General features: G+C 42.2%; 12 protein-coding genes, 1 long non-coding RNA gene and 1 pseudogene across 19 annotated transcripts; 9 read left to right on the top strand and 5 right to left on the bottom strand.

Annotated features, from left to right (window-relative positions):
• The first annotated feature begins 35,899 nt into the window (after window positions 1-35,899).
• On the top strand, window positions 35,900-36,590 carry LOC115661426 (probable LRR receptor-like serine/threonine-protein kinase At4g29180). The gene is made up of 3 exons (XM_056302406.1): window positions 35,900-36,088; window positions 36,183-36,309; window positions 36,406-36,590. The coding sequence occupies exons 1-3, from the start codon at window positions 35,900-35,902 to the stop codon at window positions 36,588-36,590; spliced, it is 501 nt and encodes a 166-aa protein (XP_056158381.1).
• Window positions 36,591-36,597: 7 nt separating this feature from the next.
• Window positions 36,598-37,568, top strand: LOC130134679 (uncharacterized). The gene is made up of 2 exons (XR_008814239.1): window positions 36,598-36,722; window positions 37,026-37,568. It is a non-coding gene; the product is annotated as an uncharacterized LOC130134679 (long non-coding RNA).
• Window positions 37,569-39,359: 1,791 nt separating this feature from the next.
• LOC115661425 (somatic embryogenesis receptor kinase 1-like) lies at window positions 39,360-40,907 on the top strand (annotated as a pseudogene).
• A 7,208-nt stretch (window positions 40,908-48,115) lies between these two features.
• Window positions 48,116-49,824, top strand: LOC115661919 (BRASSINOSTEROID INSENSITIVE 1-associated receptor kinase 1-like). The gene is made up of 2 exons (XM_056302294.1): window positions 48,116-49,541; window positions 49,580-49,824. Exons 1-2 carry the CDS (start codon window positions 48,301-48,303, stop codon window positions 49,770-49,772), a joined length of 1,434 nt encoding a protein of 477 aa, XP_056158269.1. The 5' UTR covers window positions 48,116-48,300; the 3' UTR covers window positions 49,773-49,824.
• Window positions 49,825-58,699: 8,875 nt separating this feature from the next.
• On the bottom strand, window positions 58,700-59,284 carry LOC130134746 (uncharacterized). The gene has a single exon (XM_056302405.1). It carries the CDS (start codon window positions 59,282-59,284, stop codon window positions 58,700-58,702), a length of 585 nt encoding a protein of 194 aa, XP_056158380.1.
• Window positions 59,285-65,973: 6,689 nt separating this feature from the next.
• LOC115661427 (probable LRR receptor-like serine/threonine-protein kinase At4g29180) lies at window positions 65,974-68,627 on the top strand. Of its 2 annotated transcripts, none has more exons than XM_056302295.1 (6): window positions 65,974-66,348; window positions 66,953-67,155; window positions 67,251-67,377; window positions 67,474-67,536; window positions 67,611-67,797; window positions 68,099-68,627. In XM_056302295.1, exons 1-6 carry the CDS (start codon window positions 66,198-66,200, stop codon window positions 68,235-68,237), a joined length of 870 nt encoding a protein of 289 aa, XP_056158270.1. In that variant the 5' UTR covers window positions 65,974-66,197; the 3' UTR covers window positions 68,238-68,627. The 2 variants fall into 2 exon arrangements, with proteins under 2 accessions (XP_056158270.1, XP_056158271.1); XM_056302296.1 differs by having other exon boundaries at window positions 66,220-66,348; window positions 66,960-67,155.
• A 3,266-nt stretch (window positions 68,628-71,893) lies between these two features.
• LOC115661432 (BRASSINOSTEROID INSENSITIVE 1-associated receptor kinase 1-like) lies at window positions 71,894-73,342 on the top strand. Its single transcript, XM_030583707.2, has one exon. The coding sequence runs from the start codon at window positions 71,969-71,971 to the stop codon at window positions 73,340-73,342; it is 1,374 nt and encodes a 457-aa protein (XP_030439567.1). The 5' UTR covers window positions 71,894-71,968.
• Window positions 73,343-78,585: 5,243 nt separating this feature from the next.
• LOC115667825 (somatic embryogenesis receptor kinase 1-like) lies at window positions 78,586-80,624 on the top strand (the record flags this gene model as incomplete). The annotated part of the gene is made up of 2 exons (XM_056302404.1): window positions 78,586-78,668; window positions 79,355-80,624. Coding segments are annotated over 2 exons (1,353 nt in total), but the record flags the coding sequence as incomplete, so codon positions are not given.
• Window positions 80,625-86,547: 5,923 nt separating this feature from the next.
• On the top strand, window positions 86,548-88,154 carry LOC115661430 (BRASSINOSTEROID INSENSITIVE 1-associated receptor kinase 1-like). Its single transcript, XM_030583705.2, has one exon. It carries the CDS (start codon window positions 86,784-86,786, stop codon window positions 88,152-88,154), a length of 1,371 nt encoding a protein of 456 aa, XP_030439565.1. The 5' UTR covers window positions 86,548-86,783.
• An 804-nt stretch (window positions 88,155-88,958) lies between these two features.
• Window positions 88,959-89,921, top strand: LOC115661431 (uncharacterized). Its single transcript, XM_030583706.2, has 2 exons — window positions 88,959-89,382; window positions 89,494-89,921. Exons 1-2 carry the CDS (start codon window positions 88,959-88,961, stop codon window positions 89,919-89,921), a joined length of 852 nt encoding a protein of 283 aa, XP_030439566.1.
• Window positions 89,922-105,697: 15,776 nt separating this feature from the next.
• On the bottom strand, window positions 105,698-106,773 carry LOC130134724 (probable calcium-binding protein CML36). The gene has a single exon (XM_056302356.1). It carries the CDS (start codon window positions 106,655-106,657, stop codon window positions 106,007-106,009), a length of 651 nt encoding a protein of 216 aa, XP_056158331.1. The 5' UTR covers window positions 106,658-106,773; the 3' UTR covers window positions 105,698-106,006.
• A 9,508-nt stretch (window positions 106,774-116,281) lies between these two features.
• On the bottom strand, window positions 116,282-120,767 carry LOC130140952 (triacylglycerol lipase SDP1-like). 2 transcript variants are annotated; one of them, XM_056321438.1, is made up of 4 exons: window positions 120,361-120,767; window positions 118,485-120,062; window positions 117,746-117,889; window positions 116,282-117,565 (listed from the first exon to the last, which is right to left on the bottom strand). In XM_056321438.1, the coding sequence occupies exons 2-4, from the start codon at window positions 119,901-119,903 to the stop codon at window positions 116,612-116,614; spliced, it is 2,517 nt and encodes an 838-aa protein (XP_056177413.1). In that variant the 5' UTR covers window positions 119,904-120,062; window positions 120,361-120,767; the 3' UTR covers window positions 116,282-116,611. The 2 variants fall into 2 exon arrangements, with proteins under 2 accessions (XP_056177413.1, XP_056177412.1); XM_056321437.1 differs by lacking the exon at window positions 120,361-120,767 and having other exon boundaries at window positions 118,485-120,314.
• A 5,276-nt stretch (window positions 120,768-126,043) lies between these two features.
• LOC130134720 (protein GAST1-like) lies at window positions 126,044-127,532 on the bottom strand. Its single transcript, XM_056302350.1, has 4 exons — window positions 127,361-127,532; window positions 126,861-126,920; window positions 126,726-126,759; window positions 126,044-126,569 (listed from the first exon to the last, which is right to left on the bottom strand). Exons 1-4 carry the CDS (start codon window positions 127,427-127,429, stop codon window positions 126,388-126,390), a joined length of 345 nt encoding a protein of 114 aa, XP_056158325.1. The 5' UTR covers window positions 127,430-127,532; the 3' UTR covers window positions 126,044-126,387.
• Window positions 127,533-129,571: 2,039 nt separating this feature from the next.
• LOC130134736 (uncharacterized) lies at window positions 129,572-135,234 on the bottom strand. 5 transcript variants are annotated; one of them, XM_056302385.1, is made up of 10 exons: window positions 134,836-135,234; window positions 134,197-134,483; window positions 133,491-133,793; window positions 133,260-133,400; window positions 133,074-133,183; window positions 132,776-132,997; window positions 131,672-132,163; window positions 130,063-130,496; window positions 129,883-129,976; window positions 129,572-129,788 (listed from the first exon to the last, which is right to left on the bottom strand). In XM_056302385.1, the coding sequence occupies exons 2-10, from the start codon at window positions 134,365-134,367 to the stop codon at window positions 129,662-129,664; spliced, it is 2,094 nt and encodes a 697-aa protein (XP_056158360.1). In that variant the 5' UTR covers window positions 134,368-134,483; window positions 134,836-135,234; the 3' UTR covers window positions 129,572-129,661. The 5 variants fall into 5 exon arrangements, with proteins under 5 accessions (XP_056158360.1, XP_056158361.1, XP_056158362.1 ...); XM_056302386.1 differs by having other exon boundaries at window positions 134,197-134,407; XM_056302387.1 differs by having other exon boundaries at window positions 134,197-134,397.
• Between the last annotated feature and the right edge of the window lie 7,204 nt (window positions 135,235-142,438).

Genomic DNA, 142,438 nt, shown 5'->3' with positions numbered 1-142,438 from the left:
GCCACATGCCACCTTGGAGAATTCAAGCATGCGACATGCCCTTCTTAAGCTAAGCTTCTTACACTAACAAGACACATAGTCATAAGCCATCATTACCTTGGCCATTAGTCATCTCTAACAAGTCTTAATTTCTTACACTTGGCCGTAGATTGAGGGAGGAAATGCCACTTATGAGTGCATGCAATTATCCACTTAAAATCTACTCCTACGTTTCACTTTTCATCTTGGTAATATGGAAGATAGTTTTTCATCTTAGCCGTAACTTTCTCTTTTACCTTAAAACTCCCAAAACACTTTACTTTCAACAATACCAGCTCGGCTAGGTAGGGGCCGTCTGCAGTCTGTGGTAATGAGCAATGTGAGTTAAATTTGCTAGTGGAAGAACTGCGTGGACAACGATTTTTGCTCATACACACTGCCGAGCAAGTGCGGTTTGTCACTGAAATTCTAGACGAGCATCTGGGGAACCCTGGCATCTTGCAAAGGGTGAAGATCCTCCTCAGCACAGAGGAAACCGAGAATAACATTAGGCGAATCTTCATTCAAGACGGTTTACAGTGAATTCTCTCTTTAATTTTGTACTTTTTTTTTAGACTTTGAGCATGTTTACGTAAGTAATTTTATTTATCATCTACAGTGAATATTACTTTTTGGATGATCTTGAAGATGTGAATCACGCTAATGGTGGTGGTGGTGATGATGGGGGTGGTGGTGGTGTGAATGGTGGTGGTGGTGATGGTACTAATGAGGCGGCTGGGGCTGGGGCTGGGGCTGGGGCTAGGGCTGTGGCTCCTGGAAATGCTGGGGGCGGGGAATGCTAATGGGGCAGGGGTTGGGGCAGGGGCTGTGGCTTCTGGAAATGCTGGGGCGGGGAATGCTAATGGGGCAGGGGATGGGGCTGGAGTTGAAGCTGGGGCTGGGGCTGAGGCTGTTGAAAATGCTAATATTAATCAGGGTGAATCTGGGGCGTGCTAATGGGATAGTGAATCAGGGGAATGCTAATGGGGTTGGGGTTCAAGGGAATGTTAATGGGGTTTGAATCAAGAGAATGCTAATAAGGCTGTAGCTCAGGAAAATGTTAATGGGGTTGTAAATTAGGGGAATGCTAATAGGGTTGGGGCTTAGAGGAATGCTAATGAGGCTAGGGGTTAGGGGAATGTTAATGGGGCTGTAAATAAAAGGAATGCTAATGCTAATGGGGTTGAAGGGAATGCTAATGGGGCTACTGCTAATGTGATGAATCAGACTACTACTGATGCAAGGAATCATGTGAATGATTTAGAAGCTGTTGAGCTTGTTGAGATTGAGGACGAGGATGGTGAGAACGAGGATTTTGATGTTGCTGCTGTTGAGGTTGAAAATGAGGATGGTGAGAACGAGACTCTTGAGAATGAGGATGTTGGGCCTGGTGAGGTTGCTGGGCTAGGTGGGGGTCGCCTGCAGTCTGTGATTGTGGCAATCCACCATGCTGCTCTACCCTAGATGTAATAGATAGATAGAATGTTAACAAATAGAATAACCAGATTATAGTTTACTTTTTTGAGTAGGCTTCGAATTTTGTGCGGGATTGATTAGCACATTTGAGGAAACATAGTGTAGAACCATGGGTGATGATGTTAGAAGATCTGCTTCCGCTTGTTTGAAGTTGGAAACTATGTAATCTTCAATGGCACGATTAAGACTTTCCCTTCATTAAGTGATAGCCATGGATGACGTAACATTCGGAAATTTTGTAATAATATGTATGTGATATTGGAAATTTTCCATGTTCAATAATGATACTTAGATTATAAAGTTAAGTATTATTTATCGTAGAATTTGGGTGGATGCGTAGAAATCTTTGTTGGACTATAAATTTGTGAGGCGTGGATTCGGGAAAGTAATTTTTTCGAGTTTGACGTGTTTAAAATTTATAAGCGTTGGTGTGTACGTTAATAGTAGAGCTATGTTAATTAATTTACCAGTCGCCTTAGTTATTGATGGTAATATTATTAGTTAAACTCTAATTAATTAGTGTTAATAATTTATTTTGTGCTAATGGGTGACAAAGGAAGAGGACTTTCTGTTTTTGATATAAAATCTCACTAAACTTCATCTTAAGTCCCCATGACTCACGTGGCAATTGGGGAATTAATGCATGCTCACATGCCACATTTGAAGACTAAAAGTAAGGCCACATGCCACATTGGAGAATTTAAGCATGTGACATGTCGTTCTTAAGCTAAGCTTCTTATACAAACAAGACACATAGCCATAAGCCATCATTACCTTGGCTATTAGTCATCTCGAACAAGTCTTAATTTCTTACACTTGGCCGTAGATTGAGAAAGGAAATGCCACTTATGAGTGCATGCAATTATCCACCTAAAATCTACTCCTACGTTTCACTTTTCATCTTGGTAACATGGAAGAGAGTTTTTCATCTTAGCCGTAACTCTCTCTTTTACCTTAAAACTCTCAAAACACTTTACTTTCAACAATACCTGCTGGGCTAGGTGGGAGCCGTCTGCAGTCTGTGGTTGTGGCAATCCACCAGGCTGCTCTACCTAAAGGTAATAGATAGATAGAATGTTAATAAATAGAATAATCAAATTATAGTTTACTTTTTTTTAGTAAGCTAAGAATTTTGTGTGGGATTGATTAACACATTTTACGAAACATAGGGTAGAGCCATGGGTGATGATGTTAGAAGATATGCTTTTACCACTTGCTTGAAGTTGGAAACTACGTAATCTTCAATGCCATGATTACGACTTTCCCTTCATTAAGTGATAACCATGGGTGATGTAACATTCGCAAATTTTGTAATAATATGTATGTGATATTGAAAATTTTCCGTGTTCAATAATAATACTTAAATTATAAAGTTAAGTATTATTTATCGTAGAATTTGGGTGGATACTTAGAAATCTTTGTTGGATTGTAAATTTGTGAGGCGCGGATTCAGGAAAGTAATCTTATCGAGTTCGACGTGTTTAAAATTTGTAAACGTTAGTGTGTACGTTAATAGTAGAGTGGTGTTACTTAATTTACCAGTCGTCTTAGTTATTGATGGTAATATTATTAGTTAAACTCTAATTAATTAGTGTTAATAATTTATTTTGTGCTAATGGGTGACAAAGGAAGAGGACTTTCTGTTTTTGATATAAAATCTCACTAAACTTCATCTTAAGTCCCCATGACTCACGTGGCAATTGGGGAATTAATGCATGCTCACATGCCACATTTGAAGACTAAAAGTAAGGCCACATGCCACCTTGGAGAATTTAAGCATGTGACATGTTGTTCTTAAGCTAAGCTTCTTACACAAACAAGACACATAGCCATAAGCCATCATTACCTTGGCTATTAATCATCTCTAACAAGTCTTAATTTCTTACACTTGGCCGTAGATTGAGAGAGGAAATGCCACCTATGAATGCATGCAATTATCCACCTAAAATCTACTCCTACGTTTCACTTTTCATCTTGGTAACATGGAAGAGAGTTTTTCATCTTTGTCGTAACTCTCTCTTTCAGCTTAAAACTCCCAAAACACTTTACTTTCAACAATACCTGCTGGGCTAAGTGGGGGCCGCCTGCAGTCTATAGTTGTGGCAATCCACCAGTTTGCTCTACCCTAAAGGTAATAGATAGATAGAATGTTAATAAATAAAATAATCAAATAATAGTTTACTTTATTGAGTAGGCTACGAATTTTGCGCGGGATTGATTAACACATTTGAGGAAATATAGTGTAGAGCCATAGGTGATGATGTTAAAAGATCTGCTTTTACCATTTACTTGAAGTTGGAAACTACGTAATCTTCAATGGCACCATTAAGATTTTCCCTTCATTAAGTGCTAGCCATGGGTGATGTAACATTCGCAAATTTCGTAATAATATGTATGTGATATTGGAAATTTTCCGTATTCAATAATGATACTTAGATTATAAAGCTAAGTATTATTTATCGTAGAATTTGGATGGACACATAGAAATCTTTGTTGGACCGTAAATTTATGAGGCGCGGATTCGGGAAAGTAATCTTTTCGAGTTCGACGTGTTTAAAATTTATAAACACTGGTGTGTACGTTAATAGTAGAGCGGTATTAATTAATTTACCACTTGCCTTAGTTATTGATGGTAACATTATTAGTTAAACTCTAGTTAATTAGTGTTAATAATTTATTTTGTGTTAATGGGTGAGAAAGGAAGATGAGTTTCCGTTTTTGATATAAAATCTCACTAAATTTTCTCTCAAGACACCAAGACTCACGTGGCAATTGGGGGATTAATGCATGATCACATGCCACATTTGAATACTAAAAACATGGCCACATGCCAGCTTGGAAAATTCAAGCATGCGACTTGCCCTTCTTAAGCTAAGCTTCTTACACTAACAAGACACATAGCCATAAACCATCATTACCTTGACCATTAGTCATCTCTAACTAGTCTTAATTTCTTACACTTGGCCGTAAATTAGGAGAGGAAATGCCACCTATGAGTGCATGCAATTATCCACTTAAAATCTACTCCTACGTTTCACTTTTCATCTTGTTAACATGGAAGAGAGTTTTTTTTATCTTAACCGTAACTCTCTCTTTCACTTTAAAGCTCCAAAAACATTTTGCTTTCAACAATACCTGCTGGGCTAGGTGGGGGCCGCCTGCAGTATGTGGTTGTGGCAATCCACTAGGCTGCTCTACTCTAGAGGTAATAGATAGATAGAATGTTAAAAAATAGAATAATCAAATTATAGTTTACTTTTTTTAGTAGGTTACAAATTTTGTGCGGGATTGATTAACACATTTGAGGAAACATAGTGTAGAGTCATGGGTGATGATGTTAGAAGATGTGCTTTTACCACTTGCTTGAAGTTGGAAACTACGTAATCTTCAATGGCACCACTAAGACAACATTTGGAAATTTCGAAATAATATGTATGTAATATTAAAAATTTTCCGTATTCAATAATGATAATTGGATTATAAAGCTAAATATTAAATTTTTTAGAATTTGGGTGGACATGTAGATATCTTTGTTGGACCGTAAATTTGTGAGGCGCGGATCCGGGAAAGTAATATTTCCGAGTTCGACGTGTTTCAAATTTATAAATGTTGGTATGTACATTAATAGTAGAGCAGTATTAATTAATTTACCAGTCACCTTAGTTATTAATGGTAATATTATTAGTTAAACTCTAGTTAATTAGTGTTAATAATTTATTTTATGCTAATTGGTGATAAAGAAAGAGTAGTTTTGTTTTTAATATAAAATCTCACTAAACTTCCTCTTAAGACACCAAGACTCAAGTGGCAATTGGGGGATTAATGCATGGCTACATGCCATCTTGGAGAATTCAAACATGCCACATGCCATTCTTAAGCTAAACTTCTTACATTAAAAAGACACATAGTCATAAGCCATCATTACCGGCCATTAGCCATATCTAACAAGTCTTAATTTCTTACACTTGGCCATAGATTGAGAGGGGAAATGCCACCTATGAGGACATGCAATTATTCACGTAAAATCTACTCCTACGATTCACTTTTCATCTTAGTAATAAGGAAGAGAGTTTTTTCATCTTAGCAGTAAATCTCTCTTTCACCTTAAAACTCCCAAAACACTTTACTTTCAACAATACCTACTGGGCTAGGTGGGGGCCGCCTGCAGTTTGTGGTTGTGGCAATCCACCAGGCTGCTCTACCCTAGAGATAATAGATAAATAGAATGTTAATAAATAGAATAATCAAATTATAGTTTACTTTTTTTAGTAGGCTATGAATTTTGTGCGGGATTGATTAACACATTTGAGGAAACATAGTGTAGAGCCATGGGTGATGATGTTAGAAGATTTGCTTTTACCACTTACTTGAAGTTGAAAACTATGTAATCTTCAATGGCACCATTAAGACTTTCCCTTCATTAAGTGATAGACATGGTTGATGTAACATTCGAAAATTTCATAATAATATGTATGTGATATTGGAAATTTTTCGTGTTTAATAATGATACTTAGATTATAAAGCTAAGTATTATTTATCGTAGAATTTGGGTGGACACGTATAAATCTTTGTTGGAGCGTAAATTTGTGAGGCGCGGATTCGGGAAAGTAATCTTTCTGAATTCGACGTGTTTAAAATTTATAAACATTGATGTATACGTTAATAGTAGAGCGGAGTTAATTAATTTACTAGTCGCCTTAGTCATTGGTGGTAATATTATTAGTTAAACTCTAGTTAATTAATGTTAATAATTTATTTTGTGCTAATGGGTGATAAAGGAAGATGAGTTTCTGTTTTTAATATAAAATCTCACTAAACTTCTTCTTAATACACAATGACTCACGTGGCAATTGGGGGACTAATGGATGGCCACATGGCACATTTGAAAACTAAAAGCATGGCCACATGCCACCTTGGAGAATTCAAGCATGCCCTTCTTAAGCTAAGTTTCTTACACTAACAAGACAATTAGCCATAAGCCATCATTACCTTGACCATTAGTTATCTCTAACAAGTATTAATTTCTTACACTTGGCCGTAGATTGAGAGAGGAATGACACCTATGAGTGCATGCAATTATCCACCTAAAATCTACTCCTACGTTTCACTTTTCATCTTGATAATATGGAAGAGAGTTTTTCATCTTAGTCGTAACTTTCTTTTTTACCTTAAAACTCTCAAAACACTTTACTTTCAACAATACCTGCTTGGCTAGGTGGGAGCTGCTTGCAGTATGTGGTTGTGGTAGTTCACCAGGCTGCTCTACCTAGAGGTAATAGATAGATAGATAGAATGTTAATAAATAGAATAATTAAATTATAGTTTACTTTTTTGATTAGGCTCCGAAATTTGTGCGAGATTGATTAATACATTTGACGAAACATAGTGTAGAGCCATGGGTGATGATGTTAGAAGGTATGCTTTTACTATTTGCTTGAAGTTGGAAACTACGTAATCTTCAATGGCACCATTAAGACTTTCCCTTCATTAAGTGATAGCCATGGGTGATGTAACATTCGGAAATTCCGTAATAATATGTATGTGATATTAGAAATTTTCCGCGTTCAATAATGATACTTAGATTATAAAGCTAAGTATTATTTATTGTAGAATTTAGGTGGACCCGTAGAAATCGTTATTGGACCGTAAATTTGTGAGGCACGGATTCGGGAAAGTGATCTTTCTGAGTTTGACGTGTTTAAAATTTATAAACGTTGGTGTGTACGTTAATAGTAGAGCGGTGTTAATTAATTTACCAATCGCCTTAGTTATTGATGGTAATATTATTAGTTAAACTCTAGTTAATTAGTGTTAATAATTTATTTTGTGCTAATGGGTGATAAAGGAAGATGACTTTCTGTTTTTAATGTAAAATCTCACTTTACTTTTTCTTAATACACCAAGACTCATGTGGCAATTGGAGGATTAATGGATGGCCACATGCCACATTTGAAGACTAAAAGTATGGCCACATGCCACCTTAGAGAATTCAAGCATGCAACATGCCATTTTTAAGCTAAGCTTCTTACACTAACAAGACATATAGCCATAAGCCATCATTACCTTGGCCATGAGTCATCTTTAACAAGTCTTAATTTCTTATACTTGGCCTTAGATTAAGAGAGCAAATGCCACTTATGAGGGTATGCAATTATCCACTTATTTCACTTTTCATCTTGGTAACATGGAAGAGAGTTTTTCATCTTAGTCGTAATTCTCTCTTTCACCTTAAAACTCCCAAAATACTTTACTTTCAACAATATCCGATCCAAGATCTACAAGGTGGTTTTAACTTTGGATGTTCACATTTTGTGAGAGGTAAGTGGAGACTCTAGAGTTAAGTTAGTTTAATCTACTTGACACTTTTAACTTGGATGGTTGTGATATGTCATTTTGATGTGCTATAATATGGTAGATTTGGTGATTGTTGAATTTGTTTTGCTGGCCTTGTACATGTTCAAAATGTCGGTGAATTGTTTTCTTAAAGTGTGGTATTATTGGCAAGTGAAATTGTTAAATCTTAACCTAGAAATGTTATATTTGAGGTGATGGTTGAATTCGTTTTGCTAGTTTCGTACATGTTTAAAAGGTACTTGATCGTCTTACTTAAGTGGGGGTACATATGGTGAGTGAAAACGTTGAATCTGAACTTGAAAAAGTCATATTTGTAAGTTCAAGCTTTACCGTTGTTCGTAAAATCTATTGATTTATGAACCGAGTAGATTTTACTTTCAAAATCTGGATATATGTATTTCTGAACTCGAGTAGATTTTACTCTCAAAATCTGGAGATGTGTATTTTTGAACCGAATAGATTTTACTCTCAAAATCTATATATTTTTGAACCCGAGTAGACTTTACTCTCTAAATCAGAACCTAGTTACTTTTGAACCCAAGCAAATTTTACTCTCTGAATCTAAGCCTGTTTACTTATGAACCCGAGCAGATTTTACTCTTTGAATTTGAATTTGTTTAAATTCGAACCCGAGTAGACTTTATGAGCCCGAATATATTTTCTTTCTAAAACCAAATGTATTTTCCTTCAGAATTTGAAAGTATTCACTTTGTCATAAGAATATACTCCTTTATATGTCCAGACTAAAAAATACTCATTGTTTGTCTTGATTCAGAATATATTCAGTTATTTGTTGAGACTTTGAATATACCCATATATTTTGTACAGACTCAGAAATACCCATTGTTTATCAAGATTCATATTACACTTAGTTATTTGTTCAAACTTTGAATCTACCCATTTGTTGTTCAAATTTACGTCCAGACTCAATTCCAGAATATATTCATTCGTGTGTCCAGATTCATGTCTAGATTTACATTCAGACTTAATACTTGAATATAGTGATTGGCTTATTTAGAACCACTTTTGAAATATACTTCGGTTCTGAATATATTAAACTAATGAGTATTACTACATATTGCTTCATACTAGTTTGTTGGACTAAGGTCGCATTTCTTGAGGAATATGTTATGGAGCAAGAAGGTGGGTATGCGTATTGAAATGCATGTAAATACTTATTGTCGTGGTTTGTATGATAATAATATAATTCCGTCACCCATAAATCAAAAGGTGACGATGCCCCAAGTTTCGGGATGCCCTACTGTGTGGTACGTGATGCCTCGAGAGAGTTCAGGAGGAGAAGTAACGAACCTAACGCATGAGTATGAGTACTATATACTAAATGTAGCTCTGCTATGTGGATCGACGTGGATTTTATAGAACGGGTTCCCTATTGATTTGTCGCATGGTACTGTAACCTCGACAGTGAGTTAGTTGCCCCGTCGAGGGGCTTCGACATGGTTGATGATGGTCCAACAATGGAGGGCAAAGTTATCGATCCATGACGTCATCAGTCTTTTGTAGGGGCAGACTTTTGAAGTATAATCTAGTATGGAGATAGGCAACTTCGACCTAATCAGACTTTTGTCTTTTGTGATTATATGAACTATGGAATGAAGTTGTAAATCTAATAAGTAATGTAAATAAAGAAGTATAAGTACTTAAATCATACTTGTGCGAATTTCTTGGTTAAGAAATGTTCTTTTAACTTCCGCTTGCCTAATTATGAATAAAAATTAATAACCATAAGAGATATGTATCGCACGTAACGTTCTACGGCGTCATAGGTGATGTTCTTATAAGCTCTGCTTTTACCCTTTCCTGTGTCTGGCAAGCATGAACTTAACCAGGCTTTCACCTCAAAATATAAAACCAATAGAGACTTAGGAAAAGAGGGAGAAATGGTCAGCATCAAAGCCACTTTGTAAGAAAGAAACTATTCCCAGTAACCATATATTCAGCTCTCCTTGAATAAGCAACAGAAACAAGTGATGTCTGAACAGCCAGATTATACGGAACAGAGAGTTTCCATCACGTGCACATGCTTGGGCGTATACTAGCATAAGAACCAGAAATTACTTGGGTGTATGACAAAAAGGAATAAAGAAGAACCCAAAAATCACGTGCATATGCTTCTCTTAATTCGTGCAATATATCCCTAAAACTCATATAAAATACCTCAGTGCGAGCAAGCATTGGCTAAATATACTAGCAGAAGTAGCTAAGCTAACGGAATTTCTAGAAAGTTAAAACACTGGAATGAACACAGTTTCAAACTATAACAAAATTATGTTAGCCATCATTTGTTGATTTTGAGCTTTGTTTGTCAATTCCCTTCAAATCCGAGTGTGAGTTCGAGCTCTAGAGCCGTCCATACTTTCTCCTCAATCTGCGCTCACAACGTGTTTGTTAAAACGTCCAAATGATTCAATCTGGTTCTGGTCTATCTTGAGCATTTACGAGCATGTTCCTTTTCATGAAATGAACCATCTACTGATTAAACGATTACGGTGTCAGCTAAAATCCTTGTTTTTGAATTCATATGGTAGATTGTCTTTTATATTTATTTCATAGTTGCTATTTTGTACGACGTGGTTGATGGAAGTTTGAGTTTGTTTGATGTTTGGCTGCGATTGATGGGCTGTTTCTGTGTATGTTCGGAATGGTCGCCTGCGGCAGCTGTTAACGTGTTGATGATGGTTGTCGTTGATGAATGCTACGAACTATAACGGCATTACCACATGGAACGCTACACATTCTGCTGCTTTTACTGATGGAAACTCTTTCCGCAATTCTGCATGTAGTCACAACTCACAAGTCACTACATCTTATTTTGCATCGTATTTTACTTCCCTTGCGTATGACGGTCACATGTGATTATCACATCTGAGATTTATTTACATGTTTCACAGTTCAACTAATCGAAGTTTAAATTCTCTGTTCCACCATTACTTGATGACAATCCAACACCAATACATTGTGTAGCCTTTGAGAAGAGCATGATCGGCCACTTCAGCAAGCCTTCTGCGACATAATTGGAAGTTTGCAGCACTCGAGCAAAGTTGTATAGGTACAGATCAACTTAATTTGAAAATGTTGTGAAGTGAGGGCGAGCGCATTTTGCATTTCGATACACTTCATCGCCAAATAGTTACCCTTAACTGCGCATGATACACAGATTTAGGAAACCCGCAAGAAGCCTGAAATCCCAATCAATCCCCAAAATGGGGACTCTACATAGTAGATAGGCAGTGTGTCGGAACGAGAACTGAACTGACGATAGAATGATCCGAGCTACATATACCAATTTATACTCAAGCCACCGCAGGCACATTTCGTTAACAAAATTTCAGGTCAAATTCAACAATGGTACCATAATATCTCACTGTAGGTAACCGGGGCTCCAAAATCTAATAACAGCAATCAATATGCTTTGGACAACAGTATTTCGCACCGTTCATCGCGATTAGAGCCCTAAAACCGATCGTGACATGACTCGAGCAATACACGTCGTGAAAAGATAAGATGCGCATCTCCACTGACAATCAGTATCCATAATCAAATTCTCGCAATCGCGGTGCAGCGATTCCCAATTGGGATTTAACCGCCACATGCGCCATTAGCGGCAGCACGAGTCGCTACAGCGTGTAAAAAGACCCGACCATCAACAACAGGGCCGCCATTATCATCTGCCCTGATCTCAGATCGAACAGCTCCGGGTCACAAGGTCGAGTGGGTCGACGAAGCCAAGGCTACCGATTGCATCATGGGTCGAAGCTGCCTCGCATCACGGTGAAGGAGCGTCGCGACTCGAAAGTTGTGAATTCACCGGAAATGGCGAGCTGAGCGGGAAGCAAATTCCTTGTTGGGCGTTTCGGACGCCCGTGCAAAGCGCGCGGCGGTTTCCTTTCTCAGATAAAATTCAATGCCTCTTGATCACCGCTGTTTCCTATTTTCACCTAATTGACTACCGCATCACACTCTTGATTTAAGACGATTTTTTTACCATTTCGTTCTGCATTTTCTTTTGTTTCAATTTTACTAAATACGAAACTACCCATGGCCATTACAAACAACATTTGTTAAGGTTAAATGTGGAGCCTATTATTGATTTACTATTGTTTCTTGCCTTTTTTCTTCTTTTTTGGGTTTTTCCTTTTCCTTCTCCATTTGGAACAAAATTGGTGTCCCTCTTTTCTGAAAAAGAGTTTATTTGGTAGATAGCTAACTAAATATTGTGTTAATAAGTTGTGTATTTCTCTTTTTTGTACTAGGAAACTATTTTTTAAAGAATAACCTAAGAACAAGTAAGAGTGAAAAGACTCAATCTACCAGTTTTAGTATGCATTTCGTTTAATTATAACTTTGATATATGTCATTACGTCATAGTCTGTGTAATTTGACTGCTCAAATTTCATTTTATCTGGTGAATCTAATAGTTTAATTTTTATTTATTTTTCATGCCATCATTGCATGATGTTTTAAGAGATATTTTTGAAAAGAAAATTAAAAATATGATAGAGTTCAGTACATAAAAAATTCTAAACATCCATTACTATCAAGCAAATCCAAAAGAAAATGCTCCCTAAAACATTATTATATGGAATACTATATTTGCCTTGATTGCATGTATAATTAGCTATTGACAAGAAATTATGACAATTGTAACGATATTGTAAGACGAGCCATTCAAACCATTTGCAAACACATATTTTTTGTCAATACTAAATGCATCATGATTTTCATGGAACCATCAATGAAAATAACATTATCCACTGTAATAATAACAAATTGATATGCAACTTAACAAACGATATTGTTCGTTCAGCTGTTTGGCTCCCCTAGAAAGGTTACCATCTCGAAAAAAAATATTTTACTTGAAGCAAACAATAAAAGTTTTTATTTACGTCAATAAGAGTTCACTTAAAACACACATATATTGAAGAATAAGTTTCAATGTTTAGTGTAAGAAGCTCCAAATGAAGTTGTTGACATAATTGATTGTTGTTACCTATCCATAGTTTCATTATTAATAGATACATTTAACCAATTTGGGTCCTCTTCAATATTGTCTTCCATAGTGACTGCACCACAAAAAACAATACAACGAAAGATGAGTAAATTTTGTATAATGCATTCATCAACCACATAATCAATCTTTGAGTAAATTCTTGTAAATTTGCATCGAAAATTGAAGTTGAAAAATTCATGATCATGGGGATTATCCAGGGAAATAAAGTTAATAATTGCGGAATAAGTTTAGGAGAAGACAAACATGAAGGAAACGTTGAAATGTAATGGTGTGGAAAATGCAGCTAGAGTGAAAAAAAAGTTGTTTGAAAGGGATGTAGGCAGTTTTGTCTTCTAATAAAATTAAAACAAAAGAAAAAGAAGAGAAAAAAGTAAGAAATAGTATTAAAATAAGAGTGGAACCCACAAGGATAATGTGTTCAATTCAATGTGATAAGAGTGTGTTAGGAGGCAATAAGGAATGGAAATTGTGCAAGCCTAATGAAGAATGTAATATTAGTTTTTGCAGGCGAACAGGTAAAGCTTAAACCAGCAATTCTTAGCTTATGTTTCTCGGGCCCTTCCCATTGTCTTCTGGTGAGCCGTAAATTCGAAGAAGATGACCTCTAGGAATGGCATCAGAGGATCAATATATCTGAACCGAGTCCAAAAAGATTGGGTCAATCGCGCTGTTTCTTTTCCTTCTTCTTTGGGCAGACGCAATCCGTTCCCATGCGTCGAGACTTGCATGATCATATCCGCACCCCTCAAACGCTCAACAATCGCTCTGCAATCTTTTGACCTAGTCTTCTGTTTATGAATGAAATGCCTGCGGAATGGATGGGTCGGATCAGGATGCGGCCCTCCTTGAAAAAATCCGCAATTATAGAATTTTTCCATCAGGATTGCTTCCACGACTTCGTAAAATAAACACCGAAATAATGATTTGGTTCAGTACCAATTAGATGTATCGTTCCGTGGGGTGATATTCGTTTCATGTCGAAATAACAGTGATGAACGCGAATCAATCATGTCAAGTGGGTCAATACAATTGCTATGCACGCCCGATTAGCAATAACATATGCCTGCTAATTTTCTTGTCGTGTCCGAATAGAGCTTATGTCCAGTCCTAGAAATTGTCATCTCAGTAGTTACCAACACAGAAAAAATTGGTCCTCGAATTTTTGTGTTCAACTTAACCGGTTATTTGACGTTATCGATTCAATCAAATCGTGTTTAAATGAATGGCGGTGCATAAAACAGCACCATAATATTTTGATGATACCTGCCCTCTCAATTTCTTTTAGCTCTCTCTGCTTTTTCAAATAAAAAAATGAATTTTATTACAAATATAGTGAGGGAGGGAAATAAAACGGGCGGATTATGTCTTTCAACGAGGTAGTTTGTTCCGAATGTCTTGTCCGTGGCGTGAGAAAATAAATTGTAATAACGAGGTATGGTCTTTGCTGTTGACGTATAGTGCTTGATGGTTTCAAGAGATGTATTTTTATTTTAGTGTCTTACTTGTACCGTATTTTAGTATAACTATTATTCGAATTATCGATTATAATTTTCTCGTATTGCCACCAACACGCTTCCGAACTAGACAAATGGTGTTAAAGCCACGTTTCCATACTCAGTAAGGCGGTGCCCTGTGTACAGTGGAGGGGATCCTCAGAGAAGCAAGCTAAACGAGAGAGAAGATCAAAACAAAAAGAAGTGTGCTTTGGAAATGGAGTCCTCCTAGCATTCATTATTGGAAAGACTAATTTAAATTTTATGGTGTGTTTTTGGCCATTTTGGATGTGAATTTAGCTTCCTGGTTCTCATTATATATGTGAAGGATTTGAGTAATTTGAGCTTCAATTTCCTTCTAGGAGTACAAAAGCCAAACCACGGTCTTCAAATTCGCCACCTGTCGATCTCACTGAAGATCCTCTCGATTTTGATTCCGACTCGCCGCCTGCTTCTCAATCATCGACGACTTGCCTGCCATATTTCCTGGTTGCAGTTTCAAGAAACCAGTAACATCCCCAGGCTACTACCAGGGCTTCGTTGTGCCTGACAATTCAGGCTTCCGAATCTGGTTGTTCCTGTTGTAGGCCAAATGAATCTCTCCAGTTTCCTGGTTCTGATCTGGAGCTTTGGCAAGGACATCTTAAAGAGGGTAGCTTTCTGTGAGCTACAGGCAGCTACCAACCATTTCAGCGACAAAAAGATTGTGGCCAGGGGCAGGTTTGGTCGCGTATATGAAGGACTTTTGGCAGACGGCTCTCGACTGGCCATAAAAAGAATCACCGTGCGATCCCATTTGGAAATGAGAGAGTTCCATGCAGAAGTAAAATTGGGAAACATGCCCTCGCATTGGAACTTGGTCCCGGTTCTCTGGTTTGGCTCGTCGTAAGAACTGCTTAATGGAAGCTTGTTCTCGTTTCTAAGAGGAAGACCGTCCATGAAGCTCTGTCTTGATTGGCCACCAGGAAGAAAATAGCTCTCGGAGCAGCGAGAGCAATTTCCCATCTGCACAATCACGGCGTAATCCATGGGGACATTAAGCCCCATAACATACTGCTGGATGAGAACTTTGAGGCTCGTATTGGTGATTTCGGGAAGGCCATCTTCATGGACAAGGATGAAGAGAAGGGTGTTTCCAAGGAAGCCAGCTTATTTAGCCTCAGCTTTGTTAGCACCCAAATAGGCAGGACGTATGGTTATCTCGATCCAGAGTACTCCAAAAGTGGGATGTGCTCAGTGAAGAGCAATGTCTATGGTTTTGGGGTGACCCTTCTCGAACTCATCAGCAGTCGTTGTGCTCAGAGAAGAATCAGTTCTCCGGGGCTGCTGCTACCTGAATGGGCAGGGGTGCTTTTCAAAGATGAAAAGTCAGAAAGGCTAGTCGATGCTGACATAAGGAGCGGGCATAAGGAAGGCGAAGTCAAGAAAACCATCCTGCTAGCCCTAATTTGCACGCAACTCGACCCCAGAAAACAACCTAATATGGTGGAAGTAGTCCAAATTCTTGAAGGGGCTATTAGCTCGGAGAAGAGGGGGGAGGAGTCCGAAAATGACAGCATTATGCCGACGCGTCAATGGCTGCCCAAACTCTAATATGGACATGGCGGACTCGGCATCTTCTCTCTGTCACAAAGACTAATCAATACCACATCCCCGATAATAGTTTCGTGGAGTTGTTGCTCAGTCATAAGATCGCCGATGAGATTGTCCTGATTCTGAGAATTACATGACTTCTATTGTAACCTGGATAATGATTGTGCTGCTTTTATGCTTTTCCACTTATGTTCATTGGTTGATTCTTTGGTTGTTATTCAGTGAGACACTTCGTCCATTTTCTTTGGCTAACACCCACCCCGTGAAATGTTCAATGATTTATGAATCTCCAAGATGTTGCAGTTCCACACCTGTTTCTAAAAGGCAGCCTGTTAGGCTAGATTGAGTTGAAGTAAAATAAATAAGTAAATCACGTCGAAGGGAAAATCTTCGAGATAAGCTAGGATTCATGGACCACAATATCTTTCATTATAAATGCAGGTAGAGATAGGTTTCCTCATATGACGGAACATAATTAGTTCCAATAGATTCCTTGCTTGATTTGGAAGGGCTTGTGGAGCAATTTTCTGGGTTTATACCGAAGCATATATCTGTACTAATTGATTGGAATCTGTGTAAGAGACACTTGATAAGAAAATTTAAGCAAGTTCAATGACTTGATTAGACAAGTCATACGTAAAAGGACTTGATTGGAAAGAGAACATAACTTCAGGGGCAAAAGTAAAATTTTTACCTTTCGTTTTCGAGATGGAAGTCATTAGTTGGCGTTACTCATGGAACAAAGGAACGTGATCCATTACACCTCTTGCTTCAATTCTTCTTCCACCAGATGAAGGTGGTTTGCCCGGGCCTATAATTCAACTTAATAGCTGGTGTCGGTGTCAGCCGAGGAAACGGGCTGAATTGCATTCAGACACAACATAGAAATTGTAAGCGTTGGACTAAATTTCCCAAAGAAAGTTCGACGTACCAAGAGGGGAAACAGCTTAGGGGAGAAGCGAAAGAAACCAAGACGACTGACTGGCTGGAGTCATCGCTCTTGTCCAAAGGGTTGGTGGGAGATAACAAGCATGATATACAACTCCACAAAGCGTGTGGAACCCCACTAGTGCTGTTTCTATTGGCTTTGATTAAGTGCAGGTGCGTGCTTCGTTCTACGATTTTACTGGGAAGCATCTCCCTGCAGGCATGACAGACCACCAAAATATAAAACTGTGAATATCCAGACTCAGCTCAGGCTCACCTCTGCAGCAGAAAACCCTTCTTCCTTCCTCCTCCTGCTCCCGTTTGCGAAAAAATAAAAAAATTCGAGCAATCCGAGCTTAATTTCAGAGGAGTGTGGTGTTTCAGAAGAACGAAGAACCATGACCTTCAAGTTTTCAACCATCGATCTCACCAAAGATCCTCCCGATTTCGATCCGCAATCGCCGCCTGCTTCTCGGTCATCGACGATTTGTCTGCCACTTAATCCTGCTGGCTGCAGTTTCATCAAAGCTACAACATCCTGCCAGGTCGCTGCCGGTGCCTCTCTGCGCTTGGCCAATTCAGCTTCGAAGTTCGGTTGCTGGAGGCCAAGCGAACCGATCCAATGTCCCGAGGAAGGACGCCTTAAAAGATTCACTGTCCGCGAGCTGAAGGCCGCTACCAACAACTTCAGTGAGACAAAGAAGGTGGGCAAGGGTGGGTTCAGTTGTGTGTACGAAGGACTCTTGGGGGATGGATCCAGAGTGGCGATAAAAAGACTAACTAGACATCCCGCTCTGGGATTGATACTCCGTGCTGAAGTAAAATTGGGGAATATGATTTGGCATCGGAATCTGCTTCCCGTTCATGGCTTTTGTTTGTCATCGAAACATGGAGAATACACGCTCGTGTACACTTTCATGGTGAACGGAAGCCTAGACTCCCTCCTTTTAAGAGGACAGTCAACAGAGAAGCCCCCACTTGATTGGCCCACCAGGAAGAAGATAGCAATTGGAGCTGCGAGAGGGATTTCCCATTTGCATGATCTGAGGATAATTCACAGGGACATTAAACCCGCTAATATACTGTTAAATGAGGACTTTGAGGCTCATATTGGAGATTTTGGGTTGGCCTTGTTCATGGACGAGTACAAAGAGAAGGCTGTTTGCGAAGGAGAACCCAATGGTGAAGACGCTTATTTCTGGTCCAGCACAATGGGGACAATTGGTTACATGGATCTAGCGAGCTTTACTGGAACATACTCAGTAAAGAGCGATGTTTATGGGTTTGGCGTGACGCTTCTTGAACTCATAAGTGGTCGAAGAGTTTGGGAAACAACCTGCCTCGATGGAAACGAACTGGTGCTGCCTCAATTGGCACATGCCCTTCTGAAGAATGAAAAGCTGGAAACGCTAGTCGATACCAACATGCCGGGCAGCTATAACGAGAGCGAAGTTGAGAAAACTGTTCGCCTGGCTCTACTTTGCACACAATTCGACCCCAAAAAACGACCTTATATGGCTGAAGCAGTCCTATTTCTTGAAGGAATTATTGGCTTGGAGAAAAGATGGGAGGAGTATCGACTTGAAGACGAATTATCTGGCCTAGATAATCTCTCAATTTCGAGCGACTCTTCTTCTTGTCCTAGTGAAGACGAATCATCTGGTCCTAGATGATCCTTCCAAGATCGCGTTGCTCGAGATTCACTCGTGAAATTGTGTCTGCCTCAGCTTGATCATTAATTCCAAATACCCTTGAATCTTTTTTTTGCTTAATTCGAGCGTTTCCTTTTATTTTATCAGATTGATGACGTTCTTGTTATATTTTACTTTAAATCTAGATTTCATTTTGTTTTTATCAAAGGCCATCATATATTGGAATTAGCTTGACTCAGAAAATTCGATGTAAATTGGGATATCTTGTTGCCCGGACATCTTTTTTTTTTTGGAATGTAATAGGCTAGGACATGAGTTCTTTACGTTGAGTCTAATCATCTTCTGTTGCCAAATCATGGTCTACGAAAAGACTGAGAAGAAATAATTAAAGATCTTGAGACGGGCTTCGCCGCTACTTAGGACGCGTTTGGTAAAGTTTCTGTCATGCCCCGAACCCTCGAGCGCGCGAACATCCTTCCTTGATCGTGAAATTACGACATCCCAGGACGCAACGTCGATCCATCCATTTTCACTTTAGATCATGCACATGCGGAAGTGTATATCTCCAGACAACAACGGGGATAGACAGGAAAACATACAACATATATATACACATTATCAGTAGTACATCGGGGATTAATATATTACCAGTCCGCCACGCCGACCTTCCCGATTACAACAACAATGGATAGGGAGTTAACCTAGCTCTTCTATCTACGAGGACAACCTCAACAGGTATTTCCCCCTCGACATAACTGTATCACAAGGAACGCAACGCGTTCTCATACCTGAGCACCTGAAAAGATGGTTAATAACAACGAATGAGATAAATCTCAGTAAGTTAACGACCTAAGCCTTGACTAGAAGGTCAACTCATCTCGGATGCACCTAAAACATGCAGCAATTTATCGATGACAGATCAATAGCAAAGCAACCCTTGCTTTGCCCTAACTATTCACATGAGCAGGCTACCTAGCCCAACATAAACATATGTGCCATTAAACAATTGCAGACATTCTTACCTTACCTTGGCACACACGCCCTGCACGTTATAAACCATCATATACAATCATAATGCAACAAGCATATAATGTAATCAGAATACGCAACAATTTTCCCATGCACAATGCATCCACACGTGTCCCGATTATAAGGTGAAATCGCTTCGGCCAGTCCCATACCGTGCCTCACAATTTCATCCCATAATCAAGTGCAATTTCACCGCAATCTTTCATGCGTATCCCGATTACTACGGCCACACAGGGCACGGCACAACCCGCGTTATTCGCATCAGGTTGGCGGTCTTCCGGCATAACCGGGCATCGTCCCGCCCCGTCGGGCATGGCATTCGTCTCACCCGACCACAATGACGGCATATCCCATAAATGGGTTCATTCTGAATCCGATTCGCGAATGACTACGTCTCCTCTGCTACCAGCGATGGCTTCCAATTACCAAATTGGGGACACCCGTTAGGGCCACGGCCAAACCCTAGGTTGGCGGTCATTCGGTATACGATTTTCCGGTATAATCGGGCACGAAAAGGAACCTTTAGGTGATCATGCACACATAGCAACACTCAGGTTCCATCATTATAATTTTCAATAGCCGATGCAAACATAATCCGTGCTAACACGTTGAAATATCGCAACTTCCACACGTAAAAATGTACTAAAATATTCACACGTGATTATGCACATATCAATAAATTCTCAAACTCGGCATGCTTCTATATTCAAGTATCCACAACATATTTCTCACATAAAACTTAACAAATAAACACGACACCTCAGGGTTCATTAATTAAATGCCACAATTCTATACTTAACAATAACCAATCAATTCAATTGGCTAAACAAGCCAATTTACAAGGAAATTCCAACTTAGGCATAACAATTCAAGCCTAAAATAATCACAATTTATTTTCGGAAATTCCACAAAAATATTAATAAAATAATAATATTTTTAATTCCGAAAATTAATAAAAATATTATTATTTAATTCCCGAAAATTAATATAATATTCCAACAGCTTAACAATTAATTCCTAATTAATTAACACTAAACATAATTTACTTAAACTAATCCGCTCTAATCAAGTTTAACTTACTAAGCAAGGGATTAGGGCGATAACTCACCCGATTGAAAATCCGAAGACACCGGCACGTCGACGATGGCGAGGGCTACGCGTGTCACGGTCCAGAAATGACACGGAACGACGACGGCGGATGGGTCTCACCACGGTAGCCGGACGGCGGTGTGGGCTAAGCTTTTGGCTTGGCGGGGCTCGTTGAATGGCGAAAATGGCTCGGACGGGTGGCTCACGGTGGCGGGCAGCGACGGCGTCGCTGCTGGTGGTTCCACGGCAGCAACACAGCAGCAAGGGGGGCTGGACAGTGGCTTGGTGGTGGCTGGAAATGGTGATGGCGTGAGGGAGAATAGAGAGAGAGAAAAGCCAATTGGTGAGGGAGAGAGAGAAGAGAGAGAGAGAGAGAATGAGCTGAGATATTAAGAGAGATATTTCTCTCATTAAAGCCATCCCCAAAGTCTTCATCATCATGCCAAAAGCCCCCAAAGTCTTCACCATTAAACTCCTTTGTCTCTTGGTCATAAATGCAAAGAAGGGTATTTTGGTAAATTCACCATTAATACTATTCACGGTTACTATTCCCGTGGGCTCGGGCTTCGGCCAGCAAACTTGGGCTCGGGCTTGAATGGGCCCAATTGGAAGAGAAATGGGCTTGAAAAGCTTAATGGGCTTTCCTTGGGCTCATTGGGCTTTGGTCTTGGGCGTGGGCCCATTGGGCTTTTTTCTCGGCCCACTCCCTTGTGGGCTTCCATTCTCGGCCCACTAGTTCCTTTGTCCAAAGTTTTGGGGCCCAAAACTATTCCCGAGTTTTACCCCGACTAACTCGGATCGGAAAGTCTCGGAACAATCCTTAATCGAAAACCTATAATCAGATCAAGGCTTGTGGCAAAACTTCAATGGGAAGTATCCTTAATACGGCCTATTCGAGTTAGGTGGCCTCTTGGGATGTCGCTAGCGTGACTTATGGTTGATTCGTCAATCAATCCATATTCGACTCTCATTAATCCATGGATCATTCTCGGTTATCATGTAATCGTGTGGAATTGACTTATTTACCCAGGACACGTGATCTGATGAAATTAACTTAAGATCGTTCGGGTTTAGTATAAGGATCATGCGGAATCACCCGCAATATGACTGTATACTTTCACCGAATCGATTCCTAACCTTTCACTGCTTGACCCGTGACGTCATAATGTCATCCCGCATCGATCCTTATGGTCGAGCTATTTTCCTTGGTCGAGTGCTCTAGTCGATCGCATTGTCCAACCCTCAATTGCCTTTCCTAATCGAATAGTTGACCCATGAACGATTCGTGAATCGACTCATGGTCTAATCCTGCTATTAGAGCATTGACAGTTTAAGCCACTTCACTTGCCAAATTAGGTTCCGAATCCAGAATGTCACAGTTTCTACTTCTCTATTTTTCTGTTCTTCTATTTCCTAGAACAAAAAAAGAACAAAAATCTGTTTGGTAACGCATTTTATTTTTCTATTTCTTGGAATAGAATAATGGCCAAGTAATAGATTTAGAACAGAAATAAGAAGTAGATTTTTTCTACTTCTTTGTTCCCAGAAACAAAAAAAGAAATAGAAAGGTCCGGTCCTCAAGCCGCGGCCTCAACTCCTCCTCCATCCTCTGTCATCTGTAGACAGTCTCAAAGCACCGGTCCGGTCCATTCCCGACGGGAATAATTAAAAAAAATTCATAAAAAAATTAAAAAAATCCAAAAATTCATAAAAATCAGAAAAATTCTCAGAAAATCCATAAAAATAAGGAAAACTCAGAAAACCCATAAAAATTTGCAAAATTCTGAAATTGAAAAAATTTAAAAAATTCATAAAAAAGTTTCTGGAAAATAAAAAGAGACAGATTTTGGGAAAGTAAAAAATTTTAATAAACTTTTCCCCAAAAAAATAAAAAATAAAAAATTCACAAAATGGCTTATAATAAATTAAAAAATTCCGAAAATTCATAAAAATTAGAAAATTAAAAAATTCCAAAATTCATAAAAATCAGAAAAATTCTCAGAAAATCCATAAAAATCAGAAAAACTCAGAAAACCCATGAAAATTTGCAAAATTCAAAAATTGAAAAAATTTTAAAAAATTTCATAAAAAATTTTCTGGAAAATAAAAAGAAACAGATTACTCTGTCTTCGCCGGGTAAGCACTAATTGAGTTCTCGGGTCGTGGCTTTAAAGAAGAAAGTTTTCAAGGTAAGTGGGGATTTTCACTCCTTCCAATTATGGTGGAGAGATAGTAAATTTGGATTAGTAATATTACATGCTTAATTGTTGGGTTCGGGTTCATCCGTCTTACTCTGGATCTAAACCTTTTGATTTGATACTATATTGTTTTTTTATCTCACTTTTATTTAGGGTTAATACTACGAAAAACCCCAAACTTGTACACTTATGACAAATTTACCCAAAATTAATTTTTTTAACCATCCAAAACTGGTACATCCGTGATAAATTTATCCCAAACTAACTTTTTTGACCACCAAAAATTTCAAATCGGTGTACCTGTGATAAATTTACAATTTGTTTGTTTTCCGTTAAATTTTATAGTTAAATTGCTAATTTGGATAACATATGACAGTTGATAGGTGTATCGGTTTGGAGTTTTACCACCCGCTTGTCACAGGTGTACCGATTTGTGATTTTTTTTTGTATTAATCCAATTTAACAGATACTAATGGATAGTAAATTTGTCACAAATATATCAGTTTTGAGTTTTTGGTAGTAAAAAATTAGTTTGGATAAATAGGTCTACCGATTTAGGATTTTTTGTGGTATTAATGATTTTTATTTATCCGTGCCTTTTTGTTCTCCATCTTCTCTCTCGTTTAGCCGCTTCTCTCTCATTCGTGCGCACCTTCCTTACGCATCTTTTCATCTCCTGGCGAGTCTCTGGTGGCTCGAGCTGCGGCTTTATTTCCAACTTATCTTTCCCTAAGTCGCATTTGCTTTTTCCAACTTTCTACGTGCATGTCGACGATAATCACGAAAATGATGTTTGTGATGAAAATGCTGGTGTGAAGTTGCAGCTGCAGATCATCAAGAAACCTCGAGCAGTCTCATCTGAAACCTACAAATTAGAAAGTTAGGAAAGCCCAGACCAAAATCCCATAAGCCATTCGACACGTCCACTGGTTGGTTCATTGTTGCAGAAACAGTTGTCCAGGAGGCGATATCTCCCGCTTTGTCAAGAAATTTTGGCGCGAAGGGGAAAGGGAACCCTAAATCTGAGATGTGGAGATCAGAAATAGTTTATGAGACTGTGTCAAGATTATTCATTTAATCAGATCAAAATGTGGATTTTTCGGCAAAGGGTGGCGTCCCGATTCGCCACATCCATTTCGCAGGCATTTCATTCATAAACAGAAGACCAGGCAAAAGATTTCAGAGCGTGTATTGAGCATTTGCGTGGTGCGGATATGATCGTGTAAGTATCAACGCAGAGGGGCAGTGCTTTTGCCCAAAGAAAAAGGAAAAGAAACAGCGTGATGGTTCACTTAGTTTAGATATGTCGATCCTTTGATGTCATTCCTGGGAATACACCGTCTTTGAATTTGCGGCTCACCAGAAGAAAATGGCAAGGGCCCAAGAAATTGAGAAAGACAAGCTAAGAATTGCTAGTTTATGCTTTCCGTGCTCACCTACAAATACAACATTAATGTTCTCAATGTCCACGCGAGGGGTTGGAGTAATCTGAGCTTCAATTTTCCTTGTAGGAGTCGAACCATGGTCTTCAAATTTGACACCATCGATCTCACTGAAGATCCTCCCAATTTTAACTAGGACTCCTGTATGCTTCTCCGTCATTGACGGTTTGCCTGCCATGTATTCCGAGTTACAGTTTCAAGAACCTGTAACATCCTACCAGGCTGCTGCCAGGGCTTCACTATGCCTGACAATTCAGGCTTCCAAATCTGGTTGTTCATGCTGTAGGCCAAGTTAATCTCTCCAGTTTCCTGGTTCTGATCTGGAGCTTTGCCAAGGATGCCTTAAAGAGTTCGCTTTCCGTGAGCTACAGGCAGCTACCAACCACTTCAGCGACGAAAAGATTGTGGGCAGGGGCAGGTTTGGTCGAGTATATGAAGGACTCTAGGCAGACGGCTCTAAAGTGGCCGTAAAAAGAATTGCCAAGCGTTCCCATTTGGAAATGAGATGGTTCCATGCAGAAGTGAAATTGGAAAACATGCCCTCGCATTGGAACCTGGTCCCGGTTCTTGGCTTTTGCTCGTTGTCGGAACTGAAAGAGTAAGTGGTCGTGTAATCCTTCATGCTTGATAGAAGCTTGTCCTCGTTTCTAAGAGGGGACGGCCATCTGTGAAGCTCCCATTTGATTGGCCCACCAGGAAGAAGATAGCTGTTGGCGGTGCGAGAAGGATTTCCCGTTTGCATGATCACGGGGTAATCCATTGGGACATCAAGCCCCACAAGATATTGCTGGGCAAGAACTTTGAGGGTCGTATAGGCAATTTCAGGATGGCCATCTTCATGGACCAGGATGAAGAGAAGGGTGTTTTCAAGGAAACCAGCTTCTTTAGCCTCAGCTTTCTTAGCACCCAAATAGGCGGGACGGACGGTTGTATTGATCCAGAGTACTCCAAGAGTGAAATGAGCTTGGTGAAGAGTGATGTCTATAGTTTCGGCGTGACCCTTCTCCAATTCATCAGGGGTAGAAATGCATAAAGAAAGATCAATCCTCCGGGTCTGCTGCTACCTGAATGGGCAGGCGCGCTTTTCAAAGAGAAAGACTTGGAAAGGCTAGTCGATGGAGACACACGGAGCGGGCACAAGGAAAGCAAAATTGAGAAAACGATCCAGCTAGCTCTACTTTGCGCGCAACTCACCTGGAAAAAAGACATAGCTAATATATTGGTAGTAGTCCAAATTCTTGAAGGGGCTATTAACTTGGAGCAGAGATGGGAGCAGTACCAAAATGATGTTATTCCGCCCAAAATTTGATATGGTCATGGCGGACTTTGGTTCTTGTCTCTCACGATGACTTATCACCAACGCATCCCAGATAATCTTTCCGTGGAGTTGTTGCTCAGCTGAAAAATTGCCGATGAGGGTCTCCCGATTCTGAGAATTACATGACTTCTATCTTAACCTGGATGTTGATCGTGCTGCTTTTATGCTTTTCTACTTTGTTTGCACAAAAAATTAACCAGGTCATGAGAATCGGCGTGAGCAAGCACATGACTTGAGGTCGAGTGGCTATCAACACTGGACACGCGTACTATTGCCAATGACCATAAGAGCCCTTGTGGATATTGATATACATCGATGGCCATGGACCAACGTGGATACACGATGGCACTGGTTGACGATTATCATGACATATAATTGGTTGATAAGGATACCGATTCAAAGGGATCAACAGATAGCCAATTGAGAAATCAAATGAAGATTGAATGTCTAGAGGACGCTAAAATCACTTGTGGTATACAAATTTTTTGAAATCGCTTGTGGATAGGGCAATGAAGTTCAGCAGATTGTGGAGAGAACGTGAATGAAATTCAAAGTGGCTGCAAACAGGTGCAAATGATCAAGGCTCGGTTTTGAGAGAACAACCACCTGGAGATAAGATCATGGCAACATGAGAACATGGAACCAGGATTCTTGAGATGTGGAAGCATGGCTGAAACTGCTGAAAATTTGCTTATAGGCAGCAATGTTGTGAACGCTATAAATACTAGTGTTTGTATACTGACAACCCCCAACACAAACGTACAAACAACTTGTTATCTTTCAATTTCTGCATTGTAGTTATGCTTGTAGTTCCAAGATATTTCGTCGCCGATTAAATATTGTAGTTTTCAAATCTTTGCCGTCGATTAAATTCTGGTGTTGCATATGTTTTTCAAGCCTTTGTCGTCAATTAAATTCCGGTAATGTTTGTGTACTTTCTGTTCCATTTGAAGTGAAATGATCAGTTTCCTTGTATACCTATGATATTTCGTCACCACAGAACCTATCTCATCTCATAAAAAATCAAAGAACTGACTTTTGGTGAAAGGTATTTCATCTCGGACGCAATTTCCGGCAAAACACACTTATGTTCATTTGGCGATTCTTTGGTTGGTATACAGTGAGACACTTCGTCCATTTTATTTGGCTAACACGCACCCCGTGATTCGCCTACTCCGAAAAAATGTTCAATGATTCACGAATCTCTAAGATGTTGTAGTTCAACACCAGTTTCCAAAAGCAGCCTGTTAGGCTAGATTGATCTGAGGTAAAATAAATAAAATAAATAGATTACAGTCAAAGGGAAAATCGATGAGATAAGCTAGGATTCATGATTTAAATGCAAAAGTTCCCACGGTAATTCAGAATGAAAATAGCTTTCATTAGAAATGCAGGTAGAGGAGGGTTTCCTCGTATGAAGTAACATAATTAGTCAAATTGACTCTTTCCCTGATTTGGAAGGCCTTGTGGAGCAATTTCTGGGTTTATACTGAATAATATGTCTGTACTAGCTAGATGAATTGATCGGAATCAGTGCAAGAGAGACTTGATAATGAAATTTATGCAAGGTCAACGACTTGATTCGACAAGTCCAAGGAGCAAGGATTTGATTATGAAAAGAGCGCAACTTCAGGGACTAAAAGTAAAACTTTTACCTTTCATTGTCGAGATGGAAGTCATATTGGTTTGGAACAAAAAAACGTGATTCATTACACCTCTTCTCCAGTTCTTCTTCTACCGGATGAAGGTTGTTAATACCTTTACTAGACTGGGCTTATAATTCAACCTAGTAGCAGCTGGTGTCGGTGTCAGCTGAGGAAACTGGATGAATTGCATTCAGACACAGCATAGAAATCTAAATGTTGGACTGATTTTCCCAAGCTTGACGTATCAGGAGGGTAAACAGCTTAGGGGAGTCGCGACAGTGACGAAAACGACTATGATACCCCACAAAACGCGTCGATATCCAATAGGCTTTTTTTCATTATCTTTAATAAGTGCAGATGCGTGCACATCTGTAGGCATGACAGATAGCCAAAATTAAGAAGTCTGAATATCCAGACTCAGCTCAGGCTCACCTCTGCAGCAAAAACTCTTCTTCCTTGCTCCTCCTGTTCCCGTTCGTGAAAAGACAAATTCGAACAATCCGAACGAAATTTCCGAGGAGTGTGGTGTTTCGTAAGAGTGAACAACCATGGTCTTCAAGTTTTCAACCTTCGATCTCACTGAAGATCCTCCCGATTTTGATCTGCCTTCGCCACCTGCTTCTCGGTCATTGAGGATTTGTCTGCCGCTTAATCCTGCTGGCTGCAGTTTCATCAAAGCCATAACATCCAGCCAGGTCGCTGCTGGTGCTTCTCTGCGCTTGGCCAATTCAGCTTCCAAGTTTGGTTGCTGGAGGCCAAGCGAATCCTTCCAATGTCCAGAGGAACGACGCCTAAAAAGGTTTACTTTCCGCAAGCTGAAGGTGGCTACCAACAACTTCAGTGAGACAAAGAAGGTGGGTCAGGGTGGGTACGGTTGTGTGTATGAAGGACTCTTGGGGGACGGTTCCAGAGTGGCGATAAAAAGACTCACTAGACATTACTCTCAGGGATTGACACTGCCTGCTGAAGTAAAATTGGGGAACATGATCTGGCATCGGAATCTGCTTCCCCTTCACGGCTTCTGTTCATCATCGAAACATGGAGAATACATGCTCGTGTACCCTTTCATGGTGAACGGAATCCTGGACTCCCTTTTAAGGGGACAGTCAACAGAGAAGCGCCCACTTGATTGGCCCACCAGGAAAAAGATAGCAATTGGAGCTGCGAGAGGGATTTCCAATTTGCATGATCTGAGGATAATTCACAGGGACATTAAACCCGCTAATATACTGTTGGATGAGGATTTTGAGGTTCGTGTAGGAGATTTTGGGTTGGCCTTGTTCATGGACGAGTACAAAGAGAAGGCTGTTTCCGAAGGAGAACCCAATGGTGAAGACGCTTATTTTACCGACTGCACAATGGGAACAGTTGGTTACATGGATCCAGAGCGCATTACCGGAAGATACTCAGTCAAGAGCGATGTTTATGGGTTTGGCGTGACGCTTCTTGAACTCGTAAGCGGTCGAAGAGCTTGGAAAACAACCTGCCTCGATGGAATGGAACTGGGGCTGCTTCGATGGGCACAAGCCCTTTTGAAAAACGAACAGTTGGAAAGGCTAGTCGATACCAATATGCTGGGCGGCTATAACGAGAGTGAAGCGGAGAAAACCGTTCGCCTGGCTCTACTTTGCACGCAACTCGATCCCAAAAAACGACCTTATATGGCTGAAGCAGTCCTATTTCTTGAAGGAATTATTGGCTTGGAGAAAAGATGGGAGGCGTATCAACTTGAAGACGAATTATCTGGCCTAGATGATCTCTCAATTTTGAACGACTCTACTTCTTGTCCAAGTGAAGACAAATCATCTGGTCCTAGATGATCCTTCCTAGAACGTGTCGCTTGAGATTCGCCCTTGAGATTGCGGCTGCCTCAGCTTGAGCACTATACCGGATACCGTTGAATTTTTTTCGCTTAGTTCGAGTGTATTTACTCATTTCATTTTATTTAATTGATAATGTTCTTATTATGTTTTACCTTAAATCTGATTTCATTTTATTTTTATCAAAGCCCACCAGAACTTGAGAGGGCAAGTAGAATCAAATTATTGTGCTGTGCCGTCGGCCAACATTCCACACAGTGCTGTTTTATGCGCCACGGTTTATTTACACACAATTTGATAAGATTAGATTAAATCAGTTAAGTAAAATTACCTGTTGGGTCGAACACAAAAATTGAGGAGCAATTTTTGCTGGGTTTGTAAATACTAAGATGACAATTTCTAGGATGGGACATAAGCATTATTCGGACACGGCATGAAGTAAGCGGGTATGTATTTGTGCTAATCGGGCTTGTATGGTAATCATGTTGACCCACTTGACATGATTGATAAGTAAATTGTGTTCATGTTCAAGAGAGACTTGGGTAAGAAAATTTATGCCAGTTTGACTACTTAATTAGACAAGTCAAAAGCAAGAGATAATGTTACCTCCAAGAATGTGACCTAAATTGAGAGATCACAAATTGTGTTCCTGAATATGCTCTATCACATTGTAATGTCACCTCACCTGGATGAGAATGCTACATGATCCTGGTGTTTCCCCTTATATGCATCTCTTGATTCCTTTTTTTTGAGTAGTGAGATTGGATGATGTATGGCGTCTGCCAAATGCACACATATTGTGTGCTTGTCTTTCTTTTTCTTTATGGCAACCCAATTCCCTAAAGAATCCTCAAACTTTAGGTCAAGTTTCAATTCTACATTGAACTTTTTTTTATCTATTGTTGATAATCAAATTTGGGATTAGGACATTGGATCCGCCGTCGCCTAGCCTAGATTCGGGGTCAGTGGCCTTGGGCAACCCTGGATCTGGTGCCGCCCAAGGCCGATGACACCATCGTTGCCTAGCTTTCAGTCTTCACATTGCAACCTCTCCGTCTATTTCTCCGTTGGTCAGTCAATTGGGCCAAAATCTTCCCTTTTCTTTCTTCTGACTAAACCCTAGGAGACTAAAATGGCGACCAGAGGCAGCAGATGGAAGAAGATCAAGCGAATTTTCCAGCATCTGATGGGAACCACGATGGAGGGCTCAAAAGGGAGGAAATGGCTGCGCTTATGTTTGCCTTGAACCCGAGGGTCAAGTTCAGCGACGAACAAATCAATGCAATCCTGGACGAGGTGTTCAAGACCTACGGCAACTGCATTGATGGCGAGAAGGGGCTCACCTGTGAGGGCTTGTTGAGGACCTACGATAACGCGCTAGCGATATGGGCGGCAACTTCAACATGTTAGGCTTGAGCTCAATTCGATTGCACCTACAATTTAGACTTTTTAAAGGGAATTAGGCCTCTTTTTGGTTGGCAAGAGATTGTGACAATGATAGGGGAATAAAAAAACATCCTTTTCTTCGACAGTTACGTGCCTAGGTTTCCAGTCAAACATTGGAGTGGGACACAAATATACCCAAGAACTTAGAAAATTACAGCCGGCACCACAGAAAACTTCGCTTCGAGAAATTCATCTTGTCAACAGGAAACGGGTCACTTGCTTAGAAAGTCGCAATTCCGTGCGGGGCTCAAGCACTTCAGTTGACCGTGACTTTGTGTGATGGTCAAAGTATCGCTCTCCATTTACCGATTCTCACTGTGTGACCCAGTCAAACTGCAAGAAAAATGCTTCTCATATGCCCCCTTTGAAGCCGTCATGCTATTTCCCCTGCAGTAACTCACCTCCAAAAGAGATGATGAAACCACCCTAGCTTTAACCCACAAGAAGAGGAAATTGACAGCTCATAAAACATGCATTTCTCATGATCATCATCATCAAACCCTTTTCCTCTGAGAAAAAGAAATATGTCCTATGCATAGACATTTGTTCAGGTGATGATAGAGAACAAGATTTGGTTTTCGAGAGCAGAGCGCAAGGAAGAACATGGTCTTCAAATTCGCCACCTTTGATCCCGCTCAAGATCCTGATGATTTCAGCCATGCTTTTCCTCAATCTCCTGCATCATCACCATCAGCACCATGTGACTATACTGACAGCTGCATCAGAGCTTTAGTCAGCCGGCTCGCTGTCGCTGGTACTTCTAGCATCTTAACATTTCAGCCGCGACACTCATATGCACTCATGCTCACATTTCTCTCATTTGTGCTTGTGCTCATCATTCCAAAGTGTCCTCTGGCCTATTTGTAGGCTCTGTAAGTCGGTTACTTTTTCTGGACTATACTTGCTGGATTCTTCCAGAAAACATCATGTAAAGGTGACAGGCAACGTGATTTTGGAAAAGAATAGACCCTAAAAAAAGAAGACTGTTCTAAAGGGAGGATGATCATGATGTGCTAAATAGTTCTAGAGAGTCATTTTGGTTATATTTGACTGAGCTCCTAATAATTAATGACCCAGAATTTCATCCATGACAAGCACGCGAATAAACTAACAACTTGCGAATACTATTTTCCCTGATTAGTTCATTGCTCCGCAAGGTGCCAGAACTTCAATCCCTACTGTTTTTTTTCCCTCTTTGTCATCTTCTCCTTGAATATAGCTCCCAAATTTCAGAAAATGCTGCCCTATAGGTTGGATTTCTCAGCAGCAGGCATCCTTCAAAGATTTTCCTCGATAATCTACTTGTCGATCTTCGGAAGTTGTTATTGTAACATCCTGAATTTCGACCTATTTCCAGGATCTGACGAAGTGGATATTATTTCTCATCTGATTTTAGTACGTCTCGCCTGGAGCTGGCCCCTCGCGGGATACTGACCAATGGGAAAGGCTAACTAGGAAAACGGTACGTGGACCGGGGACCATATCGCGAATCGGGCGCCGATTCCGAGAAACGGCAGGGAAGTATTTTGGGTCAGTGTGGACCGATTCTAGGAAGGTGACGGATCTGGTCTGGCCAACGACGTACGATCGGATCGCGGGTGATTCCGCTTGACCGAGAGTGCGCGTGGCAAATAAATCCCGAACCTGAACCGAACGATCGTGACCCCTGGAATAATCAATAATTCCTTGCGCTATCCGGTAATCGAGACCGTCACGACTCGAGTAACCCTAAGTCGATACGCATAACCCCTAAACAGCCACCCGTCAGTAAGAGGCTCTAAAATTCTGAATTGAGCAAATTTGATCCCCAAATTGGACCCGAACTTCGATGTCGAAATTCTATGAGTGTTTGCGACTATTTTGCAAGGCCAACGTCGTTTTGGTGTGGCCACATACATTTGGGGCTAGTCCAGCTGAAAATTGGAATTTCGGCCGAAATTGGAAAAATTACGATTTTACCCTTTTGGATTCCGACGTTGATTTTCGAGGCCGTATGAGATTATTTTTCGAGGCCGATGCCGTTTTAGGGTGGCCACGCATATTTGGAGTGTGTACGGTCGAAAAATGGAATTTCGACCTGAAAGTGAAAAATTTACTATTTTGTCTCCCAGACTTTGAAGTCGATTTTCGAGGGTTTAAAAGGTTATTTTTGCGAATCCGACGTCATATTATGTTGGCCACACACATTTGGGGTTGGTATGGTCGAAAAATGGAATTTCAACCCAGGACCGGAAAATTACCGTTTTGCCCCTATGACTCATTTTTAGCGTTCCGAATTTTGGGCCATTTTTGAGGATTAAATTTGGATATTTTAATGTATATTTCAGCCCAATAATTCAAGGGGTGAAAGACCAAAACACAGTTGATGTTTTGGGTTGGATTATTGAGAACCAAGTGTGTAAAGGGCAACTTTGGAATTTGGAAAAGTTGGTCAAAGTTATTATTGCCCAATCCTCTCTCTCTCCTCCCATTTTCCTCCCCTTCAGCCGTGCACCCCCCCTCCTTCCACGCCACTCCTCTTCTTCTCTTTCTTTTTTATCTTTGTTTGGCCGTGAGAGGCCCTCGCCGGAGGATCGCCATCCGCAAGCCACCACCGTTTGCGCCGCCGTGAGGACGCCGGAGCGCCGCCGCTGAACCGGGTCGATCCAGCTGCTGTTCAGCCCTTCTTTCTCCTTGTTCAGCCCACTTTTGAAGCCATAAACCTAGTGAGTGGAAATCCTAACCCTTAATTAGGATTATGTGCACTTTGGACAAGTTTTAGGGGTTATTAGGGTATTTTAGGGGTTGATTAGAGTGGGCTGATTTGGGCTGAAGTTATGGTGATTTTAAGGACCTAATGTGATGATTTAGGGATGGTTTAAAGGCTGTGGATCATTGGATTAGTGGTTGGTTGTGTTTGGTTTGCTTGGTGGTGCATAATTGTTGATTTCCGGTACAGTTACTGTTGCGTCATCGGATTTTGTTATTTTTTGGTGTGACTTGTGTGGGCCGAATTTGAAGAAGTTTTCTTCATGAAAGTTGTTCCCAACATCTTGAAGTATAACATACTTTAATTTGGGAATTTTTGGAAATCATTTGATGCCATTCGGAAGTCCATCTTTGGACCGAATTAAAACTGCCCGATTTACTGTTCACCCGACCTTCGGGTATGTTCGAATTTTTTATACATTTTTTTAGGCCTATTTTCAAAATATTTCCTTCACAAAAATTGTTGGGGACATTTGTGTCTATAAAATATAAAAATTTCAAGGTTTTCCAAAATGATTTGGGTATTGAATGAGTTGTATTTTGATGGCCTGAGGGGCTGTCCGAGAGAACCGGATTTCGTCTGACTTTGAGTGTCAAAACGAGGTGTTTACGGTTAGAACTGGGTTTCAAGTTCTTCACAGAAAATGTTCATTGAGATGTTTTGTACAACATATCCAAATTTCATAATTTTTGGAATTGATTTACCATTTATTTCAAATGGATTTCGGTCACTGTACAACAGCCCAGTTTGGACCCGATTTTGTATATTCCCGGTTTTCTCTCTCTCGGACCGAGTAGTGGCTGTCCATTGAGGTTTAATTGGGCCTTGTACGGTTAATGTGTGGTTTGTTCGTGAATTGTCATGTGTGAATGGTTAGGCAATGTAGTGGCTGATTTGGGTATAAATTATGCTTGATTGTGTTAAATTTTGTGGTGCCTCGTTTGAGCGACTCGGTGGTTGAACGGTACTTTGTCGTGCTCAATTGTTTAATGCCATGCCGCCTGATTTCGTGTTCGAGCAATGCGGTGTGTGATTGGCCAATCATTGGTGTGAATGTTTATTGCCCAAGTGCGTGAATTATGTTTTGGGCCACATGGTACTAGTTGGCCAAGTGCGCATGTTATGCGAATAAGTATGGACAATTGATTGGCTATTTGAGCACGTTGATTTGGCATGTTTGTTGAAATGCTGTGCTGAAATTGAATGCTGATGTTGCATTGTACGACATTGCATGGCCACGCATTGTGTATGCCGAGAATGGGGCATGAGATGAGATTGTGCGAGAATGCGTGCCTGACATGAGCATGTGATCACCTAATTGCCCTTATGCGTGTTACGCGAGGTTCAGATAATAACTGGCTGTGTGTATGTGTGATCACATTTCGCCCTGATGCGTGTTACGCGGGGTGTGCTGTCCTCATGCACTTTGAAGCAGGACGATGCCCGGTACGTCCGGAAGACGACCATCCTGATGCGTTTTACGCGGGCTCTGGTTCGTGGGGAGATCAGTGTTGCGCCTCATGCACTTTGTAGCAGGCTAGAGACACTGGGCCAGATCGGTGTTGCGCTTCGTGCACTTTATAGCAGGCTAGACGCACCGGGCCAGGAATTGTGATGACTCAAGTCGTAATGAATAATAATAATGGAGCATGAGCCAGTGTGCAGTGTGAGCCAGAATGAAACATGGCATGATGATGACATTTGCATGCATAAGAATGCATGGGCCAGTGTGCGAGTATGCAAGACTCGGTGAATGGCATGCAAGATGAACACTTTGAGTATGAGCATGCGTATGACGTACGTGTGAAAATGTGTGCCACGTATGTGTCGTGATTATTATATCGAACTATTTAACCTGCAGGGTCAGTAAGGTAAGCGATCCGGGCTCAAGGGCCTAGGTCATTTGATTGACATCATTGTCGGTTGTTGTGTTGATTGCTTGTCGAGAGGTGCATGTTAGCCTAGTTTCGGTTTAGGAGGTCTACTCACTGAGATTCGTCTCATAGTTGTTTAAACCCCATTTTGCAGACCCCTGTTAGAGGATACCTGGTGTACCCGATCAATATAAGGATCCGGAGCCCATAGAGCAGGATCCCGAACAGGTTGGCGAGGTCGAGCAAAAGGATTCGGAAGATGAGATAATCGAGGCTGAGTCCGTGTCATCAGGATCCGATCCAGATTAAGTTTCCTAGGATCAGTCTTAGCCTCTCTTAGATTGGGCCGGTAACCCTTTGATTGTAGCCCCACCTTAGACTGCCCCCTTGGCCGCTTAGTCATTTTGTTAGTAGTGGCCGTCAACCCGCTTTTGTTTGGAGATTTGTGTTGGTGTATCGTGGACATTGTATATGTTTTGAAGTTCAATGCAAGTCTTGATTATTAGGCTTTTAATTGTTCGTCGTTCCTGCTACCCTTGGTCATGTATTGTTTTGTACGGGTGTTGTAATTATTGCTTCTGCATGTGCCTTATGCTCTGTTTTGGGAGTTGGGTCAGCGACGCGTCCTGGGACATCGCATCAAAATCGACCGGTACATAGGTTGATCGCGCTTCGAGGGGTTCGGGGCGTGACAGTTGTGTAGTACTTATTGGAAAGATTATGGTGTAGAACCTTGGGAAAAGATGCTGAAATTAAAGGATGAACCTTTTAAATATGGCGAACTTGCGAGGATAACAGGGAACTTTGGAATGGTTCTCGTTGAAGGAGGATCTGGAAATATATATTTTGGAACACTAGAGGATGGCACCGAAGTTGCTGTGAAGGTCTTCTTTTGTTTTTCTATACGAGGGTCCAGGGAATTTCAAGCCAAGGTTAGATAGAACAAGGCAAATGATGCATATTTAGAAACTTGGTCCCAAACTAATGTCCGTATAAACACCGGTAATGCACCTTGTGATTTTGCAGGCCAAACACTTGAGGGCTGTTCACCATGAAAACTTGGTTTCTCTGCTTGGATATTGTGATGGCACCAAAACCAAGGGGCTAATATATGAATTTATGGATGGTGGAAATCTGCAACAAAACTTAACAGGTATTTTATCATTCTCTTTTACAGTCCTTTCTCTAGAATTATCCCGAAGATGCCTGTTTTTCGCATATAACGGTGGTAGATGTGTTGATTTAACAGGCGACATTCCAAATTTCTTGACTTGGAGTAAGAGACTACAAATTGCCGTGGATGTAGCACAAGGTCTGTACATGAAATATCCACTATTACAGTTTTTGCTCTGGCATGGTTTAAGGAGTTTTTACAAAGAATTGCAGGTTTGGATTATCATGATTGCCAACCACCCATCATCCATGGAGACTTGAGCGCTGCAACATCTGGTTGAATGAGGAAATGCAAGCTAAATTAGCTGACTTTGGTATCTCAGCTTTTGAACCTCGAGCTCTTGATTCTTATCCAACTTGTCCTCTGGGCACTCGAGGCTACTTCGACCCAGAGTAATGACTAAAACTCAATCTTGTCCAATCTCTTTATGCACAAAATCAGACATTCCCTAAGATTTCATGTGTCACTTCTCATTTATTAATATCCATCCCTTCTTCACTACTTGGATACACACGAAACTACTACTGAAACATTTCAATGTTTATAGGTCTTATCTTTTCCACTTCTTAAGTGGTTAAAATTTGGACTTGACAAAAAAAAAGCTCAAAAAGGATAAATGACTCAGAGATTCAAAGAGAAGCCTTATCATGACCTAGAAATTGTCTTCTCATCCATATTCTCATATGTATATGCAGGTTTTATCCATATTCAAGGCCAGACACGAAAAGTGACGTTTATGGTTTCAGAATCATACTCTTTGAGCTAATTACAGGACATCCAGCAGTAACTAGAGGCGCAGTGCGCAACGTGTTTTTACTCCAGTGGATGACTCCTATCGTTGAAACTAAAGAATACAGATGATTATGGATCCAAGTTTACAAGGAAAGTTCGACATTGACTCGGCTTGGAAAGCGATAGAGATTGCAAAGTCTTGTACACGGCCAACTGGAGTAGAAAGGCCGGACATAACTCATGTACTGGCGTTACTGAGGCAATCTTTAGCACTAGAATTGGCATCTCAGTGCTGCCACTCCGAGGTAGTTAACTAACTAGAAAATGTCAACTTTAGGTGCAAAAATATCTGCAGCAATTTTGTGCTGAACTCAAGTGGTGGCTTATGTTTTAGAGTTCATACTTGTATTTAAATTTGGATTTCCGTAAGCTATCCTTGTCTTTGTGATTGATCGTGTTGAGTGGGGTTCTCAATAGAACCCGAGCAATATTCCCTACTTTTCAAAGTACTTTAACTATTGTCTTTTGCGGAAGAAAATGTCTATAAGTCCTCTTTGTATGTCGTGTTTACTCCAGCTTCTTCTTCTTCTTGTTATTGCTTCATAGCAAAATCCTTCTTCTAGATCATAGCTAAAGATGAGAACCCAAAAAGCGGAAAAGGATTATTTTGAACTCTCTCTCTCTCTCTCTCTCTCTCTCTCTCTCTCTCTCTCTCTCTCTCTCTCTCTCTGTGTTCGTGCTACCGCACCCGAAAACCAGAAAACACCTTTCTTGGTTGTGGAAAATTTATCAAATTATGGAAAACTGTCAGACTACCCATGAATAAAACGAGTTGTGTTGAAATGGCAAGAAACTCACTCGATTTTGTGCCTTGTGAAATGAAGATACCTGATGTATCTACTCTACTGCTACGAGGTTGAATTGATCTTCAAATATGAAGATACAGAGTAAAGTCAGGATGAAAACGAGTGTGTGGGTGGGCCAAGTCCAAGAGAGAGAATTGTGGAAAATTCATCATTGGATGTGATTGTGGCGAGATACCAATCAGATTGACGATTCTTGCAGCACCGCGTGGACAGTTGTCACAACAACATGACATGCCCCACTTCACTTGAACGGAGCAAGTTCAATAATCTGCTCTTCTTGTTACTTCAATGAAAGTCCCCGGGAAAGCCAAGCAGAGCGCTTCTTAGATGCTGCATTGTAGTTCCTTTTGCGTTATATTCGCCCCAATCACTCTTACTGAAGATCCCACTATTCTCCTTCCGCGACATCAGCATCAGCCTGTCGTCAATGGCGTGATCGCCGTCGCACTAAGGCAAATGCCATCGTCCGGTTTGCAGTCAGTGCTTCTCTCATCTGAACAACCCTAATTGCAAAGGGAATGCAACAAACAAGGGGAAGGATGAACAGAAGTGGATATTGTCGGTGAATTCCAAAGTTTCTAATAAGACGGGTTCAAAAAGTTCTTCAAACACACGCAAAAAGAATTAGTTACCTTTTGTCATGGAAAAAAATAATCAGAGAGCTAATTCATCAATAACTGTCATTGCGGAAGATGATACACTTGCAGGTTTCATCTTATCAGTTCCCAATTAAAGTATTTCTTGGCCCAAAAAAATAAACATTATAGATAGATTAACAAATTTTATCCAAAATTGGCTCTAAAGAGGTTGAATTCCTCGACACCAAGTGCTACGGTGAGCTTCAGTAGATCCTGGAATTATGGTATTACCAAAATGCATCTTTTCAATATCAAAAAGTACTTTCAACAAAAAAAAATCGAAAAGTAGTTATAATCAATGTCATAGAAGAGAATGGCGGATTGTGTAGGTTTTATCTTGGTTCTTACATATTTCTAAATGCGACATAAACCGGAAAAACCCCCACCCCGAATGATTGACTTGAAGTTGTTTGTGTCGGGATTTGCTTCATGGAGCCTAGGTCTAGGTCTATGCTTTGCCTCCGCTCGTACCCGTAACCTCAGTCAGCAGCTTCTAGATGGATTATGACACTTGTGATCCACTGATTGGTCGCTAAAGATGGTTCTAGGGTCCAAGCATCTGTTGTACCATTTTCTTTGCCATGACGCTTAAGTCACGAGTAGAGGGGCCTTTTGTGCTTGGAAAGTGGCAATTTCCGTGTGGGCACACAGAGGCACACACCGCTTGCGGGGGGTCTCCTAATAACATCATGATAAAAGTCTTCTCTGGACTTGACTTAGTGCTCCTTTCATATACGGCCTTTCACACTGCCTCTTGGAAGCTGCCATGGCAATTTCCTCTATTAAACTATATGTTGTTTCTTAAAACTTCCATATAACATCTCTTACCCACAAGAAGAAGGGGCACAGAGATCTCTCACAACACATTCATTTGTTAAGCTCATGATAAAGTAACTCGGGTTTGGTTTCTAGAGAGAAGGGAAAAGGAAGGAAAATGGTGTTCAAATTTGCCACCTTCGATCCCGCCCAAGATCCCGACGATTTTAACCCGGCTTTTCCACCTACTCCATCATCATCATCATCATCATCATCCTCAGCAACGCCCTGTCAGCCTTGCGAATACACTTCCACTTTCACCAGAGCCATTGTCAGCCGGCTCATCGCTGCCGGTGCTTCTCTTGTCTTAACAGCCCCAGCTTTTGAATTTGATGGTCATGAGATTCGGGACCAATGGGCGGAGACGCCACTTCAGAGTGTCAACTTCGATGTCCGTCCAGAATTTCACCAAAGACAACTTAAAGAGTATCAAATCTGTCTTGAAGGTGGCTACCCAAAATTTTAGTGACAAGAAACTTATAGGCAGAGGTGGATTTGGCAGAGTCTACGAGGGTCAGTTAGCTGATGGCTCTCTAGTGGCAATCAAAAGATGCAAAGAACTCACTCCAGGTTATATGCGCCAGTTCGAAGCAGAAGTGATGATTGGTAGCATACCCCGACATCACAATCTGCTTCCCATGCTCAGATCTTACAGAACATCAAAATGCAGGGACTTACTGCTCGTCTCCCCCTTCATGATCAATAAAAGTGCGGGATCGTGCTTGAGAGAGCGACCCGAGACACAGCCCCCGCTGGACTGGCCTACCCGCAGACAGATAGCCGTGGGAGTCGCGAGAGGGCTGTCCCATCTGCATGATCTGAACATAGTGCACCAAGACATCAAAGCTGCAAATATTCTGTTGGATGAGGAATTTGAGCCTCACATTGGAGACTTTGGGTTGGCTAAGTTCATCAATCGCAGGCACAGTAGATACTTTGTGGATTGCATCGAGGATGCACCCGTACTTCCATGGAACGAATCCGAAGCAGGATCCCACAGTGAATATTCTGATGTCACGACAGGGGTACGTGGCACAATAGGACATATTGCGCCAGAGTATCTCAGTACCGGGAAATGTTCGGTGAAGGCCTATGTCTTTGCTTTTGGGATAATGCTTCTGGAACTCGTGACCAGACAAATTGTTCTTGATCTTTCAAGGCTTGCAAACATGTGGACATGAGGTTACTCGATTGGGTTCTAGGGCTTCTGGTAGAGCGTAGTTTGGAAATTCTAGTGGATCCTGATCTGCAGGTCGAATATGACCAGGAGGAGATGGAGAAAGTGATCCAACTGGCTCTTTTGTGCACACAAACTGTACCAAGAAGATGACCATCCATGGCACAAATGGTCCGAATACTCAAAGGCCATAGCATCGAGGAGAGATGGGAGGAGTATCGTTATTGGAAGGGGTATCAGAGTTACTTGGAGTGTCTGAGTTACTCGGGACAATTCCGAATCCATGACTGTATTCTAGACGACTCCTCTTCGCTACTCAGCCCTGAAGAATTATCCGGACCCAGATAATCTAGTTGACATAACAATCCAGTTCGTTCTTCGTGGATCAATGCCTCAGATAGATAACTCTGAGTGATGAGAGTGGATGTTACTTATATAACTGTAATATTTGCCTGGTCAAATATAGGGTGCACTCTCATTATAAGTGGCCTCTCATTATAAAGTGAAAAGGAGAGCACGCGGAAAAGAAAGAAGGAGAAAAAGAAAAGAAAAAAAAGGGAAGAATAAGAAAGGAAAAAGAAAAGAGAAAGGAGTACCTGCTTCGAAAATCTCGGCAAGCCAAATTAACTTCGTTTCGCAACGCTTGGTAAGGATTCGAGCCCTTTGTTCATCTAATCGGAGTAATTTTCAGATTTAGTGTATAATTTCGAAGTTATGTGAGTTCTGAATTGCGGGATCCAATTTTGGAGTTGTTAAGCAAAGGAATTTTTATGGAAATGATCGTTTGGGGTATTATGGAGCTATGTGGTCTGATGGAAATCGATTTGAGTTATGGTTTAGTCAGAGCAAAAATTTTAAAGTTTTGTGCTCGAGCTACACGTAGTAGATAGTTTTGAATATTTACTTTGAGCAAGCGTTTTGTTAGGGAGTTGTTTTCTCCGGGATTAAGTTTAGTTTAGTTGATTCTTAATTGAGGTAGCGTTTTTTTACTTTTGATGATGTTTCTCACTTATTCAATAGGATTACAAATTCATCGACTCAAGTAACCTTTGTTATTTGGTTTTAGGCTTCTCTTGGTGAGTGATGCTTATCTCTCTTTCGAGTTTTCAAATTTATATTTTGAAAGTGATATGGATTAGATATATTATGAGTTATGAATAGCATTTGTGTTGCATAAAATCTGGATTATGTATTCAATACTTTTTGTTTATTTACACATCGAATAAATAAAAAGTTCAAAAATGATATTACACATTGAGCTAAAGTTATATGGCTATTTTTGTGATGGTCACATATATTTATGGGCCGCGCTTTTTCCTCTCCTCTTTTAGCTTAGACACTCCTTTATTTTTGTATTTTGACGATAGTATCCCTCGTGGGGCCAGAAGTACAGCTCTACAAAAGTGATCCTCTTTTTATTATTTGGTCAACTTTTTTTTTATTTTGTTTCTTCTTTTATTTCTCGTGAGTCTTACTTTCCTTCTTCTTTCTTTCTTTCCACACCTTTGACATCTCAATTCTCTGCACTTGCAAATTGTCTCTTTGTTCTCTCTTATAGGCTATTCTCTTCTTTTTAAGCCTCCCGCTCTTCTTCTTCTTCTTCTTCTTCTTCTTCTATACACCCAATCCGTCCTCTGTTTTCTACCTATGATGCCAACCCCATCATCCTCCACACTTTCAATTAAAAAAGGAGCACTGGTTTTCTCTACCATAAAATGGGGAAAACAGAATTAGAGAAAAAAAAACATTAACCCAATAAAAACATGATTTTCAATTATAATCAGAATTGGGCGATCAACTACAAAATTGATTAATTCTAAGCAATCACTTTAGTAAAATTAGTTTTGTTGAAACGAAAATTTTCTAAGAAACCTAATTCTTTTCTGCATTGTCAAGTAAAATCTACACTTCTTTAAAAAGATTACTTATTTATAAACTTTCACTTTTGTTGTGTATATCACCATCACTTGTTTACTCAACAAAACTTATTTCTGCAGAAGTAAAATCCAAAAATAAAAAGGAAAACATTGTGTGTTTAATATATATACGAATTACCCACAATAAACAAAAAAAAAACATGAATTGCTTTATTATGATAACTAAATCCTAAATAGAAAATGTAAATAAAATAGAATAACGAAAGTAAACCAATTTGGGGCCACACTTTAAATTGTAATTGAATCATTGAGGATAATTTTATCTTTTCAATGGAAAATGGAGTGACTTAATCGTATATGGGGTGGAAATAGCGTCGCTCATATTTATTCAGACTTTATAAAAACTATAAGAACTGGGCTTATAAAGAAAACAAAATAATAACCCAGCACAAATGTCCCACAAGCCCAACTAATCCGAAAGCCCATAAGGCTATTTCTTTATAAGCCTTTAGTTCTTTTCCTTCCGCTAGTTTTAAATTGGGGGGGCGGGCGGCGTGGTGTGGAATCGGAAACCAAAGAAGAAAAGAAGGGAGATAGAGAGACAAGGAAGAGAGAGACCATAGACAAAAAAGGGGAAAGTTGTTCAAAAAATCATAAATCTATGACACTTTTGCCAATTCAATATTAAACCTTTCGACTTTACCAATTGAGTCTTAAACATTTTCACTCATTACCAATTAAGTCCATCCGGCCAATTTTAGCAAGAAATATCTAACGTGGACGCCGATTGGCCACTTGGCACTGATGTGGACATTTTAAAATAAAATATTTTAATAATTTTATCAAATTTTTTTATGGTTTTTCTTTATTTTTTCCTTTTCTCCCTTTTTTTTTGAGTTAGGGTCAGCGAGGGCCACGCCCTCGTCGGATCTAGCTAGGGGAGGGCTTGGCGGCAGGGGTGAGGGCGTCCCGGACCTTGCTTGTGGCCGGTGAGGGTCGGTCGGCCACCTTCACCGGCCCCAACTCCAAGATAAAAAAAAATAGAGAAAAGGAAAAAAAACACCATAAAAATTATTAAAATTATTAAAATATTATTTAAAAATGTCTACGTTAGCGATTTCAGCCAAAATTGGCTGGATGGACTCAATTGGCAAGAAGTGAAAAGATTTAGGTATTAATTGGCAAAGTTGAAAGGTTTATGATTGAATTGGCATAAATGCAATAGGTTCAAGACTTTTTGAATAATTTTCCCAACGAAAAGAAGGGAAGGGAAAAGAAGGAAATCGAACACTACATGCATGCTCTGAACGTCACGACAAGCCAAATTAACTTTGTTTAGTAGCGCCTAGCAAGGATTCAAACCCTTCATTTATTTAATCGAAGGAGTTTTCGTAGTTAAGTAGTAATTTCGGATTAATTTGAATTCTGAGTTGTTGGGTTCATTCTAATACTTCTTAAGCTGTTAATTTATGTTGCGAAGAAACTTTAGGGTGTTGGGAGCCGCGAGATTTTACAGAAGTCGATTTGGAGTTACGGCTAGGGCCCAAGAAATTGCGGCTCACCAGAAGAAAATGGCTAGGGCTCAAGAAATTGAGAAAGACAAGCTAAGAATTGCTGGTTTATGCTTTCCGTGCTCACCTACAAATACGACATTAATGTTCTTGATATCTACGTGACGGGTTTGAGTAATCTGAGCTTCAATTTTCCTTGTAGGAGTCGAACCATGGTCTTCAAATTCGACACCATCAATCTCACTGAAGATCCTCCCAATTTTAACTAGGACTCCCGTGTGCTTCTCCATCATTGACGATTTGCCTGCCATATATTCCTGGTTACAGTTTCAAGAAACCTGTAACATCCCACCAGGCCGCTGCCAGGGCCTCGCTGTGCCTAACAATTCAGGCTTCCAAACTGGCTGTTCATGTTGTAGGCCAAGTGAATCTCTCCAGTTTCCTGGTTTTGATCTAGAGCTTTGCCAAGGACGCCTTAAAAGGTTCGCTTTCCGTGAGCCACAGGCAGCTATGAACCACTTCAGCGACGAAAAGATTGTGGGCAGGGGCAGGTTTGGTCGAGTATATGAAGGACTCTAGGCAGACGGGTCTAAAGTGGCCGTAAAAAAGATCGCCAAGTGTTCCCATTTGGAAATGAGAGGGTTCCATGTAATAGTGAAATTGGGAAACATGCCCTCGCATTGGAACCTGGTCCCGGTTTTCAGCTTTTGCTCGTTGTCGGAACTGAAAGAGTACATGCTCGTGTATTCCTTCATGCTTAATAGAAGCTTGTCCTTGTTTCTAAGAGTGGACGGCCGTCTGTGAAGCTCCCACTTGATTGGCCCACCAGCAAGAAGATAGCTGTTGAAGCTGCGAGAAGGATTTCCCATTTGCATGAGAACGGTGTAATCCATTGGGACATCAAGCCCCATAAGATATTGCTGGGCAAGAACTTTGAGGCTCATATTGGCAATTTCAGGATGGTCATGTTCATTGACACGGATGAAGAGAAGGGTGTGTCCAAGGAAACCAGCTTCTTTAGCCTCAGCTTTCTTAGCACCCAAATAGGCGGGACGGAGGGTTGTCTTGATCCACAGTGCTCCAAGAGTGGAATGAGCTTGGTGAACAGTAATGTCTATAGTTTCGGCGCGACCCTTCTTGAGCTCTTTAGGGGTTGAAGTGCTCAAAGATAGATCAGTCCTCGGGTGCTGCTGCTACCTGAATGGGCAGGCGTGCTTTTCAAAGAAAAAGACTTGAAAGGCTAGTCGATGACGACATACGGAGCGGGCGCAAGGAAAGCAAAATCGAGAAAACGATCCAGCTAGCTCTACTTTGCATGCAACTCACCCGGAAAAAAGACCTAGTATGTTGGTAGTAATCCAAATTCTTGAAGGGGATATTAACTTGGAGCAGAGATGGGAGCAGTACCAAAACGATGTTATTCCGCCCAAAATTTGATATGTCCATGGCGGATTTTGGTTCTTGTCTCTGTCACGATGACTCATCACTAACGCATCCCCGATAATCTTTCTGTGGAGTTGTTGCTCAGCTGAAAAATCGAAGACGGCGGTCTCCTGATTCTGAGAATTACATGACTTCTATCGTAACCTGGATGTTGATCGTGCTGCTTTTATGCTTTTCTACTTTGTTTGCACAAAAAATTAACCAAGTCATGAGAATAGGCCTGAGCAAGCACGTGACCTGAGGTCGAGTGGCTATCAACACTGGACACGCATATTATTGCTAATGAACATAAGAGCCTTCATGAATATTGATATACATCAATGGTCATGGACCAATGTGGATACACGATAGCACTGGTTGACGATTATCATAACATAATTGGTCGGTAAGTGTTGAATTTATGTCTCGAGTTAGAATCCGAGTAATAAAGCCACTTTCCTATTTGGCTGATTTCGGATAAGGGGTTCACGGCAACGCGAATAGAGAAGGTCACTAAAAGACAAAATATGGGTACACTTTATTTTATTGTATCTATTTCGGTGGGCCCAGGTCAATTTGTTGACTCCTTACCAGCGAAGGACTTCCCTTCTTGGACGTACAAAAGAAACGTGTGGGGCCACGGAAGTCAGATAAGAGAGAAGCAAAACGAGGGTTTTTACCGCGTATAAAAAGAAAAGAAATTGAGGGTTTCTTTCCTTTAGCGAAGACCAAAGCCGCACAAAGCAAGACATACGGAGACGCTCGTATTCAAGCCGCACGAAGGAGGCAGAACGTATAGAGACGTTCTTCAACGTGCGCGTGTTTGGCTTTGGGCTTGAATATGCGATGATTTGTGCAGTGGATTTATTTCGTTCAATTAAGTTGTTTATTCGTAAATACTTTGGATTTGGACTTAAATTTAGGTGTAGAAACACTCAAGCGTATCAGCAAATTGTAATTCTAATTCTCCGATTATAGTGGATTATTTGTTGCTGGCTCTCCTTATGGATGTAGGTACCGATATTCGGATCGAACCACGTAAATCTCTGGTGTCCTTTATCGTTTCTCGTTTATTTCTCTGATATTTTCGCATTGACTTAATTTGCAAAATCCTGTCATTTCCACGTTATATTCCAACAATAAGGGTACCGATTCAAAGGGATCGACAGATAGCCAATTGAGAAATCAAATGAAGATTGAATGTCTAGAGGACGCTAAACTCACTTGTGGTATTCAAATTTTTTGAAATCGCTTGTGCCCACTGTGGAGAAAGAACTTGAATGAAATTCAAAGTGGCTGCAAACAGGTGCAAATGATCAAGGCTTGGTTTTGAGAGAACAACCACCTGGAGATAAGATCATGGCAACGTGAGAACATGGAACCAAGATTCTTGAGATATGGAAGCATGGCTGAAACTGCTGAAAATCTACTTATAGGCAGCAATGTTGTGAACGCTATAAATACTAGTGTTTGTCTACTGAAGACCCCCAACACAAACGTACAAACAACTTGTTATCTTTCAATTTTTGCATTGTAGTTATGCTTGTAGTTCCAAGATATTTCGTCGCCGATTAAATTCCATTGTAGTTTTCAAATCTTTGCCGTCGATTAAATTCTGGTGTTGCATGTGTTTTTCAAGCCTTTATCGTCAATTAAATTCCGGCAAAGTTTGTGTACTTTCTATTCCGTTTGAAGTGAAATGATCAGTTTCCTTGTATACTTATGATATTTCGTCACCACAGAACCTATCTCATCTCATAAAAAATCAAAGAACTGACTATTGGTGAAAGGTATTTCATCTCGGACGCAATTTCCGGCAAAACACACTTATGTTCATTTGGCGATTCTTTGGTTGGTATACAGTGAGACACTTCGTCCATTTTCTTTGGCTAACACGCATCCCATGATTCGCCTGCTCCGACAAAATGTTCTATGATTCACGAATCTCCAAGATGTTGTAGTTCAACACCAGTCTCCAGAAGCAGCCCGTTAGGCTAGATTGATCTGAGGTAAAATAAATAGATTATATTCAAAGGGAAAATCGATGAGATAAGCTAGGATTCATGAACTAAATGCAAAAGTTCCCATGGTAATTCAGAATGACAATAGCTTTCATTAGAAATGCTGGTAGAGCAAGGTTTCCTCGTATGAAGTAACATAATTAGCCAAATTGATTCTTTCCCTGATTTGTAAGGCCTTGTGGAGCAATTTTCTGGGTTTATACTGAATAATATGTCTGTACTGGCTAGATGAATTGATCAGAATCAGTGCAAGAGAGACTTGATAATGAAATTTATGCGAGGTCAACGACTTGATTCGACAAGTCCAAGGAGCAAGGATTTGATTATGAAAAGAGCGCAACTTCAGGGACTAAAAGTAAAATTTTTACCTACCATTTTCAAGATGGAAGTCATACTGGTTTGGAACAAAGGAATGTGATTCATCACACCTCTTCTCCGGTTCTTCTTCTACCAGATGAAGGTTATTAATACCTTTACTAGACCGGGCTTATAATTCACCTTAGTAGCAGCTGGTGTCGGTGTCAGCCGAGGAAACTGGATGAATTGCATTCAGACACAGCATAGAAAATCTAAATGTTGGACTGATTCTCCCAAGAAAGCTCGACTTATCAGGAGGGTGAAGAGCTTAGGGGAGTAGCGAAAGCGACCAAAACGACTATGATACCCCACAAAACGCGTTGAAATCCACTAGGCTTTTTTTCACTGGCTTTGATAAGTATAGATGCGTGCACATCTGCAGGCATGACAGAACCAAAATTGAGAAGTCTGAATATCCAGACTCAGCTCAGGCTCACCTCTGCAGCAAAAACTCTTCTTCCTTGCTCCTCCTGTTCCCTTTCGTGAAAAGACAAATTCGAACAATCCGAACGTAATTTCCGAGGAGTGTGGTGTTTCGTAAGAGTGAACAACCATGGTCTTCAAGTTTTCAACCTTCGATCTCACCAAAGATCCTCCTGATTTCGATCCGCCTTCGCCGCCTGCTTCTCGGTCATCAACGATTTGTCTGCCGCTTAATCCTGCTAGCCGCAGTTTCATCAAAGGTACGACATCCCGCCAGGTAGCTGCCGGTGCTTCTCTGCGCTTGGCCAATTCAGCTTCCAAGTTTGGTTGCTGGAGGCCAAGCGAATCACTCCAATGTCCAGAGGCAGGACGCCTTAAAAGGTTCACTTTCCGCGAGCTGAAGGTCGCTACCAACAAGTTCAGTGAGACAAATAAGCTGGGTGAGGGTGGGTACGGTTGTGTGTACTATGGAGTCTTGGTGGACGGCTCCAGAGTGGCGATAAAAAGACTCACTAGACATACCTCTCAAAGATTGACACTGCGTGCTGAAGTAAAATTGGGGAACAAGATATGGCATCGGAATCTGCTTCCGGTTCACGGCTTGTGTTCATCATCGAAACATGGAGACATGCTCGTGTACCCTTTCATGGTGAACGTAAGCCTAGGCATCAATTTAAGAGGACAGTCAACAGAGAAGCGCCCACTTGATTGGCCCATCAGGAAGAAGATAGCAATTGGAGCTGCGAGAGGGATTGCCCATTTGCATGATCTGAGGATAATTCACAGGGACATTAAACCCGACAATATACTGCTGGATGCGGATTTTGAGGCTCGTGTTGCAGATTTTGGGTTGGCCTTGTTCATGGACGATTACAAAGAGAAGGCTGTTTCCGAAGGAGAACCCAATGGTGAAGACGCTTATTTTACCGACTGCACAGCGGGAACACTTGGTTACATGGATCCAGAGCGCATTACCGGAAGATACTCAGTAAAGAGCGATGTTTATGGTTTCGGCGTGACACTTCTTGAACTCGTGAGTGGTCGAAGAGCTTGGAGAACAACCTGCCTCGATGGAAAGGAACTGGGGCTGCTTCGATGGGCACAAGCCCTTTTGAAAAACGAACAGTTGGAAAGGCTAGTCGATACCAATATGCTGGGCGGCTATAACGAGAGTGAAGTGGAGAAAACCATTCGCCTGGCTCTACTTTGCACGCAACTGGACCCCAAAAAACGACCTTATATGGCTGAAGCAGTCCTATTTCTTGAAGGAATTATTGGCTTGGAGAAAAGATGGGAGGAGTATCAACTTGAAGACGAATTATCTGGCCTAGATGATCTTTCAATTTTGAACGACTCTACTTCTTGTCCAAGTGAAGACAAATCATCTGGTCCTAGATGATCCTTCCTAGAACGTGTCGCTTGAGATTCGCCCTCGAGATTGCGGCTGCCTCAGCTTCAGCACTATACCGGATACCGTTGAATTTTTTTCGCTTAGTTCGAGTGTATTTACTCATTTCATTTTATTTAATTGACAATGTTCTTATTATGTTTTACCTTAAATCTGATTTCATTTTATTTTTATCAAAGCCTACCAGAACTTGAGAGGGCAAGTAGAATCAAATTATTGTGCTGTGCCGTCGGCCAACATTCCACACAGTGCTGTTTTATGCGCCACGATTTATTTACGCACAATTTGATCAGATTAGATTAAATCAGTTAAGTAAAATTACCTGTTGGGTCGAACACAAAAATTGAGGAGCAATTTTTGCTGGGTTTGTAAATACTAAGATGACAATTTCTAGGATGGGACATAAGCATTATCCGGACACGGCACGAAGTTAGCGGGTATGGATTTGTGCTAATCGGGCTTGTATGGTAATCGTGTAGACCCACTTGACATGATTGATAAGTAAATTGTGTTCACGTTCATCTCGTGTCACTGTTACTTTGACACGAAACGAACATCACCCCACGAAGCGATATATCTAATTAGTATTGAGCCTGATGAATGTATTGGTGTTTGCAGATGAAGTCGTGGGTGCAATCCTAATGAAACATTCTATGAAAGTGGATTCTTCCGCGAAGGGTGGCGTCCTGATCCGCCAAATCCATTTCGCAGGCGTTTCATTCATAAACAGAAGACTTAGGCAAAAAGATCGCAGAGTGTGTGCTGAGCATTTGAGTGGTGCGGGTATGGTCGTGTAAGTCTCAACGCATGGGAACAAAATGCTTTTGCCCAAGGAAAAAGGAAAAGAAACCGCGTGATATGAGCAAATCATTTTCGACTTGGGTCAAACATATTGATTCTTTGATGTCATTCCTGGGAAGTCTTCTTCAGAAATGCGGCCCACCAGAAGAAAATGTGCAGGGCCCGAGAAAGACAGGTTAAGAATTGCTAATTTAAGCTTTACGTGCTAACCTACAAAAACAATATTAAAGTTCTCGTTATCTACGTGACGCATTTGAGTGATCTGAGTTTCAATTTTCCTTCTAGGAGTCTAGAAGCGGAACCATGGTCTTCATATTTGCCACGGTCGATCTCACTGAAGATCCTCCCAATGTTGATTCGGACTCTCTGCCTGCTTCTCGATCATCAGCGGTTTGCTTGCCATACACTCCCAGCTGCAGTTTCAAGAAACCGATAACATCCTGCCAGGCCGTTACCGGGGCTTTGCTGCGCCAGACAATTCAGTCTTCCGAATCTGGTTTTTTCATGTTGTAGGCCAAGTGAATCTCTCTTGTTTCCAGGTTCTGATCTGGAGGTTTGCCAGGGACGCCTTAAAAGGAAGGTTCGCTTTCCCTGAGCTACAGGCAACTACCAACCACTTCAGCGATGAAAGATTGTGGCTAGGGGTGGGTTTGGTCGTGTATATGGAGGACTCGGCAGACGGCTCTCGAGTGGCCCATAAAAAGAATCGCCAAGCATTTGCATTTTGAGATGAGAGAGTTCCACACAGAAGTGAAATTGGGTAACATGCCCGTGCATCGGAACCTGGTCCCAGTTATCAGCTTTTGCTTGCCGCCGAAACTGGAAGAAGACATGCTCATGTGTTCCTTCATGCTTAATGGAAGCTTCTCCTTATTTCTAAGACGACAACCGTCCGTGAAACTCCCGCTTGATTGGCCCACCAGGAAGAAGATAGCTGTCGGAGCTGTGAGAGGGATTTCCCATCTGCATGATCATGGCATAATTCATCGGTACATTAAGCCCCAGAACATCCTGCTGGGGGAGAACTTTGAGGTTTGTATTGTCGATTTTGGGATGGCCATCTTCATGGACAACGATGAAGAGAAGGGTGTTTCCAGGTAAACCAGCTTCTTTAGCCTCAGCTTTCTTCACAGGCAAATAGGCAGGACGTGCAGTTATCTTGATCTGGAGTACTCCGAGAGTGGAATGTGCTCGGTGAAGAGCGATGTCCATAGTTCTGGCGTGACCCTTCTCGAACTCGCCATCGGTTGAAGTGCTCAAAGAAGGATTAGTCCTCCGGGGCTGCTGCTACCTGAATGGGCAGGCATGCTTGTCGAAGATAAAGAGATGGAAAGGCTAGTCGATGCTGACATACGGAATGGGTATAGGGAAAGCGAAGTCAAGAGAATGATCCAGCTAGCTCTAGTTTGTGTGCAAATCGACCCCAAAAGACGACCAGATATGACGGAAGTAGTCCAAATTCTGGAAGGGGCTATTAGCTTAGAGAAGAGAGGGAGAAGTACCAAAATGGACATGGCGGACTCTGGTTCTTGTCTCCGCCACGAAGACTTATCAATAACACATCCTAGATAATCGTTCCCTGGAGTTGTTGCTCAGCTGAAAAATTGGCGATGAGAGTGTCCTGATTCCAAGAGTTACGTGACTTCTGGTGTAACCTGGATGATGATTGTGCTGCTTTTATGCTTATTTGCTTATGTTCATTTGTTGACTCTTAGGTTGTTATATAGTGAGACTTCATCCAACACCCACTCCGTTAATTCGCCGGCTGCAAAAACATGTTCAATCATTCATGAATCTCCAAGATGTAGTTCCACTATTGTTTCTAAAAGGCATCCTGTTAGGCTAGATTGAGCTGAAGTAAAAAATAAATAAGAAAATAACGTTTGAAGGGAAAATCGATGAGATAAGCCAGGATTCATGGACTAAATGCAAAAGTTCCCATGGTAATTCAGAACGACTATAGCTTTCATTAGAGATGCAGGTGGGTGTAGGTTTCCTCATATCAAGGTTATAATTAGTTCCATTTGATTCCTTCCTTGATTTGGAAGGGCTTAAGGGGAAATTTTCTGGGTGTATACAGAATAATATGTCTGTACAGAACCGGTGCAAGGGAGACTTGATAAGGAAATCTATGCAAGTTCAATTACTCAGTTTAGACAAGTCAAACGTACAAGGACTTGATTGGAAAAAGAGCATAACTTCAGGGACTAAAAGCAAAATTTTTACCTTTCGTTTTCGAGATGCATGTCCTTGGTCGGTATTTCTCATGGAACAAAGGACTGTTTTTCATTACACGACAAGATGGAGGTTAGTAGTACCTTTGTTGCCCGGGCTTATAATTCACCTTAATAAGGGCTGGTGTCGGTGTCAGCCTAACAGAACTGGCTGAACTGCATTCAGAAGCAGCATAGAAATTCTAAATGTTGGACTAATTTTTCCAACAAAGATCAACGTACCAAGACGGGAGAAGCGAAAGCGACAAGGGTGACTGACTCGTAGGAGTCATTGCTTGGTGGGACATAACATGCATTATCAACATTGACGATACGATACTCCACAGCGATTGTAATGGGTTGGTAAGTATGAACAACCAAACTAGTTAAGTCTGAATAAGCAGACTCAGCTCAGGCTCACCTCTGCAGCAGAAAACTCTCCTTCCTTCCTTCTTCGGTTCCCGTTCACGAAAAAAGAAAAATTTTGAGTAATCCGAGCTTGGATTCCGAGGAGTGTGGTGTTTTAGAAGAGCTAAAAACTATGGTCCTCAAGTTTTCAACCTTCGACCTCACCGAAGATCCCCCTAATTTCGATCTGCATTCACCACCTGCTTCTCGGTCGTCAACAATTTGTCTGCCGCTTAATCCTGCTGGCTGCAGTTTCATCAAAGCTATTGTTGCGAAATTCAAATCGGCATTAGTATATATATTACAAACAATACAGAATTGTAAAGAAACGAAATTGCAATAACAAAGTTGGAATCGATACAAATGAATACCGAGGCCTGTATTTGACACAATTTCCTTAAAACAGATTCGTTCCCTCCAGCACGGTTGACGGCTAAGAAGTAATCAGCACTTCAAAGCTTCTGACGAACAAATTGTGGAACTGAAAAACAGAGGAAGAATGATTTTGATAAATAGAACAGAGGGGAGAGCATTTCGGGAATTGTAACGACAGATTTATCAATACGCATCGGGAATAACGGCCGATTAAATTAATCGGAAGGCAAAATTAGGCTTGTCGCGAGGCCCACTTTTCGGTCTTGCAATCGTGTACACGAGATGTGTGCTCGCGCCCAAGTTTTAGCTTGTTGGGCGTCGGATTTGCACCCCTGCGCCTGTGCGCGAGGCATAGTGTTTGTCTTTATGATAGTTACCACTTCAAATGAAATAGAATCGTATATAAAGACTCCATACCTTCTTTCTTTTCCAATGCTGACCAGTGATTTTTCCACTTCCCACTTCCAACTCAAGGGTGTTTTTTGAGCATCAATTTCTCATTCATTCACCCATCAATTTATCCCATATTTCCAACAGCTATTACACCTCGCCAGGTCGCTGCCAGTGCTTCTCTGTGCTTGGTCAATTCAGCTTCCACGTTTGGTTGTTGGAGGCCAAGAGAATTGGTCCAATGTCCAGTGGAAGGACGCCTTCAAAGGTTTCGATTTCGACGAGCTGAAGGTCGCTACCAACAACTTCAGTGAGACAAAGAAGGTGGGCGAGGGTGGGTACGGTTGTATGTACGAAGGACTCTTGGGGGACGGCTCCAGTGTGGCAATAAAAAGACTCAGTAGAGGTACCTCTCAGGCATGGACACTCCATGCTGAAGTAAAATTGGGGAACATGATCTGTCATCGGAATCTGGTTCGGGTTTGAAGGCTTTTGTTTGTCGTCAAAGCATGGAGAATACATGCTTGTGTACAATTTCATGGCGAACGGAAGTCTGGACTCACTTTTAAGAGGACAGCTCCCACTTGATTGGCCCATCAGGAATAAGATAGCGATTGGAGCTGCTAGAGGGCTCTCCCATTTGCATGATCTGAGGATGATTCACAGGGACATTAAACCCGATAATATACTGTTGGATGAGGACTTTGAGGCTCATGTTGCATATTGTGGGATGGCCTTGTTCATGGACGAGTACATAGGGAAGGCTGTTTCCAAAGGAGAACCCAATGGTGAAGACGCTAATTTTACCGACTGCCCAATGGGAACGCTTTATTACATCGATCCAGAGCGCTTTACAGGAAGAAACTCAGTAAAGAGCGATGTTTATGGGTTCGGCGTGACGCTTCTTGAACTCATAAGCAGTCGAAGAGCTTGGGAAACAACCTGCCTCGATGAAAATGAACTGGGGTTGTGTGCATGGGCACATGCCCTTTCAGAAAACGAACAGTGGGGAAGGCTAGTCCATACCAATATGCCGGGCGGCTATAACGTGAGTGAAGTCAAGAGAACCGTTCACCTGGCTCTACTTTGCACGCAGCTTGACCCCAAAAAACGACCTTATATGGCTGAAGCAGTCCTATTTCTTGAAGGAATTATTGGCTTGGAGAAAAGATGGGAGGAGTATCAAACTAATGCCACGACGCCATTTGGAAACCTCAACTTGGATTCGAGATCGAGCGACTTTATGTTAGTGAAGATGAAACAAACCAGCCTTCACAAGAACTTTGATTTCGCAGAGAGAGATGGAATAGAAGACTAGAAAATATTAACATAGAACAAAAACTGTCAAGAACAAGCTTAATAGGAACCTGTTTTTTAACTGCACACAGACGTGCAAAAAACTGACTTAAAAAAAACAACTGACTTGTTCCACTTCCTAGAAAATAGCTAACAAAGTAACTGTCTAACAAATCAAACTTGACGGAAAAACAGAAAAGACTAAAACAACAGGAAAAACAACAGCAGCACTGGGACAGCTCCAACAAACTCCTCCTTGGATCAGTTGCTGCTGCAAACTCCAATTTTCTCCCTTAACAGCTCAAATCTTTCAACTTGAAGTGGCTTTGTGAACATGTCTGCAAGCTGATCTTCTGATCTACAATAAACCAACTTAACTTCACCACTTTGTTGCACTTCACGCAGAAAGAAGAATTTGATCTTAAAATGCTTGGTTTTGCCATGGAAAACTGGATTCTCGTGATATTGCTAAAGCAAACTATGATTGTCCACATAAACTTCAATGCAATCACAAGAACTCAACCACGATCCTTCATTATCTTCTTCACCACAAAACTTGATTTGCAATGCAGAGGTCGCTATAAACTCAGCCTCTGCGAGTGGATCGAGCTACAATCTCCTCTTTTGGAACACCAGGGAGAAACAAGCGAACCAAGAGTGAAGCAAGACCCGGATGTACTCTTCATGTCATCTACCGAGCCAAATTTCAAATACTATCGTAAAACCCTGCAACTTAAACTTCGGCCTTTCCTAAACTTCACACCAAAGAACAATGTTCCTTTGATGTATCTCAAGACCCTTTTTGCAGCGACCAAATGTAACTGACTAGGACTACTCATGAACCTGGATAAAACACTCACAGCAAATAAAATATCTGGTCTAGTTGCTGTGAGATACATGAGACATCCAATTAAGCTTCTATACATTGAAGCATCTACCGCTTCTGTTCCATCATTCTTTTGTAGCTTCTCCTTAGCAGTCATAGGAGTGCTGACACTTCTACAATCTTCCATCTGAAACTTCTTCAAAATTTCCTTCATGTATTTCTTTTGGCAGATGAAAATCTCATGTGAAGTTTGTTTGATTTCCAGACCTAGGAAATAAGCCATCTTTCCCAAGTCTGACATCTCAAAAGCTGCAAATAGACCTTGCTTCACCCTCTCTATCAGTTCCACATCATTCCCTGTCACCAACAAATCATCTACATAGAGTGACAGAATTACAACACTGTGATTCACCTTCTTGACATAAAGAGTGAACTCACTCAAGCTTCTTACAAAGCCAAAATCTTGCAAATATCTGTCTATCTTTCCATACCAAGCTCTTGGAGCCTGCTTCAGTCCATATAGGGCTTTCCTCAATCTGTATACCTTCTCTTCTTGCCCTTTGACACTAAAGCCTTCAGGTTGTTCAACAAAAATCTCCTCTTTGAGCTCTCCATTTAGAAATGCAGACTTGACATCTAGCTGAAATATAGGCCACCCCTTCTCTGCTGCAACAGCTAATAGTAGCCTGATTGTATCAAGTCTTGCAACAGGCGCAAAAGTTTCAGAATAATCTACTCCCCATATCTGAGCATAGCCTTTCACAACTAGTCTAGCTTTGTGTTTATTGACAGAACCATCAGGATTGAGTTTTGTTCTGAACACCCACTTAACCCCAATCACATTCTTGTCAGATGGTCTGTCAACAAGCTCCCATGTGTGGTTTTTCTGAATCATTGTCAACTCCTCCTGCATTGCTGCAATCCACTTCTGATCCTCCTTAGCTTCCACAAAATTAGCTGGTTCAAGCACTGCCACATTGCTTCTTTCATAAACTTCAGCAAGTGACCTTGTGCCTCTTATTGGCATATCATCCATGGTATCTTCTAATCCATTCACAACTTCATCAACCTGTACAGTTGTTGCAGGTTGTTGTTCTGCAGATTTCTTCTGTTCTGCATTCTTTTCTTCCATCCAATTCCACTCATCTTCCTCTAGAAAAACAACATCTCTACTTACAGTCACCTTCCCTGTCATAGGCTGAAAAATCCTATAAGCCTTTGAATGTAGACTGTATCCAATGAAGACTCCAGGCTCAGCTTTTTGATCCAGCTTGTCCCTCTTGACCTGAGGAACATGCGTATAACACAAACACCCAAAAACTTTTAAATTCTTTACATAAGGTTTAACACCATACCATGCTTCAAAAGGTGTTGACCTCTCTAAGGCCTTTGTGGGCAATCTGTTCAACAAGAACACTGCAGTACTAGCTGCCTCAGCCCAGAACTTCTTAGGTAACATCTTCTCCTGCATCATACATCTGGCCATTTCTATAATGCTTCTGTTTTTCCTCTCACTGACCCCATTCTCGTTGAGGTGAATAGGGGCGATGAACTCGCTGCATAATGCCCGCTTCCTCACAATTTAACTTAAACTTGTGAGCAAGATACTCAGAACCATTATCAGACCTGAGCATTTTGATTTTCTTCCCACTCTGATTCTCAACTAAGGCTTTGAACTTCACAAACACATCAGCAACTTCAGACTTGGTTTGCAGAAAGTAAATCCAGCTCATCCTAGTCATGTCATCTGTGAAAGTAATGAAATACCTGTTACCATTGAGAAATGACTCTGACATAGGTCCACATAAGTCTGTGTGGACTAATTGCAGCTTCTCACATGCTCTCCAGCCTCCTCCTTTAAAAGGAAATCTGGCTTGCTTGCCAAGAAGACAAGTTCTGCACTGTGGAAATTCCTTCTCCAAACTTGGCAAATCATCTGCCAAGCTATTCCTCTGCATAAACAACATGTTCTTCCAGTGAACATGTCCAAGCCTTTTATGCCATAGCTCTGCATTTTCTTCTTTGCACTTCAAAGCCATTTGTTGCATTTCATGTGGCTTGAACAGGAAGCACTTGTCCTTCATTGGCATTCTCAACACTTCCTTGCTATTTGCATTATCAATAAGGCATTCCTTTCCTTCAAACTTCACCTTATAGCCCCTCTCAACTAATTGACCAACACTCAATAGATTCTGGTCAATTTTTGGCACAAAGAGAACATCTCTAATGAGCTTCTCCTCCTGATTTCCTTCGATAGCCACTGTACCCTTCCCTTGCACTTCGATATACTGTCCATTGCCAATTCTGACTTTGGACCTGACTGACGTGTCTAGACTCCTAAACAGCTTCAAATTGCCAGTCATATGATTGGTACAGCCACTATCCACCAGCCATGCATCATTCTCAACAGGAGAACCAGAATAGGAAGCCACAAATAAGCATTCTTCCTCGGTTTCATTCACTGCTATATGTGCTTCTCCTGCTTGCTGGTGATTGTTCTCTTTGCAGATTGCTTCCATGTGACCCATCTTGTGACATCTTCTGCACTTAGCATCAGGCCTCCTCCAGCATCTAAAGGACTGATGAGTAGTTCCACCACAGTGTTGACAAGGCTTCTTGTTCTTCTTCCATTTGCCAGATCCACTAGAACTTCCTTCTTTTGCTGCAAACTTGGAGTCACCTGCATTTCCTTTTGACTGATTCCATTTTTTCCCTTTGCCTCCATCATTGAACTTCAATTTAGCTTGCAGTGCACCCTCTACAGGCTCTTCTCTTCTCATCAGTCTTCTTTGCTCCTGTGCTTGCAGGGCACTTAACAATTCACCGCAAGCTTTATGTCAGCTAAATCTCTTGTATTTTCCAGAGAAGCTATGGTGGCTTCAAACTTCTCTGGAAGAGACACCAGGATCTTTTGAACCAGCCTTTCATCTTTCAAGTCAGTCCCTAAAACTCTGATCTTTTCAACTATCCCAATCAGCCTATCAGAGTATTCCTTCACTGACTCTGAATCCTTCATCTGCTGTCTCTCAAACTCCCTTAAGAGATTCAGCACCTTCATGCTTCTTATCTTCTCATCTCCCTCGTATTCATCCTTCAAGCAATCCCATATTGCCTTTGCAGAATCGCATCTCATGATCCTTGTGAAAATAAGGGGTGAGACAGCAGCATACAGGCAAGACTTTGCCTTGGCCTTTCTTGTGGTTCTCTCTTTATGGAACTTTATCTGATTCAAGGTCGGATTGTTTGGAAGTGGAGCAATTTCATAATCATTCTCCACAGCCTCCCACAAATCATGACCCTCCAAGAATGCTGTCATCTTGACAGCCCAAACTTGATAATTTTCCCCAGCGAATACTGGAGCAGCCATTGCAGAGAATCCACTTGATCCTGCCTCCATCAACTTTGTCTTTGCAGGCTCGCTTACCCTCACTTCACAGTCCCTTAAGATCCCACAGAAGCTCTGATACCAATTGTTAATGAAGATGAAACAAACCAGCCTTCACAAGAACTTTGATTTCGCAGAGAGAGATGGAATAGAAGACTAGAAAATATTAACATAGAACAAAAACTGTCAAGAACAAGCTTAATAGGAACCTATTTTTTAACTGCACACAGACGTGCAAAAAACTGACTTAAAAAAAACAACTGACTTGTTCCACTTCCTAGAAAATAGCTAACAAAGTAACTGTCTAACAAATCAAACTTGACGGAAAAACAGAAAAGACTAAAACAACAGGAAAAACAACAGCAGCACTGGGACAGCTCCAACACTTTACTCCTTGTCACAACGAAGAAGGATTGTATGGTCCTAGATGATCCTTTCAAGAACGTGTTCCTCAAGATTCAACCGTGAGATTGTGGCTACCTCAGCCTGTGCATCAGACAGATTAATCAGTTTGTTCAAGTTGAGGTGGTGACATTTTTGTTGTTCTTTTCTTTTTCTCCCACTTAGGGTGGAAGATAGTAGCAACTTGGATTAAGGATGCTTCATGTTTTACCACTAAAGCTTCTGTAACTCTACCACATATGACTTTGTGCGTTTTGCATTCTCGCACACCAAACAAACATTTTCTTTTTCCAATTTGCAGATCGTCGAGAAACCTGGAGCAGTCTCATCTAAAATCTACAATTAACGGTTTCTCCTGCTTGGTCAAGAACTTTTTGCGCAAATAGGAAATGGAACCCTAATCCTAAGATGTCAGACATCAGAAATAATTCGCGAGACCGTGTCAAGAACTTCCATTTGGTCAGATTAGACCTTGAAAGTTCTGTTTCAAAGGTCAGATTAGAACCCTAGTCCCGAATGGGTACAAATACTCACTAATAGTCGTCGTTAATTGTAACAGCCCGAATTTCGATGTAATTCCGGGATCAATAAAATTGATATTATTTCGCATTTCATTTTAGTAAGTCTCGTCCAGAGCTGATCACTCTCGGGATACTAACCAATAGGGTATGGCTAATTAGGAAACGGTACGTGGACCAAGGACCCGATCGCGAAGCGGACACCGATCACGAGAAATGATGAGAGAATATTATGAACCAATATGGATCGATCTTAGGAAAGGTGACGGATTTGGTTTGGCCAAGGCCAACGATGTACAATCGGATCGCAGGTGATTCTGCCTGACCAAGAGTGCACGTGGCCAACCAGTTTTGAACTTAAACCGGACGATCGTGACTTCTGGGACTAGTGATAATTTCTCATTCTCTCAATGATCGGACCGTTATGACTCGGATAACCCTAGGTCGATACGCGTAACTAGTCATGGCCACGGTTCAGGAACCGGCGGTTCCGGTTCGTGGCCATGTATGAATCGGAATCGGAACCGCAAGGGGGCGGTTCCAGGCCGGTTCCGGTTCCGGCCGGTTCCGGTTCGAGGGGGAGGAGGAGAAAAGGGGAGGAGGCGCAGGGTAGCGAGGGGGAAGGAGGAAGGGTTGTCGGCGTCGGCGGCTGCGGCCATGGGCGGGGGCGACGGCGGCGATGGCGGCGAGGGTCAGATCTGGGAAGACGGGGGCTGGCGGAGGAGAAAAGGGAGGACCAGAGGAAGCGCAGGGGAGAGGTCGGAGCGTCACTGTCGGTAAGTTGGACTGGGCACTGTCATCCACCCGACGCTCCTTTGTACGCCTCCTCCCCCCAAACATCAGTCCAACCACACACCATTATACAATTCCCTCACCTTTGACTCCTCCATCCCTCTCTCTCTACTCAGCGAAGCAAAGCATCTCCCAAACCCACCACCCCTCCAAATCATCATCATCCTCCATCGTCTTCTTCCTCCTCCTCCTCCATCGAAGGCATAAAGAAAGAGCCAGCCCTCCATCATTGGCGAGGGAAGAGAGAGAGAGAGAAGACACTCCTCCCACCGCACTACCCACCACCTCTCCATTTTTCTATGCTTTTCTCCCAGACCGATCTTTGACGCAGATCTGTCTGTGGGTCTTCTCCCTTTTCTCCCCTTCTTTCATTACCTCCGCTGCTGCTGCTGCTTCTTTATCACTACTGCAGGGTTTTTTTTTTTATTTTTTTTTTTGGAACCGGGCTCGGAACCGCCGGTTTCGGGCCGGTTCCAAAATTTCTGGAACCGGAACCGGGCCCGTAGGCCACGAGCCGGTTCCAGTTCCGAACCACGGGCCCGGTCAACGGCCCAGGCCCGGGTTTGACCGGGCCGGTTCCTGGCCGAAACCGGCCCGTGGCCATGACTACGCGTAACCTCTAAACAGCCGCCCGTTAGTGAGAGACCCTAAAATTGGAAATTTAGCGAGTTTTGGTCACGAAATTGGACCCGGACTTCGGTGTCGATCTTCGAGGACTTGTACAGCTATTTTCACGATTCTGACGTCATATTATGCTGGCCACGCACGTTTGGGGATAGTACGGTCGAAAAATGGAATTTCGACCCGGAAGTCAAAAATTACGATTTTGCCTCTCAGGACCCCGACGTTGATTCTGAGGCCGTCTGAGGTTATTTTTCGCGGCCGATGTCATTTTAGGGTGGCCACGCACATTTAGATTAGTTTCGGTCAAAAATTGGAATTTTGGCTCGGAAGTGAAAAATAATATTTTTTTATTCCCAGAACTTTGCAGTCGATTTTCAAGGGCTTAAGAGGCTATTTTCGCGATTCTGACGCCATATTATGTTGGCCACACTCATTTAGGGTTGATATAGCCAAAAATTGGAATTTCGCCCCGGGACCGGAAAAATGACCATTTTGCCCCTGGGCCGTTTTCAGTTCCGAATTTTGGAAAAATTTTGGGGTAATTAAATCTGGTTTATCAGCTCAATTATTGGGGGCTAAAGACCCTTTTGCCCTCAATAATTGGATAGGATCGAATGAGGACCGTTAGATTAGGGGTATTTTCGTCAATTGCCCGGATCGACGACACTTGGCACCCCTTGGCCCACCCTATTTGACCGGTTGGACCGGCCCCCTCTCTCTCTCCTCCCTCATTCGGCCAGACCCCCACCGAGTGGCCCCTCCTCCACGTTTTCCTCCTCCTCCGCCGGTTTTCCTTGCCACCCGCCGGAGCATCGCCGGCCGCCGTGCCGCCGCCGCGCCGTCCAGCTGCTGCTCCGCCTGACCTCACCTCGTCAGCACTACCCTCCCGCCGTTCTCTCTCTCTCCCTCATCCCCGTTCTCTCTCTCTCTCTCCCTTGTTGTCCGTCCGGCCAAGGAACGCCGGAGCACCGCCGGACCGCCGTTCCGCCGCCGTCCAGCCCTCCAGCCCGTCCATACGTCGCCGTACGTCACTGTCCGTACAGTGTCCGTACGGGAGTCCATACGCCGTCCGTACGCCGCCGTCCGTACGGTGTCCGCCGGGAACGCCGCCGCCAGTTCCACTGTTCATCGGTGATCGGCCGCCGTTCCTCGTCGCCGTGGTCTAGAATTAAGTGAGTATAATTCCTAAACCCGGATTAGGACTGATAGTGCATTTTCTGGACTGGATTGAGGATTATCGGTGTACACTGGGACAAATTAGTGAGTCGAACAATGGTAATGGTGACAAGAATAATATTAGTGAATTATTGGGGTGGCGTGGATTAGTTGAGGATTAAGTGACTGGACTGCCGGGTATGCCCGGGCTGGATGACTTGTTGATTGCTGTGCCCAATTGTGGGAAATTGAATAATGCCATGTCGTGTGACTGAGTGGCCGACCAATGTGGAGTGTGATTGACCAATTAATGACATGAATTTGACTGGATGCCTGAAATTGTTGTTGCTCATGGAATATTGTACTGCATTGCATGGCCACGCATTGTGAATGCCGAGAATGAGACGTATGATGAAATTGTGTGAGAATGCATGCCTGCCATGAGCATGTGATCACCTAATATACCCTGATGCGTGTTACGCGGGGTTCAGATAATAATTGGCAGTGTGTGTATGTGTGATCACAATTCGCTCTGATGCGTGTTACGCGGGGTATGCCGTCCTCATGCACTTTGAAGCAGGACGATGCCCGGTTCATCCGGAAGACGACCATCCTGATGCGTTTTACGCAGGCTGTGGTTCGTAAGGAAATCAGTGTTGCGCCTTATGCACTTTGAAGCAGGCTAGAGACACTGGGCCAGATCGGTGTTGCGCCTCATGCACTTTGAAGCAGGCTAGACGCACCGGGCCGGAAATGGTGTTGACTCGAGTCGTAATAAATATTAATAATTGAGACAGTGTGCAGTGTGAATTGAAACGGGAGCATGGCATAACATTGACATCACATGCATAGAATGCGTGACCCGGCATGCGAGATGAACACTGTGAGCATGAGCATGTGTGTGACGCACGTGTGATCATTGTATTTGCGCACATATCTTGAGGACATTTAATGAACTGCCTAACCTGCAGGGAAATTCCTATGTTCTATCTGGACCCGAGGGCCCAGGTTATTGTTTGCGTATTATGTTATTTTGCCTGTCAGGAGATTGCATGTTAGCCTAGCCTAGGTTTAGGGGTTATACTCATTGAGATTCGTCTCACGGTTGTAATAACCCACCTTTTCAGACCCCCAGCCATAAGAATGCCGAATCCACCGCTTTTTGGAATACTTGCACAGATACATCAGTATACAAGTACCTACCCCGCAGGAAATGGGGAATCGTATGTAAAATACCGATCCGTGGTGTTTATAAACGTGGGTGAATATTTTCATCGGACTCAGGAGTATGTGGCTTGGTGCCTAAGAGATGCCGACGGAAACCTAGGGCAACCCCTTAGGACTTTTGATGCGCCAATCGATCAAAATGGATTGATGGAACCCATATATGCGGATGGCGAGGTGATCAATCCTCAGGATGTTTATGATGTAGATGACGTTGATGAGCCTATGGATGGGGAGCCACAGGTGATAGCTGAAGACCAAGACCAAGTTGTCGAGGAAGAAGACGAGCTGGAGGACATGGATCTGGATTCTGATGAAGACCACGGAGAGGTAGCTGAGGTAGGGTCAGATATGGAGATAGGAGCTGATGAAGATGACGAGTTAGGTCTTTACCTAGATCCGGAGTTAGAGCTCGATTCAGAGGATGAGAGGATCCCGGCAGAGGCTATGGACTGGGAGGAGTCAGAGTCTAGTGAGGAGGTCTCTGAGGAGTCGTCAGATGATCCCACCGAGTCCTCAGACCCGGAGTGGGAGCCGTAGAGAAAGGCTAGAGCTTGATAGGGACGATCGTTTCTTTTTACTGCAGTCCCCCTGGTAGGATTAGACGACTCACCCTAGCCACCGGTCCTTTTTGCTTGTGTGGCTGTTTGCAGGTTTTTGAGCCGGTTGTAAACAAATATTGTAAAAAGGGTTTTCTATAGCAATATAAACATTATGCATGTCCTTCCGTGCTGTATGTTGCCGTGCTGTCCATTGTCTCATATTATTATTGTCAGGATTTGTTTATTTCTTCCGCTTGTGCTTGATCTCTGTTGGGCGTTGGGTCAGCGACGCTTCCTGGGACGTCGCACACAAACAAATCGACCTTTGCGTAGGATGTTACTGCTTCGTGGGGTACGGGGCGTGACATTAATCCCTTTCAGGGGTAATTTTTTTGTCAATTCGTCAAAGAAGTTGTGTCAGCAGCAAATGTAAGCTGTGGAGTTAGCACCTCCCATCTCCGTATTTAAAGCCAAAACATCCGTTTGTCTCACTTTTAAATTTCGCATTTGGCCCTCATCTATATATTATTTTAATATAGTAATACAATTTAGCTTCAAAGAGGAAAGGTGATTTTTCCAACTTAAAATTAAAGATTCTATTTACTGGGTCTCGACTCATTCCTTTATTTTTCAGACGTGTAGAATGGACCTCCCATAGCCTTTGCGTTTCAGAGTTCCTGTATATTACGAAGGTGTTTACGATATGTAGTTCTACTATGTGGATTGACGCGGAATTTTTTGGAGTGGGTTCCCTATTGATTTGTCGCCTAGTACCGAAACCTCGATGGAGAGTTAGTTAGGCCTATTGAGGGGCTTCGACATTGACGAATGATGGTCACGCAACGAAGGGCAAAGTACATGTAGTCTTTTGGAGGATAATGTAGTATGGAGATAGGCAATCTCGGCCTGCTCAAGACTTTTATTTCTTATAAGTTGTAAATCTAATAAGTAATATAAATAAAAAAGTATAGATAGTTTGACTATACTAGTGCGATTTTCATTGTTAAGAAGTGTTCAGATTATGTTTCCACTTGCCTCAAGATTAATAAGATTAATAATTGTAAGAGACACGTATGACGCGTGACATTTCCGGGCATCCTAGATCATGTGACAATGATAGGGGAACAAAAAACATCCTTTTCTTCTACAGTTACATACTTAGGTTTCCAGTCAAACATCGGAGCGGGACACAAATATACCCAAGAACTTTGAAAATTACAGCCGGCACCACAGAGAACTTCGCTTCGAGAAATTCAAACTGTCAACAGGAAACGGGTCGTCGTGCTTAAAAAGTGGCAATTCCGTGCGGGGCAAAGGCACTTAACTTGACCGTGACTTTGTGCGATGGTCAAAGTGTCCCGCTCCATTACAGATTCTCACTGTGTGACCCATTCAAACTGCAAGAAAAATGCTTCTCATATGCCCCCTTTGAATCCGTCATGCTAGTTTCCCCTGCAGTAACTCACCTCCAAAAGAGATGATGAAACCACCCTAGCTCTAACCCACAAGAAGAGGAAATTGACAGCTCATAAAACATGCATTTCTCATGATCATCATCATCAAATCCTTTTCCTCTGAGAAAAAGAAATATGTCCTGTGCATAGACATTTGTTCAGGTGGTGATAGAGAACAAGATTTGGTTTTCGAGAGCAGAGCGAAAGGAAGAACATGGTCTTCAAATTCGCCACCTTTGATCCCGCTCAAGATCCTGATGATTTCAACCATGCTTTTCCTCAATCTCCAGCATCATCACCATCAGCACCACGTGACTATACTGACAGCTGCATCAGAGCTTTAGTCAGCCGGCTCGCTGTCGCTGGTACTTCTCGAATCTTAACATTTCAGCCGTGACACTCATATGCACTCATGCTCACATTTCTCTCATTTGTGCTTGTGCCCATCATTCCAAAGTGTCCTCTGGCCTATTTGTAGGCTCTGTAAGTCGGTTACTTTTTCTGGACTATACTTGCTGGATTCTTCTAGAAAACATCATGTCAAGGTGACAGGCAAAGTGATTTTGGAAAAGAATAGACCCTAAAAAAAGAAGAGTGTTCTAAAGGGAGGATGATCATGATGTGCTAAATAGTTCTAGAGAGTCATGTTGGTTATATTTGACTGAGCTCCTAATAATTAATGACCCAGAATTTCATCCATGACAAGCATGCGAATAAACTAACAACTTGCGAATACTATTTTCCCTGATTAGTTCATTGCTCCGCAAGGTGCCAGAACTTCAATCCCTACTGTTTTTTTTTCCCTCTTTATCATCTTCTCCTTGAATATAGCTCCCAAATTTCAGAAAATGCTGCCCTATAGGTTGGATTTCTCAGCAGCAGGGCATCCTTCAAAGATTTTCCTTGATAATCTACTTGTCGATCTTCGGAAGTTGTTATGTAGTACTTATTGGAAAGATTATGGTGTAGAACCTAGGGAAAAGATGCTGAAATTAAAGGATGGACCTTTTAAATATGGCGAACTTGCGAGGATAACGGGGAACTTTGGAACGGTTCTCGTTGAAGGAGGATCTGGAAATGTATATTTTGGCACACTGGAGGATGGCACCGAAGTTGCTGTGAAGGTCTCCTTTTGTTTTTCTATACGAGGGTCCAGGGAATTTCAAGCCAAGGTTAGATAGAACAAGGCAAATGATGCATATTTAGAAACTTGGTCCCAAACTAATGTCTGTATAAACACCGGTAATGCACACTTGTAATTTTGCAGGCCAAACACTTGAGGGCTGTTCACCATGAAAACTTGGTTTCTCTGCTTGGATATTGTGATGGCACCAAAACCAAGGGGCTAATATATGAATTTATGGATGGTGGAAATCTGCAACAAAACTTAACAGGTATTTTATCATTCTCTTTTACAATCCTTTCTCTAGAATTATCCCGAAGGTGCCTGTTTTTCACATATAACGGTGGTAGATGTGTTGATTTAACAGGCGACATTCCAAATTTCTTGACTAGGAGTAAGAGACTACAAATTGCCGTCGATGTAGCACAAGGTCTGTAAATGAAATATCCACTATTGCAGTTTTTGCTCTGGCATGGTTTGAGGAGTTTTTGCAAAGAATTGCAGGTTTGGATTATCTTCATCATGATTGCCACCCACCCATCATCCATGGAGACTTGAGTGCTGCAAACATCTGGTTGAATGAGGAAATGCAAGCTAAATTAGCTGACTTTGGTATCTCAGCTTTTGAACCCCGAGCTCTTGATTCTTATCCAACTTGTCCTCTGGGCACTCCAGGCTACTTCGACCCAGAGTAATGACTAAAACTCAATCTTGTCCAATCTCTTTATGCACAAAATCAGACATTCCCTAAGATTTCATGTGTCACTTCTCATTTATTAATATCCATCCCTTCTTCACTACTTGGATACACACGAAACTACTGGTGAAACATTTCAATGTTTATAGGTCTTATCTTTTCCACTTCTTAAGTGGTTAAAATTTGGACTTGACAAAAAAAGCTCAAAAAGGATAAATGACTCAGAGATTCAAAGAGAAGCCTTATCATGACCTAGAAATTGTCTTCTCATCCATATTCTCATATGTATATGCAGGTTTTATCCATATTCAAGGCCAGACACGAAAAGTGACGTTTATAGTTTCGGAATCATACTCTTTGAGCTAATTACAGGACATCCAGCAGTAACTAGAGGCGCAGTGCGCAACGTGTTTTTGGATGACTCCTATCGTTGAAACTAAAGAAATACAGACGATTATGGATCCAAGTTTACAGGGAAAGTTCGACATTGACTCGGCTTGGAAAGCGATAGAGATTGCAAAGTCTTGTACACGGCCAACTGGAGTAGAAAGGCCGGACATAACTCAGGTACTGGCGTTACTGAGGCAATCTTTAGCAATAGAATTGGCATCTCAGTGCTGCCACTCCGAGGTAGTTAACTAACTAGAAAATGTCAACTTTAGGTGCAAAAATATCTGCAGCAGTTTAGTGCTGAACTCAAGTGGTGGCTTATGTTTTAGAGTTCATACTTGTATTTAAATTTGGATTTCCGTAAGCTATCCTTGTCTTTGTGTTTGATCGTGTTGAGTGGGGTTCTCAATAGAACCCGAGCAATATTCCCTACTTTTCAAAGTACTTTAACTATTGTCCTTTGTGGAAGAAAATGTCTATAAGTCCTCTTTGTATGTCGTGGTTACTCCAGCTTCTTCTTCTTCTTGTTATTGCTTCATAGCAAAATCCTTCTTCTAGATCATAGCTAAAGATGAGAACCCAAAAAGCGGAAAAGGATTATTTTGAACTCAAATTTGTATTTCACATCAAAGTGACATGGTTGTTGGGCTTAATCTGACCAAACAAAGTGGGTGCGCCTGAGTTTGGAATCGGGGATCATCGATCATGTTCAGGAAAATTGTCCAAAAAATCCTAAACCTATTACAATTTCGAAATTTAGTTCTAAACCTTTTAATTTTATCAATTGAGTCCTAAAAACTTTCACGTTTTTCCAATTGAGTTCATCCAATCAATTTTTTACCGAAAATCGCTGACGTGAACAAATTTTTAAATATTTTTTGAATTTTTTTATTTTTTATTTTATTTTTTTTACACCTCTGGTCGGCAAGGGTGTTGCAGCCCTTGAAAAGCCAAACGCAAGAGAGCGGTTACCAACTAATGAAATCACGGAAATTGAACTCATCTCACGCTCTTCGTGGTCAATGGTCCACAATTGACGGAATTTATTTATGGACCGACTAGAGGTCTGGCAGGCAAAGGCATTGAATTTTAGGTACAGCTTTACACATTGCAAATGCTAATGTAACTGCTGAAGTGTGCCATTGACCATTGCGTCGTTGTCCGAGTCACGACCACAAAGGTCCGACACCCCCAACGCATTTTCTCTCTCGGACAACAACCCACGAAGTTTCCAGGAAAGTTCAAAAAGCTTAAGATAAGTCCCCAGCTTCAATATTAAAAGAGAGAACCGCATTGCACGGGAGGCCCGCACTCGTACGCAGTCGTATACAACAAAAACAAAGACATTGGAAAAATCCACCGCACGTACCGGTTTTCCCGAATTCTCTTTGTATCTTGTCCCGACAAATTTATCAATTCAGTTAATTAATGATTACTATTGTTTTAGTCTTTTAGATGCAGAAGGTAATTGTCTGTGCACTTGGCGTCGGTCACAAGACGCCATTATAATCCCAAAGCCAAAAAAACGACTGTTGCTACGTCGCGTTCTGTGACTTGTGCTGTATGCATGTTTGATGCTCTTCTGAATTTCTGATATCATAATAGTCGTAAGCCCGTCGCTATTAGCTATTAAGTAAAGAAAAAGGGTGCTTGGCGCACTCCGCTCGCTCCCTTTCCGCCAATCCGCCCGTTTTCGACGACTTCTTTTGGTCGTCGCGTGTAAAATGCGAAGCCATTGCACTGTGAACGATGCTTGAGATATGCTTCAGCTTGAAAAGTGTAGCTCTAATGGCATGGCAATACTAATTTATAGAGAACAAAAAGGGCAAAACCCACAACCTTACTCGGATGTTATTACCTCAAATCTAAATTTGTGGCGTCATCCCCTGATACTAATGTCGTCGAATAATTGCCTATACTCATCCTTGGACACAGGCCGTAAAGTACAGAAGATTGGGGGACTAGCTCTTTTTTTCTTGTACTCCGTTGTTAACACATGTAAAGACATTTCGCGCTTTGAGTCGCATGACGAATCACCAAATAAAAGGATCGAATGTCGAAAAAGTAAGCAGACAAACCGGGTGCCAAGAGATAACGATAGACATTCGATATGTTCAAAAGCGTGTGCTTATCTGGAAGGTGGATAAAGCGTACATAGCCCATTCGGCTCTTGATTACGACCTCTTTTGTTGCGGAGATAGATCAAGATTTCATACCTGGCCTGTTCATGCTTGTAGCGATTTCAAGTAAAGCTCATTTCATTGGGGGAGAAAGATGGGTCTGCTTTTCATTCTTGAGTATTCAGAGAAAGCAACTCCCTTTCGTGTTTTATTCAGTTCACGTGTATCAAAACGTTTACTTTTTTTCTCGTTTTTGGTGGCTGGATGCAATGGGAGTTAGCTTTATGCGGGTGTGACTTGTTTTCTCTTATGGACTGAGAGAAAGACGGAAAGCTGCGCACTTTACAGCTTTTCGCGACTGTCCGTCCGTCTGTCATGCATTAGCATGGAAACAAACAAGACATGTCCCTCACGCCTTACAGGAACACACACAGCCCAACAAGTTGCAATCATGAAGAGAGAAAAGGGTGTAAACATGAATTGTCATTTTCGCTGTAAGAGCAACAGTAAAAGACAGAATTCATTTGATCTTAAGGCGTGTTTTAATCTGTCTTGTCTCAATGGAAATGACCCGAGAAAAGGAAGGTTTAAGAAACAACATTCAGAAGATCGCCGGCGACCCTCTTCTCCGGTAATCTACCCGTCGGACTGGGAAAAGATTTTCAAGAATAGCAGGAATAGAAAAGTGTCCAAATCAAGAAGGTGTCCTCAAAGTCAGCTGGCTTTCCGAACTAGGAAATTGGAGAGTTTGACTTACGACCATGACAAACAAAATTTGAAAAATAAGAATAACCAATTTGGAAATGGGGAAGAGCTAGTGTCCAGTCAATTGAGCCAAATATAAGCCCCTCCCATTGTTGATAATGCTTTACCTTATCCCCAACAAACGTACTTCCATAAGTATGTTGGGATCACAGATCAAACCTACAAATCTGGGTCACTGACAGATTCGATCGGGTGAGCTTTGATCGACCCATGGAATCATATCTAATCCTAAATTTCATGCCCGAGAATGGAGATTAATCATCATCAGTCAAACCAATTGATGTAATCGTAAATTTGTAACCGCCGCGATAAAATTACCGTCCATATTTTACCGAAAATCATTACTTCGCATACTACGACACCAATACCCCAGTTTATTTTTTTTTTGTGCGTCGCCAATATCCCAAACTTGTAGCCGTGTAACAAAATTTTGGATATTAACCCTAATTAAATTTCTGATATTCATATTAATCGGTAGCCGTCTCTATTGTGTAAGAAAAGGTACTTGGCCCCCCCTCCTAATTTCGCATCCCGCCAAATTTTCCACGACTTTTATGCTGGACTCGATTCATATTGATGTTATGCGGGGGACTCCTAATAATTTGATGATAAAAGTCTTCTCAACACTGCCTCTTGGAAGCTGCCATGGCAGTTTCCTTTGCAGTCTCCTCCGTTAAACTTCTGAGTTGGTTCTTAAAACTTCTATTTAAGTGGCAGCTTCCTCGGCAGTTTCCTCTGTCAAACTTCTGAGTTGGTTCTTAAAACTTCTATATAACAGCTCTCACCCACAAGAAGGGGCGCAGCGATCTCTCACAACACACATTCATTTGTTAAGCTCGTGATAAAGCAACTCGGGTTCGGTTTCTAGAGGGAAGGGAACAGGAAGGAAAATGGTGTTCAAATTCGCCACCTTCGATCCCGCCCAAGATCCCGACGATTTCAACCCGGCTTTTCCACCGACTCCGTCGTCATCACCCTCCGTAACACTCTGTCAGCCATGCGAATACACTTGCACTTTCACCAAAACCATTGTCAGCCGACTTGTTTCTGCCGGTGCTTCTCTTGTCCTTACAGCCCCTGCTTTTGAATTTCACGATGATGAGATTCGAGACCGATTCACAGAGACGCCATTTCACGGTATCAATTTTGATGTCCGTCCAGAATTTCATCAAAGACAGCTTAAAGAGTTTACTCTGAAGGAGTTGAAGGTGACTACCCGAAATTTCAGCAACAAGAGAGTTATAGGCAGGGGCGGATTTGGTGAAGTCTATGAGGGTCGATTAGCTGATGGCTCTCTAGTGGCAATCAAAAGATGCAATGCACAAAGCAATCGAGGTATCTTAGGGTATAAAAGAGAAGTAATGATCGGTAGCATCGTACCCCCACGTCACAATCTGCTTCCCATGCTCGGATTTTGCGGAACACCAAAATGCGGGGAGCTAATTCTCGTCTACCCGTTGATGATCAATAAAAGTGCAGCATCGTGCTTAAGAGAGCGACCCGAGGAACAACCCCCGCTGGACTGGCCTACCCGCAGAAAAATAGCTGCGGGCGCTGCGAGAGGGCTGTCCCATCTGCATGATCTGAACATAGTGCACCGAGATATCAAAGCTGCAAACATTCTGTTGGATGAGGAATTTGAGCCTCACATTGGAGACTTTGGGTTGGCCAAGTTCATCCACCGTAGGCACGGTGGATACTTTGAGGATGGCATCGAGGAGGCAGCCGTGCTTCCGGGGAACAAATCCGAAGGAGGATCCCACGGTGAATATTCTGATGACACGACAGCGATATGTGGCACAAGAGGACATATTGCGCCAGAGTATATCATTACCGGGAAATGTTCAGTGACGAACGACGTCTTTGGTTTTGGGATAATGCTTCTAGAACTCTTGAGCGGACAAAGTGCTTGTGATCTTGCAAGGCTTGCAGATGACGCGGATATGGGGTTACTCGATTGGGTAAAAGGGCTTCTGGTAGAGCGTAGATGGGCAATTCTAGTCGATCCCGATCTGCAGGGTGAGTTTGAAGAGGAGATAGAGAAAGTGATCCAGCTGGCTCTTTTGTGCACACAAATAGACCCAAGAGAACGACCATCCATGGCACAAGCAGTCCGAATTCTCGAAGGCCATAGCATCGAGGGGAGATGGGAGAAGTATTATTTGAAGTATCAGCATCTCTCGTGGAACTTCGGAAGGCTTCAAGGGAATGCGGACGTCTCCTCTTCATTACTCATTCCTGAAGAATTATCCGAACCCAGATAATTAATTTCCTGACCGAAGAACCCGCCCCCTTCTACTTAGAGCAATCTCCCAAAAGATTTGAGTGATGGGAGCAGATGTTAACTTACATATCAGTCAACAAAATTTCTCCCGATCGATCTGAGACTTGAGATGTCATAATTGATGTGTAGCTAAGCTAGATATCACTAACAACAAGAGAAATGTGATCGATTATAATAAGAAGAAATTTATTACCGACAAGGACATAACCTACCTGCATAAATTGTGAGACTCCACAAATTTTGTTGTTTTTAAATATATTCTAAAATATATATTTATATCTATTCTAACTTCATAGAAACCTCACCATTGTGAGGGTGCCGTACACTACCGTTATCTTCCATGGGCAATAATATCACACCCTAATCCACGCAAGGAAAAAGGGGTGACATAGCCGTCCGTTAGGAGAAGGACGAAGCCTCAGAATAACCATACGTAATAAAAGGCCAAGAAAAGCTGGTCACAAGGTCTCAACGTACGGAATCAACAAAAAGCATGCCCCGAACCAGCTATCTCCAAAAATGATTATATCATAAACATGTGCATCTTGGCCACTAACTAATACCAAAAGAACGAGACCGAAAAAATCACCAAGTCGAAGCACTCCTCCTTAGCGTCACAAGGTAAGGTACCTAAAATATTAAAGGAAATGAGTGAGCAAATCATAGCTCAATGATTGATACTTATCTCATTATGGGATGGAACACTAATTATGCACATTTTGTAAACATCGCTTTCGCTAAAAAAAAAACAATTAACAAAGCTTATAGAGCCAAAACAATGCATTTGCAGCAATAAATCCAAACATGCGGTCACAAGATAGCATTTTAACATAAAACACAAAACTATGTCAATGGTCGAGCCCAGTGACTAATCTCTCGCCTATTGTCATGCGATGCGGCAGGGAAAATTACTAAAAAAGTTCTAAACATTTTAATTTGATCAATTTAATCCTAAAGATTTTGATAATTTGTCAATATAGGTCATCTGGCCAATTTTGGTCGAAAAAATCACAAACGTGGACACCGGTCGTCATATGTGGCACAACCAATGACCGGCACTGACGTAAACAATTTTTGAATTTTTTTAAAATCTCGCCCGCCGAGTGAGGCTCGCTTGAGGCTAGCGAGGATCGACCTTGCCTGCCTTGCCCACAGAGCGAGGCTCACCCTCGCAGGGGCGAGGTTGCCAGAGGCCGACGAGGTTGAGCCTCGTCCGAAGTTGGCGAGAGCGAGCCTCGCTCAAGGCCAACAAGGTCGACCTCGCCTGTATCGCCAACCTTGGTAAACCTCGTCCCTGCAAGGGCAAGCCTCGCTCGACGGGAGAGGTTGACCCGCCTGTGGTCAGTCGTTGGTCATCGTGGGGGCTAGCGATTGGCGGAGGAAAAAGGAAAAAAAAATAAAGGAAAAAACAAAAAAATTTATAAAAAATTCAAAAACATTTTAAAATTTTGCAAAAATTATTCACGTCAGTGCCAGTTGTTCCACGTAGGACAGCTGGCGTTTACGTTAGCGATTTCCGACCAAAATTGGCCGGATGGACTATGTTGGCAAATTGTCAAAAGGTTTAGGACTAAATTGACACAAATGCAATAGGTTTAAGATTTTTTTGGTAATTATCCCCAATGTGCCCCTCATGGCAAGGCTCACAATAAAGTTTGCCCCTTAATATAAGTCTCTACCTATTATTAGCCGGTGGCGCAACCCACCCCGAATATCCTAAAAAGTAGTATGTATACCATATACCTACTACCGGACTCAAGGTTTCACGTTGTAAAAGGGGCATGGAGTCCAACAATACCACTCTCAATCAAACGTATGAACTATCAAACTTACTTTATAATTAGAGTTCACAAGTCAAATTATATAACACTTCCACCTAGCATTTCACATTTATAATTCATTGCAGAAAGTAATCATCAAACTAAGCTCACGGTGTTGTAATTACGAAAAGCAACAAATCACAATGCAAATCCTAGTAATGAAAATGTAGTCAATTTCCGGTTCAAAATTTATAAAGCAAACGCTCCAAGCACTATCATTTTCTTTTCAAATACCATGTCATGCTATGCTTATCTTATTCCAAAACATATACTAAGTTTTCGAGACATGATATTTTAAAATCCATAGGAAATAAAAGCACCACTCGACTACAATTAAAAGCCAAATCGGAAACTAAGCCATTTGGAAAGTTTCAAAATCTTGTCAAGCATTAACCAAACGTCAAACTTGCGTCAACAAACGTCGACTAAGACTCTACTAGGAGACTCTATTTTTGGGTCAAGCGTCCACTGACGGTATGATACTTGTTTAAAAGAAAAGTGGTGTTTAGAGTATATTTGTGCATAAAACTGGATCCTGTATTACGGCCCTTTTGGTTATTTGAATTGACATAGTCAAACATCTCTTGGAATATTTTGTGGGTTATGATTCATGAAATGGTTTGAGAAATGTTGTATGAAATGTAATAGGAATTATAGGTCGCTCAATTTCTTCACGTTAAATTAAGTATTTTTGGTAATTAAGGTGGATCCACACACATGATGATTTGCATTAGCTTGAAGTCAACATTGTCCTTATAAGGACATGCTTTTATGAATGAATGGCTGAGAAGTGCAATCACAATAGGATGAATTATGAGAAAAAATTAGACCGAACATGTATCAATAATTGGAAAGTCATTTGTGTTTCTTATAACTGGATTGGAATTCCTATCCAAGGTGGGGAATTTCAGCTAAAAGATCATTACTTGGCCAAAAAAATAAGTAAGATATAACAGCACAGACCTATTTGAATATGGTTACCAGATTTGATCTAATCTGGAAATCAGCTATTCTAGCCTCTGGTCTTCTACAGTTTTGGGCCTGTTGTCCTTGAGGCCATTAGGGTCAAACAGAACAAACAATTTTTCCAGTTAAATTTGCACTGGGCTTGATCCAACCAAACAATGTCAAATGGGCGGTTTTGAATCGAGGGATCATCAGTTATCAACAATTCGAGTTTTGATCCGACATGACAAGTTTAATGCCGTACATATATAAAAGGGATAAGTGCATTAAAAGTCCTAAAACTTATCATGAAAGTGCAATTAAGTCATAAAACTCACTTTTTGAAAGTTTTAGGACTTGATATAACATTCGTGATAAATTTTAGGACTTGATTGCACTTTTTGAAAATTTTAAAACTCGATTGCACTTTCATGATAAGTTTTAGGACTTCCAGTGCACTTATCCCTATATAAAACATGCAAGTTTCTTCTCTCTCCTCACTAAAATCGAAGTTTTCTCGGACAGCTCAATTGGACATAGAGATCAGTGTGGAATGTGAAAACCATGAAGTTGCTTTTCTGTAATCATTGACTAGACCAATAGCACTGAAGTATAGTCAAAGAGAAAAACTAAAGAAAAAAAAAGGGGTATGAAAATATCTCACAACGCTTGACGAAGAGATTTAAATGGACCTTATATTCACACATGATGAGAAAAGCAACGGGCAAGAGTTAAGATCAGTCTTTTCGACATGGTTGTCAACTAATGAAATCGCATATAGACGGAAATCGGATTCATCTCAAGCTCTTCGCGTCCGATGGTCACAATTGACAGGACTGTTTTTTTTTTTTTTTTTTTGGTCGTCAATTGACAGGACTTATCTATGGACCGACCTGAGGTCTGACAGGAACAAGCATTGAATTTTAGGTAAAGACTAAATCAAAATTTAAAGGCGCCACACATTGCAAACGCTAATATAACTTGCTCAAGTGTGTAATTGACCATCGGGTTGCTGTCCTAGTCACGACCAGAGAAGTCCGACCGCCTTTGTCAGGCAACACCCACGAAGAATCCAGGAAAGCTCTAACAGCTGATGATAAGTTCCCGGGTTCAACATCAAAGAAGAGACCACATTGCACGAGAGCTCGTGCTCGTATGCAGTCGCATACAACAAAAGAAGACATTGGAAAAATCCACCCCGCGTCCAGGTTTTTCCAAATTGTGTATCTTTTATCCTGTCCCAACAAATTTATCTCTTCAATTAACATATTCATTATCTTAGGTTTAGAGGTAAAAAGTTATTGTTTGCGTGCTTGGTGTCGGTCAGAAGTAGGGGTGAGCATGATGGACCGCCTAAACCGGGACCGGACCTGACCGGACCGGCGGGTTTGGTCCGATTCTCGGGAGTATCGGTCCGGTTCCCGGTTCCTAAAAGTGGAACCGGTTTCCGGGCGGTCTGGTTCCCGGTTCTAGGGTGGGAACCGGACCGGACCGGACCGGACCGATAATTTTTTTTTTTGCTCAAAAAATATATTTATTTATTTACTTTTTTAAAATTTATGAAAAAAATAGAAATCATTTTTATCCGTTTACCTATGGCCACTCTGGGCCTCTGCGGCAAAAGTCCCCCTTTCCCATAAAATAGAAAACAGAGTCCTCTGCAGCAAACCCTAATCACCGAGGCTCTCCCCAATTCACTCTCGCCAATTCCTCACTCAGTTTACGCAACCTCGCTCAACGCCTTTCCCTCTCGTGGCCTCACGCCTCGCTCGACGCCGACGACCAGCCGAGGCCGAGCGCTCCTCTCACCCGGCGGTACTTGATCTCCGCCGCCTCCCTGCCCTCCTCGTAGCACGCGCTGGCCGCCAAGGTACAGCGGCTCAAGGAAGATGTCCAGGTTTTTCGAAATGCTCCCATGTCTCGCATCCGTTTTCTGGTCTGATTGAGTGTGGGGGAGATTGAGTTGGTTTCATTGGAACCGGTCCGGTCCACGGGCCCAGGACTAGCCGGTCCGGTCCTCGGTCCTAGAAACTGGGAATCGGTTTTCCCGGTCCGGTTCCCGGTTCTTGGGTGGGACCGGACCGGACCGGGAACCGCTCACCCCTAGTCAGAAGACGCCATTTCCGAGCCATTATAATCCCAAAGCGAAGAAAACGACTGTGGGCACACCTAGGCACGCGCCACTCGCAGGGAACTTCCTGATAAATTAATGGTAGAAGTCTTCTCTGGACTGACTTAGTGCTCACTTGACATAAACCATTCACACTGCCTCTTGGAAGCTGCCATGGCTGTTTCCATCTGTGAAACTTCTATGTTAATCTCGTTATAAAGCAACACTTGACATAAAACCATTCGCAGCGATCTCTCGCAACACACATTTTTTTGTTAATCTCGTTATAAAGCAACTCGGGGTTGGTTTCTAGAGAGAAGGGTAAAGAAAGGAAAATGGTGATCAAAATTCGCCACCTTCAATCCCGCCCAAGATCCCGATGATTTCAACCCGGCTTTTCCACCTACTCCATCATCATCACCCTCAACAACACTCTGGGCCCGTTTGGTTCGACTTTGAAGGAATGTCTTTTGGGGAATGCAAATACCTTTGAGCCAACGAAATTTTTCGAAATGCAAATAGTGTTTGGTAAGTGTATTTGAAAGCAATTTTGGCCTAAATACCGTTTGGTAAAAAATATATTTTGTAAAGGATTTTCCTAATATTTAAAAAAAAAAAAAGTTTCCGGTGGAGCTCAACCACCGGCCACCACCGCCGACCAGATCTGGTCACCGGCCAACCGCCGACGGCCAGATCTAGTTGCCGGCCACCGCCACCTGACCTCAAGCAAGGCAGCCTAAGGTCGCATGACCTCAAGCGTCGCCTGGGTCATGCAACCCAAGCGACACCTGAGGTCCGACGACCACCACTTGGGGGTTGCGTGACCCCTAGGCGGCGATCGCCTAGGGGTCGCGCGACCCCAAGCGGTGGTCGCCGACAGCCGGACCTGCTGTCTAGGGAAGATGAATAGTGTGTGATGCACAGTGCAAGTTGCATTCCGAAAATGCAACTTCCCAAGGCACCTCCAACCTTGTATTGGCCAAAAGTCCCTTGGAAAGCATTGGAAATGCAATTGCATCTCCCCAAAGTGAGTAAAAAAAGTTGCCAAACATCATTTGCATTTGGCCAAAGGACTTTAGAGCCCAAATGAGTATTCCAAATGCTGAACCAAACGGGGCCTCTGTCAACCATGCAAATACACCTACACGTTCACCAAAACCATCGTCGGCTTACTTGTTGCTGCCGGTGCTTCTCTTGTCTTGAAAGCCCCAGCTTTTGAATTTGATGGTCATGACATTCAAGACCGATCCACAGAGATGCCACTTCATAGTATCAAGTTCGATGTCGGTCCAGAATTTCACCAAAGGCAGCTTAAAGAGTTTACCCTGGTGGAGTTATATAAGGCTACCCAAAATTTTAGCCACATAAACATTATAGGCAGAGGTGGATTTGGCAAAGTCTACACGGGTCAGTTAGCTGACTGCTCTCTAGTGGCAATCAAAAGAATGAAAGAAGAACGAAGTCAAGGTGCACTCTTACAGTTCAAAACAGAAGAAATCATTGGTGGCATCATACCCTCACATCACAATCTGCTTCCTGCGCTCGGATTTTGCAGAAACTCAAAACCCACGGAGCTCTTGCTCGTCTACCCATTCCTGATCAATATAAGTCTGGAAAAATGCTTGAGAAAGCGAAACGATAATCAACCCCCGCTGGACTGGCCTACCCGCATAAAAATAGCTGTGGGAGCTGCGAGAGGGCTGTCCCATCTGCATGATCTGAAGATAGCGCACCTAGACATCAAAGCTGCAAACATTATGTTGGATGAGGAATTTGAGCCTCACATTGGAGACTTTGGGTTGGCTAAGGTCATAGATGGCTATCACGGTGGATATTGTGTGGATTGCATCGAGGGGGGACCCATACTTCCGAGGAACGAATCCAAAGCAGGATCCGACAGTGGATATTGTGATGTCACAACAGCGGTAAGTGGCACAGTAGGACATATTGCGCCAGAGTATCTTAGTACCAGGAAATGCTCGGTGAAGACGGATGTCTTTGCTTTTGGGATAATGCTTCTGGAACTCGTCACCGGACAAAGAGCTTTCGATCCTGGAAGGCTTGCCATGATGTTACTCGATTGGGTAAACGGATTTCTGGAAGAGCGTTGGTGGGATATTCCAGTCGATCCCGATCTGCAAGGTGCATATGACGAGGAGGAGATAGAGAAAGTGATCCAGCTGGCTCTTTTGTGCACACAATTTGTCCCGAGAAAACGACCATCCATGGCACAAGTAGTCCGAATTGTTGAAGGCCATAGCATCAAGGAGAGATGGGAGGAGTATCAAACATGGGAGCCGAATTGGCATTTAGTGACATACAATGACTGGATTTTGGCGGACTCCACTTCACATCTCAGAGCTGAAGAATTATCTGGACCTAGATAATATATTTGTTGAAGTAACAACCTAGCCCATTCTAAATAATGTAGGCTCCCGAAATGAGTGTTATGAGTGGTGAGAGTGGATGTTAACTTTTATCTCTTAATAAGGTATTTCAATCGATGCGAAATTTGAGATTTCATAATTAATACGTACCTGAGCTAAAAATCACCTCGTGACGAAATAAATGTCATCGCTTATAATGAGATATTATCACCAACAAGGACATAATCTACCTGCTTGAGTCACGAGACCACCAAATTTCATTGTTTTTCAGTATATTTGTTCCTACTTTATGAAAACCTCGCCATGGTGAGGATGCTTTACAATACTTATTTTCTTCCTTAGTCAACGATGTCACGGCCTAAATCCCCGTAAGGAAAAGGCGGTGACACAGTCGTCCATCAAGAAAAGGCCAAGAGTAACCGTACCTAACGAAAGCCCCAACAAAAGCTGATCACAATGTCTAGGGTACAGAATCCACGCAAGTGTATGCCCCCAACCTGCTATCTCCTCTTGACCAAAAAAAAAAAAAACCTGCTATCTCCATAAAATAAAAAAATAAAACAACTATACCGAAAACATGTACATCTTAGCCGATAACTAATACCAGGAGAAAACGGCCGAAAATCCCCATGTTGAAGCACTCCTCCTTTTGACCCAAAAAAAAAAAAAAAACCCTCCTCCTAAGCATCATCGGGTAAGGAACATGAAATGTTAAAAAAAAGGAGTGAACAAACCACGACTCAATAAATGATACTTATCTTATTATGGGATTGAACATCAATTATGCACATTTTATGAACGTCACTTTCGCTAGAAAAAAACATTTAACAAAGGTTATAGAAACAATAAATCCAAATATGTCTTGACAACATAGCATTTCCTAAGGGATGTCAATGGCCAAGTCCATTGACTAATTTCTTGCCCAATGTCAAAAAATATGGCCACGTTTATCCTCGTGGCAAGGCTCACAACCAATTTTCCCCTGGATATAAGTTACCGCCTATTATTAGCCAGTGACTCGAGCCACACAAGACATTAGTATGTATACCAAATAAACACTATCCAACTCGGCGTTCCATGTAGCAATATGGGCACAAAATCTAACAATACCACTTTCAATCAACCATATGAACCATCAAAATTACTTTATAATTAGAGTTCACAAGCCAAATCATATAACACTTTCACAAAGCATTTTAAATTTTCATTCCATCTTCAAATCCAGCAATGAAAAGGTAGTCAATGTCCAACCCGGGTTTCATAAAACAAATGCACCAAGCACTACTGCTTTCTTTTCAAATACCATGTCATGCCATGCTTATCTTATATGATAACACATACTAAGTTTTCAAGCCATGACGTTTTGAAATTCATAGGAAATAAAAGTACCACTCACCTACAACCAAAAGCCAAATCAGAAGCCACGCTGTTCGGAAAGCTTCATTGTCCTATCAAAGAGGCATCAATCGAATGTCATGCTTACGCGCCAACAAACAAACTTGACTTACACTCTACTAAGAGACTCTTTTTTTTTTGTCAAAACGTCCACCTTATTGTATGATATTTATTAAAAAGGAAAAGTGATATTTAGAGTATGTTTATCGCATAAAGCTGGATTAGGCATTTACTACCCTTTTGGTTGTTTGAAATAAAATAATAAAGCATCTCTTGTAATAGTTTTTTTTTTTGGTAAAGCATCTCTTGTAATAGTTTTTTTTTTTGGTAAGGTAAGATCTCTTGTAATAGTTTGTGTGTTGATAATTTGAGAAATGGCTAGAGAAATGTTACATGAATTGTATTTTGCTTGATGGAATGAATTATGAAAGGTTATATGTATAGGTGTGTAAACCTAATCTACGAAATGGATTCTGAATTTGTTTATGATTGGAGTGTGAGTTAGGGGTCTTATGCTCACTGGTGTTATGATCTAAGCCCATTGAGAGGTTGTGAGTACGCATATTGTTCTTAGGACGTCCTTTTTGGGTCGAGCCGCTAACTGATATAGGTGGAGTCCTATGCCAAGAGGAATCTTAGTAGGCCTTGTCACGGGGTATTAAGTGTGGTCATAATTCGATATTGAGCACTAGATTGATCAATGACTAGACCATTGATGTTGCTTTGATATTATTGCTTATTTGGATGTTCTTGATGTATATGAACTTGTGCGAAATAACGTGAAAACATCTTTGGACTTTCATTGGTTCTCAAACGGGTTCGCTTTGTTTTGAAATGTTTATAAGTGTGCATAGCAGATGTGCGATCTGCTTAGAATAAATTTGTAAGACTCACTAAATGGTGGTTTGCTCATGTCATTCATTTCAATTTTTTTTCATCTGCATCTACCGACAAGTAGGATGGGAGCAAATTTCGACGAGGGCTTTTGGAGTTTGATTTTGGTATAGTTTGAGATAGTTGTATAAATGAAGTACAGTTACCTTTGTCAAGTTTAGTTTGATAAGTCGCTGGAGATATATGGTATAGTTCGTTATTTTGAGTTTTCTGGTTAGCTGGTGAGATGTATGTGTCCATTTTGATGGACCGCTATATTCTGTAAACGAGTACTGATCGGATGAAATTGTTGGAGCAAGTTCAGTGGTATAACGAAAAGGACATCGGGAGATCAAGAAACCATTTTAGTCCGTCGCAAATATATCGTCTCCAACACGAGGGCCACCAATTTGATCTTCTTGATGCTCATCTCCTACGGGTTGCCGTGCCTGCAGGACTGAGAATACAACAGAGAATCATATGGGGCAAAATTGTTGACCTCTTGCCTCTCATCTCCTGAGAAATACTAAAGTGCAATGCAAATAATAGAGAAAAGAAATGGGAATACCATAAAAAATGGTTCATTCTGTTTATCATATATTGACGTGGAACTTGCAATGGATCTTTTCTTTTTTGTCCCTTGGACTGGTTGAGGACCTGAAAGACCATGGATTTAGCACACTGAACCGTCCAGTACCGGCATTAAATCATCGGGCTAATGACCAGGTCCGAGGATGTTTGACCTCTTTCTACCCAAGCTAAGAAGGATGATTCTCCATCTGCAGCAATTGTCCAGAGGAAGATGAGAGAAGGAAAATGCGAAGCAACCGGGAGGGGCCTCTTAGGAATTTGCTTTGTGAGGTTGGCTGCTGAATCAGCCTTTCTTGGTCCAGAAAAGCCATTGTTTGACACCATGTATAACACAGGTGCTGAAATGATAGCTCTTGGGATCTCTTTTTCCCTAATCGTTAGCTTTTTGTTGACCGGAAGTGTCACACCCCACACCCCGAAACCTACAAGGATGGGGGATGACACAACCGTTCTTCCACCCGAAAGATGCAGCCTCAAACTTCAACAAGAAATCCAACTCTCAAAGTCCCCACGACGTCGCTCTCGTTCTATTGGCTACTAACCAAGAAACCTGAAAAGATTTGGGAAAAAGAGAGGTGAGCAATCACAGCTTAATAAGTAGTGCGAATCTCTTCTAAGCAGATCGAGCAGCCACTATGCATATATACAAAGCAATACTATAGAACTTCATAAGCCAAACTCAAGATATAAAATACATATCGAATCACATAAGAGTTGTTTCATTTCAACAAGACTTTATACAATTTAGAAAATACCCATTTAAATCATCATAAACATCAATGGTCAAGTTCATTGATCAATCTCTATTAAAAACCACGTCAATGGTACATTCCATCGACCAATCTCAAGTTACACATCAACAGTCTATTCACACGTCGATGATCCATTCCATCGACTAATCTATTGTTCAATATCAAACTATGATCACGACATAAAACCTTCTGACAAGACTACCAAGATTCCTCCTTGACAAGGTCTCCACCTACAACCGGTGCCCCTCAATAGGCTCACAGCGATATTGGGCACAAAACTCACGTCCTCCAATACTAGAAATCCAAACTAGAAATCAATAACATAAACCAAACAATTAACTTTTCACAATATAGCTCATTCGCCATTTCTCAAACCATTTCTCAAATCATTTATAAACCAATTTCACAAATTGATATGTATAACATTTTGCAACATTTTTCATAAAACGTTTCTCAAATCCTCTTAAAACTCATTCCATAAACCAATTCGTAACATAATACATATATATCCATTCGCAATATTTTTCTTAAAACCATTCTCAAATGACCAAGGAGTAGTAAATGCCGATCTAGGCTTTTCTGCAATAGCAATGCTATTTTAAGTTCAATATATATTTCCAGGCGTGGGTTTTATAAAACCAAAGAAGAGATAGTATCACTCACCTGGAATCCCAAAAATCAAACAACCACGCTCACTCGAAACGACGATCTCGTAATCCTAACAATTAAATGAGAATCGACGTCTAAACCAAGTAAAATACTACAATAACTACGAAATGGCTAAACGGTGCTTAAATGCTAACAAGACAGCTCAAAGGCACCCGCAAATCGCTCATCCAAAGCAATTATCCAAACCGTCCGCAACAAGGAGTTTGAGCGCGAAACTTGGTTGCACCAAAAATCTTTCCATCAAACCCCGTTCCAAACAAACTTATAGCCATAAGAAAGTCCATTCAAAGAACTACAAAATTCTCAGCTTGGCCGACCCAAACTCGGGCCAAAAAGCAACGAAAATCGGCATGGAAAGCTGCTAGTCGTGCACCGTTTACCACGCACGCTCAACTTCAAAATTTCGTTTCGAGTAAACCGTAAGTCCAAATCGAGTTCCGTAAGATCCCACGACCTCACAATACTCTAAACTACCATATCTATATATATACGCCATTGAAAACTCAAAAATCAGATTACGCAATTTGAATTTCACCAAACTCCGAAATTTGAGCTCTAACCCGAAAAATACTTCGATTGGAAGAACGAGGGGCGCGAATACTTACCGTGCATTGTGATACGAAGTCAATTCGGCTTGGCAAGGTCCCACGGCAAAAACCCTTCTCTTTCTCTTTACCTTTCCCTTTCCCTTTCCCTTTCTTCCTCTTCTTTCTCTTTCTTTTTCCCCTTTTCTTTCCCTTTTCTCTCTTCTTCTTTTCTCTCCCGTGGGTGTCTCGGCCCACTGTCTTTAAAAGCTGAAGGCTACCACTTTTGCTTCTTATTTTTTCTTTTTCTTTTTCTTTTTCTTTTTGTGGGTCCCACCATTTTCTTTTCGACTTGGTCAAAAATCTCAAATATTACGGGAAGCAGGGCCTTTGTGCTTGGAAAAAGTGGCTATACCGTGTGCGAAAACCGCGTTGCGTGCCTAGGGCCAAATTTGAGTGGGACTAATTCTATAATTAATCCTATGCCCGTTTACTCGCCCTGTGCATTGTTTCTTTTCAAGGATAGTGAGATCAGTCCCCCAGCTTCAAGACTGCTTCTTTGATGCTTCTTGGAAGCCATTGAAGCTCAATTTCCATGAATGGACCCCAGAAATGAAAAAGACTTGTCTATATAGATCTCAACAGCAAGATGGGGTCATCAACACCCACGGAGCGGTAACACGACAATTTTCTGTCCTTGAAAGAGACAATTCTTTGTGTGTGTGAGAGTGATTAGTCTAATGACGAAAGTTAATCGTAGAATTGGGCCCAATCAAACAGGGTGCACGAGACAGATTTTCCCACTCGGTATGGCAAGTGTCCCAATCCCCCTCGCCCCTCGGCGTATTCGGAAGAGCATAGCCCACTCCTGATTTTGCTTCCCGCCAAAACCGCCAAATTTTCCATGACTAATATACTGGGCTCAATTCATATCCGTTAGAATAATTAAATATTAAATCACGCATTCATCTAACAGCTTAAGTTTTTAGAACAATCGGCAGTGGTCCCATAAAATCTCACAATATCATCCTCATCACTATTGATATTATGGGGGGTTGGGCGACTGCTAATAATTTAATGATAAAAGTGTTCTCAACACTGCCTCTTGGAAGCGGCCATGGCAGTTTCCTCTGCTAATACTTCCGAGTTGGTTCTTAAAGCTTCTATGTAAGTGGTAGCTTCCTCTGCAGTTTCCTCTGTTAAACTTCTGAGTTGGTTCTTAAAACTTTGTCTATAACAGCTCTCACCCACAAGAGGAAGGGGCACAGCCATCTCTCACAACACACATTCATTTGTTAAGCTCGCGATAGAGCAACTCGGTTTTGATCTTTAGAGAGAAGGGAAAACGGAGGATAATGGTGTTCAGATTTGCCACCTTCGATCCGGCCCAAGATCCCGATGATTTCAACCCGGCTTTTCCACCTACTCCGTCATCGTCGCCCTCAGTAACACTCTGTCAGCCGTGCGAATACACTCGCACTTTCACCAAAACCATTGTCAGGCGACTTGTTGCTGCCGGTGCTTCTCTTGTCTTAACAGCCCCAGCCCTTGAATTGCGTGATGATGAGATTCGAGACCGATACGCAGAGACGCCATTTCATAGTATCAATTTCGATGTCCGTCCAGAATTTCACCGAAGACAACTTAAAGAGTTTACTTTGAAGGAGTTGAAGGTGGCTACCCGAAATTTTAGCGACGAAAAACTTATAGGCAGAGGTGGATTTGGCGGTGTCTATGAGGGTCAGTTAGCTGATGGCTCTCTGGTGGCAATCAAAAGATACAGAACAGGCAGCGCTCAAGGTATAATAGAGTTCGAAAGAGAAGTAATGGTTGGTAGCATCATACCCCTACGGCACAATCTGCTTCCCTTGCTCGGATTTTGCAGATCCTCAGAATGCAGGGACTTATTGCTTGTGTCCCCCTTGATGGTCAATAAAAGTGTGGACTGCTGCTTGAGCAAGCGGCGCGAGACACGACCCCCGCTGGACTGGCTTACCCGCAGAAAGATAGCCGTGGGAGCTGCGAGAGGGCTGTCCCGTCTGCACGATCTGAGCATTGTGCACCTAGATATCAAACCTTCAAACATTCTGTTGGATGAGGAATTTGAGCCTCACATTGGAGACTTTGGGTTGGTCAAGCTAACCGATCGCAGGCGTGGTGAATGGTCGGTGGATGGCATCGAGGAGGCACCTGTACTTCCGAGGAATGAATCCGAAGCAGGATCCCACGGTGAAGATTCCTATTTCACGGATAGGATATGTGGCACATATGGATATATGGCGCCAGAATATGCGATGGAGGGGAAATACTCGGTGAAGACCGACGTCTTTGCATTTGGAATAACGCTTCTGGAACTCGTGACCGGACAAAGAGCTACTCGCGTAAATGGCCGGTCTGTGATGTTAGGCGATTGGGTAAAACGGCTTCTGGTAGAGGGTAGTTGGGAAATCGTAGTCGATTTCAATCTGCAGGGTGAGTATGACCACGAGGAAATAGAGAAAGTGATCAAGCTGGCTCTTTTGTGCACACATCCAGTCCCAAGAGTACGACCGCACGTGGCACAAGTAATCAAAATACTTGAAGGCCATAGCATCGAGGAGGCATGGGAGGAGTATCATCACTCGAAGGAGTATCTGATTCCGTTGATGCAACTTCCAACCCTTTACCAGACTGGGGATGTCTCCTCGTCGCTGCTCAGTCCCGAAGAATTATCCGGACCCAGATAATCTATTTTTGATGCAATGATACGAACCATGTACATGGCTCAGGCTTTTAAAAAGAATCCTCGAGTGTTTGATATGTCACAGGAGAGGTGTACTATGCTGAAGACCACCCGCCACTAGAGAAACGTCGTCGCTTATGTTATAAAATTGCTTCAGTACTGCACGTGTTCTTTGAATACGTTTCTTTTTCTTTAGTTTGTTTCAGTTAATAAAATCATGTTATCCTAGTCTTTAGGAAGTAGTTAGATATGTTGTTGGGATTTTCATTCACGATTCTCTCACTTTCAGTTTGTTTTAACTTTAAATTTAAGATTGAGAAATCAAATAGTCGTAGTTTTCCTTGTTGGCTGCATAACCGTATACTTCTTTTCTTCTTCAGCACTCCAATCCTCTGTTTTTTTCATCTTTAAAAACTCACAAATTGGTATCAGAGCACTCTTCTTGAGGGATCTGTGTGTGAGTTTGACACGGCATGGAAGCCGAAGCCAGTTTCTCATCAATTGCTCCGCCGGTGTTCGACGGAGACAACTACCAGATTTGGGCAGTACGCATGGAGACATACTTGGATGTCTTGGATCTTTGGGAAGCAGTGGAAGAAGACTATGAAATTCCTACTCTTCCAAACAATCCTACCATGGCACAGATCAAAGCACAAAAGGAGAAGAAGGCGAAGAAATCAAAGGCAAAGGCCTACTTGTTTGCTGCAGTCTCATCCACCATCTTCACTCGTATCATGTTCTGAAGTCAGCAAATGAGATATGGGATTATCTCAAGACCGAATACGAAGGAGACGAAAGGATCCGAAGGATGCAAGTGCTGAATCTGGTACATGACTTTGAGTTGCAGAAGATGAAGCAGACCGAATCCATTAAAGAGTATTCTGACAGGTTGCTTAACATTGCAAGCCGAGTCAGACTACTCTACTCTTCTCTACCAGAATCAAGAATTGTTGAAAAAATCCTTGTAACGATGCCTGAAAAATTTGATGCCATGATTACATCCTTAGAAAACACTAAGGCTATGTCAAAAATCACTCTGGCAGAACTGTTGAATGCTTTACAAGCGCATGAGCAAAGAAGAGCTATGAGGCAGGAAGGTGAAATTGAAGGAGCCTTACCTGCAAAACATCATGAAGCTGACAAAAACAAGAAGAAAAAGCAGAAAAGCCAAGAGGGAAATTCGGTCTTCCCTGCTTCGAGTAGCAACAAAAGCAGAAATGGAAATTTCAAGGGTAAATACCCTCCTTGCCATCACTATGGGAAGAAAGGTCACCCTCCATTCAAATGTTGGGGGAGACCTGACGCCAAATGTTCCAAATGCAATTAGCTCGGACACAAGGCAGTGATATGCAGGAATAAAAATCAGGTGCAGGAAGCAGATGCTCAAGTTGCAGACCAAGAAGAGGAGGATCAATTGTTTGTAGCCACTTGCTTCTCAAGCAGAGAATCAAATGTGAGTTGGCTGATAGATAGTGGTTGTACAAACCACATGACTCACGATCGAAGTCTTTTCAAAGAGTTGAAGCCCACGGCAATCACAAAGGTCAGTATAGGGAATGGTAACCATATTCCGGTGAAGGGAAAGGAAACCATTGTCATCTCAACAAATTCAGGTACGAAGTCAATTTCAGATGTTCTCTTTATACCTGATATTGACCAAAATTTGTTGAGTGTTGGTCAGCTCATTGAACAAGGATTCAAGGTGTTTTTGAAGATAAACTTTGCCTCATACAAGATGCAAATGGAAAGGAAATCGTCGAAGCAAAAATGAGATGCAAGAGCTTCTCATTTGAACCAACCAAGGAGGAGCAAGCTACTTATTCCATGGAGGAGAATGTGACTGAGACTTGGCACAAGAGACTAGGCCATTGTCACCTTTCAAGAATGTTGTTGATGAAGAAAAAGGAGTTGTCAAATGGTTTACCAGTCTTTGCAGACCATTTATTGAATTGTCATGCCTGTCAATTCGGTAAACAAAATAGAAATCCATTTCCTAAGTCAACTTGGAGAGCCTCTCACAAGTTGCAACTAATCCACACAGATGTTGCTGGTCCTCAAAGAACTCAATCACTCGCAAGTAGTCAGTACTACGTCATTTTCATAGATGATTTCAGTAGAATGTGTTGGATATTTTTCATGAAGCATAATGTAGGGTTCATCAACGAAAAACAACGCAGCGGAATATAGAACCCTAGACAGGATCCATGCGTATATTGAAATCGAAAAGGAATTTCGGTACGTACCTTTTGCAGATCAAAGATAAATCAGCAACTGATTGTGTCTGGATGAGCGCCCCAAGTGTTGCGCCTCTACCGGTATCCACACACACGAACGTAATTCTCCAACGATCCACGTGCTAGCGAAAGATCTTGAAGTTCCTTTTTCTTGAACGCCTTTCGCTTTTCGATACTCTATCGAAAAACCCTAGACAGAGAACGATTCTCTATCTATTTATACAGCCTCATTATCTAGCGGAATTAAAAGAAGTGGGCCGGGCTATTTGGGCCCGCCAAACCGTCCACCTTCAATCGTACGTTTAATCGTTATCTCATAACGCGCACGACCACATAGATAATTTAAATAGGAGAATAAATTAAAATCTACTTCTTAAGTAGATCAAGGCGCATAGACAATATTAAGTCCGTTCGCTATTGTGTGCGACCCTGTAGGTTCACTAAACATTAGCGAAGTGTGCCCAAAAACTCTTTTGGCCCACAAGTCATAAGCGGTCTCTAGCAATACATTATGACTACCTAAGTATAGTGAAGATCGGTTTTCCGACACAACCTAATCCACAACTAATATTAGAGTATCAACCTTGATTGATTCTTAGGGCGACCACTAACAATCTCCCACTTGCACTAGAACCAATCATATAAACTAAGTCTCTTTTGTCACTTGATTTCGAGTTAAGCATAAGGCGGGACAAGTGTCATTCTTATATAGCTTAAACTCATTTTCCCGATACCGCAGTTAGACTGTCAAAACAAGTAGTTGACTCTTCAACTCACTTGAGCATGGCCATGCATTTCACAGTCTCAACTCTACAGGAGGCCAGGAAATCATACCCTCGTTATATGAGAGGGACAAATCCCATCTTGTCTACTCACATCACTCAGCACGCTTCATGACATACCCAGCCATTACCTTTATAATCACCTGTTACGGCTGACGTTTGGCAACGTTAAAGCACGCCAATCCACGTCTAGGAAACCATGGTAGACTCAGGTCAAAGGACTATACTCTATAGCTGTGATGAGAAATACTGATGACATTATATAACAATCCTACAGTATTCTCATGGCGGGTCAGTCCAATACAATGTTCTCCAACATGTATTCCATGTGATCAACTTTATATCTCTATATTCATGACCCATGAAACTTGATCATCAGTTGGCTCACATGCTAGTCTCAAATGCCATTTGCGTCCCAATGCACAATGGCAAATTGACTAGGGACATTTAGAACATTAATATCCACTCTATCAATAGAATTTCACGATCAAATCACGTATTTGATTATCTATTAAGGATATTCAATATTCAGGGGATAAAGATTTCGCATTCAACTATATACTCAAATTAAATCGAAATCAAATATAATATATATTTTATTAATGAACAATGAAAATGTATATCACATTTACTCCCACTCACATCAAGACCAATCACTAATGTGTCTAAGGCCTAAAGCGTTACAATGACGCTCATGCTTAGGTTGTGGAAGAGCCTTCGTCAACGGATCGGTTGTATTCAACTCCGTTGCAACTTTGCACAACTTGACATCACCTCTTTCAATGAATTCCCGAATGAGATGATACTTCCTGAGTATGTGTTTGGTCTTCTGATGAGACCTAGGTTCTTTACCCAAAGCTATGGCCCCATTGCTGTCACAATAGAGGTCCACTGGAATCGAACTAGTGGGACTGATTCCCAGTTCTTCTATGAACTTTCGAATCCAAACAGCTTCCTTTGATGCTTCTGAAGCAGCAATATACTCAGCTTCTGTCGTAGAATCCGCAAGAGTTTCCCGCTTGGAACTTTTCCAAAGACACCGCTCCACCATTCACGCAAAAGACAAAACCCGATCGCGATCGTAGGTCGTCTTTGTCGGTTTGGAAACTAGCATCAGTGTAACCATTTACGGTGATCCGTTCCTCACCTCCATAGACTAAGAATAAATCCTTAGTTCTTCTCAAGTACTTAAGGATATTCTTGACAAAGAATCCAAAGTGAGGTTCCCCCGGATCCGATCGATATCTACTTGTCATGCTCAATGCATAAGCAACGTCGGGACGAGTGCATAACATAGCATACATGATGGATCCCACGGTGATGCATAAGGAATCCTACTCATGCGGTCTCGCTCATCTTGTGTTGAAGGACACCGAGTCTTACTAAGACTTATGCCATGTGTCATTGGGAGAAAACCTTTCTTGGAATCTTGCATATTAAACCTATTGATGACTTTGTCAACATATGTACTTTGACTCGACCAATAAGTCTCTTAGATCTATCTCTATAGATCCCGATCCCCAAGACATAGTTTGCTTCTCCCATGTCCTTCATGGAGAAAAATTTTCCTAGCGATGTCTTAACTGACTGAAGCATAGGAATGTCGTTTCCAATGAGTAGTATGTCATCCACATACAACACTAGAAACACAATTGCACTCCCACTAGACTTCTTGTATACACAAGCTTCTTCTTTGTTTCTGATGAAGCCAAACTCTTTGACAGTTTCATCGAAACGAATATTCCAGCCTCCGTGATGCCTGCTTCAATCCATAAATAGAACGTTGAAGCTTGCATATCTTCCCAGTGTTATCTGGTGATGTAAAGCCTTCAGGTTGTGTCATATACACATCCTCCTCAAGATTTCCGTTAAGGAAAGCTGTCTTTACATCCATTTGCCATATTTCATAGTCATAATATGCAGCAAACGCTAGGATAATCCGAATGGACTTAAGCATGGCCACTGGCGAAAAGGTCTCGTCATAGTCAATACCATGAGTTTGTTTGAAACCTTTAGCTACTAGCCGTGCTTTATAGATGTGAACATTTCCATCCATATCAGTTTTCTTCTTGAAAACCCACTTGCACCCTATAGGTTTGACACCTTCGGGTGGATCAATCAAAGTCCAAACTTTGTTTTGATACATTGAGTCCATTTCGGATTTCATGGCCTGAAGCCATTTATCGGAGTCTGGGCCCATCATAGCTTCTGTATAGGTCGTAGGTTCATCATTTTCTATTAACAATAGATGACGATGTTCTGTCACGTGAAAACCATATCTCATAGGCTCACGATGTGTTCTTTCAGACCTACGAACTATAGGTGCCACTGGAGTAGACTCTACAACTCTTTGTAGATCTAATTGAGATTCCTCATGAACTGGAACACCCTCTTGTGGCACAATAACTTCTTCGAGGTTTACCTTACTCCCATTGGTTCCTTTAGTAAGAAACTCTTTCTCTAAAAAGACACCATTTCGAGCAACAAACACTTTGTTCTCTGATGGATTGTAAAAGTAATATCCTTTCGTTTCTTTAGGATATCCCACAAAGAAGCATTTATCAGATTTGGGTTCAAGCTTATTAGAAAGTAAACGTTTTACATAAGCTTCGCAACCCCAAATCTTTAGAAAAGACATACTAGGAACTTTTCCTGTCCACATCTCATATGGTGTCTTCTCTACAGCTTTTGATGGACTTCTATTTAGTGTAAACGCAGCTGTCTCGAGTGCATATCCCAGGAAAGATAATGGAAGATCCGAATGACTCATCATTGATCGAACCATGTCTAACAAAGTTCGATTTCTCCTCTCGTAGACACTATTCCACTTGTGGCGTTCCGGGGGAGTGAGTGTGAAACAATTCCACACTCTTTGAGATGGTCATTGAACTCTTGGCTTAAATATTCTCCTCCTCGATCAGATCGAAGAGCCTTGATATTCTTACCAAGTTGATTTTGTACTTCATTCTGAAATTCCTTGAACTTTTCAAAGGAGTCAGATTTATGTTTCATCAAGTAAACATATCCATATCTACTGAAATCATCAGTAAATGTAATGAAGTACTGATAACCTCCTCTGGCTGTAGAACTTAGTGGTCCACACACATCAGTATGTATGAGGGCCAATAATTCTTTTGTCCTCTCACTTTGATTAGTAAAAGGAGCTTTTGTCATTTTTCCAACTAAACAAGATTCACATGTATCAAATGATTCAAAATCAAATGAATTTAATAGTCCATCGCTATGAAGCTTGTGAATTCGTTTCTCGTTTATGTGACCTAATCGACAATGCCATACGTAGGTTGGATTCAAATCATTAGATTTAAACCTTTTTGTATTTATATTATAGATTGGCACATCAAGACTTAGAACATATATCCCATCCACAATATGGGCGCTACCATAAAATAATCCATTAAGATAAAATGAACAACTATTGTTCTTTATATCAAAACAGAAACCTTCCTTGTCCAAACAAGAAACAGAAATAATATTCCTGCGTATAGCAGGTACATAGTAGCAATTATTCAGTTCTAAAAACATGCCAGAAGGTAAAGCTACATCATATGTTCCTACGGCTAATGCAGCAACTCTTGCTCCATTCCCAACACGTAGCTCCACTTCACCTTTTGTAAGTGTTCTACTTCGTTTTAGTCCCTGCACATTCATACAAATGTGAGTACCACAACCGGTATCCAATACCCATGAAGTAGAACTAGTAGTAACATTTACTTCTATAACATAAATACCTGAATCGGAAGTCTCACTTCCCTTTTTCTTCAGATCCTCCAAATATTTCTTGCAATTCCTCTTCCAATGTCCATTCTTCCCACAATGGAAGCATACAGCATCAGCAGTCGGACCCGGTTTGGTCTTGGATTTGGGTTTAGGCTTAGTGCCCTTGCCCTTACCCTTGACTTTACCTAGCTTCTTAAAGCCTTTCCCCTTTTGAACCATGAGAACATTAGGGGTAGGGTCCTTTTTGATATTCTGCTCAGCAGTTTTGAGCATCCCATGCACTTCAGTCAAAGACTTATTCAAATTATGCATGTTATAGTTCATAACAAACGTGTCATAATCTTGAGGCAATGACTGAAGAATAATGTCAGTAGCCAACTCTTGGCTAATGGGAGAGCCCAGTCGCTCCAGGTTTTCAATATAACCTATCATCTTTATGACATGTGGGCTAACTGAGCTCCCACTTGCTAGCTTGCACTCAATTAAGGTCTTTACCGTTTGGTATCTTTCAGTGCGTGCCTGCTCCTGAAACAAATTTTTCAGGTTCATGATCATATCATAGGCATCCACGTTCTCAAACTGCTTCTGAAGGTCTGAGTTCATGGTAGCTAACATTAGACATGATGCATCCAATGCATCATCTTTATGCTTCTGATAAGCATTCCTTTCAGCATGGGGAGCATTGGAAGGAGGTGCCTTCTGAGGGAGTGGTTTCTCCAGGACATAATCCTTTTTTCTCTTGCTTGAGAACAATTCTCAAGCTTCTATACCAGTCCAAAAAATTCGAGCCATTCAATTTGTCCTTCTCAAGGACAGATCGCAGTGAAAAGTGTGATGCAGAGCTATTTGCCATTATCTACAACAAATATGCAAAGTGAATTGTTCATTAACATTATAAATAATAAACTCCCACTATACTTTTATAATATGTGTCCCATTGAGTATAGTGGACCAAGACTCATATTTTACCAAGACTCGAGTAAACTTTGGCTTACCGCTCAAGACTAAGTTATTTAGGTAGACAACCCTTTGTCAATTGTATCGAATACAACTCTTGGTTGTTGGGGTTGATATCTCATATCATATCCCCTAACACTATGCCTCAAGGCCCAAAACCGTTTTGATAGCCTCGTTAAGTAAACCAATCTTGACATATGGATAACCATTATCCATCCTATTTTACTCAAATAGTTAAAGACACCCTGCTTTGGCAGGCCCATCTTTTGACGATTCGAGTCTTAATAGGTGTATGATTGGAAAGGCATCATATTATTACTTAATTTTATTAGGGACTCTTAATGTTTATTTAGCGATGAATGCATGCATGTTATAAACATAAACGAAACATCACTTATAATAACAAAGGTACATCAATCATACGGGAACGACCAATTCCATGTAGGTCAAGGGGGTCGCGCCTCGGGGTCGAGGCGCGCCTCGCGGTCAAGGGCGCAGCCCCTGCAGTGGTTCGGGGGCGCCGCTCCTGGGCTCTGGGGCGCGCCGAAACCTAGACAGAATTCACAATTGCTTTCCCAGAGAGTCCCGAAACATAAACAAGTCTCACTCGTGTTCTCGAGACTATCCGTCGCTGTCGCCTCCCGCACCCTCACCGTACGCAACTGGCCGAACGCCTCGAGTCCTCGACGCGCCGGAAGACTAGGCGCGCTGCCGTCTCCGCCTCGGGCAATAGACCCAGACGCACCCCCGTCTCCGACCGCCGTCTCGGCCTCGCGCAACAGCCCGTGACCACGCCGCCATCTCCGCCCGCCGCGTCTCGCTCACGCATCCCGCCTCGGGCAATAGCCCAGCGCGCGACGCCATTTTCGCCCGCTGTCTTCACTTCGCCGTCTCCGCCTCGGGCAACAGCCCGGGCGCGACGCCCGTCATCTGCCTCGACGCGAGCGGAACAGGATCGACATCGACCCATCCCTGCTTCGTTCCTTCTGAATTGATCATATCAATTCGTATTTCAAATTCTTCTAACCCTAATTTAGACTCACTTCAGGCATACATCATATGTATCAACAATTAGGGTTTCCAATTCAACTTCAATATATCACAAGTCGCTCTGATACCACTGTAGGGTTTATCAACGAAAAACAACGCAGCGGAATATAGAACCCTAGACAGGATCCATGCGTATATTGAAATCGAAAAGGAATTTCGGTACGTACCTTTTGCAGATCAAAGATAAATCAGCAACTGATTGTGTCTGGATGAGCGCCCCAAGTGTTGCGCCTCTACCGGTATCCACACACACGAACGGAATTCTCCAACGATCCACGTGCTAGCGAAAGATCTTGAAGTTCCTTTTTCTTGAACGCCTTTCGCTTTTCGATACTCTATCGAAAAATCCTAGACAGAGAACGATTCTCTATCTATTTATACAACTTCATTATCTAGCGGAATTAAAAGAAGTGGGCCGGGCTATTTGGGCCCGCCAAACCGTCCACCTTCAATCGTACGTTTAATCGTTATCTCATAACGCGCACGACCGCATAGATAATTTAAATAGGAGAATAAATTAAAATCTACTTCTTAAGTAGATCAAGGCGCATAGACAATATTAAGTCCGTTCGCTATTGTGTGCGACCCGTAGGTTCACTAAACATTAGCGTGTGCCCAAAACTCTTTTGGCCCACAAGTCATAAGCGGTCTCTAGCAATACATTATGACTACCTAAGTATAGTGAAGATCGGTTTTCCGACACAACCTAATCCACAACTAATATTAGAGTATCAACCTTGATTGATTCTTAGGGCAGACCACTAACACATAAATCAAAAGTGGCTGGCACATTTTGGAAGTTCAAGAAAATGGTGGAGAAGCAGAGTGGCAGCAACATTCAATGCATTAGGTTTGACAATGGAAGAGAGTATACTTCAGAGCAGTTTAACAAGTTCTGCGAAGAATCTGGCATTGAGCACCAACTCACCGCTCCCTACACTCTACAGCAGAATGGAGTCAGTAAGCGGAGAAACAGATACATAATGGAAATGACTCGATGCATGCTTCATGACAAGGAGTTGCCAAAGAATTTCTGAGCTGAGGTAGCAAGCATTGCGGTTTTCTAGCAGAATAGATTGCCTACCAAGGCATTAGAGGACAAAACTCCATTCGAGGCATGGTATGGCTATAAACCTTCACTCAATTTCGTTAGAGTGTTCGGTTGTATGTGTTTCTCTCACGTTTCACAGGTCAAGCGTGATAAACTTGACAAGAAGTCAGAACCGGGCATCTTCGTGGGTTACAGTTCTTCCTCCAAGGCCTACAAGGTGTAGCAACCTCAAACGGGGAAGATAATTGTCAACAGAGATGTGTTCTTTAATGAAGATGAGAAGTGGAACTGGAAATAGACACAAGAGACATCCACAAGCAAGCAGAAATCATGTCTTCCCTTCCAAACAATAGAAGAGTGAGCAACAAAACAGTGGCAAGAAGAGTTGGAAGATGATCCACCGATCCATGGAACAAGACTGCTCTCTTATATCTATCAGAGATGCAATGTGGCCATTTGTGAACCTGCAGGGTGTGAAGAAGCTATTAAAGACCAGAACTGGAAGAGGAGTTGTCGATGATAAAAAAAAAAAATAAGACTTGAGAGCTTGTTGACAAACCGAAGGATAGAAAGGATATTGGAGTAAAGCGGGTGTTCATAACCAAGTTAAATGCAGATGGTTCCATCAACAAGTACAAGGCTAGACTTGTAGTTAAGGGTTATGCACAGATTTTTGGTGTTTATTATTCAGACACCTTTGCACCCATGGCTAGATTGGACACCATAAGACTCTTGCTAGCAATTGCAGCTCAAAAGGGTTGGAAGGTATTTCAACTAGATGTAAAATCTGCATTCTTGAATGGTATTTTGTAGGAAGAGATCTATGTTGAACAACCCAAGGGATTCGTGGAACAAGGTGAAGAGGAGAAGGTCTACTTGCTCAAGAAGGCTCTATACGGCTTGAAACAAGCACCTAGAGCATGGTATAGCAACATAGATGAGCATCTGTCAAGCCTCGGATTTGAAAAAAGCATGTCAGAGGCTACTCTTTATGTGAAACATAAGGGAGATGATCTGCTTATAGTCCCTCTTTATGTTGATGATCTCTTAATCACATGTGGTAATGCCAAGCTTGTTGAAGAGTTCAAAATAGAAATGATGCAGATCTTTGAAATGACAGACCTTGACTAATGGCATACTTTCTGGGAATGGAGATTAAGCAATTGGAAGATGAAGTTTTCATCTGTCAAAAGAAGTATGCCAAGGAAATTCTCAAGAAGTTTCGTATGGAGGATTGCAAGGCAATGGCCACTCCAATGAATCAAAAGGAGAGCTTGAGCAAAGAGGATGGGATTGATAGAGTTGAAGAGGGTTACTTTCGAAGTCTGATTGATTGTCTAATGTATCTCACGGCATCAAGACCAGACATTTTATTTTCTGTAAGTCTCTTATCTCGTTTTATGCATTGTGCTACTGAAATGCACTTAAGAGCAGCAAAAAGAGTAGTGAGAAACATTAAAGGAACAATTGAATTTGGTGTGAAGTTTAAGAAAAGCTAAGATTTCAAGCTGTTGGGATTTTCTGACAGTGATTGGGGAGGTTAGGTGGATGATATGAAAAGTACCTCTGGTTATTGTTTTAGTCTTGGCTCAGGAATTTTCTCATGGTGCTTTGAGAAGCAGGAAGTTGTAGCACAATACATAGCAGAAGCTGAGTTCATAGCAGCCACAGCAGCGGTTAATCAGGCAATTTGGCTAAGAAAAATTTTATGTGATTTGAACTTGAAGCAGTGGAACAACACGGAAATTCTTGTTGATAATCAGGCAGCAATAGCAATTTCTCACAATCCAGTTTTTCATGGGAAGACTAAACATTTCAAAATCAAGTTTTTCTTTCTAAGGGAAGTGCAGAAAGAAGGCGAAATTGCACTTGTTTACTGCAAGTCAGAAAATCAGTTGGCAGATATTTTCACGAAGCCATTGCCTGTAAGCAAATTTGAAGATCTAAGGAAGAAGCTCGGGATTTGTAGCACCTAAAGCAAGGAGGAGTGTTATAAAATTGCTTCAATACTGCACGTGTTCTTTGAATACGTTTCTTTTTCTTTAGTTTGTTTCGGTTAATAAAATCATGTTACCCTAGTCTTTAGGAAGTAGTTAGATATGTTGTTGGGATTTTCATCCACGATTCTCTCACTTTCAGTTTGTTTCAACTTTAAATTTAAGATTGAGAAATCAAATAGTCATAGTTTTCCTTGTTGGCTGCATATCCGTATACTTCTTTTCTTCTTCAGCACTTCAATCCTCTGTTTTTTTCATCTTTAAAAACTCACAGCTTATAATGGGTAGAAATTATTGCCAGCAAGGACATAACCTACCTGCCTAAGTTGTGATAAACCACAAATTCCGTTGTTTTCCCCTATTTTTATTCTGGCTTCATAGAAACCCCACCATGAGGTGGGTACTATACAATACTATTGTCTTCCCTGGTCGACATTTGCCGCCCTTAAGTCCACATAAGGGAAAGGGGGTGGCCGTGAGAAGGACGGAAGTCTGAAGAGTAACCATACATAATAATAAAAGCCCACCAAGAGCTGGTCACAACGTCTCAGAGTACAGAATTTACACAAAAGCATATCCTCAAACCAGATGTCTCCATAAAAATGAAAAAACAACTACACAATCGAGTGACAACCGATTAATCCCCACGTCGAATCGGTCCTCCTAAGCATCACGGGGTAAGGAACCTGAATGTTAAAGGAAAGGAAAAAATCAAACACGTCTCAATAAGTGATATTTATCTCGTTAAGGGATCGAACACCAATTATGCACCTTTTGTAAACGTCACTTTCGCTATAAAAAAAAACGATTAACAAAGCTTACAGAGCCAAAACAGTGCATTTGCATCAGTAACTCCAAATATGTGCTCACAAGATAGCATTTTAACATAAAAACAAAAGTGTGTCAATTGTCGAGTTAATTAACTAATCTCTCTCCCATTGTCATGCAATACGGCCACATTTCTCATAACAAAGTTTCTTTCTTGATGTAGGTCTCCACCTATTATTAACCGGTGGCTTGAGTCACACAAAATGTCCCAAAAAGCAATACGTATACCAATTTCCGCTATCCAATTCAAGGTTTGACATAGTAATAATAGCACGAAGTCCAACAATACTACTTTTAATCAACAGTATGAACTATCAAATTTATAATGAGAGTTGACAATCCAAATCATATAACTGAAAGTATTTCACATTTTCAATTCATTGCAGAAAGCAATCATCGAACTAAGTTCACAATGCTCTAAATATGAAAAGCAACAAATCGTAATGCAAATCCTATCAATGAAAATGTCGTAGATGTCCGGTCCCAATTTTATAAAACAAATGCTCCAAGCACTATCGCCTTCTTTTCAAATACCATGTCATGCCATGCTTAGCTTGTATCATAACAAATACTAAGTTTTCAAGACATGATATTTTGAAAATTCATAGGAAATAAAAGCACCACTCACCTACAACCAAACACCAAATTGGAAGCTACGCTGTTTTGGAAAAATTTGCAATCTTATCAAAGAAGCATTAACTAAATGTCAAACTTTTGCGCCGACAAACCTCGACTGAGACTCTACTAAGAGACTCTTTTTTTGGGTCAAACATCCACTCACTTTATGATATTTATTAAAAAGAATTGGTGGTGTTTAGAGAATATTTGTTGTATAAAGCTGGGCTGGGCATTTTCTATCCTTTTGGTTATTTGAAATTGACATAGTAAAACATCTCTTGAAATAGTTTGTGGGTTTTGATTTGTGAATTGATTTGAGAAATGTTGTGTGAAATGTGATAGGGGTCATAGGTCGCTCGATTCCTCAAGTTAAGTACTTTTGGTAGTTAAGGTCGATCCACATACATGATGATTTACATAAGCTTGGAGTCAACACCATCCTTACGACAACATAAACTTTTACTAATGAACGGCTGGGAAGTGCAATGACTCAGTTCCGAATAGGATGAGTTGTGAGAATGATTTAGATTGAACATGTCTCACTAATTGGATAGTCATTTGTGTTCTTTTATGACTTGTTGGAATTCCTATCCAAGGTGGGAAGTTTCAGCTAACAGATCATTAATTGGCCAGAAAAACAAATAAGAAATAATAACACAGACCTAATTGAATATGCTTTCCAGTTTTCATCAAATCTGGAAAAGGGTTTGTTTTTTCCACTTCTACAGTTTGGGCCTCTTGTCGTCGAGGCCATTGGGGTCAAACACAACAAACAGCTGCTCCTGTCAAATTTGTATTTCACATCAAAGCGACATGGTTATTGGGCTTAATCAGACCAAACAAAGTGGGTGGGCCTGAGTTTGGAATCGGGTTGTCATCGATCATGTTCAGAAGTGAAGTATCTAATAAGACCAAGAAAATTGTTTAAGAAGTCCTAAATCTATTACACTTTTTTTCAATTTAGTTATAAACTTTTCAATTTTGTCAATTGAGTCATAAACCTTTTTTCATATTTTGTCAATCAAATCCATCCGGCTAATTTGGTCGAAAATCGTTGATAAGGACTCCAACCGTCCTACGTGACACTACCAGCATACGGTCGGGTGACATGAACAAATTTTAACAATATCTTAATTTTTTTTGAATTTTTTATTTTCCTTTTCTTTTTTCTTTTCTTTTTCCTTTTTTTTTCTTTTCTTTGTTTTTGTAAACCTCCTCGGCGGCCACAGGCGAGGGCATCGCGGCCCTCGCTAAGATCTAAGCGAGGGCGCGGAGGCCCTCACCCGCAACCGACGAGGGTGTCAGCCCTCGCCTGGATCTAGGCGAGGGCCTGACACCCTCGCCTGTGCCCGACAAGGTTGCCGCTTTATAAAAAAACAAAGAAAGGAAAAGAAAAAGAAAACGAAAAGAAGGAAAATTAATACAAAATTTTGAAAAAAAATATAAAAATTTGTCCATATCATCGCCAGCCGTGCCACATTGGACAGCCGGTGTCCACGTCAGAGATTTCCGGTCAAAATAGGCTAGATTGACTCAATGGGCAAAACGTGAAAAGGTTTAAGACTCAATTGGCAAAAGTACAAAAGATTTAGGATTTTTTAGACGATTTTCCCAATAAGATCCTACATTACCAAATCATTGAAACAAGAGCAGCAAATTGTAGCAGTTCATAGACATGACCAAGCTCAACATAACTCGTGCGTGCACTTCCTATCCCCCTTAAGTTCCAGGAACAAACTGTTAGATTACATGGAATTCGTCTCCCGTGCGAGGGGAAATGTTGTTTGATATACTTCATGTACCCCGTCTCTCAACAATTTGCGTTTTGATTAGCCATGACAAGTCTAATGCCGTAAGTATATAAAACACGTGGCTTTCTTCTCTCTTCTTGCTAAATTGGGAATTTTCTCATATAGCTCAATCAAATGTGAATACCATGAAGTTGCTTTTCCGCAATAATTTACTAGGCCAATAGCACTAAAGTATAGTCAAAGAGAAAATTCAAAATAAGTGTTAAAGTATCTCGCATCGCTTAAAGTCTAAATTAACTTTATATATTCATGTTTAGGAAGAAAAGCCAAACGCAAGAGCGGTTTATCAATTAATGAAATCACGGAAATTGAACTCATCTCACGCTCGTCGTGTTCAATGGTCCACAATTGACAGAATTTATTTATGGACCGACTAGCAGGTCTGGCAGGCAGGCTCAGGCATTGAATTTTAGGTACAGCTTTTCACATTGCAAACGCTAATGTAACTGCTGAGGTGTGGCATTGACCATCACGTCGTTGTCCGAGTCACGACCACAAAAGTCGGACACCCGCAACAACCCACGAAGTTTCCAGGAAAGTTCGAAAAGCTTAAGATATGTTCGCAGCTTCACTATTAAAAGGGAGAACCGTATCGCACGGGAGACCCGCACTCGTACGCAGCCGTATACAACAAAAACAAGAAGTTGGAAAAATCCGCCACACGTCCCGGTTTCCCCGAATTGTCTATCTTCGTATCTTGTCCCGAAAAATTTATCAATTCAACCGATTAGTGATTAGTGATTAGTATTATTCTAGAGGTAAAAGGTTATTGTTTGTGCACTTGGTGTCGGTCACAAGACGCCAATATAATCCCAAAGCGAAGAAAACGACTGTTGCTACGCCGCGTTCTGCGACTTGTGCCGTGTGCATGTTCGAGGCTCCCCATTGGTCTCATCTTCTGAATTTCTGATATATCATATTGGTCGCGAGCCCGTCGCTATTAACTATTGAGTAAAGAAAGAGGCGGTTGGCGCGCTCGCTTCCCGCCAAACTGCCCGTTTCCGACGACTTCTTCCGGCCGTCGCGTGTAAAATCCGAAGCCACTGCACTATGAACGATGCTTGAGATATGCTTTAGCTTGAAAAAGTTTGGCTATAATGGCATGGCTATACTAATTTATAGAGAACAAAAAGCGAAACCTACAACCTAACTCGATTGTTATGGCCTCTAATCTAAGTTTCGTCGAGTAACTGCCTATCCTCATCCTTCCACACGGGCCGTAAAGTACAGAAGATTAAGGTACCGTAGTCAACACAGGTAAAAACCGTTCGCGCTTCGTATGACGAATCACCAAATGAAAGATCGGTAAGCAGACAAACCGGGTGCCAAGAGATAACGATAGACATTCCAGATGTTCAAAAGGGTATGCTTATCTGGAAGGTGGATAAAGCGTACATCGCCCATTCGGCTCTTGATTACGACCTCTTGTGTCGGGGAGATAGATCAAGATTTCACACCTGGCCTGCTCATGCTTGTAGCGATTTCAAGTAAAGCGCAGTTCTTTGGGGGAGAAAGATGGGTCTGCTTTTCATTCTTGAGTATTCAAAGAAAGCAACTCCCTTTCGTGTTTTATTCACAGTTCGCGTGTATCAAAACGTCTACTTTTTTTGTCGTTTTTGGTAGCGGGATGCAATGGGAGTTAGCTTTATGCGCGTGACTTGTTTCTCTTATGGACTGAGAGAAAGACGGGAAGCTGCGCGCTTTACAGCTTTTCGCGACTGTCCGTCCGTCTGTCATGCATTAGCAGGGAAACAAACAAGACATGTCCCTCACGTCTTACAGGAACGCACACAACCCAACAAGTTTCAATCATGGAAGAGAGAAGAGGATGTACACATGAATTGTCATTTTCGCTCTAAGTAGCAGCAGTAAAAGACAGAAGTCATTTGATCTTCCGGCGTGTTTTAATCGTCTTGTCTCCATGGAAATGACCCAATAAAAGGAAGGTTCAAGAAAGAACGACTCTCGGAAGATCGCCGGCGACCCTCTTCCCCCGGTAATCGACCCGCCGTACTGGCGGAAGATTTTCAAGAAAAGCAGGAAGAGAAAAGTGTGCTGAATCTAGAAGGCAGTCCTCAAAATTCAGCAGGCCTGCCGAATCAGGAAATCGATTTTGAGAGTTTGACTTAGGACCATGACAAACAAAATAAAGTAAGAAATAAGCAATTTGGGAAATGGGGAAGAGCTAGCGTCCAGTCAATTTAGCCACAGATAAGCCCTCCTCCCATTGTTGATAATGCCTCTCACCTTATGCCCAACGAACGTACTTCCAAAAAGCATGTTGGGATCACAGATCAGCCACCATACAGATCTGGGTCACTGACAGATTCGATCGTGCGAGCTTTGATCGATCCAAGGAATCGTATCTAATCCTAAATTTCGTGCCCTAGAATGGAGATCAATCATCATCAGTTCAAACAAATTGCCGTAATGAAGCAACTGGGTCATTAGAATATGCATCTGGAGATAAAACCCGACACAGACGAGAAAACAGAGTTCAAGTTTGATTTCGTCACTCGTATATGTACGGCAGAGAGAGAGAGAGACAAAATGACAAATTCCTCCCATCACAAAACAATCCCGGCCGTTGATCTCTTCCTTTGCCAAGATCTCGGCCCTTGTCACCCGCCCGAGTTACCATTTCCGAGACAAACAAGCACCAAAAAAAAAAAAAAGAAGGCGAAAATCACAACGGCGCACGGTAGGATCATCAGGTGCAGACAACTACTGACTTCAGAGCATTATCACTGTATAATACGGCATTGAATGAGTAGTGATAAGTCATCATCTTCATCTCTGCAGTTCCATCATCTGAGCGAAGTCCTCGAAGCACACGAACCCGTCCCCGTTCTTGTCCACCTCCGCGATCATGCGCCTGCACTCCTCTAGGGTGCACCGCTCGTCCCCGAGCGCCTTGAACACCCCGAGGAGCTCCTCCGCCGTGATCCGCCCGTCGTGGTCCGCGTCGAAGAACTCGAACGTCTCCCGCAGCTCCGCGTCGTCGCAGGCCGGCGCGCACGCCGAGCCCACCCGGCTCAGCAGCTCCTCGATGCTCACGGCGGCGTCCTCCCCCTCGCCGTGGCACCCCACCTCGCTCAGCATCACCGCCACCTCGTCCCGGCTGCCGAGCCGGCTGAGGAGGGCCTCCAGCTCCTTCCGCGACACGACCCCGTCGCCGTCCCGGTCGATGAGCCCGAACGCGCGGGAGAGCTCCGGGTCGCCCCTCCAACCCCCGCCGCCAAGCACGCTGGTCGGGGTCAGGGACTCGCGCTTGTGGACGGAGGGGGAGGAGTCGTCGGAGGAGAGGGAGGAGGCGGTGGTGCCGGAGCCGAAGGACGGCGGGTTGGAGCGGGACGCGACGGAGCGGCCCTTCCGAGACCCGAACAGGTGCTTAGGGCTGCCGAGCCTGAGGGCCTTGGAGGTGATCTTGATGAGCCTCATGGCCAGAGAGAGAGAGTGAAGAAGAGGAAGGAAAGAGACGTACAGAAGATAGATAAAGAAGGTGAGAGGAGCAGGTGAGGAGATAGAGAGAGAACGGTGGTGGAAAGAGGGAGGAAGGTGTGGGTGCTTAAATGATGGAGGTCTGGAGACTGCAGCGACAGCCATGGCAGCTTCCGCGAAGCTTCGTTTTGCGGAGAAAAATATTTCCGCGAATTTTCTTTGGGAAGGGTATTTATAGGATGTGATGAATCAGTGGGGCCCGGCGCCACTCCTTGATTGGGGAAATAAAACAAAATCAATCGGGGATTTAATGTGGACAAAAAATTGGTAGATCTGTTCGTTTTATCTCTCGTTTTTTTCCTTTTGCCTTTTTGGCAGCCGGTCAGGTCCGAGCATATATGCTTAGTTTTCATTTGTTTATTAGATTAACAAAGTGTCCGAGATACTTACCGAACATGTTCTATATGAAAAGGGTCGATACGGTGCACACTATGGTTTTTGGTTTTCATTGCTCTTTTGCTGCGCACCAATGACTATGAGAATGTATAAAGTTGGTTGTAGGTCGAAGCTACGTCGCTATAATGATTTGTTATTGGGTTTTCTTCCTAGGAGTCATGGCGTGGGGATTCCGGCCGCCGCTTTTAGCCAAGACTTGAGAGATTATTCTTTTCATTATAATTATAAATATTAATTAAAAAATATTATGAAAAATGAGAGTACAGTGCAGATTATAATCTTTTTTTTCATTACCCTTTTGCTGCGCACTAATGGTTATGAAAATGCATAAATTGATCGTATGATCGAAAATGCATCTCTGTAATGATTTGTTGATGGGGTTTTTTTCTTTTTTTTATAAGAGTGGCGGCATGAAACTCCGGGGGCGACTTTTTGTCGAGATTTGAGATTGTTTATTTTGGCCTCCGATGTTGGGAGGAAAATATTTCAAATTGCGGATGTACTACACGACAGTGAGCACTCGTCCTATTAATTTCATCATACTCGATCTCATATGTGCGTGCATCCCCTTCTTTTCTTTTCTTGAATTGTGCGATTACACCGAATGTCACTGCCAAGCCACCGCATAAAGATGACATTTTCAATGTTGTGTTCACCAAAATGAGAGCAAGGCGGTTTCTTTCTCCCACCGTGAAAGCGACCTTCTTCTTGGCCTCGGTTACGGCTCAAAATTGGCTTCGTATGTTTGTCTCGTGATGGATAATACTCTCGAGAACATTATGATGCTACGAATCTAACCTAAATAGTGAATTCAGATTGCAAATTGCAAATTGCCCAAAAAGGAAAGGCTTTTGAGGTAATTTTCGTAATCTGATTTCCCCATGGTGCCAATCATTTGGACGAAGAGGTTGGTTTTTTGGCTTTTGCTGACCCAAATAATTGTCAGGCCTTTCTTGAAAATTGTCAACAAAAAAAAAAACAGCAGAGAGTATAGGAACATAAATTAGAAAATAGGATAAAAGACACCAAAAATACTAAATTATGCACACTACGATATGTTTACTCTAATTTTTTTTTTCTGTGACACCAAAAATTTCAAATTTGTATCTGTACGACACATTTACCCTCCGTCAAAGTTCTGGTAATGTGAACAGCTAAAAATCTACCTGCATAGATGACATGGCACTCACATGACTTAAGTGAAATAAAAACGACACCATTTTGACTGAAAAGTCACATGTGATGGTAAATATGCTACATACGTATAAGTCTAAGGTGAATGTGTCGCGGTGAGTATATCATTTAGGGTTTTTTGCGGCTTTTTCCAAGAAAAAGGCAGAGGCTATAGGAAAATGAATTAGAATATATATTATGTGAATTATCCTACATTAATTCAACGGAAGGAATAAATTAATTTACGTCATGAAAATCGCGACACGTTAATCTCGTGGTTGGTGAAAATTTCGGGGTCGAGGGAGTCAATCAAGTCAACTATAAAGATAGATAATTCCACCTACGCAGGTTTTGCGTGTCGGTGAATTCCTAATATTAAAATCTCATAGTTTAAAGCCAAAATAGAGATTAAAAAAAGAAGAAGAAGAAGAAGAAAATATGAAGGGAAGACATTCTACCTTAATCAAACCCCAACTTGAACTTAAGAATATGGATTAAATGAGTGTTTGCTAGAGATACATTGAACCCTCACGTTTATCTGTGCGAGGAGTGGAAACAAAAGAATCCAAAAGATGGCATGCTTCACATGAGCTAGGCTTCTAGATTTGCCCCCCTCACAACTTGGAATAGATTGATCCACATTTTTTTTTAATTCTTTTTTTTTTCTCATTTTTAATTTCGTGATCGTAAATATATGTTTGAGGTCAAGGATATCGTCGTGTCGTGTGAGCGTTGAAGTAACGGGTATGATGTGTGTATTAAGAAATCTTACTAAACTCTTTTTTTTCACTCGGTGATATGGTGATGTTACATCGGATGTTTTGAATAGATTGATCATACGATGCAGGAGCACCAGTCTCGCGTATTTTGATACCTAGAAATTTGCCGTATAACTAAGCCCGCATGGTTCTCGCATGAATCGCAATGGGATCGGATTAGAAAAGGGGGGGGGGGGTCAAAGGAGGTTAAGGTGAATGATTTGACATTAGGCTAAACTTAGAAGCCGAAGCTCTTACGAGGGTCCGCATTGCCTGTCTCCATTTTATGGGGTGGACTCAATAGATACATTCCTCATTTTAACGTACCGGAATTCCCTCCAAATCTTTTTCATCCCTAGGAAGAGGAAATACCTTCTGGAAATTTTACACCTCAGTGATTCCGAGATCGGGACGCGAACCAAGATGGAGACTTCTAAAGACCTGGTCAGGTCGATTGGAGGCCACTTATATGCCTGATATTTTGTTGGAAAACCTCTTGGTGAATACGTGTGCATCTTCCAAGCAACTTCCCAGGTGCTTTCCAAGTTTTTGGGTTTCCCATGGCATCGACTGGACATTAGTGGCAATGTCGACGGGTCAAATTTCTCCAATCTTTTGTCAGCTTGGTGGTGGTGGGGGATGCTCACGTCAAGCTCATCGGCCCGATCACTTGTGGTTGAAACTCACTATGTGTGCACCTCCTTTTGATAAATCAATGATGTCGTCCACTTAGTATAACAGGAACACTTCTTAAGATTGATAGAGATATCGGGCTACATTTTTGTTGCGGGGAAGTAAAGAAAGGGTTGAAATTTCCGAGTAGGACGCATTGTGACGCCATCTTAAAGATGGTAATATCTCCGATAGGATTCGCGATCCAACGCAGCAGGCTCCGACGAAAATTTTGTCCACATGACACGATGCCTAGGCTCTAACCCTCCTCGCTCATTTTGTCTGCCGAGCAAGGGATGAGCGCGATTCGAGCCTTGAAATGACAGTCTATACGGAGTAGATACAAAAGCGACGATTTGGAGTGGAAGAGGACGAATACAGAATCGCATTGCTATACACGTGCCGTGGTTCAGTGTTACTGGACAATCACGAATCGCCTTTGAACATAATGAATATCCCGATCCGAGAAAGTGCCCCCCTTGCCATCGGATGAATGACGGGTTCACGTGGATTTCGAATTCTAAGCAAAGATCGTGTCGCGGTATCGAGCTCATATAACTTTTTTTTGAAAAAAAACCTACCATATAAATAATGACCTGCCACTTAGGATATGATTGGTAACTTGCCAAATAGTAACTAATTCTATTCTTTTACTTCAGGGAACAAAAAATGAACAGAAATCCATTTGGTAAATTTTTTTGTTCCCGGGCACAAATTTATTCCTAGGATCAGTTTTGAAACAGAATCAAGAATAAAAAAAAAATTGATTCTTGATTCTGGGAACAAGAATCAGAAATAGAAAAGATTTTTTTTTCTTTTTCTTCTTTCCTATTCTTCTTTCGTGTTCTTCTTCTTAGCCATGGCCGGGTCGCTGGCAACCGGCCACAAGCTAGGGCCGGTGAGGGCGTCGCGGCCCTCGCCGACCATAGGTGAGGGTCCCCCTTGCCGGATCCGGCGAGGGCCACAACGCCCTCACCGGCCATGGCCAAGAAAGATAAGAAGAAGAAAAAAAAAAAAGAACGAAATATTAAAATATTATTAATAAAAAGAAATTTTGTACAGTTACCAAATGCATTTCTGTTCTTTTTCTATTTTAGGAATGGAAATTTTAGGTCATTACCAAACGCCTTCAAATGCTTAGAAATTATTTTCGGAAACATAATAAAAAAAATCATTTCTGAGTAGAAATTATTTTCGGGAACAGAATGATTACCAAACACACTCTTACTTTCTTCGATAAAGTACTGCTTACTTCCCTAAAGGCCCAATTCCAAAAAAAACCCTCAACTTTACACTTTGTCCTAGGCCTAATTCCAAAAAAAACCCCAAACTTTACACTTTGTCCCAATTATACCCTGAACTTTTTTTTGTCTCAAGAAACACCTCAAACTTTTCTCCGAGTCCCAAATCTACCCTACCGTTATAACTCCATCCAATTAACGTGGAAAAAAAAAAAAAAAAGAACCAAGCGGTGCGGCACGGCGATCCTTCGCCAGGTGGCCGCGCCACGGCCCACCGGGAAGGAGCGGCGGCCCTCGCCCGGGCCTTCCCGAAGGTCGGCGACCTCGCCGGCCCGGCGAGTCGCGGCGAGGGCCTCGCAACCCCGATCTGGGGCGAGGGTCGCGCCCTCCCCGACGGGGCCGCACTCTCGCCCGGCGACTCGACTGGCCGGCCGGCGAGGGTCGCCGGCCGGAAGGGCCCAAGCGAGGCCTCGCCTGGGGCGCCGACCCCAGGGCGAGGTCTCCGGCCCCCGATCCGGGTGAGGGCGCGACCCGCCCGGGATCGAGGCCGCAAACCCCGCCGGCGATTCGCCCGGGCCGGCGAGGTCGCTGCCTTCGGAAGGCCCGGGCGAGGCCGCCGCTCCTTCCGGCGGCCGTGGTGGCGGCCACCGGGGAAGGCTTGGCCACGCCTGCACCGTCTGCCTTTTTTTTTTTTTTTTTTTTTTTTCGACGTTAATTGGACGGAGTTATAACGGTATGGTAGATTTGGAACTCGGAGAAAAGTTTGAGGTTTTTCTTGAGACAAAAAAAAGTTCAGGGTATAATTGGGACAAAGTATAAAGTTTGGGGTTTTTTTTGGAATTAGGCCCTTTGTCCTAAATATACCCTGAACTTTTTTTTGTCTCAAGAAAAACCACAAACTTTTATCTAAGTCCCAAATCTGCCCTCCCGTTAAAAATCCGTCCAAATCCGTCGGAAAAAAAAAAACAGAGAAGCCGGCACTGCGGCGGTGGCCAAGCCTTCGCGTGGCCGCCGCCACGCCTGGGCTTCCTGGAAGGAGCGGCGGCCCACGCCCGGGCCTTCCCGAAGGCCGAGGCGACCTCGCGGCCCGGGCGAGCCGCCGGCGAGGGCACGCACCCCGATTTGGGGGCAAGGGTCGCGCCCTCCCCGGGATCGGGCCGCACGCCCTCGGCGCTCGGCGAGCCGCCGGGCGAGGCGCGCAGCCTCCCGATCTCGGGGGCGAGGGTCGCGCCTCCCCTGAGATCGGGCCGCACGCCCGCTCTCGGGGCCGCAACCTCGCCGGGCCTTCGAGAAGGCCCAGTCTGTGCGAGGGCCGGCAAGGGGTCGCTGCCTGGGCGAGCCGCCGGGGCTGCGAGGCGCAGAGCCCCCGATCCGGGGAGGGCGCGACCCTCGCCCTGGGATCGGGCCGCACGCACTCGCTCGGCGGCCAGCCGCCGGCCGGCGCATGAGGTCGCCGGCCTCGCCGTCGGGCCTTCTCGAAAGGCCTAAGCACCCTCACCGGCCCACTGGTGCGAGCCGCGGCGAGGCGCGTAGCCCCCCGATCTCGGGGAGGGCGCGACCCTCGCCCTGTGACGGGGCCGCACGCACTCGCCGGGCTGCCGCCCCGGGGTCGGCGAGGGTCGCCGGCCCTCGCCCCGGGCCTTCTCGAAGGCCGGCGACCACACCGGCCCGGCGAGCCGCCGAGGGCGCGCAGCCCCGATCCGGGGGAGGGCGCAACCCTCGCCCCCAGATCGGGCCGTGCGCCCGCCGGCGGCTCGCCCAGGGCGTGCGAGGGTCGCCGCCTCGCCCGGGCCTTCTCGAAGGCCGGCGACCCTCGCAGCCCTGGCGAGCCGCCGGCGAGTGCGCGCGCCCTCGATCCGGGGGAGGGCGCGACCCTCGCCCCAGACGGGGCCGCGTGCCCTCGCCGGCGGCTCGCCCGGGCCTGGCGACCTCGAGAAGGCCCAGGCGTGGGCCGCCGCTCCTTCCCGACGGCTGTGGCGGCGGCCACCGGCGAAGGCTTGGCCACCGCCGCAGCTGCCGGTTCTCTGTTTTTTTTTTTTTTTTTTGACGGATTTTTAACGGGAGGGCAGATTTGGGACTTAGATAAAAGTTTGTGGTTTTTCTTGAGACAAAAAAAAGTTCAGGACATATTTGGGATAAAGTGTAAAGTTGAGGGTTTTTTTTGGAATTAGGCCCTTTCCTAAAGTAACGACAACATTTTTACTTGTTAAAACACCATGGAAAACAAGGCCGTCCTTCCGATATCATCGAAACAAAATGAAGAAAGCGAGGATGGAAAGCAAAGAGCGAAGGGACAAAAGAGTGGTTTTTTTTTATTTTATTTTGGTCGAAGACAAAAGAGTGGTTTAACCGTTCAAAGCGCACACATTCCGAACAGTGTCGCTTTTGGCATTTACTTGGTGCTAAACAACGGGACCTCCCCCTCAAAACCTTCGGCCCGTCACAGAGAGAGAGAGAGGGGAAGAAAAGGCTCAGTTCACAGGATTTGGGCATTTCTAGGACATTGGCATGTTCATCTTTTTTGTCGCCGGCAGGAACCGCACGCCGAAAAGGTTCGGCACACAGACATTTGAAGGCTCACGGAAACTACTGTTCTTCTTCTTCTTCTCCTTCTTAAGTGCCCGCTTTTCGTGGATTCGTCTCTCATCTCGTGACCGTTGCTCGATTCCCTGAGAAAGTCAATTGATTCAAGTCGCCCCCCTGCGCGTCGCGTACGTATAGCTACTGCGGCGTTCGTCGGGCGGGATTTCGGATGATCCTAAACCTTTGATATTTGTGCCAATTTAGTCTTTTTTATTTCTTTATTTCTTTTCTTTTTTTTTCCCTCCCCTCCCTTCTTCTTCCAGCCGGTCACCGAGGCTAGAGGTCGGCGAGGTCGAAGGCCTCTGGCGAGGGCTCGAGCCTCGCTGGCGGCTGGGCGAGGCACGACCTCGCCAGCCTCTGGCCTCTAGCCGGTTGCAGGTCCGGCGACCGGCTGAAGGAAGGAGGGAGGGGAGGGAAAAAAAAAAGAATAAATAAATAAATAAATAATTCAAAAGAATATTAAAATATTATTAAAGTTGTCCACGTCAGCGCCGATGACCGGCTGCTGATCGGCTGGCGTTCACGTCAGCAAAATCCGGCCAAAATTGACCGAAATGACTGAATTGACACAAATATAAAAGGTTTAGAACAGAATTGGCACAAATGCAAAAGGTTTAGAACTGAATTGGTACTAAAAAAAGATTTATAACTAAATTGGCACTAATACAAAAAATTTAGGACTAAATTGGTAATGATGTCAAAGGTTTAGAACTTTTGTATACTTTTCCCTCGATTTCCCGTATATCTTTTGGAGAAGAGAGATTACGTACATTAAAAAATCTAGAATCTTCTGAGTGTAAGTAATTACTTTCAAGAAACTACATAGGTGTTGATGCTGTCATCAATCTCGTAAAACACATGGAAAGTCAGAAAATGTTAGGAGGATGACGAAAGTCCCTAAGCTCCAAAGGAGAAATGCATTCACCAGTTTAATCAACCTAGAGTCTCAATCGTGTGATTTGATATCATGTCGGTCGATGTTGAGCGTGACTTCGACCAATCCAAACCTGTAACCGATACTTTCTGCTCAAATTCTCAGTACACATGGCTCGACAAGTATCGACATGAAGTAGATAGATGGCACATGCCCATAGGCTCATCATTCTATCTAGTTCTAGGCTTCTAGCTTGCCGCGCTCGAATTCGTGAATTTGACCAAAATCGAGATTGTGTTCACTAGTGCTGCATCAAGTCAACCCAAGGTCCAATGCAGTGAATGTTCACAATACCAAGCTCAACAAATCTTGCAAACCATCTTACCATCCGAGATCTACAAGAGTAAACTGTTCATTAAAGAAAATGAAACGAGCGTCTTTTTCCCCTCCAAGGCTCTACAGGCCAATAAATGACTCGATTAATGTCAGCGTGGGATTGATTTGGTTGATTAGAACTAGTTTTAGATAAGAATGGTATCTCTTCGATTATCCGTGTTATAAGCTAAGACAGCCCATACTCCTCCTGCTCGGTGCAACAAATGGTCCACTCAAATGAGTTGTCATTTGAAAAGGAGAAAGCGTGATTGATTGACCGATTGGTGTCCACTCCTATTCATGGGTCTCTTTCAGATTCCGGTGAAAGGTGGGGGGATATTGCTTGAGCCATCGTGCACTTACCAAAATGAAAGGGGTTTGGACATTTCTCAATGGAAACTGTTTTGTCTCTTTGGTCTGTGAATTTGCAAATGGGGCTCACTGTTCCACACTCAAAAAGGCCCTCTGTCCCCTTCCATTCCATATGCTCCCAAGTTAGCATGGAGAGCCACCCTTCATTGCAATCGAACGTACATAAACCGGTCCCCTGCCCTTGACGGGCGATGTTCAAGTTCCCAACAAGAGTCGATCGCGTGAATCTGAAAGCTGATTGTATATGACGGCATTCATATCTCTAGCAGTTTCTTCATCCACCTCGAAGATTATGTATTGATGGGTCGCTCACTCTGCAATGCTCTCTGAGACGTATCCCACTAATACCCGCGTACAGGGAAACGTAGAGAAAAGATATACATACATGTATGAATCACGCGCAATAGACGACAATTACTTAGACATCACATGATTCGAAAATGATGATAGTATGAAAATGATCCAAGTGGGCATATTCAATTATTAGAGCCCTCCACTTGTGAAGCTGGGATAACTGATAACTGGCTTAATTCTTTGCTACTAGCACACTAAAGGTTGAAGCAGCACCGGTCATTGCATGTGAAAAGGTAGGATGATCAATTTTCCTGTTTAATCTCATGCCGATTAGACATGCCGCGTGAGATATTTTGTCCGTATACTTCGTATTTCTGCATCGCAGCCTTCAATTAGATCATAAGATATACAAAGAAAGAACAATTAACAAATGCAACCACCCGCCTGGGTGGCGCTACTGGAGCGCGCACTCTTCCTCTCGCAAAAGGTTGAGTGTTCGAATCCCGGGTGCCGCAGGGTGACTTAACCGGTGCACGTGTGTGGTGGCTAGCACGTGTCGCCCCCAGGGTTTACCTCCCGGCTGTCGGCCGTGCGGGGGTTCCCTGGGTCATCAAAAAAACAAAAAAAAAAAAAAAATTAACAAATGCAGTCAAGTGTATTTTCATTTCACATGGAACCCTTTCATTCACCTTATCAGTAAAATGCTGGCTCACTTCTGGTAACATCATTGTGATGAACTCTCATAATTACCCAGATGCATCATCTAAACTCTCTCGATATGAGCATGAAATCCTAAACATGACGGCAGATGATAAGAGAGCAAGACTAGAGAGATATTGAATGATTTGAATCAAAATGACAATGTGCATACAACTTAAAATTCCTGATTATCATCAAGCTACCTCACATGCAAGAGAGAGGAGCAATTTCTAATTCAAGAACAGAAACTTAAATTCAGAGTTACTGGCTTCTCAACCGGAGACTGCGCCGCCAATTAAGCAACTCTACTCACTCTGATGCCAAAAGCAGCATGAGGGAAATTCCTATGCAACCTTGACTATTCAAGTTGGCTTCGATTGGTTGGCAGCATTTGCTGACGAGAAGAAGATTCAGAGTTCACTGGTTGAGGTCATGAAGACACACCATCTGCATGGATCTATTCATTTCTGTGATGAGCATCAACATGACCTGAGATGTTATTGCCATCTGGAGTAGTTAGATTTGAGCCGCTTTCGCCGTTTGCATCATCATCGCCAGATTCGGATGCCGAACTCACATCCATCTCCTTCTCTGGCAAATCCAGTTGCAAGCATTCGGGGACTTCACAGCTGCAGTCCCCGCTTCGATTTGGAGATGCCAGATCCTCTCTCCGCACAACATTGAGCACGAACCCGTCAGGAATCCTTTCTGCCTGTAAAAGATCGCCTTCATTGACTGTTATGCTCGAGCTGTTTCTGGTCCCTATATCCCTCTGGTCAAGCTCCATGCGCTCTGAACTCCGGTCTGGTGTGGTCACCCTCAAGGCGTGGAAAAACGGGTCTCTTCCCATCTGGGCATTGGCAGAATTTGGACTAGGCAACATCTTCAGTTCGACTTCAATGTCCAAATTCTGGACGTAATCGATGAACTTATTTGCCGATTCAGTCCTCATCAATGGGCCACCTGACCTCGTCCATGAATTCAAATCAACGTTCTCCGATTCACTGTCGCTTCCGTCATGCCTGTGAGCCCGTAAATTTCTGCCTGACAATCCTCCTGATGCATGACAACCACTTCCCTGAGGATGTAAGGAGGAAGCCACATCGTTGGGGATATATTCCTCAAGGGACCCTGTTGAGTTTTCTCGAGCAAGGCAATTCCATGAAGGGATCCTCCTAGAAGCATTGAACCTGACTGTGTTGGCTAAACCGTGAGAAGAAGCGGCCGCTGCTCTCTCGGCGCTTCTTTTGAGTCTGCGCATGTGGTTTAGGACCGCAACGCATTCATCAAGGGCAAGTTCAATGTCGCAATTAGCTTTTATGGCCGAGAGCTTCTCCCAAGTGCACCTCCTCCCCTGATTGACCGCCTTTTGCAGCTCCACAAGAGATGGATTTTGTATTATCTTTGAGTACTGCCCATAAGAAGAGGTATAAGAATGAGCAACCAGAGTCACCAACCCCCTATAGCTAAAAATATGCAATTCTTCGAGAAGAATTAACAGCACATATTACGATACAACGGTATGTTGTTACACTTAAAGAGCTTGTGCTCAGAATGCAGGAACTCAACAATATCAACAGCACGCACATACCTGAGCAAGTGTTGCAGGTATAACAACAGTGACATCGCCCTCCCAATCTTGAGCAAACAGCTGGGCTATTCCTCCCAAAGGAAAACCAAGTTCCAGGACCTGGTTGCATCTATGTTTTACCTCCATCTCAGCAAGGTGAGCAAGCTGCACAACCAACCATAGCATGTCATTTTCTTCTTAGGAACTGAAGGACAGACAACTTTATTAAGCAAACATGAACGCATCGAGTCAGGCTGAGAAGACATGATCAAGCTCAAAAGGTTTTGATTGTTAGAAGCTGAAGCACAGATTATAATCAGTAAAACAAGTTGTTGACACCTATTTTTTAATGGGTGGGTCGTGACACAAGTAAAACTGTATATATTTTACAATGAAACACGACCTTTTAAAATGGCATGTCTGCAGCTCTAATAAAGACTAACGACACAAACTGAACATGTCGCTCAGAACATTAGGAATTGGCATGCCGCTGTTAGTGAATGGCCACCTGTCGACCGAACACTAAACTTAAGCGTCCACAAACAGATGGGGTATGCATATGTCGGCATGCCCCAAGAGGGCAAAACAGACGAAGATAAAGGAATGCAGTGTCCCCTGATAATGGTCAGAAAAAGAAGAACATATAAATCTGCGCAAGCAACTCTAGTAACAAAAAAACACAAGCACTGTGATCCAAGTCGAGAAGAGGAGTTCGGATAAGAACACCACAGGATGCATGTTGCAGCCCACTGATACATACCTTGGCTGCAAAGTTTCCTCCATAAGCTCTAACAAAGTCCTTGAGCCTTAGAAATGGGGCGATATGAGGGTTGGCCTGACTGACGATGAAATGATTAACGTTGAATAGCTCCTTCAGCTGCATCATTGGCAAATCAATCTCCAAGCTACCATCCCTCCACCGACGCATAGACGGGCCCAACCCCTCCTCCGGTTCCAAATTGAATGGCGGATGGTACGGAATAATTTCTCCGCTCCGATCCTTCGCCATTAGTTCCTGCGCTTCAAAAAGACCAGGGAAGGCACAAGAGGCAGTCACTGCGCTCCATATCACCACGTGAGGCGAAGTCAAGTAATTGAGGCATCTAGGGGGCTCGTGCTTCCTTGGCGAGCACACCGTTATCCCAAGAACTCGTCCAGTCATGTCATAGGCTTCTTGAAATGTAAGATTACTGGTGAGGTTCCTCAACATCCACTGCAAATGTCTGATCTCGTGAACAGCTCCTTGTGTCATGACCCTTCTCACGACTGTAAAAATGCCACCTAATTGATCGAAGAACTGCAATGAGTGCAAAGAATCCTCAAAAAAACTCTGGAGCTCAGGCCAAGACCTTGTCGCAACGATGGCGCACATGATGGATCCAACACTGGAGCCTGCAATTATTCTAGGTAAAAGCTTGTGCTTCACCAACGTTTTCACCACACCGATGTGAAATGCTCCGAGGGACGCTCCTCCGCTCAAAAGCAGAGCCGTCCTGCCAAAGGCATGCCTTGTTTCGTGCATGAAAGCAAGCTTCTCTTCCAAAGAGAGCTCTTCAGAATCTGATTCACACACCATTCTTAACTGTGTCGACACCTCGTCAATGTAGTCCTTTATGAGCTTCGGCACTTGAAGCCTGCCTTTGTGAAGTTCAGGATTGCACATGTTGCCTAGATTTCTCACTAGATCGGCTCTCATGCAAAAGATGATATCTCGCAGAGATCCCTCCTGGCGACGCTGGCGGAGCTCTTGAAGCTTATTCCTCACCAGTTCATCATCATAAAGGTCACAATCATTCATCCTTAGCGTCTCCTTATCGAGCATCTTCGCAGCATGAACCCACTCCTCGTAGGTCAGCGCCGTTCTCATCATATTCCTCCAAAACTTCCTCCGGTAGGCCATCTCAGCCCTCGCTTTTACGTTGGTGTACCGTTTCAACAAGAAAGCAACTATAGTAACCATCGCTAGGATTCCTTGCGGATTTCTCGGATGCAACCAAGAAAACACAGGTGCCACCAAGGCACTCATCCTATAGAAGTAAGCCAAAAGTACACGCAAGATTTCGTGTTGCAGATGGGAAAAGGATTTACAGAACAGAATCCTAAAAGCAATCGTTCGCCCCATGATTGTTGAAGGGCCGATCGAGAACCGATCGACACTCGCCTCATTGCTTATATCCATGCCTTGACGCACAAACTCTAAACCCTCTATTTCCCGATATGTCGAACTAAACTTGCCAAATGAACAGAACGAGGAATAGTTTCGTAATTCTCCAAACGCATCTGACGCAACCTAAAACCCCCGAACGGCTCGGTTGTGCAGGGGAAGGTGGCGGCTTTCCTGAGAAATAGATCTTTTCTTGTACAAGACGGGAAAAAACCTTAAAAAGCAAGAATTCGTGAACTAGCGCTTCTTACATAATCTTAATGAGACCAAAAGAGGAACCAAACTGGATTTCATCCTAACCTACAATCGCCAACTAATCAAATCGCAACCTAAGACGGCACGAAGGCAGTAAAACAAAAGCCAAGATCAAGAAACCTTTCTTATACGTCAGAGGAACTCATATCAGAAAGAGAAACATACTTTGCAAATTCGTGAAAGCCCAAACAAGAACGGACCTACGAGCCAATCTGACCTCAAAATGCTCGAAATGTTCAGGACCCAACATCCACCGACCAATGCAACCTGCAATCTAAATCCAACCAGCTACTGAACCGATCCGCGAGAACCCAGATCACCCTTCACGGCAAAATGCAAAAGTTCGAAGAACGCGAAGTGGCAGAGAGGGATGGTGGGGTGGTGGGGATGTGGGTCGGAATCGGTAAGGTAAAAGATGCAGAATCTTGGGATCGGTGAAGGAAGAGATAAACATTATGGACGTAACGTAGAGCCGATTCAGCAGAGTCGTGGGGCGACGACTTTGGATGGATCGAAGTCGACAACACTCATCGGAACTCACGATTCATCAATCCAATCCAAAGAAGGGTGCGAAAAGCGGGAAAGAAAACGAGAAGAAAAGTAGCGGATAGCGAAAGGACTCTTCTTTCTTGCGCGCTACGAGTCAAAAAGCGGTTAAATCTGGGACGTTTCTAGTTTTGGGCATGTACGGCGTACGCTGATACTGATGTTCCCCAGATCGGAAGAGATCTATTTCTTTCTCTCTTTTTTTTTTAAATGATTTTCGAACTTTAACTCAACGCGTAATTATCCATATTTTTTAATTTATTCAATATGATTCATAAACTTTAACTTAATGTGTAATACAATTCCTGAACTTTTAGTACATGTTCAATTTAGTTCATAATTATGTGAAAATATTCAATGTACTCCTTAGTCCATGGGCCACATTCAAAAAATTAAAAGTTCATGGACCACATTGAATTTAGGCTAAAGTTCAAGAACTATATTGAACAAATCAAAATTTCAAGGACCATATTACATATTGGATCAAAATTTCGGAACTGTTTGCTTCATTATTCTTTTTTTTTTTTAACTGGAATGCATTATTTGGGCCATGGCCCATCAAAAGTGATATTTGGGTAAATTGGATACTTGGATTGAAGCAGCAATCGAGCCTGTTATTCCTAATCTTGTCCAGTAGGGAAGGAAAAAAAAAAGTCTATACGTAATTCCTACTTCATTCAACCTCTTCAGACCAAGCAAAAAAAAAACAAAATCCCATCCCCTAATAATATTTTTTATGAAATACATTCATTTTGAAGATTTAGACAATATACGAATTTCTCGATACAATTTATATAGATTTCCAATAAGCCAATTCCAATTTTCAAGGATTAAGCACGTCCGATTTCTAAACGAGTATAGAGATCTTATTAATAGAAGTAACATGATGTTTTGTGATTTAGACAATATACGAGTTCCTTGTTATAATCTATGAATTTTGCTGTCCCCCAAAATTATTTATTATCTATTCCTACCTCTCTCGAGAAAAATCCGCAACATACAAATATGGAAATTAACAAGAACACGCCGAGTTTCTATGAGCCCAATGCATCAAAACCCTTAAAATTTCAGGGACGACTGATTTGTAATTTTTCTACACGAACCCGAGATGGGTAAGCATGTCGAGTCGCGTCATCTCTTCGAACTAGAAACTCCTATTTTGCGAAACAAGGCATGGGAGAGGTGTAATTTCAAAATAGGAAACTTCTTTTTCTAAACCTACTTCTTATATAGAAACCCAACATTACAAGTCAAAATACAAAACGCGACCACAATCTTACATCTTATTTTAAGCAAAAACAACCCCCCAAAAACATGAAACGACGGCCCGTATTGACGTACGAACGTGGGAGCCAAGTCACGTATTCGCTCGTTTTCGTCCCTATAAACTCCTCCTCCGTCTCCAAAAGCCCACAACATCACCCGGCACAGCACATAAAGAAACTACAGTCCACCAAATCGCAGTTTTCATGGCTGGCCTTCAGTACTACTTCTTCCCCACCGATTTCTACTACCCTCGTCTGAAGCCCGTCACCGGGACCAACGCTGCAGACGGCAATGTCAACGACAATGTCGATCCTCGCGCGTTCCCTAGCTCTCAACCTGAGGATGGTCGCGACAACAATCCCGAGAAGACGGAGGCAGTGGCCGCCACTGTCAATTCGGACGTGAAGGGCAACAGCAAGAAGCCTAGAGGAAGTCTTCCCTGTAAGACCCTGGTGCTTTCCCCGCACGAGATTGGTGAGGAACGTCGTCGCCTCGAGGCGGTCATCGCGGATTCTAGGAACAAGTCGGATTGTAATATGTGAAGATCTCGTGCAATCTTGATGGACGAGAGACCTCCTGAGAGATTTCAATTCTTTCCCTCCTAGGGTTCTTTTAGAGTCATCGTATATGTGATCGGAAATATTTCTCTCTGTGTTTTGTTCTTACAATTCGAATCTTCCTTCTTTCTGTTATGCCAACATGGGTTTCTAACCATAAGAGCAGGGATGTGGATGCATCAACTTCATGCTCTAGTTAACACAAGTTTGTCATATAATAGCTGTGACTAGTGTTTATTGAGAAATATATATGCTGTCTATACGTATACAGATTGTTGCCTCGTTTACTAAAAACGACTTGTTAAACGCAATATTCAAGCCCAAGTCACGAGTTTAAATCAACGCACTCTTTTTTATGTTTATTTTATGTGTTAAGTCTCGTTATATCCTACTTAACTTTTCCGTTTTTTGATCATATGTTTGATGCGGTTACATCGTATATTTCATGTGTAAGGTCCAACTTCTATGAGAGGAGGATGCATGGGTGTGGTGTGACATATACGTCACTACGATGGCCTTTCAAGATCACATACCGCCTCTATGCAAATGTTTACTATGATTATAAAAGATGCAGCTAGAGTTACAACGAAACTACCAACCAGGGCGTGGCCCAAAAAACAGAAACTATAGAAACCTTATTCAGAGTATACTACTCTTGAAACGTGAAAGTTCAACACGCCAGTTCCAAAATTAGTCTCGATATGATCACAAAGTTCTCTATTTACTTAACAAGTCTTTTTCTTTTACTTTCCTAAATCATCGGACGACTAACATATACTTGCTAAGAAAATTTTCCCTAGCGACACCTCGGACGGGCTTTCCAAGCGCGCTTCATCCACAAAATTCCTAGCACGACGGAGCTCGCATGATCAATGGTTCCTAAATACTAGATCTTTATAGTCTAGTACGATATTTTTGTGATAGTCACGGGCTTTTCGGGCAAGCAGCTTATTACCAAACCAGCAACCACCATACGAGGACGGCACACAGTACGAAGTTGAACGCGCTTCAATGTCTTGAACCTCGCGTCCCAGCGACCCTTCTTCTTCTGCTTTTCTCTCTCTCTCTCTCTCTCTCTCTCTCTGCCTCGCTCTCTGTCTATAAATAGCCTGTCCTTCACGTGCCCACCTGCATCAACAAACCACCCTGACTGACGACACTCCTCTGTCCTCTTTATCACAGAAGAATCTCCCCGTCCTCCTCCTTGCTGACGCTTCTTGTTCTAGCTCCTTGCTCCGCCCTCCTTTCAATCAATGGCGGGCCTCCAGTACAGCTTCTTCCCCACCGACTTCTTCTACCCGCGCCCCACCAAAGCCGCGGCCAACAACTTGGTCTCCCTCCGGACGCCGAAAAGGGACGCGGAGGAGGAAGATCTCGAGCGGCAACCCAAGAGCTTGGCCCTCCGCAGTGCCCCCGGTTCAGCTTCCACTTCGATCGTCTCGAGCAACAAGATGGAGAGGAAGCATGCCCAGAGTCAAAGCGACGATCTTGCTTAGGGCTCGACGTTTATTTGTTTCATTATGAAGATCGGCGGAAGATTTCCTGTTTTTGCTGAATTATGTATATCATCGGGTGTTTGATATGTAAAGCAGAGCATTGCGCGACTCTGTTTCCGTAAAATATCCTAAATAATGTATAGAGTTGGATTTCCGTTCTTCAATTTCGAAACTTTTTAGCGATGGTTGCAAGACTTCTGTTTTGTTGGGTGACCTTAAGAGAATAATCATCAGAAAGATGTTCCTCCAGCTAGCTTGGCGTGGAGTCAGTTGATATGCTCTGTTTTTCTGCATCTCGTAATTTTCTTTCTTCAATGACTTGTTTATATTGAAATGGAAGAACGCAATGGTTGATCTTTTCGTTGTTCTAAAAGGCACGAATGCTGAACTCTAATGTGGAAGGAGAAATCGTTAGTGTTAACGAATTATAAGAACATGACCTTATTTCTGAGGAAGCACGACACAAGAGCATGGCTGAAAGTACGCATGCATTTGAATTCGTCTCTGATAAGTAGTTCCTCTTCTTAAGCGATTCCATTTTCTCTCTGTTTTTTTATTTCCTATTGGGTCAAAAGCTGAATTCGACAAGGCAAAAATGAGGGGCCAAAGCAAAGTCCAACCCTGGGGGTATATTCCTGTTTGAATGCGTGCAGGCAAAGAAGGGCGGCTTGGGGAGGAAGCATAGACTGCGGACCCATCGAGAAGGAATACTGATTTGTTAAGGAATATGCGGTTTGAATTTCAGGCAAAGCTGCTCTCACCTGCCTTAATAAATGCTAAAACGCTCTCCTAACAAACGTCATTCACGTGTTAAAGGTTGGAACTTTTTGATGGATCACAAGAGTCCAACTTTTTCCCAAAAGTCTGCGGTCTCACCGCGTAGGCTACGACTGGCGGATCCAACAAGGTTTGGCAACTTATCGGAGTACCGCTCCAGCTTGAAAGCAACATTTGCAAGCTTCCTGACTTTCCCAATTTATGTTGCAATGGACTGCTCTCGTGTTTCCGTGGATTCTCGAGAGTTTTCAGTGCCCGTCGTTCGTTCTTTCGCGCGACGCAGTCTATCAAACTATATCGACAGTCTCTCATCAGAGTACTAGACGGGCACTTCGTTCTAAACTTTGTATAGAATCTTTTCTAACCCCCGAGATTCGAGATTCGAGATTCGAATGGGTATGAGAGAGTATGTGATGTAGTACGTAAGGACACGCCCCGAAAGTTCTTGCTCGATCCGACACTTTCTTTTCAGAGACATGACCCTCGTGAATTAGCTCTTTTCCCCACAAAGTTGCTTGGCGGAGAGATGGCTGCACATTTAATTTCAAGCTGTGTCTATGCTGATGTTTTGCGGTAGTTGGCACTTAATTGCTTGACTGATTAAATTTTTATAACTTTGCCAGGAAGGGACAGGCTTGGTCGTTAGGTCCAACGGTTTTTCTTTTCGTTTTCTTTGTTTAGGCCTAGGAAACGCAGGCTCGCACCAACCACCAGACCTGTGTATGGAAAGTGGTCCGTGTCCTATCTCAAGCTTGCCCGTTGAGTAGGTCCATTGATTACTCAGTTTTCCTAAATTTGCAGCCAGTGACGAGATTAGAGCTCGTCCAGGAGGCGTTGCCTACAGCTTCGCGCGCAGGGATCACTCGCAACCCCAGACCCCGGTACATGGCATCTAAAGCAACAGAAAACGAGCATGGACTGTTGATACTACTCTTCCATGCCGTCTCTAGTGGAAGCTGAATGATCTCAAGTGAAACGGATGGAAATATGAGTAACCTCCAGAAAGAATTGAGGTTGGGCCAAGAAGCCCACCAGGTCCTCCTTTTATCCATGTTTCTCGTCTCGAAGAGAAAGTATTTTATGTGCCCATTACACGGCTCGAGTGGTATGAACGGCCTATCACATTATCTGCATCACTGTGCATTTCAGTCGATTTCACGTCATCCATTTTTCAAAAACCTGTTACTTTCGATGGGCTTGTTTTTCCAGAGGTCACCGTCACGTGGTTTAATTGATATACGAAATACATTCTCCATCATGATATGCATATCAGCAAAAAATACTTATAATAGGCCGGTAATTAATTCATTTCCGAGCTTTCTCCGCATCTTGGTACATCAAGGATGGTTGAATGACCACTCTGATATATTAAAAGTAGTTAAAATGAATTACGTAGAATCAACCGGGAGAGTGACATAAAAGCAGAGGTTATACAGCATACAGCTCCTCCACAATAGTTTTAGCAGCAGCTTCCAAGAGAACTGTTCCAAACAGTATAGAACCTACAACACTTCGGGACACGGTTACAGTGCAATTGCTGCGGCGTCAAATGGGCTCGTACGATTGTCGTAGAGAGATTGAAAGGGGAAAAGGAAGAGAAGATCAGGGGCATTTGGGGCCACCGCGCTTGGTCTTCCAGTTGTTGTAGCAAGGGCAGAGTTGCTTGTTTCCGTAGGTACCTGGAGGCACACACAGGCACTGGGCGCAGCACTTTTGGCAAAAGAACATGCATGGCTTCTTGTACGCCGTCTTCGAGCATCTCTTCGTGCACCTCGGTCCGCACTCTTTTTAAAGATAATCAGTTGATTATTAGTAATAAGAACATTTGTAAAACTCGATATGTAATTCATCTTTCGAATTCTTGCTTCTAATAAATAGTGTCTCATCATTAGCTGTACGTTCAGTTCCATTTCACGGCGAGATTGTGTGTAATCTCTTACCTTGGGGCTTAAGACTGCCTTCCCTGGCACCATACTGAAAGAAGAAGAAGAAGATCAAGAGAGGAGAATATATATCAGAATTCAATATTCAAGATAGAAAAAGAAAAGGCAATCATATAACAACAATTATCGCACCGGGGGCAGATGGCCCGGAGTGGCCTCGGGTTGTGGCGACGGAGCCTCCGTAATCGTCGCCTGGAAACAGAGAAACTGTATAATTGAGTCGATTCTCAAGAAATGTAATGGGGTTCATTTTCTTCTTTTCCTCAAACCTCACCATATAGCAAGGAGTGATGCTATTTTCAGAAATAATCGAAATACATTTGATACATGGTCGATCCTACATGTTACATTCAACTCCACAGTTCATCAACATGCTATGCATTGTGCATCAAGCTGGCCGTCTAATAAATCTGCGACTTGTAAAAATTCTTTGACCAGTAAGCGCTATAACTAGCCTTTAAGTGTGTGTTCGACTATATGTGTATATGTCTTGAGTGAATACGTGCTTCATGATCACCGGACAAAAAAAATGAAGTGCTGAGAATGCGAACATGGATGTGCATGCATGAATGAGTGACACCGGAAATGGCGTGAGGGATGATTGGGGAGCGCTCGATAAAGCCGAAGCTTACATGGTTTTCTGGTACTAGAAGGAGCATCACGAAGAGGGACAGCATAGCAATGCCAAGCTTACTTGCCATGTTCTTCCTGGTTGTGAGAGAGAGAGAGGTCTTTGTGATTGTTGAATGACTTGGTTGGGATTTGAGAGTGTTAGAGCTTTTTTTTTATAGGAACAGCTTGTGAGATACTGTCCTTATTCAGAATGTGAAGTGTGTCCTTTTTGCATGAATCGAAGACGATGACGCAATGTCAATAGTGTTTTATTTAATAGCAAGAAGTTGATGACTTGTTGTCCTCTCTCTCTCTCTCCCAAAAAGAACAAACAGGCCAAGTTGCTTGGAAAGTGAAGGTGGAGCCAACTTAAATCGTGTGAATTCACCCTTAATGATCCCCCACTCTTTGGCTTTCTTTTTGGGCATACAAGTGAATGACATGACAAAGGACTAACTGAGTGATTGGAACACTTCTTTCAACATGAGCTTGATCAAGAAAATCTACTCTCTTGATGTTTGCATGGTCAATTTTACAAGCTTATACTCAGCTTCTTTGCTTAGCGCACTGGAATTATGATTCGGGAAAACTTAACTTAAGTATTCGAGTTCGATATCGTGAAGATTGAGTATCTATGACCCCATAGTAAGCCCATTATTATGCTATGTATGCATTTACCCAGATGAGGGTTAGACGAAATTCATTAGAATCAATGACACGCCAAGATTTGATTCTTTTCAAGTTAGGGGAGGCCAAGTTTTGTCAAGTTCCTTTAACCATAGAGAGGCTAGAGTTGGTCCCTTCCCAAGGTTTCCCCATGACCAATCGATTCTCACCCATGTGAAATAGGGTCGATTGCAAACAAAAGGTGGGCCCTCATAATCACATGTGAGCATTCACATGTATCTCTTTCATGCTGTTATGTTAACATGGGTCCGCTAATATAAAAAAAAATCATGTAATTAAATGCTTATATCACGTGACATGTTGATATGATATCGTGAATTAAATAATAGATTCGATTATTTGGCATTGAAAGAAAATAATGCATATTTTATAAAATGAGACGTTGTATATAAGCATATCACGGGAATTCTACGTCACACGACAAATATCCTGTCTTGCATTCAAGCCCAACAGATAACTACCACATCCCAACGTCAGAATGTGAAATGAGTTAGAACCAACTGGACACTCACCTGTCAAAAAGTATGCCCTCCCTCTCTCTCTCTCTCTCTCTCTCTCTCTCTCTCTCTCTCTCTCTCTCTCTCTCTGTCGACATGCAGAAGGTGGCAATCTGTGGCCATGTACTATTTTAGCACTTGTGGAGCTTTCATTCTATATTCTGTGTTGCCTGGATAATTCAACTCCCGTGACCCTCTGTTGCTTCATACAAATTTCTATTTTGTACTTCTTCTTGTCTCCATCTTTCGTTTGTCAGTCTTGGAAGTCTGTGCGCGTGCGTGAGAGAGAGAGAGAGAGAGAGAGAGTTGGTCTCATGAGCATTGCTGGGGAAAGATTTCTGAGCATGCGAGCATTGCTCGGTTTACTGACTCTAATTCACGGATTTACAAACGGCCCCCGACTTCGAGAGCCCCAGGGTCGGGGCATCATAGACACACTGGAACACTCTTCCGCGTTTTCATGCTAAATGGCAATCGCGTTACGATGAGCTTGCGCTCTTTTTGAAAGGGTCGGGATCCTCATTTGCGACCCTCGCTTTTGATCGTTTCAGTCTCAACCTGCGTTACAATCACCTCAATCGCAGCTAAGGCGACGCTCTCCCTGGCCTCTCAGTAATGCCACACGAATACCAGGTTACTAATGGCTGCTAATGGAAGGATTGATTGCATAAAAAGAAACTTCAGAGGAACAAATTGCACAAATACCAAAACTTAGAGGGCCATTCATATATTCCAATATTAATTAGGGCGACCTAGGACTAGGGTGTAGAAGTAGTAAATTCCAGTGAACTACCCATGCCAAAATCAAGAAATATGCATTCTGTCTTAGTCTAGCCACACCATTGTAGTATAAAACCACCTGAAGCGACAAGACCAAAAGTTAAACTACAAAAGTTAAAATCAAGAAATATGCATTCTGTCTTAGTCAAGAAGTATTTCTTGATTTTAACTAAGACCAAAATGGCAAGCTAAACCTACAAAAGTTGCCTAGCCAGGAGCCAGCCCAAAAGGAGTATGAGGCTGCTGAAGTACTCGTGGCCTTCAAGCGATCAATAAGCAAGCAGTAAGTTGCTCTCAGCAATATGGGGAAAAATATGGGCCGTCAATGAGGTCAGCTAGAATTAAAAAAACCTAAGGCTAAAAACATCTTTGGTCTCCCAAGTGTGAAAGAATTGATTTATGGCAGAGTTGCCAGTACTCTTTAACCGGTATATGCATCCATGGGAGAGTTGATGGAAGATGAGAAACCAGGCCATATGAAATCCTGAGAGAGAGAGTGAGAGAAAGAGAGAGAGATCGCATCATATTTCACCAATAACAGCATTAATCAAGTCAACAGAGGACAAAATTCTACCGACTTTTTTCCAGTGAGAACTCCATACGCAGACTCTGCAACAAGTGATGTGGAGACACCAGTAAAGACTTTCTTGTAATGAGGTAAGATTATCTGTCCTGCAACAAAGTATCCCATAGGTATTGATTTATAGTTACTACTGATACATTGAAGATATGGATGTTCAAGGATCTGAGAATCTTACCAATGCTTGGAACACTGACGCGTAGAAATGAAACCAGGGCAGTAGACCTTTTGTATTTCTCTGTTTTCCTGAGTGCATTCTCAAAATCTGGATGTATGCCATTGCCACCGCAAATAGATCTTTCCATGGGATGTACGCCGTTATATTTACAGGAAGCAATTTCGAACCATATACCAGCAGGAAATCTGGTTGATCTCACCAACCAAAGGAGAACTTTGACATAAGGTGTCTCATGAATAATAGATATTAAAACTTCAATTAGCACACAAGTAACTCTGATAGATGTATTCACAATGGTGAAGAATATATAAAAGACACAGGTGGTTGGCAACAGAAGTAGAAGGGGAGTAAACAGAAGTGATCCAACAACGTGTTGCTCGACAGTGTAATCGTAGCTATCTAATCTCATGCGAAGAGGATTCAACTTTTGACCCCTGCAGAAAATTCAGAGACTCCATCAACAATTTAAGACGATAATAGAAAAGTAATGATTAACATCACACAATTCACATGAAAGAATTATTTTAGTTTGTCCAAAAAACTCAAGAAGGCACCAAATAGTTCATAAGATCCCCACTAAAACTGAAAAACAGAAATTAAGACCTAGCTCACAAGATGGACCACACCAGTTTATACCATAACTACATTCATAACGTTCCTCACTGTTTGAAAAAGGTTATCTTCCTGTTGAGAAATTAGCACCTCATGAGGTTAAATAAATGGCTGGTACACATTTTCATGAAAATATTGTCAAAAATGTCTATGAAACTTATTTAGATATAAAATTTGGAAAAATAATTTCAACAAGTTGCTTTAAGCAGCAAAACATCCGCATCAAGTAAGTATCATGATTTGTAGAAGGAGCTGCAGCCAGCAGGATCATGAGTATTAGTAAGCGGTTCCAGGATTCAATCCAGTGGATATAGGACTAGGTAACTCTCATGCAAGATCATCTTATAGGTTCTTCACCATAAGCTCACCCTCCCTCAACACTTCGTCATGAATTAAAAGAGATGTCATTTTAAGCACTAATTAGTTCACCATTAGATTGAGATTATATGTTGCATTAGGGAACAAAACATCCATCATTTATAAGCCAAATAGGCAAAGGACAACCTTTATGTATATGAAAGTCCCAAATACTTGACTATGACACAGACAATGTTATGTATATTGCAGAAAATTGGAGAAGAAAAAAATGGAGGCAACAAAGAACTTGATTGGCAGAGAACCATCCCGACTTCAGAAAGAGAAAAGCAATGCAGTAGAGTTAGTTGTTTCTCCAGACAGTAGAATCAATCAGCATCATCCAGTAACTGTGTTTAGTATAAATGAAGATGATATATTGTAGAATGTTGGATGTATCAAAGTGCAGAGCAACACAGCTACAGGCTAAAACTTGACTTATCCTAATGGGCCAATAAAGTATAGCAGGAGCGTAACAGCCACTCACCACTCGATCGACAGCTCAAGCAAAATTAACCCAAAAAATGAAATGTCAACTACGCACACTGTCCAGTTAACATAAAAGCTGCTGATGCATGTTGCAGTAAATTTTCCTATTACACCGAAACGCTGTATTTACACCAAAGAAACTAGAAAGCATTACCTAAACAGGCGCCATAAAGCAGCCAGTGCCTGTGTCTGTGAAGCATGAAGACAAGCTATCAATGAATGTAGAGCAGATATGTGTAAAGTTGCCGCCCCGATCATGTCTACCATCAGTGCGGCAATAACAGTAGCCCCAAAAAGCATCCCTACTATAGCAATTCCTCTGACTATGTTCATCAGAAAGAAGCCCACAAAAACCCAAAGGGTAGACCAAATTTGTATGACATTAAGAGACGTAGCGCCAAGGATGGCTGCTAATTCTGTATTCAATTTAAATCCTGCAGGGACTCCCATTAACCACACAGATCCCATGCGCAGATAATTATTTAGGCCCTCCACAGAGTTCAGAAACCACAAGCTAACCAGTTCCGCATGATATAGTAAGGACAACCCAATTAAGTTTCCGAGGAGCACATCAATGGCTATATTTGACCAAATGGAATGCTTCCGCAATGCAGCTTTCTCAGCGAACTCTACACTGGATTGAAACCTATTAGAGGAGGATTGTGATTAAGGTGAGAAAAAAACCCAAGTCCTAAAAAGTAATATCTAATGATTCCAAAGTCAACAATATCACAAGGGAGACAATAGCATAAGCTCACAAAGGAGACAATATCATAAACACACTCCATCTAGAGTAGGCGTAGGCATAGGCATTATCTATCTGAACCACATCCCACCCTCCCACCACCCCAAAAAGAGGAAGAGGGAAAAGAACCACAAAGAAAGAAAGAAAAGGAAGAATTGCTGGCACAAGACCTTCTAAATTATTATCAACTAAAAAGTTCAAAGCAATTTGCTCAACAAGATGAGGCTTGAGAGGCTCAGGCTCACTGTTCACTACTGCATGACAACTGACCAATCCACAGTTGTCCCTAAGATCTTCTATAAATGAGTCAAAATGGAACAGAATTCTCCCTGAAGCGAGGCATTCAGTAAAAGCATCGAGATCATTTCTGCCCTGAACTTTCAAGAAAGAGTTTAGTGGAACGGAAGTATTGGAATTTAAACAACCTCTGTCAAAATAAAGCCAACTTATGCAGCGTCTTAGTTGAAACTCTTGATAAGCGGAAAAGTAATTATTCAAGGAGTCTTTTATTACCTGAGGCCACTATTCTGCAGGAAGACAGGCCAATATAGATATTGACAAGACCTAATTTTGATGTTAGACCACGCAGTCGGGAACACCTGTGAAGATACTTTGTACATCCGCGACTGTGATCCCCACCTCATAATGTGATGACAATTCTGGATAATGATGTAGAAAAGAGTGGATAACGAAGCTGCCAATATGGCCAATGCATGCCATATGAAGGCATAAAACCTGAAAGGCCAAAGTTCATGTCATCAGAATTCAGAAAAAGGAAATGGGTTCAAAGAAACAATACTAAGAATCATACATCCAAATAAGGATAGAATGAGAGACAGATCGTTCTGGCCCAGAACATGTCTTCTTGTATAATGTAGCAGAAGCAGCTCTAGAACTGTTGATTGCAAGAATTGATGTACTCTACATTTAAGGACAAAAAAACCAGTCAACAAGAGGCTGATAACGGCTGCAGTATTAAAGTCTGCTATTGAAATACCAGGTCAACTTGAGAATGTTTTTGATGAAGCTCTTCAATCCACTTGGGCTTCTTCACAGGAACTTTTACTTGACCAGGATAGTGTGGATAACTAAGAGCGAAATGGTGTGCTCCATGCCTTGGAGTTTCATAAACTATAATCTGGATTTTTCAGAATAAAGTTAAGGAATGGAATATCGATAAAAAGCTTTGGACTAGAAGCAAAAGTGGAAGTAATCATAACTTACATACGTGCACATCGCAGTGATATACTACTTCCCCCTTCCAGTGAATATGATGCACTTCAGGGAGCCATAAGTTCTCTCCCTGATAGCCTGAGCAAGAATTATGCATTAGCTGGATCCAACTATTGCTTCCTACAGCAAGTTGCCTACATGATTCAAGTGGTTCAGTAATCCTGTAGCAGCCACAGCCTTGATCCCTTTTCTTTTTGCTGCCTTTACTTGGGTCAGCAGCAGACAGACCCAAGACACAGAACGCAGCTTTATCCTTTAAATTTACGGGCATGTCCCGATTTGTATCTTGAAGGGTTTCCTGGAGCAGATTATAAATGTTTAAAATGAAGCATATCTGTTCTGCCAAGTAGAGAAAGAAAATTTGCAAGAACAATCACTTTAAACTTTGCCGAAGAAAATATCATAGAACCCTAAAGAGTAAAAACTAAAAGCGTAATGAGATGAAAACTTGTGAAGCCTGCCCCAGGGCACATCCTGCAACTGAAGCAGATGCCAAGAAGCCTACCTGACTAACTTCTAATGCTAATTCGAATATATACAAAATTCATTGGGGCAGTTTAAAGATATTAAAGAAGCAGATTAAGGTAGCACCAATAAAGTACGCCAAAATCATCAAAAGAGAGAGAATTATAGCCAATCACGACAAAAGTTCGATGACTCTAGCAGCAAAACGACAGCCGACGAGATTTGTAGCTTTTTACCTCAAGACCCGGTGATAAATGAGACAATAAGGTCTCATTGATGCTGAGAGCTATTACAATATCCACAGAAGCTGGAGAGGATGACACAAACCACCCAAACAAGATGTCATGCGATGATGGTTGAGTTAAAAGGTGCTGCTTGGGCCACCAAATTCTCAAATTTCTTCTCATTTTTTCAAGTCATGATCGCGAGTTCATCCCCTGCAAACAGTTAGAGAAGTTCTGCACAAGTTACAAAGGGTGTCTCGGTAAGCTTGCCCGGTTGCAAGGCTCGAACTTTCCTTAGACTACAACAAATAAATTCAAATGAAAAAAGCAAACTGAGAAATTCTCGTGGATCTCGTCTGATGGAGCCGCAAACCCATAGCTCCTTCGAAGCAAATAAGCAAACAGATATCGCCGAATCGATTTTTCAAGCAAAGGGTACACAACATATTCATGTTCAACGTCTAAAACCCCAAATGGGCTTAATGCAGGTCGCATCTTTTCCAATGGCAATGAAAAGTGCGTTGTGCTTTTGCGACATAATGAAATTTGGGAATTGGCATTCGGCTCTGGTTGTGATTATTTTACTATTCCAATCACGGGAAAGAATCGAAGAGCTGATGTCCTCAAAAGAAAAACGGCAATACCAATTACCATCATCCCACTCAAACTGCTAAAACCAACGGCGAGACATCACGGATGATTAGCACGCGGCAATTTCTGAAGAAATCATCAAACGACGCTCAATGGAAGTGACGGAGAAATCAAGCGAGCTTGAGCTACGCGCAAGTCGAAACAGAAGAAACTGACTCACTCTTCAGTTTCGATCGTCCGCGAGGAGAGAAATCGAACCAATGCCGCGAGCCTCGCCAGCAATCTCGTACGGAATCCTCAGCGGGCGACCGCGAAATCGAACGAACGAACAAGGAATCGAAGCGCTCCTAGCTCATCCGCTGCCCTGCCACGAGCGCGACGCGAGCGCGAGAGCAGAACGACGGCGGCCGGCGATCTTCGAGGTCGGGATGGCGGATCTCGCATGGACGCTGTAGAGAAGCTCGCGAAGGAGGAGACGACGACAGACGGAGAGAGAAATGGGAGGTTTTGCGAGGTGATGGATGTGGGCCGTGTGATGGGCCGTAGATGGGCCGTGTGCGTAAAGGCCCATGTAAATGCAGCTTTCACGGCCGTGAGACCGCAGATCTGGGCTGTTCGCTTCTAGTGGGTCTCAACGCAAAAGCGATTAACCGACTGAGTACCTTTGCTTCGTGAAAAATTCATAATTTGAAAAAAAATTTCCATAAAATGATTTGTTTGTATCGTTTGAAATAATTAATCAATAAAAAATTTATTTTCATTATCGCCAGTAATTTATGTCCAAATATTTTCCGTAGACGATGAAGATATTTTTCTGTTAATTCATTTTTGTATGAGATATAAGCGATCATTTTTAAGAAAATATTTTTCGCGAAACAAACAGAGTCTAAGTCGGTTCGTCTTGTACCCAGAATATCTTCGATATAAGCGGTCTCTAATTTGACTCTCTTTTTTTCACTTTTTTGGGCGTTTAGAGTCATCGCGAGCCGCTAAATATTGACCGATAAAAACTTAGACTTTTCTTGAAAAAAAAAATGTCAATTGAACGGGAGGGTTTAGTGTTTCCGAACAAGGAGCTCTCGGAGATTAAAAAAAAGAAACATAACTAAATAAAACAACTCGAAAGCTTTCGTCGGTTGCTCTTGTTTGTTGCGTTTGGATCCCGAGTTAATCGCACGAAATCTTTAGGACTAGTAGCACGTCGTCTTGGTCGCTTGATTGAATTCTTGCACAAACGTAAGGAGTCCGTCGAAGTTTCCACTTTAGGAATGCGACCCTCGACCTCGTTACCTTTGTCGGGTATCACATTCCCTTCGCAAAGATGATCAGATCATCATAGGGCCAAGGAGCAAGCCGTCTTGTCCTCTTGTGCTTGGGTTCTACCGTTCTTAGAAGGAAAAATTCTTATCCGAGCCGCGAAAAGACCTTCGTCCTTCTCGTGTTGACCCATATCTCCCGGCGATGCTCTCGCTTTTTCATGTGTCGGGAGCCACGTCCTATTCGAGCCCCTCTCGCCCAACGGATCACTTCTCGTCCTTTGTCAAATCGGCTTGGGCATCGTTCATTCTCAAACCACCAATCCATTTCACGAGAGCCAATCCCTAAAAGAAAAAAGAAAAAAAAAAAGCTACTCTAAATGACTACGTAGAGTGGCGATTATTTTAGCGACTGGTGTAATTTATGAATCACTCAACAAGATCTCTCGGGAGTTAGATATATTACATGTCCTAAATCCATATCTTGTGAGGATTAACCGTAAAAATCATAAAAATTCAACATCATGAAATAGGGATGCAAATAAAATCATGTTCGAAATAACTATTTCAAAGGCCAAAATTGAAAAAAATAATGTCCGTACCTTGAACGACACGACCAGTAAAACAAGTATACCAAAGTTAAATTGCCTTTATGGTAAATTGGCCGGTAATAGGACTTCATTTCTTCAATATAAATAGGTTAAATACAGCTAATAAATCCTCTAAAGCGAAGCATCTAACAAATCACGAATGAAGCCAAGTGGATAAACATGCTTCCATTGAATCAACTTTATACTATAGATTAACGTAAGTAATGTCGTTTTATCCAAAAGAGCATGTTGTTAATCAACTATATACCGTAAATTAACTTAAGTAATGTCATTTTATTAGACTCGTTTACTAATACAGAAGTATTAATCAGTTAACCTCGACTAGAATATACTCGATAACAAAAATACACAATATTTCGTATCCTATCAGAGGTATATTTATGCCCTATCGGAGGTAACGACAACTTCGTGACGGCGACATTCGAGACATTGGTGGGGTGAACGAACGAGATGACGTCATCTTTTCTTTATTTTTATGGTTAAAATATAACAAATAATGATTATAATCCTTGGTGCCATTGCCACCATCAAAAGCACTAAAAATCTACAGCTGCCGGCATTTTTCCTTTTAATATGTGATTAGGGAACAAAAATTAGCATTAGAATTAGCTTCACGTGGCGAAAAAAATTAAAAAAAAGAGATAAAAAGTGGGGCAATGTGCTCACTTCCATCCATTAGCGATTGGGACACAAAACTCTCCCTTTTGTTAATGGGATAATGACATAAACGGTACGTGAAATTTGGCTCGATGCGCAATACGGTCTCTAAACTTTTTGTGTATATTCAACTTAGTCCCTGAATTATATAATAATATTTAGGGTTAATACCACGAAAAACCTTAAACTGGTACACCTGTGACAATTTTATCCCGAACTATTTTTTTTACCACAAAAAACCCCAAACTGGTACGCCCGTGACAGATTTACCCCGAACTATTTTTTTTACCATAAAAAATCTCAAACTGGTACACTTGTGATAATTTTACCTTGAAATATTTTTTTGACCATGAAAAACCCCACACTGGTACACCTGTGATAATTTTACCCCCGAACTTATTTTTTGACTACTAAAAACCCCAAACTGATACATTTGTGACAAATATACCCTCTGTTAGTGTCCGTTAAATTATATTAATATCACAAAAAATCACAAATTGGTAAACTTGTGACAAACAGTGGGGTAAAACCCAAAACCGATACACATGTCAATTACCACGTGTCATTAAACTTAGCAATTTGATAGTAAAATTTAACGGAAACTAACGGAGGGTAAATTTGTCACAGGTGTAGCAGTTTGGGGTTTTTGGTGGCCAAAAAATTAGTTCGGGGGTAAAATTGTCACAGGTATACCAATGTGGGGCTTTTCATGGTCAAAAAAATAGTTCGGGGTAAAATTGTCACAGGTGTACCTGGTATTAATCCTAATATTTATTATTATCCTTCCGGCAATTCAAGTTCAGAGACAATATTAAACATTTTCATATAGTTGAATGACTAAATTGAGCAAATTGAAAATTCAGGGCCCACATTAAACAAATTAAAAATTCAAGGATAACAATTCACATTGGCCCAAAGTTCAAGGACCATTTGCGTCATTTTCCCTTTGTTAATTAATTTTTTCCCCCGAAACGATTAAGAACAAATTGAAAATTCAGCGACCGCATTGAATAAATTAAAAGTTCATGAATCACATTGCACGTTGGGCCAAAAATCCAGTGATATTTTGTGCCATTTTCCCTTTGTTAATTTATTTTTCCCCAAAAAGGATTAAGACAAATCACGGAGCATTAGCCGAGGGTGTCGTGATTAGGCGGGGTTAATTAATCAATTAATTTAATTAAGATTAGTGGAGGCCCATTTTGGGGTTCCTGATGATTGCCCACTAACATGATCGTGACGGGTGTGATTCGCTGGAAATCGGGCATTGGACGATGCTTGGGGCCGTTGTCCGACCCCGACCTACCGACACCCCATGTGTGCACTTGCGCGCCACCCGGGATTTAGGAAGCCTTGAGTGGCCACACACCAAATTGGATTGCGATAGCATCGCATTCGCCTCCCCCCGTCTCCTTCTTTTCTTTCTTTTCTTTTCTTCCTCCCCCTTTTTTCTTTTAATGAAAGAATGGATGGACCCGAAGCGATCGCGACGCTCATCAAGGGCCCCGATGAAGGCGGATCGGATCTCGCCCGTCTCTCAGCTCGTCCCGATCGTAGATGGGTCTCAAGAGGATTTGAATTTTCAAACTCGACACCGATTTCAGATCTCGTCTACGGTTTCATCGCGAGATTTTAGATGGACCGTGGATTTACCCAACGGGTCATCGGGACCCCGATAAAGAATTTGGGGAAATCACTACGCGCTTTTGACGAATTCGTTTAGCATGTGCAAGATGCATAATGACATTTCTAGCCAAAAAAAAAAGGATGCATAATGACATCCCCATGCTTGTTCTCTAGTGCAAAAAAGCTGAGCTTCTGGGAAGGATGGAAAGTCAAGTCAATCATGCGTCTCGCGTGGCAAATTTGCTGGGTGGGGGTCGCTCGTTTCGAGAAATACCAAATCTGGCCCCGAAAATATTTACAGATTGGGGCCTACCCAAGATCGAATATTTGAACTGATATTTTTTGGGGCAATTTCTCGCTCGGGAGAGTCACCACGGTGGTTCCGACCGATGCGCAATTTGGGTTGCTTCCTCGTTCTTTGCTCGCGTGCGTTGTCCGAAATAGATGGGTTGACCTAAAGTTTTTCCCTTTCAATGCGTTAATCGTACGTTCTCCTATTTTTTGCCAAGATATTGTGTTGAAGGAAGTTCGTGCGAAAACAAAAAAAAAGATAATGTGTGGTGGAAAACCGATGACGTGGATTTTCGCCTTACAAATGCTCCAACTAACATCCATGTGCTCTCGAATGTCCAGAGACACCGATAATTCGATAATTCTCGAGGAATTCGTATTCGGTCCATGTTACGTCCAATTTAGGGAATCTGTCGCGTCTTACCTAATATTTCATGGAAATATTACAAGGTTTCTCTAAATAATATATGGAGAATTGGAGATGCAGCTTTTTTCGGCAATTTATTTAAACTGAGTTTTCTTTTTTGGGTAATTTTAGGAGGACGGGTATAGAAGCCGAATTCGGATTCCTTTTCTCTTTGAAGCGTTATTATTTTTTTAAAATTTTCTTCCTTAACGTTGCTAACTGACCAACATAATCGAGCTGACTTGAGATTCGAGATCGATCGATTGCTTCTTATTACATGACAGTGAATCGCATGAACACGAATGATCTCAATCAGGGGATTAAGAAGGGCTCGCATGACACGTTATGTGCATTTGTGTCGGGGATTAGTGATTCGTTATTACACGATCATATGCACCCTAACGCATGAGGCGTCAGCGGCTCGCGTGATATGAGCTTACACAGGTTGGGAGTCCCCAAACAAAAGCTCGAGCACTGAAATGTTAGTTATCACTCTAAGGAACTTTCCTATCATTACACAGTGACCTCAATTTTGACAAATTACTGTCCAACTTGCAAATTACGCGATTATTGAAGCTAAGAAAACTTGGTAAAGTCTATTTTTGTCCAAAAAATAAGAATTTAATCCATATCCGGGTGAAATCAAACGGCTACATAGACGGAAAACCAGCAACGATGAGAAGTAAAGTTTGCACGGAAAATTCATGACTTCTCGAAGCTCGGAAGATATTGCGCAATAATAAAAAATTCAAGAGAGTTATTATTATCCCAAAAAATAAATGTGCCATAATCTTACTTTTTTGTTTCTCTTTTTCGCTTTTTTAGTAGAGATAATGACGCAAACAGTCCTGAACTTTAGTTCAATATGTAATGTAATCCTTGAACTTTTAATTTGTTCAATGTAGTCCCTGAACTTTAACTTAATGTTCACGTGGTCCCTGAAATTTTACTTTATTCAATGTGGTTCAATGTGGTTCGATGTAGTCCTTGAACTATATAAAGATGTTCAATATAATCTCTGAACTTGAATTAATGAAAGTGTTGGCGTGATTGGTGCCGGTTCTCTTTCTTTTGGGAAGAAATTATGTAGATTTGTTTGATTTCTGTAATTTTGGGAATTGCCTATTTTGGCTTTAGGTTTTCTCGTTGTCTTCCTTTCCTGTACTTCATCAATAAAAGGCAGTCCCTCTCTCAAAGACAAGATAACAAAAAAGAAAAACTTTGAGAGAGGATTACCCGAGGACGTAGGCGCATTGCTGAACCTCGTTAAATCGTGTCTTCTTGTCTAATTTCTTCATGGTATCAGAGCGGGTTCGTACCTGTTTATGTGTTTGATCCATCTGTCTCCTTCTTCTTGGTGTATCCACGGTTGTTGTTCAAATCATGGCTGATTCGAGTTTGAACAATCCCGAACCCAACTCCACCGCCACCGGTCAGCGACTCACCAACATATTGTCGAATGAGAAGAACTTTCTTCCATGGTCTCGTGCTATTACAGTGGCCCTCGGGGGCAGATCAAAGCTTGGTCATATCAATGGCCAAATAAAAGCACCTCCTGAGAGGGATGCGAAACTTGATGAATGGCAAACCAGCGACAGTTTGGTTATGTCTTGGATTTTTAACTCTATGGAATCCCAAGTGTATGAGATTTTTGCATATTCCCCTACAACTCGAATCTTGTGGGAATCATTGAATAAGATGTATGGACAAGCTCAGAATGCGTCGCGGGTATTCGAATTGCAGCAAGAGATTGCTAACTCTAAGCAAGAGTCCTCCCAATCTTTCACCAACCATCTTGGAAGTATGAAGAGAAGGTGGGATGAGCTTCGTCTGTATAGGCCAGCAACCCAAAGTGTGGCTGATTACATTCGACGGGAAGAGCAAGATCGTGTCTTCCAGTTACTGGCTAGCATTCGGCCTGAGTACGAAGACGTGAGAAGACAAATTCTGATGAGCCCAAACTTGCCTACATTTGATGAAGTTTGTGGCTTGATTCAAGGAGAAGAGACGAGGCGTCGAGTGATGAGTGTCTCGCCTAGTCTTGATAAGCCAATCTCTGAAAATTTAGCTCATAATGCTGTGATGAACAACCAACATGGCGAATCTGTGGCGAAATTGGTGAAGGGAAAAAATAAAAGGCCCGTTCGGTTTCATTGTGACCATTGTCATAGAGATGGTCACTCCAAAGATAGGTGTTGGGTACTCCATCCTCATCTTCGTGCCAACAAAGATAAGGTTCAAGAAGCAAAAATTGCTGTTCCAGGAAACTCTACAGAGTTTCAGTCGAAACTGGAGTCCTTGGCACAACAGTTTCAACAACTTCTTCAAATGCAAGGGCAGGGGGTGATTGGTTCGAGATCTTCTGGTCCTTCATCAGATTCGGCCAACATGGTTAAGACATCAGGTACTGCTTTTTTAACCCAATCTAGTACTCAATTCATCATAGATTCAGGATCTACCGATCACATGTGCAGCTCTGCAGATTTACTTTTTAATGTCTCCTCAAGTGCCACGTATCCACCCATTACTGTGGCTAACGGAATGCAGGTTCCAACGCAAGGAGCAGGACAGCTTAAGTTGTTCTCACAGAATTCTGATGTTTTGGTTGTACCAAATTTGTCTTCTAATTTACTTTCTGTGAGCAAGTGCACTAGAGAATTAAATTGCAATGTTGTCTTTTCTTCTTCAAAGGTGTTGTTTCAGGACTGCAGCACCAAGAAGACGATTGGTGAAGGACGGTTGCAGAATGGTCTCTACGTCCTTGACTGTCATACGAATGCCTTGGTGGCAAGAAAAAATGCGATGGAGACTTCAAG

Source organism: Syzygium oleosum, unplaced genomic scaffold, assembly GCF_021117445.2.
Source record: "Syzygium oleosum isolate NSW1041296 unplaced genomic scaffold, Sole_v2.1 Sole_v2.23, whole genome shotgun sequence".
NCBI classification, from domain to species: Eukaryota; Viridiplantae; Streptophyta; class Magnoliopsida; order Myrtales; family Myrtaceae; genus Syzygium; species Syzygium oleosum.
This window is presented reverse-complemented; position numbering and strand designations above follow the sequence as displayed.

Bases quoted from the DNA above. Each gene is read 5' to 3' on its own strand.
- LOC115661426 (XM_056302406.1), top strand. From the start codon at position 35,900: ATGCTGAAATTAAAGGATGAACCTTTTAAATATGGCGAACTTGCGAGG. The intron at 36,089-36,182 runs GTTAGATAGAAC...GTGATTTTGCAG, and splicing joins CCAGGGAATTTCAAGCCAAG to GCCAAACACTTGAGGGCTGT. The intron at 36,310-36,405 runs GTATTTTATCAT...TTGATTTAACAG, and splicing joins TCTGCAACAAAACTTAACAG to GCGACATTCCAAATTTCTTG.
- LOC115661919 (XM_056302294.1), top strand. From the start codon at position 48,301: ATGGTCTTCAAGTTTTCAACCTTCGATCTCACCAAAGATCCTCCTGAT. The intron at 49,542-49,579 runs TGAAGACAAATC...GATCCTTCCTAG, and splicing joins GACTCTACTTCTTGTCCAAG to AACGTGTCGCTTGAGATTCG.
- LOC130134746 (XM_056302405.1), bottom strand. From the start codon at position 59,284: ATGGAGGCAGGATCAAGTGGATTCTCTGCAATGGCTGCTCCAGTATTC.
- LOC115661427 (XM_056302295.1), top strand. From the start codon at position 66,198: ATGGTCTTCAAATTCGCCACCTTTGATCCCGCTCAAGATCCTGATGAT. The intron at 67,378-67,473 runs GTATTTTATCAT...TTGATTTAACAG, and splicing joins TCTGCAACAAAACTTAACAG to GCGACATTCCAAATTTCTTG. The intron at 67,798-68,098 runs GTAATGACTAAA...ATGTATATGCAG, and splicing joins CCAGGCTACTTCGACCCAGA to GTTTTATCCATATTCAAGGC.
- LOC115661432 (XM_030583707.2), top strand. From the start codon at position 71,969: ATGGTGTTCAAATTCGCCACCTTCGATCCCGCCCAAGATCCCGACGAT.
- LOC115661430 (XM_030583705.2), top strand. From the start codon at position 86,784: ATGGTGTTCAGATTTGCCACCTTCGATCCGGCCCAAGATCCCGATGAT.
- LOC115661431 (XM_030583706.2), top strand. From the start codon at position 88,959: ATGCAAGTGCTGAATCTGGTACATGACTTTGAGTTGCAGAAGATGAAG. The intron at 89,383-89,493 runs GTAAATACCCTC...GACACAAGGCAG, and splicing joins CAGAAATGGAAATTTCAAGG to TGATATGCAGGAATAAAAAT.
- LOC130134724 (XM_056302356.1), bottom strand. From the start codon at position 106,657: ATGAGGCTCATCAAGATCACCTCCAAGGCCCTCAGGCTCGGCAGCCCT.
- LOC130140952 (XM_056321438.1), bottom strand. From the start codon at position 119,903: ATGGATATAAGCAATGAGGCGAGTGTCGATCGGTTCTCGATCGGCCCT. The intron at 117,890-118,484 runs GTATGTATCAGT...TTGGTTGTGCAG, and splicing joins GAGGAAACTTTGCAGCCAAG to CTTGCTCACCTTGCTGAGAT. The intron at 117,566-117,745 runs GTATGTGCGTGC...TCTTATGGGCAG, and splicing joins TACCTGCAACACTTGCTCAG to TACTCAAAGATAATACAAAA.
- LOC130134720 (XM_056302350.1), bottom strand. From the start codon at position 127,429: ATGGCAAGTAAGCTTGGCATTGCTATGCTGTCCCTCTTCGTGATGCTC. The intron at 126,921-127,360 runs GTAAGCTTCGGC...CTCTGTTTCCAG, and splicing joins TTCTAGTACCAGAAAACCAT to GCGACGATTACGGAGGCTCC. The intron at 126,570-126,725 runs GTAAGAGATTAC...ATCTTTAAAAAG, and splicing joins AGGCAGTCTTAAGCCCCAAG to AGTGCGGACCGAGGTGCACG.
- LOC130134736 (XM_056302385.1), bottom strand. From the start codon at position 134,367: ATGAGAAGAAATTTGAGAATTTGGTGGCCCAAGCAGCACCTTTTAACT. The intron at 133,184-133,259 runs GTATTTCAATAG...CCTTAAATGTAG, and splicing joins AACATTCTCAAGTTGACCTG to AGTACATCAATTCTTGCAAT. The intron at 130,497-131,671 runs GTAATGCTTTCT...AATTTTCTGCAG, and splicing joins GCTTTATGGCGCCTGTTTAG to GGGTCAAAAGTTGAATCCTC.